The sequence below is a fragment of the Anomaloglossus baeobatrachus genome, chromosome 5 (assembly GCF_048569485.1).
Source record: "Anomaloglossus baeobatrachus isolate aAnoBae1 chromosome 5, aAnoBae1.hap1, whole genome shotgun sequence".
In the NCBI taxonomy this organism is placed as follows: domain Eukaryota; kingdom Metazoa; phylum Chordata; class Amphibia; order Anura; family Aromobatidae; genus Anomaloglossus; species Anomaloglossus baeobatrachus.
In genome coordinates this window covers 215254762-215398940 of record NC_134357.1, presented here as the reverse complement: position 1 = coordinate 215398940, position 144179 = coordinate 215254762, and positions in this window count along the sequence as shown.

The following is a 144179-nucleotide window of genomic DNA, read 5'->3' as shown; positions in this document are numbered from 1 at the left end:
CTCATCCTCATGATGCTGAGCAAAGGTGTCCTGAGCTTCTTGGCCGAGGTTGTGTGGATTACTAGCTACCATTGTGAAATCTGGATCCACAGACAACTCTGGTGCATGAACACGTTGGTCAGTCAGACCATCCAGAGAGCGTTTCAATAAACAAATCAGTGGAATGGTAATGCTGATAATAGCATCCTCACTTCTTACAATGTTAGTACAGTAATCAAAATTCTCCGAGATCCAAGACCTGATAAATGTCTGCAATCCACACCCACTCGGCAGTACTTATGTCTGGCAGCTGCATCTGACGGGCATGTTCCAGCTGGAATTGGGATACTGCCCTCTGCTGCTCATGGATCCTGGCCAACATATGATAGGTTCAATTCCATCTTGTAGGGAGGTCACATATTAGTCTGTGATGAGGCAAGTGTAAGCGCTGCTGCAGCACTGCCAGGCCAGCAAAAGAGGGAGATGACTTGCGGAAATGTGCGCTAATACGTCGTACCTTGGTAAGTAGGTCTGGTATTCTGTCCACTTCTGCTTATCCACGTGTCTGTGGTTAAGTGGACCTTCCCTGTTATGGCGTTGGTGAGAGCCCGTTTGATGTTTACAGACACGTGATTGTGGAGAGAGGGGATGGCACGACAAGAAAAATAGTGGCGGCTAGGCACAGAGGACCGATGTTCTAACACTGCCAAAGGGTCGCGGAAAGCCTCTGTTCCCACAAGATGATACGGCAACATCTCAAGGGCTATCAATCGTGCAATGTGTGCAGTTATGATTTCTTCCCTGGGGTGCGTAACAGGGTATTTTCGCTTCTTTTCGAAGGTCTGTGGTAAGGACAACTGAACAGAATGCTGGGACATCGAAGCTGATGTTGTTGATGATTGAGTTTGGCCAACATCCGGTTGGGAGAAGGAGGCATCAGCGACACCTTCTTGCACATCAGTTTGGGAAGCAGGCAGCCCAGGGGAAGTGGCAGAGTTTTGAGTCTGGAAATCGAGTTTTTCACCTAGAGCTGTCAACCACCTAGTGGTGTGCTTGGCTAACATATGGTTTCTCATGCTGGAGTTGCCCAAGCTGGAAGTATTTTTGCCTCTGCTAAGCTAAAGCCTGCTTTACACGTTACGATTTCGCATATGATATCGTATGCGATCGTAACCGCCCCCATCGTATGTGCCACACGTTCAATTTGTTGAACGTGTCGCACATACGATTTTTTCTCGTCACACGTACTCACCCGTCCATACGACCTCGATGTGGGCGGCGAATGTCCACTTCCTGGAGTGGGAGGGAAGTTCGGCGTCACAGCGACGTCACGTGGCAGCCGGCCAATAGAAGCGGAGGGGCGGAGATGAGTGGGACGTAAACATCCCGCCCACCTCCTTCCTTCCGCATAGCCGGCGGGAGCCGCGGGACGCAGGTAAGATCTGTTCATTGTTCCGGGGGTGTCACACACTGCGATGTGTGCTACCCCGGGTACGATGAACAACCTGACGTTCAATTCTTCAGGAATGAACGACGTGCATGCAATGACCGTTTTACCGTTCAATCGCAATCGCACGTAGCTGTTACATGCTACAATGTAACTTACGATGCCGGATGTCCGTCACTTACGACGTGACACCGCCGACACATCATAAAATATATTGTAGCGTGTAAAGCGGCCTTTAGTCTGACAGATTTGACAAATATGAACCGTTTGGTCCGAACGACTCTTGGAAAAAAACTCCCACACAATCGCACCATGGAACCTTGGACTCTGAGATGGCAAAGGTGGTGCACGGACCCTTGGACTCTGAGATGCCACAGGTGATGGTGTCATGTGCACAGTTGATTGACTTCTGGCAGTGGTCGAAACCCTGTCTTCCAACCTTTTTGCAGACAATGGGCACATGCTCCTCTGCACTGCTGCTCTCGCAATCCATGCCACCCATCCATGTTGGATCAGACACTTCATCATCGACCTGGCCGTCTTCAAATTCCTGAAGTTCAACATCTTCGGGAATGGAGGTTTCAGGCTGACCTGAGGGCAACTGTGTCTCATTATCCTCCAACACTTCCACCTAATTGCCCAGCATGTCACGGCCAAAAACATGGCTTTCTTCTGGCCTTGGGTGCTCAAAAATCTGTGCATCACTGCCCACCACAGCCTCACCTGCGTTGGTGGTGTTGCGTGGTGAGAGGCAAGAAAGGTCAAAGGGTCCCATAAACAGTTCCTTTGAGTAACCTGCTTTGGTGTCATATGTTTCCTTAGAATACTGATGTTTTGAGGAAGGATGACCAGGCTGAGGATTCGGTGGGCCAGCCTCTCGGCTACTCAAGTCTGTCTGTGTGGACCCTTGGGATTTGCTACTCGACAAGTAACTGGAGGCATTTTCTGCTAGCCAACTCGTTACCTGTTTGCACTGTTCAGGGCGCAAGAGTGCTTTCCCATGTGGACAAGAAAATTGGGATAGGAAGGCAGAGGTAGATAAAGCAGGAACCTTTTTCTTTGGCTCGATCACACTGCTTGGGCGACCACCACTGTCACTACCACTTCGTCCATGGCCCTTACCCCCTCTTTTTCCCATTTTTTTGGTTTGATTATTCAAGGTGAATACTTTAACGTGACCTTTTCTACAGGCAGGGGAAAAACACTGATGCCGGGTTGTTAAACTTGCGTTAATATTTTCTCACGATAGCTGTTTCTGTAAGTCTAAAAACCAAAAGGTACCTTTATTGGACAAACTACCACTTGGAGGAGTCGACAAAGATGTTTTGAATGTGTTTCAGCCCCAAAAGAAAACAGGGTTTGACAACACTTTTATTTTAGTATTGGTTTTTGGCACTCAGACTGTGTTTTAGTAAGAGCAAGCCACTATGTAGGTTCTGTAAGATATGAAGCCCCCAAAATATGCTAGCTTGTTGCTAGGAAGGTACTGGACTTGAGGCAGAAGTTGTGCCCCTGACACCAAGTATTAATAAATATTGGGTAACGCTGAGACTGTGTGTTAGTTGCAGAAAGCCACTATCTAGGTTCTGTAATATATGAAGCCCCCAAAACTATGCAAGGTTGTTGCTAGGAAGGTACTGGCCTTGAGGCACAAGTAGTGACCCTGACACCAAGTATTAATAAAAATTGGGTAACACTAAGGCCCCCTTCACACGCACGTGAAAAACACGTGCAAGTCTTACGTTCCGTTTTTCGGGTCCGTGTTCTGTATTTTATGTCCGTTTCTCCAGTACGTATGACATCCGTGTGATGGCGTATGCTAGTCATGTGTGCATGTGGAATGTCCGTGTGTGCGTGAGATACGTATGTGTTATGTCCGTGTGTTGTCCATGTTAAATGATCCTTGTGATGCACAATGACGTTGCTACATGGCCGCTGACAGCAGACAGACCGAGTCGCACGATGAGAATGAACTCAGGTGAACTTCACCCGACTTCATTGTCATACCACGGCTCTGTCTGTGTGTGGCTTCCTGATTAGCGGTCACCCGTGAAGGACTCACCGCTGACCACTAATCCCCTGAGTGACTGAAGTGAGCAGCGTGATTAGCGCTGCTGACACTCTGGTTACCCTCGGCCAGCTGGAGTCCACCACCTGAGACCACAACTCACCTGTGACGTCATCGCTGATCGCGCAGCTCACTTCAGTCACTTGGGCGACTTGCTGTCACAGTTGGAGGAACCAGCGGTGGCCGTGGGTAACCTGAGTGACGTCATCGTTGATCGCACGACTTACTTCAGTTGCTGTGTGGAGCTGACATGAGCGGCGGTGTTCTACTGCAGCTCTTGTGAGCTACATGTAGCTGAGCTGAGAGCGTCGCAGGACCTCTGTGGATTACACCGAACATGGATGGGTTTTTGGGGTTTAATAAAGTGGTGAACGAGGGTGTTTGTTTTTGTTTATTATTTCAAATAAAAGATTTTTTGACTGTGTGTGTTTATTTACTTTAATTTACAGGTTAATCATGGAAGGTATCTCGGGGAGACGCCTGTCATGATTAGTCTAGGACTTAGTGGCAGCTATGGGTTGCTGCCATTAACTCCTTATTACCCTGATTGCCAACGCACCAGGGCAATTCGGGATGAGTCGAGTAGAGTCCCGGAACTGTCGCATCTAATGGATGCGGCAATTCCGGGCGGCTGCTGGCTGATATTGTTAGGCTGGGGGGCTCCCCATAATGTGGAGCTCCCCATTCTGAGAATAACAGCCTTCAGCCGTGTGGCTTTACCCTGGCTGGTATCCAAATTGGGGGGGACCGCACATCGTTTTTTTTAAATTATTTATTTATTTTTTTTTACTACTCGATATAGACATGCCTGCCGGCGGCTGTGATTGGTTGCAGTGAGACAGCTGTCACTCAGTGTGGGGGCGTGTCTAACTGCAACCAATCAGAGGCGCCGGTGGGCGGGGAAAGCAGTGAATACAAGATTGAATAATGAGCGGCCGGCATTTTCAAAATAGTAAAAGCCGCCGGCGCTTTTTTAACAGCTGTGCAGCGCTGGTGATCGGGGATCGGTGAGTATGAGGGAGGGGGAGAGACCGACCGACAGACAGAGAGAGAGAGAGAGACAGACAGAGCGACCAACTGACAGAGAAAGAGACCGACCGACAGACTGAGGGAGATTGACTGACATACACAGAAAAAAAAGATTGACCGACATCGCTTCAAAAAAGCACAAAATGGCCACGGACCATACGGAGATGCATCCGTGTCACGTACGTGTGCTCACGGACCCATTGAGTTTAATGGGTGCGTGTGTGCGTGTGTCGTGAGGAAAACAGACATGCATCCGTGTTTTACGGACAAACAAACGTATCACGCACACGGACACACGCACCGGCTGGAATAATGCAGGTGTAACTCCATACATTGATTAACATTGGAGTACTTGTGTTCGTGTCTCCGGTACGTGCAGGAATGAACCTAACACGTACCGGAGACACGTGCGTGTGAAGGGGGCCTTAGACTGTGTGTTAGTTGCAGCAAGCCACTATCTAGGTTATGTAAGATATGAAGCCCCCAAAACTATACAAGGTTGTTGCTAGGAAGGTATTGGCCTTGAGGCACAATTATTGACCCTGACACCAAGTATTAATAAAAATTGGGTAACACTAAGACTGTGTGTTAGTTGCAGAAAGCCACTATGTAAGTGCTGTAAGATTTGAAGCCCCAAAAATATGCTAGCTTGTTGCTAGGAAGGAACTGGCCTTGAAGCATAAGTTGTGCCCCTGACACTAAGTATTAATAAAAATTGGCTAAAACTGAGACTGTGTGTTAGTTGCAGAAAGCCACTATGTAGGTGTTGTAAGATATGAAGCCCCCCAAAATATGCTAGGTGGCTGGTAGGAAGGTACTGGACTTGAGGCAGAAGTAGTGACCCTGACACCAAGTATTAATAAAAATTTGGCAAAACTCTGTGACTGTGAATTGAGATGGTGGCTGACGGGCACTACGCTACACCTGATCCCCTTGTTTTTACAATTTTGGGACCTTTTTTTTGCAAGTTGTAATACCTATTGCTAGTATAACAGACACAAGAGATGTAGCAGTGCTGGGATTGTTGATTATTAGTAGCAGATGTTAGGCAGCTTTAAATCTCTCCCTGCCTGTGAAGTAGCTGTCTCTATATCACACACTGCAGTAACAGACCGTATGCAGCACTAATAAGAAGATTTTTTTTTTTTTTCGCAGCAGCAGTTTTATGATATACACAGCAGCTAGCACACAGTGGACACTGTCTTCGGCCCTTAAAAGGACTATTTTGGATTCTGCAGCAGGAACACTATCTCATAGAACAAACTGCACTGTCCCTATACCTGTTTCTATGATTTACACAGTCCCTAACAGCTAATGCTAAATATCTTCAGCCTTTAGAAGGACTAGTATTAGTTGCCTGGAAAAATGCTGTATCGCACACAATACAGTCTTACTACACCGGCAGCTCAGGAATGAATGCATGCACACAAAATGGCGGCTGCCTTATATAGCCCTTATGACGCTGTGCGGCCAAGCCAATCACAGTAACACCACAACAAAGATGGCTGTGGCGTTACTGTGAGGGCAAACAACGTCAGATATGTTCATTGGCTGGAAAAAGGCGCCAGGAAGTCCAGAAACGAAAATGAAAGTACCGGAGCAAATACCATATTAGCCGTCAGATAGCGAATACCTCGAATACCCCATTATCCGTCGGATACCGAATAGTGGCGAATACATTCGCTCATCCCTAATAATTAACTTCTAATACAAAGGTATGTTGCATAACATTGGTGAATGAAGTTGTGGTGCTATTACAGCCATATTTAATATTTTGAGTGACTTCCATGAGCTTGAAGGACTGCATCCATGCAGTTCAACAATGATTCATACAATTTATTGATGAAGTCATCAGGAATAGCAAAGAATGCAATCTTACGTACCTCCCAGAGTTCATCTAGATTCTTTGGTTTTGTCTTCCAATCGTCCTCTTTCATCCTACTCCAAACATGCTCAATGATGTTCATGTCTGGTGACTGGGCTAGCCAGTCCTTGAGCACCTTGATCTTCTTTTCCAGGAGGAACTTTGTTGTAGAGATGGATGTATGAGATGGAGCACCATCCTGCTTCAGAATTTGACCCCTTTTATGATTGGGAATGTAAGAGGTAGCTAATACTTCTTGATATTTTAGGTTATTGATATTGCCTTCCACCTTGCAAATGTATCGCACACCCCCATTCTGAATGTAATCCCAGACCATGATCTTTCCACCACCAAACTTAACTGTTTTCTGGGTGTATTTTGGATCCATACGGGCTCCAGTAGGTCTCCTGCAGTATTTGCGGCAGCTGTGGTGTAATTCAACTGAAGATTCATCAGAGAAATCCACCTTCTGCCACTTTTCCAGCATCCGTCTGTTTAACAGGCTGTGGGACTTTGTGCCACACTTTTTTTAATTGCCTTTTGTTTAGTGCTGGCTTCTGGGCACTGATTCGACCATGGAGGCCATTTCAAGACAGAATACTACAAACTGTTTTAGTTGACACAGGGACTTGAGGTGACCAGGCCTGTTAGAGCTCTGCTGCAGTGGAAGAGGGTCTGGCTTTGGATTTTCTAACCAACAAACATTCCTCCTGAGCAGTTGTCTTGCGGGGTCTCCTGGACCTGGGCTTGTCAAAAATATCTCCATCTTATATTTTGTCGTCATAAAATAAACTCACAAGCTTTTGCAAAGAAAATTCAGTTTTGTCTCATTGATAAGATAAGAGAGTGCAGTGTATTTCAGCAGACATATGACTTGGACCACGGTCCCCTCACTAGCACCTCTTTAAAAGCTAGAGTTTTTCTTGCTGAGTGCACACTAATATTACTCCAAATCTTGGGTTGATATCCACGGCAGACCAAAGCACGTTCTTCTCTGGTACACAGAACCCGTCTCCATCCTGAGCAGTTGATGGTTGGACATTCCCATTGTTTGTACTTGCATATAATTGTTTGTACCGATGAACATGGCACCTTCAGGAACCTGGAAATTGCACCCAAATATGAACTAGGGTTGTGCAAGTTCACAATTCTCTTCTTGAGATCTTGGCTGATTTCTTTTGACTTTCCCATGATGCTACACAAAGAGCAGTGTTTCAGGTGTGCATTAAAATACATTCACAGGTGTGTCTCTATTGAACTCAGATGTTGCCAATAAACCTATCAGAAGCATCCAAAGACATGACATCATCATATTGGCTGTTCAATATTATTTGAAGACATAGTACTCTTAAGGGTGCTTTACACGCTGCGACATCGCTAGCGATTGCTAGCGATGTCGCGAGCGATAGCACCCGCCACCGTCATTCGTGCGACATGTGGTGATCGCTGCCGTAGCAAACAATATCGCTACGGCAGCATCACACGCACATACCTGTTCAGCGATGTCGCTGTTGCTGCTGAACAATCCCTCCTTCAAGGGGGAGGTGCGTTCGGCATCACAGCGGCGTCACAAAACGGCCGTCCAATAGAAGAGGAGGGGAGGAGGGGAGCGGCCGGAACATGACACCCACCTCCTTCCTTCCTCCTTTCTGGTGGACGCAGGTAGGATGATGTTCGTCGATGTGTGGTGCCACAGGAACGACAAAAAACCTGCGGAATGAAACACCAACGACATTATGATTTGGAGCGACGTGTCAACGATCAACGTTTTTTGCCGTTTTTGCGATCGTTGATCGTCGCTCCTAGCTGTCACACACTGCGATGTCACTAACGATGCCAGATGTGCGTCACAAACACCGTGACCCCAACGATATATTGTTAGCGATGTTGCAGCATGTAAAGCATCCTTTAATGTATGTAAACTTTTGACTTTGCAGAAAGTAATAAAAATGCCTTAAAACATTCTCTCTCATTATTCTGGCATTTGGCAAATATAAAAAATTTAGTAATCCTAATAGACCTAAAACAGCAAAGGTTTTTTCTGATTTCATGTCAGATAATGGGGAAAAACATGCATATGTGTCTTTTTAGATAGTGTATGTAAACTTCTGATTTCAACTTGATATTTAACAGTGGCCTCTTGTCATTATCTGAGGACCCATTGTGTAAGTATAATGGATACAGTCATCAAAATAGCAGTTTGCTAGCGCTAAATGGTACACGTCTGCGCTTTAAGCCCCTGTTTTTTGGCCTAGCTCTGCAGCAATTAGTTGCTTAGGTGCAATCTATAGGCACTGGTGAGGTTATGTGCACCTGAGTGTCTTCACATAAGGCCTGTAACACACTTCCGTTAAAAACACGCACATGCCGCGAGACACATATTTTCCCTGCGTGTTGCGTGTGGTAAGTACGTGTCCCGGGTACTCGGGTATCCGCGATAGCACACGTAGAACCGGTAATTTGCATACTCACGTGGTCCGCGCTACTGTCCGTGGTGCTGATCTTCAGTCTCCAGCCCTGCCGACTCCCCGCTGCTGCTGCTGCCGGCCGCAGTGAAGTGAATATTAAATGAGCATAATGAGCGGCGGTCGGCATCAAGTGGCAGCAGCGGCAGAGGCAGGAGGGCTGGAGAAGGTGAGTAAATGTTTTTTTTTTTTTCACTGACACGTGTGTTTTCTCCGGTGCGTGTCAAATAGGACCGCATCCACACTACTCCCGTGTGGTACGGGTGCGGGCCGTGTGACACCCGTGCTGCCGGAGAAAACGTGGACATGTCAGCGTGTAGAAAAACGCACATGTTCCGTGTGGTTTTACGTGTGTGTGTCTGCTACAATAGGGTAGCATTGCTGAACGTGTCTCCGTGCCGCCGGTACGTGTAAAAAATGGCAAACACGTACCGGCGGCACGAATGTGTGTCGGAGGCCTAAGACACTAACTCATGACTGGTGGTTGACTCAGCCTCAATGCACAGGTGTCTGCAGGCCTGACTCAGTGGCGGTAAGCTGTTATAGTGCACCCTGGAGGCTCAGGCCTGCACATATGCACTACACCTGCACCTACGTTAGGGTGTGATGGTAGGGATTGGGAGCTGAGGTGGAGTGCACGGGCCATTGTACGCCTGATTGATCCAGTTTACTTTATGGAGGGGCAGAAGTTTGAGCCGAATGTGCTAAAACCACCATTGTTTCAGCTGTGCACGCTGTCTAAAGGCCCCGTTACATGCAACGACGTATCTAACGATATATCGCCGGGGTCACGAATTCCGTGACGCACATCCGGCATCGTTAGTGACGTCATTGCGTGTGACACCAACGAGCGACCATCAATAATGGAAAATACTCACCAAATCGTCCATCGTTGACACGTCGTTCCTTTTCAAAAAAATCGTAGATTGTTGAGGACGCAGGTTGTTTGTCGTTCCCGAGGCAGCACACATGGCTATGTGTGACACATTGGGAACGACGAACTACAGCTTACCTGCGGCCGCCGGCAATGAGGAAGGAAGGAGGTGGGCGGGATGTTACGGCCGCTCATCTCTGCCCCTCCGCTTCTATTGGGTGGCCGCTTAGTGACGCCGCTGTGACGCCGCACGAACCGCCCCCTTAGAAAGGACGGCTCCTAACGATATTGTGCGCCATGGGCAGCGATGTGCCCGTGGTGCACAAACGACGGGGGCTCGCTAGCGATATCGCTGCATGTAAAGCTCTCTTTAGATAGTCAGGACTGTGACGACATGGACACCCAATGCCTAGCATGGGTTAAAGTTTCTTAATATTCAGCCAGACATATTGTTCTTTTGTGTATTAACTCATGTTTGCTTAGCTATTGTTTCTCCAGACCCTTCCAGTAATCATTGTAATGTAGTTGTGTATTGCTAATGTAATTACCTTAGTAGTTATTGTCTAGTCTGTGACTTGCAGACTCCATGTAGATAACCTCAGTCTTCCTACCCACATCATTTAAATGAACATTATCCATGCAGCTTGAAATTCCTCCAATGGGAGAAGAAATCTTGTCCAACCAATCCGATGAGGCCGCAGTGTACCCAAAGGGAAGACTATGGCTATAAAAGGGAATTTCTTTAAGTCACCAGGTTGTTGTTGTTGATGGATGTGCATGATCCAGTCTAAGCTCTTAGGAGCTGGCTAGAGGATCAGGATACCTTGTGGCTTCAATCTAGGGACTCCGGTTCCGATTGGAGACCATATCCACAGTCTAGGGATTTCGACTCCGGCTGCCAGGATTATATCATCATACCAGAGACTACTTAAGGAAGAAACCCAGGTTGGGACAATTTGGTCACCTGGCTACAGACTTTGCAGACCTCAGCCAGCTTCCTAAATCTGGCGTTATTCCAGTCTCGGTGGGTGCCCTCCGAAAGCGGGGTGCTGCTGGATTGGAGTAATTAGCCCTGGAACCTCTGAGGCATGGACATTCTAAATCCCTGGTGAGCCAGCGGAAGGGTGAGACTCTGTTGCCTGTTAAATTTGTGTGTTTTGCTGTTTATGTGTTATGTGCCGTTAATATTTTGGGGATCCAATAAAGTCTTAATATTGTGATTCCCTCCCCCTGTGTTGTCTGACTAGTGTTCCGCCCATGGTTAAGGAGGTTGTGCGTTCAGTTGGGATGAGCCCTGAGCCACGCTGTCTTTCTAAAGGCGGCTGGGCCAGCGGACAAGAGGACCCACTGAGCCCCATGTCTCCACAATTGGTGGCAGCGGTGGGATACTACTCAGACTGGGTTATCCAGGGGAGCTGCAGAGGACTGGTGTTCGTGGACACCGTCCAGGGCTCAACAACCAGGGAGGCATATAAGCATACCCAGCGGGACATAAGGGAGTCATTCAGGTTTCGGACGCTGCCATGTCCAACCCCACCAGCTCAGCCATGGGACAAGGACAAGAGAGGAGTTACGACCGCAGCAGTAAATGGATGCTACAGGATCTGTGCCTGAGGCGAAATATTGACTACAGGAATGCTGACACTCGGTCAGAGTTGATCTGGAAATTAGTCCGTTGGGATGCCCAGAATGATGCAGAGGACGATGAGGATCCTGCCGATATTGACCCAGAGGATTTAAACTATGTGCCACACCGTGGATCTAGTGACAATCGGGAATCAATTTGGTCCAAAATGACCCAAGCCACAGCATTGTTGGCTGCATTGGGGCCTAAATCCTCAAGAGAAGAGAGGGCTTATGTTCTGGAATATGTTTATGGGATTCCAGCTGCCGTACTGCTAACACCAGCTGCTCGAGAAGGATGGTCCCGCTACCCAGCAGAAGCTGCGCAAAAAAAAAGGACTACAAACCGGGCCTGTGACTCGCCCAATCTATGGCGCTGTTATACATGTGGGCGCCATGGACATATAGATAAAGATTGTCTCCAAAACCGAGGCCGCATGCTTGGAGCCCATCTGCCCGCTCAGCCGGTCAAGCGCCAGGGACTACGAGACACTGGTTCCTCCATTACCCTGGTAAGCCCAGTTATTGTTTCCCCAGAAGACCCTTTACCAGATTCCCAATTATCCATCTCCCTGGCTGAGGGCCAGCGCTCAGACATACCTCTGGCATGTGTGCAGTTGGACCTAAGGACCGACCAGGGAGAGGTCGAGGTGGAGCTTGTGGACAGCCTCCCCACACCTGGTATTTTGAGGACCAACAAGGAAGTGATCGATGTGGGGCTTGTGAACAGCCTCCCCATACTGGTCATTGTGGAGACTGACCAGAGCAAGGCTGATGTGGAGCTTATGGACACCGTCCCCACACCAGATATTTTGGAAAATGACCAGGGAGAGGTTGATGTGAGACTTGTGAACAGCCTCCCCACACCTGTCATTGTGGAGACTAACCAGAACAAGGCTGATGTGCAGCTAATGCACAGCATTAACACACCTGTTATTTTGGGGTCTGACCAGGAAGAGGTCCATATGGAGTTTATGGACAGCCTCCCCACACCTGTTGTTTCAGGGACTAACCAGGATGAAGTTGATGTAGGGCTCATGCCTGGTCTCCCCACTTCTGTTATTTCGGGGACTAACCAGGAGAAAATTGAAGTCGGGTTCATGGATGGCCCCACCTAGCCTGTTGTTTTGGATACCACCCAGAGGGGAGTGGAAGTGGGGCATGTGGACAGCCTCCCCATACCGGTCATTGTGGAGACTGACCAGAGCAAGGCTGATGTGGAGCTTATGGACACCGTCCCCACACCAGATATTTTGGAAAATGACCAGGGAGAGGTTGATGTGAGACTTGTGAACAGCCTCCCCACACCTGTCATTGTGGAGACTAACCAGAACAAGGCTCATGTGCAGCTAATGCACAGCATTAACACACCTGTTATTTTGGGGTCTGACCAGGAAGAGGTCCATATGGAGTTTATGGACAGCCTCCCCACACCTGTTGTTTCAGGGACTAACCAGGATGAAGTTGATGTAGGGCTCATGCCTGGTCTCCCCACTTCTGTTATTTCGGGGACTAACCAGGAGAAAATTGAAGTCGGGTTCATGGATGGCCCCACCAAGCCTGTTGTTTTGGATACCACCCAGAGGGGAGTGGAAGTGGGGCATGTGGATTACCTGCTCACACCAGTTATTTTGGCGTATGACCTAGGACAAGGACTATCCATTCAGTTTGAAGCAGCCATCACCCACTTCCAAGCCAAGCAGGACCCTGATGTGGATCTTTCTAACATCTTTTCCAAGGATAATTCACATTCCCAGTCTCCAGCATCCACTTCTGAGCCAAGAACCGTGAGTAAGCCTAACCACACAGTGGCTATTGACTGGGGGAAGAATGATAGTAAGAAATGTATGCAAGCCCAACTCATAAACTCAACCTTAGTGCTTGTCCGCAATATGGCTGCTCAACTTGGGGGAGGTAATCAGGGGGAGGTGTATAGATGCGAATCTCTGTTGCTGACCTCACCATTAAAAAGGACAATGCCGTCAAGAGGAGAAGGATGATCGAAAGCCTATCATGTCTGGCTAATATTAAGAAGGGGGAGGAATGTGACGACATGGACACCCAATGCCTAGCATGGATTAAAGTTTCTTAACATTCAGCCAGACGTATTGTTCTTTTGTGTATTAACTCATGTTTGCTAAGCTATTGTTTCTCCAGACCCTTCCAGTAATCATTGTAATGTAGTTGTGTATTGCTAATGTAGTTACCTTAGTAGCCATTGTCTAGTCTGTGACTTGCAGACTCCATGTAGATAACCTCAGTCTTCCTACCCACATCATTTAAATGAACATTATTCATGCAGCTTGAAATTCCTCCAATGGAAGAAGCAATCTTGTCCAACCAATCCGTTGAGGCAGTGTACCCAAAGGGAAGACTATGGCTATAAAAGGGAATTTCTTTAAGTCACCAGGTTGTTGTTGTTGATGGATGTGCATGATCCAGTCTAAGCTCTTAGGAGCTGGCTAGAGGATCAGGATACCTTGTGGCTTCAATCTAGGGACTCCGGTTCCGATTGGAGACCATATCCACAGTCTAGGGATTTCGACTCCGGCTGCCAGGATTATATCATCATACCAGAGACTACTTAAGGAAGAAACCCAGGTTGGGACAATTTGGTCACCTGGCTACAGACTTTTCAGACCTCAGCCAGCTTCCTAAATCTGGTGTTATTCCAGTCTCGGTGGGTGCCCGCCGAAAGCGGGGTGCTGCTGGATTGGAGTAATTAGCCCTGGAACCTCTGAGGCATGGACATTCTAAATCCCTGGTGAGCCAGCGGAAGGGTGAGACTCTGTTGCCTGTTACATTTGTGTGTTTTGCTGGTTATGTGTTATGTGCCGTTAATATTTTGGGGATCCAATAAAGTCTTAATATTGTGATTCCCTCACCCTGTGTTGTCTGACTAGTGTTCTGCCCACGGTTAAGGAGGTCGTGCGTTCAGTTGGGATGAGCCCTGAGCCACGCTGTCTTTCTAAAGGCGGCTGGGCCAGCGGAGAAGAGCACCCACTGAGCCCCGTGTCCCCACAAGGACCTATGGATCGTCTGGACTGCTTTTCTCTGGGTAAGAGAGAGGTGTTTTATTGTTATTCCTAATTATCACACCACATCTTTGGTTTGGTGTAATGTGCATAATAAATCATTTATGCAGGTTAACATTAACTGGTGGGATGTACCCTCTGCAATATAGGAGGGACCACTGCTTTGACGTTGCTTGAAGATCCTGGGGTCAGTTAATGTGCTCTTTTAGCAAATATATTTAATCTTCCTTAAAGGAATTAATTAAAATATAAAAGTAAAACTGACAGAACCTGTATAAATGGTACTGTTTATATTGTGCCCTTTTTAATGTGACCACTAATGGGAGTATTTTTTTCCTTATTTGTCCTTTTAGAGTCAACTGTAAGGGGCCTTATTCAAAATACCCTTGGACCTCAAAATGTTTGCTATTTGATGCTGAAGCCTCCTGATGACCCCAATATATCAAGGGGTTGTGAAACGCATTGAGGCATAGATTAGCCTTATACATGTCTGGAAATATGAAATTGAGCAATCGTCTACCCAGGGACTAACAGCCTCTTTAATACCATGTTTATTTGGCTGCAGGCAACTTATGGATTATTATTGTATGCCAATGTTATTATGTGACCAGGTTTTATTTGTGCTGAAGTTTATATTGTCTGCAGTCAGGATACAGAGCAAGACTTTTGCATTGACTCATCAATTCAGGTATATTGATTCCAATACTGGTCAACCAGTAACAGTTATCAACCTGCTTTGGCTATTACTATTATGTGCATTAGTAGATTCAGTGGCGTAACTAGAGTTTGATGGGCCCTGGTGCAAAGTTTGGACCTTGGCCCCCCCCCTTCTACATACACCAACACTTGGGGTATGGGATAATGACACTGACACTCGGAGTACGGGATGATGACGCTGACACTTGGCTCTTACCCACAGCACCCAGGTTTCCCATGGTCTGAAATCCCTCCATCAGCACCCTGCTTTCCTATGTTCTGATATCCATCTTGTCCTCAGTACCCAGCTTTCCCATATCACAGAATGGGAAAGCTGGGTGCTGAGAGAAGATGTATAGCAGAGCATGGGAAAGCTGGGTTCTAAGGGAAAAGGCCTTTTTCCCTCAGCACAAAACATTCCCATCCCATGCTTGTATCTTTGTCCCCCCTCGTATATAGTTCTCCAAATACTATAATGGTCCCCACATAGCCTACCATATAGTATAAAGGGTCCCACATAACCCTTCATATATTAGAATGCACCTCCATAGTCCTCCATGTATTATAATGCATTTCCCATACTCCTTCATATATTATAATTCACCCCATAGTACTCCATATATTATACTGCACCACATAGTCCTCCATGTTTTATAATGCACACCCATAGTCTATGTATAAGGTAGCCTCCATAGTCCTCCATATATTATAATGTAGCCCCCATAGTACTATATGTATTATAATGCAGCCCCATAAACCTTCATATTGTATTATGCAGCCCCATACTCCTTCATGTATAATGAACCCCTATAGTCCATGTATAAGGTGTCCTTCATGTTGTATAATGCATCCCCATACACCTCCATGTATAATGCAGCCCCAATGACCTTCATGCATGTATAATGCACCCCTATAGTCCATGTATAAGGTGTCCATCATGTTTATTATGCAGCTACATAGGCCTCCATGATGCCAGACCCCCAGGCCTCCATGTATCATGCAGCCAGCCCACCCAGGTCTCCATGTATCATGCAGCCAGCCCCCCTGGCCTCCATGTATTATGCAGCCAGCCCACCAGGCCTACATGTATCATGCATCGAGCCCCCCCAGGCCTCCATGTATCATGCAGTCAACCCCCCCAGGCCTCCATGTATCATACAGCCAACCCCCCCCAGGCCTCCATGTATCATGCAGTCCCTCAGGCCTCCATGTATAATACAGCCAGCCCCCCCAGGTCTCCATGCATAATACAGCCAGCTCCCCAGGCCTCCATGTATCATGCAACCAGTCCCTCCAGGCCTCCATGTATCATGCAGTACCCCAGGCCTCCATGTATCTTGCAGCCGGCCTCCATTTATCATGCAGCCAACCCCCCCAAACCTCCATGTATAATACAGCCAGCCCCCCAGGCCTCCATATATCATGCAGCCAGCCCCCCCAGGCCTCCATGTATCATGCAGCTAGCCCCCCAGGCCTCCATGTATCATGCAGCCAGCCTCCCAGGTCTCCATGCAGCCAGCCCCCCAGGCCTCCATGTATCATGCAGCCAGCCCCCCAAGCCTCCATGCAGCCAGCCCCCCCAGGCCTCCATGTATCATGCAGCCAGCCCCCAGGCCTCCATGTATCATGCAGCCAGCCCCCCAGGCCTCCATGTATCATGCAACCAGCCCCCCAGGCCTCCATGTATCATGCAGCTAGCCCTCCAGGCCTCCATGTATCATGCAGCCAGCCCCCCCAGCCCTCTATGTATCATCAAGCCAGCCCCCCAGGCCTCCATGTTTCAAGTAGCCAGCCCCCCAGGCCTCCATGTATCATGCAGCCAGCCCCCCAGGCCTCCATGTATAATGCAGCCCCTCAGGCCTCCATGTATCATGCAGCTAGCCCTCCAGGCCTCCATGTATCATGCAGCCAGCCCCCCCAGCCCTCTATGTATCATCAAGCCAGCCCCCCAGGCCTCCATCTTTCAAGTAGCCAGCCCTCCAGGCCTCCATGTATCATGCAGCCAGCCCCCCAGGCCTCCATGTATCATGCAGCCCCCCAGGCCTCCATGTATCATGCAGCCAGCCCCCCAGGCCTCCATGTATCATGCAGCCAGCCCCCCAGGCCTCCATGTATCATGCAGTCAGCCCCCAGGCCACCATGTATCATTCAGCACCCCTGGCCTCTGGCCACCGTGTACTCACTGATTTATAAAAATAAGAAAACATAAAAAACAACAAGTACTCACCTCTCTCCTCGTTCCCCTGCTGCTCCAGTCAGCGTCCTCCCGCCCTATGCTCTGTGCTCTCAGCACCGCAGTCACACAGGAGTGACATCACCGCCCTGGCACAAGGAGAGAATGATAAAGCATGGAGCGGCCTGGGCTGCTCATTGCTTTATCATTTCTGTGTGCGATGACGGGGGCCCAGTGTCAGAGCGTTGGCACTGGGTCATATAGCAGCTGCGTGGTCTGCGAGAGAACAGCGCAGCTTCTCTCTCACAAAAATGAGCTGGCTGCTGATCTGTAGGGCGGCCGCGGGCTCCTAACCTGCCAGGCCCGATCGCAATGGCGACGACCGCGGTAGTTATGCCCCTGAGTAGATTCTATTTCTTCTACATGTTTTGTATGTCTTTATGTATTATCGTGGGGCGTCTTTAGCAGTCTTTTATGCTGCATTGATATATCCCGGCCACTTCATTCTAATTTATCAGTAAGAGGTAGGGACAGTGAGGCCTAGCCTCCAAGGGTGTCTAACCTCTTTGGTAGGTAGAGGACAGTATTCTCGGGCGTTGTAGCATTTTTACCTGGCTGTTCTGGGATCCTCACCTTGTTTGGACCTTTAGTCCTGGCATTTTGCGCGATTTATGTACAGTCATGGCCAAAAGTTTTGAGAACGACACCAAAATTATATTTTCACATGATCTGTTGCCCTCTGGTTTTTAATTGTGTTTGTCTGATGTTTACATCACATACAGAAATATATTTGCAATCATATTATGAGTACCAAAAGGTTATATTGACAGTTTGAATGAGTTAATGCAGCAAGTCAATATTTGCAGTGTTGACCTTTCTTCTTCAGGACCTCTGCAATTCTCCTTGGCATGCTCTCAATCAACTTCTGGACCAAATCGTGACTGATAGCTGTCCATTCTTGCATAAGCAATGCTTGCATTTTGCCAGAATTTGTTGGTTATTGTTTGTCTACCCGTCTCTTGATGATTGCCCACAAGTTCTCAATGGGATTAAGATCTGGGGAGTTTCCAGGCCATGGACCAAAAATCTCTATGTTTTGTTCCATGAGCCATTTAGTGATCACCTTTGCTTTATGGCAAGGTGCTCCATCATGCTGGAAAAGGCATTGTTGGGCGCCAAACTGCTCTTGGACAGTTGGGAGAAGTTGCTCTTGGAGGACATTCTGGTACCATTCTTTATTCATGGCTGTGTTTTTAGGCAAGACCGTGAGTGAGCCGATTCCCTTGGCTGAGAAGCAACCCCACACATGAATCGTTTCAGGATGCTTAACAGTTGGCATGAGACAAGACTGGTGGTAGCGCTCACCTCTTCTTCTCCTAATAAGCTGTTTTCCAGATGTCCCAAACAATCGAAAAGGGGATTCATCTGAGAAAATGACTTTACCCCAGTCCTCAGCAGTCCACTCCCTGTACCTTTTGCAGAATATCAGTCGGTCCCTGATGTTTTTTCTGGAGAGAAGTGGCTTCTTTGCTGCCCTCCTTGAAACCAGGCCTTGCTCAAAGAGTCTCCACCTCACAGTGCGTGCAGAAGCACTCACACCAGCCTCCTGCCATTGCTGAGCTAGCTCGGCACTGCTGGTAGTCCGATCCCGCAGCTGAAACAGTTTTAAGATACGGTCCTGGCGTTTGCTGGTCCTTCTTGGGCGCCCTGGAGCCTTTTTGGCAACAATGAAAGCTCTCTCCTTGAAGTTCTTGATGATGCGATAGATTGTTGACTGAGGTGCAATCTTTGTAGCTGCAATACTCTTCCCTGTTAGGCCATTTTTGTGCAGAGCAATGATGGCTGCACGTGTTTCTTCAGAGATAACCATGGTTAACTGAAGAGAAACAATGATACCAAGCACCAGCCTCCTTTTAAAGTGTCCAGTGGTGTCATTCTTACTTAATCATGACTGATTGATCGCCAGCCCTGTCCTCATCAACACCCACACCTGTGTTAATGGAACAATCACTAAAACAATGTTAGCTGCTCCTTTTAAGGCAGGAATGCAATGATGTTGAAATGTGTTTTGGGGGTTAAAGTTCATTTTCTTAGCCAATATTGACTTTGCAAGTAATTGCTGTTAAGCTGATCACTCTTTATGACATTCTGGATTATATGCAAATTGCCATTAGAAAAACTTAAGCAGTAGACTTTGTAAAAATTAATATTTGTAGCATTCTCAAAACCTTTGGCCATGACTGTACATTTGTTTGTTATTTTTAGGGTATAACTGTTCATTATTATATCCCTAATCTTATTACATTAATAAAAGTTGTATCTTAAATGATCCAGGGTTTACTTTTTTGTATTTATGACCCTGAGGATTTATCACAAAATTTATTTATTTTTTTTACAGTAAAAATCAGCTTTTAATTTGCATAACAAACGCACATAAAGAAAAGGGAAAAAAAAGGCCCTAGACAGAGAATGTTAGGAAAAAAACTTGGAAAGGGATACAGGACACTAGGCAAAAGACAATCTGAGATTTGAGGCATGTCTTTTGCCAAGTGTCCTGTATTCCTTTCCAAGACTTTTTCCTAATATTTTCTGTCTAGAGCATTTTGTTTATTTTTGTTTTTTTCTGTGCCCTTTTGGTACTCCTTCTGATGTCTTACAGTTTTTCTTCTGCATATCTATTATCTTGACATATTTATGTGTTTCTCTCTGAAAAGACCACATTTACTCTCTGTTTCACATGGTACCAAAACGGTTTTCTTTTTTCTTGTGAGTATTTTATTATTTTTTCATTTTTTTGTTTGTTCACAAAAAATGTGATGTTCTAGCATGTGTTCATGTAGATATAGTGGATACAGAAAGTATTCAGACCCCTTTACATTTTTCACTGTTGTTTCATTGCAGCCATTTGGTAAATTAAAAAAAAAATAATTTTTGTTTTTCATGAATGTACACTCTGCACCCCATCTTGACAGAAAAAACCCCAGAAATGTTTGCAAATTTATTAATCAAGAAAAACTGAAATATCACATGGTCATAAGTATTTAGAACCTTTGCTCAATATTGAGTAGAAGCACCCTTTTGAGCTAGTACAGCCATGAGTCTTCTTAGGAATGATGCAACAAGTTTTTCACACCTGGATTTGGGGATCCTCTGCCATTCTTCCTTGCAGATCATCTCCAGTTCAGTCAGGTTGGATGGTGAACGTTGGTGGACAACCATTTTCAGGTCTCTCTAGAGATGCTCAATTGGGTTTAGGTTAGGGCTCTGGCTGGACTAGTCAAGAATGGTCACAGAGTTGTTTTGAAGCCACTCCTTTGTAATTTTAGCTGTGTGTTTAGGGTCATTGTCTTTTTGGAAGGTGAACCTTTGGCCAAGTTTGAGGTCCAGAGCTCTCTAGATCTCTAGAAGAGGTTTTCTTCCAGGATATCTCTGTACTTGGTCGCATTCATCTTTCCTTCAATTGCAACCAGTCGTCCTGTCCCTGCAGTTGAAAAACACCCCCACAGCATGATGCTGCCACCACCATGTTTCACTGTTGGGATTGTATTGGGCAGGTGATGAGCAGTGCCTGGCTTTCTCCACACATACCGCTTAAAATTATCACCAAAAATTTCTATCTTCATCTCATCAGACCAGAGAATCTTATTTCTCATAGTCTGGGAGTCCTTCGTGTGTTATTTTCAAACTCTATGCGGGCTTTCATATGTCTAGCACTGAAGAGAGGCTTCTGTCGGGCCACTCTGCCATAAAGGCACGACTGGCGGAGGGCTGCAGTGGTAGTTGACTTTGTGGTACATTCTTCCATCTCCCTACTGCATCTGTGTCGCCCTGCGCTATTAGGGGGCGCAGTCCCAGGGATCAGGGACAGTCACTCGGCTTAACAGGTAACTGGTGGTGGTGCCCGGTTCTGTGCCCTGGGGTGGCTCCACAATAAAAGGGGGATAGTTTAAGTGGGAATGTTTGTGACGCCACTCACGGTAGTGTGGCCAAGTGGAAGGGCCACCGCTGCTGTGTTTCACTCCTCCTGGGGCCGGTTTGGCTAGACGGCTGGGTCTAGAGAGATGTTCTGGTGGTCCCAAACTTCTTCTATTTAAGAATTATGGAGGCCACTGTGATCATAGGAACTTCAGAAATTATTTTGTAACCTTGGCCAGATCTGTGCCTTGCCACAATTCTCTCTTTGAACTCCTTGGGGAGTTCCTTTGAACTCAGAATTCTCATCTGGTCTGACATGAACTGTGAACTGTGAGGTCTTTATAGACAGGTGTGTATCTTTCTAAATCAAGGCCTATCAGTTTAATTAAACACAGCTGGACTCCAATGAAGGAGTAGAACCATCTCAAGGAGTATCACAAGGAAATGGACAGTGTGCCGCCCCCGTGCCAGCAGCCGAGCTGCTCGGATTCGGGTTCCTAGGCTTGAGGGTCTCCGGACCCGGGGGTCATGTGGCCACTCAAATGAAGGGGGGTATTTACAAGGGATTTTATAGAGTTCTTGATGCCATCCGTGGTGTGTGGTAATTAGGAGTACCACCGCTGCGGTTGGGAGTACCCAGGGGTGATGGAATGGGGCAGCCAGGTGTTGTGACCCTCCATGGGTAGGGGGGATGCCCCGGAACTCGGTGATAGAAGGGGAGTGCTGTTGGATGCAAAGGGGTCACTTGCGTACTCACTCAGTCCATTAAGCTAACACCAACAACTGGATAAACCAAGGTTCTGGACACTGCTGCCGCTGAGGGGAGCTTAGTTCGGGTCCCATCCCCAATGGTGTTGCCTGGTGATCCGTGACCTGCCTCCTGGCACTGAGTTTACTTCTTTGGTGGTCCCAGTAGTGTGAAACTTGCCGGGTCCTGCTCCCCACTATGGCTAAGTGTGGAAGCTTGCTCTCAGTCACGCTTGGGATTTTCTGGACCGTTTTGAGTGGAAAGTCCTATCCCCTTTGTTGCGCTAATACCCCGATTTTGGAGCGGGCGGGAACAGATCTTAAAGGCTCCGTCCTCCTTGGGTAAATGATTGGGTTGCCTGAAGCTACTCCCCGACCTAGGGTCCACGTACCCCATTGTGCCCTGGTCCCAGCCTTGTGATGGTGCAGGGCCACCGGCTGTCCTCCTCGACAGATCCGTGCCCCTTGTCACAATCCTCTGCGACCGGGCGTCCAGCTCCTCTAGGCCCAGACCACCGTCTGTCTTCTAGATTACTTCCTAGGAGCCCCGCTCCCAACCTCCTATCACTTTCACTTTTCAAACTCGACTCTCTTGACACTCCTGACCTCCCCAACCTTCCAAGTGGGCGACTCTATTCCACTCAAACCGTCCACTGGTGTGTTTGGTGGGTGTGGTGCAGGGTGTATCTAGGATTTAATTAGCTGATGTAGGCAACACCATGTAGTTAGGGACCCAAAACCAAGAAGGAGGTGGATACTGCACGGGAGGGCAGATTGTGCAATACCCTGTGATGACCCGATAGTCCACGGGCATCACATTCCCCCTTTGTTAAAAGTAGTTCGTCCTCAAGCTACAGGACATCAGAGGTTTATCTTTATTTTTTTTTATTAAACTGTAGAATAGGAAAAAGAACATTTTTTTATTAACAGGTTTCATCTCATATTAGGGAGGCTTTTTGCTTAATGTACAATAACTTTAGCGTTCATCATTTCAACAATGGAACGCTACCGATTATGTTAGTAGCGGAGGCTCAACCTGCTCTGTTGCAGCCTCTTCCTGCGACAGTCCAGTCCCAACGTCCCGGATCCCATCAACCCGCCACCCAAACAACCTGACCCGCTGCATACCTATTCATGGGTCCGTGACCAGGTTAAGATCCAGGGTGTTGGAAAAGACGACTCTGGTGGGCACAGGAGGTGCAACTATATACAATACACAAGTCTGGGTTGGTCCATTTATACTACTAGAATACAGATGCATAAATATAACGAAGTCCATGCACCTGGTGTACATACTATATCAACTTCTTCGTAATCAGATGACTTTCTCTATTGCTTTAAACCTGGTTGATTAAAACTCTGTTGTTTCATAACTTTACTCTACATGGAAAATAATAAACTTTGTAAAACAATAAAAGAAAACACAGATACCTAACAGTTTATACTTTTCACATTAAACGACCGGGTCCCGTAGCCATGCTTCCTTGCGACTACGCACCACCAACGCCGGTACAAACTCTTCTTCCATCATCACCTGTTTGATCACATCGCCGAGTATAGGTGACCATATCCTCTGGCTCCAGATTTCGCTTGGGGCGTCCCCTGGGGAGGTGCTGTGCCACATCCCGTCAGGACACAAACACCCCGGCTGTGAGGCCTGCCTCCCAGATGAACCCCCATCCCTGAACGGGGTCAAAACGATCCACCAGACCACGGCACCGTGGCCCTCGGACTCGGGAAGCAGCGCTTCTCACCTGCTCCTTCTCCTCTCGGTTGCGGGCGGCAAGTTCCCGTCGTCACTGGTCTCGTGCTTTCATCTCCATTTGCAGCTCCTGCTGGTGTTGTTCCCAGTAGGGGGCGTCAGCGTCCGGCCTCAGCTCCCTAGCTGGCATAGGCTTTAGTTGTACTTTTGTGGCCCCAACAGCCGCGCGGCAGCTCTCCAGGCTTCATCTCCGCCATTGTGAGTAAAGGAACCAACTGCTCCGCAGCCAGGGTTGCAGAGTCCAGGTGCTCCGCCTCTAAGGACGGGTCTGGTGATGCGGCCGGGTCTGGTCGGGCCGATGTCGGGGTGACCGCTGTCGTGACCTGATCGGATGACTGAACCGGGGGTTCCGCAGCTGCTTCTTCATAAACGGGGGCTGAAGGTTCCGCTGTCATGGAGGGAGCAGGCAGCTCGGCGTCCGCCGAGGATGGGGTTGGTGGTGGCGGAGTCCTTGCTGGGAGCGGGGGTGGTCCGGATCCCACAGCCGCATTGGCCGGATTAGAGTAATCAACAGGGACTGGGTAACCGTTTAAGCGGGCTTTACACGCTACGATATATCAAACGATATATCGTCGGGGTCACGTTGCTAGTGATGCACATCCGGCCTCGCTTGACATATCGTAGCGTGTAACACAAATGAGCGACTGTGAACGAGCAAAAATACTCACCTTATCGTTGCTCGTTGACACGTCGCTCATTTTCAAAAAATCGAACGTCCTTCTGTGCTCCGGTTGTTCATCGTTCCCGAGGCAGCACACGTCACTCCATGTGACACCCCGGGAACGATGAACTGCAGCTTACCTGCAGGAGGTGGGCGGGAGGTTTACGTCCCGTTCATCTTCGCCCCTCCGCTTCTATTGGGCGGCCGCTGTATGACATCGCTGTGACCCCGAACGTCCCTCCCCCTTCAGGAAGTGGATGATCGCCACCCACAGCGAGGTTGTTCGGGAGGTAAGTACGTGTGACGGGGGTTACTGACTTTGTGCAACACAGGCAACAAATTGCCCGTGCTGCACAAACGATGATCGCACGAGATATCGACGTGTGTAAAGCAGCCTTTACCCTCTCTTCACGTGGGATTTCGCTCTCACGGGCTCGCATCGCCACCGCCAGGCTCCTCATCACTTCCTTCCAGTGGTCCAATATGAACAGGAACTGCGTTCGCATCCTTCTGCAAAGCTGCCTCGTCTCTTCCTCAATCCAGGTCGCGGTCCCGGGAACAGCATGTTCTGGTGACCAGATCCGCTCAGCCACCATCTTTCCTCTGCGGGGTCCAGGAAAATTATGGCAGAGTCCTGGCATCCCTGCTTCTCTTCCTCTGCTACATGCCATCACGCCCCCTCGGTTTTCGCCCACCACTCACTTTGATCCTGTGGCCCTCTGGGAACTTCCGGTTCTGGGCTAACTCTCAGGATGAAGGGCGGGGCTTCGGCTTTGCGCGCTTTTGATGGAGAAGACTGCGTTTTGGCGCCAAAAGATGGCGGAAGATGGCGGAAATGGAGAGAAACAGGAATTTTGACTCGCAGATTCGACTTCTAAGGCGCACGTCACGCAGGAAAGTGGGTCCTGCTCGTATCCTGTTCGTGACGCCAGGAATTTGAGGTGTGCCGCCACTGTGCCAGCAGCCAAGCTGCTCGAATCCGGGTTCTCAGTGGCTCAAGGGTCTCCGGACCCAGGGGTCGTGCGGCCACTCAAATAAAGGGGAGTATTTACAAGGGATTTTATAGAGTTTGTGACGCCACACTTGGTGTGTGGTAATTAGGAGTACCACCGCTGCGGTTGGGAGTAGAGTTGAGCACGGTTGGTGGTTCTCCAGTTCGCGGTTTGAGTGATTTTGGGGGCTGTTCTAGATCGAACTGGAACTCAAACTTTTTGCTAAAGCTCGATAGTTCTAGTTACGTTCGAGAACGGTTCTAGCAGCAAAAAGCCAAGCTAATTGCTAGCTGGCTTTCCGCTGTAATAGTGTAAGTCACTCTGTGACTCACACTATTATGAAATTTCAGCGTATAGTGTGCGGGAACAGCGCATTCAGATCACTGCTGCATGGATAATGGCGATCGCCATTTTTTTTTTTTTCCTTGTCTTCCTTCCCTAAGCGCGCGCGTTTAGTGGGTCAGGCCAGCATGTCAGCCAATCCCAGACACACACACAGCTAAGTGGACTTTAGGCCAGAGAAGCAACGGCATGTGTGATAGGATGTCCATGTCACATGTCACTGCATTATAAAAACTGGCATCTACCCGTCAGGACGCCATTATCTGCCTTCTGCGTCTGGGTGTCAGTCACCGCTGGCATAGCTCCTGTCTCCGATACTGCTGTGTACACTCTACACACAGCGCTGAACAGAATAGGGATAGAAGTTTCTTTTAGCCCTTGTAAGGGCTAATAACAGCAGGCTCAGAGCCATAGGTGACAGTCAGGTCCGTGCAAACAGATTTTAACAGCTACAGAAGATAACAGCGTCTGTGTAGCTAAGGTCAGGGACTTCCTCGCTCTATTTCCCCATTAGGAGGGATATAAAGTGAGGCTTCCTTTCCTCTACACAGACCCACAACCCTACCACTGTACCCTCCTGCCCTTTGCACATTCCAGCTCATTGTTACTAAGCCATTATACTAGCAAACACTGAGAAAACTTAGTGGCATCCTAAAAGTGGCTGTTGGACTTCATTATTGTCCCACTGGTGCAAAGCTATTTGCACCACCACTGCATTGCACACTCAAACTCATTTTTTACTAAGCTATTATACTAGCAAACACTGAGGAAACTTAGTGGCATCCTAAAAGTGGCTGATGGACTTCCATTAGTGTCCCACTAGTGCAAATCTATTTGCAGCACCTCTGCATTGCACACTCAAGCTCATTGTTACTAAGCCATTATACTAGCAAACACTGAGGAAACTTAGTGGCATTCTAAAAGTGGCTGTTGGACTTCCATTAGTGTCCCACTAGTGCAAATCTATTTGCAGCACCTCTGCATTGCACACTCAAGCTCATTGTTACTAAGCCATTATACTAGCAAACACTGAGGAAACTTAGTGGCATCCTAAAAGTGGCTGTTGGTTACAGGTATGTGTGCTCCATTATGGTTCTGCTTTTAACTTTATCTAGGAGGCCGCATGGCACATGAAATACAGAATATAGAGTAGGACCCCCCTATTGAGATTTGCCGTGACGTTGGCAGGGGTGGCTCAAAGAATTGATCAATTATTTGCTAAAAATCTTATTTATATTACAGTACAGTTGGAATAAATCTGTGAATTTGCACTTTTTATATGATGCATGCCATTTTCAGATCGTGCTGACTCCCCTCTCTCTCTGTTTGGTTGTAGTTATGCTACAAATGTCTGGTGGCTGGTCACCACCATGCTATGCACGCCTAATCTTGGTTTGCAATATATTCCTCCTGTTGGTAGCTGTACACATTCAGTTGCCTCACCCTTTCCACAGGCATTGCTAATTAAGCACCATACTTGGATCTGGTCTGCCTTTATCAATGGTTGCTGTCTGGCACTGGGAGGGTCAGTTCTGATATAGTCCTGGTATGTGTAGAGCTTGCTCCACATGCTGGGACCTGGGCTGGCCTCTATCCACAATTGCCTCTTTTGCAACATAGAAGCGGTTATATATACAGGTTACAGGTATGTGTGCTCCATTATGGTTCTGCTTTTAACTTTATCTAGGAGGCCGCATGGCACATGAAATACAGAATATAGAGTAGGACCCCCCTATTGAGATTTGCCGTGACGTTGGCAGGGGTGGCTCAAAGAATTGATCAATTATTTGCTAAAAATCTCATTTATATTACAGTACAGTTGGAATAAATCTGTGAATTTGCACTTTTTATATGATGCATGCCATTTTCAGATCGTGCTGGCTCCCCTCTCTCTCTATTTGGTTGTAGTTATGCTACAAATGTCTGGTGGCTGGTCACCACCATGCTATGCACGCCTGATATTGGTTTGCAATATATTCCTCCTGTTGGTAGCTGTACACATTCAGTTGCCTCACCCTTTCCACAGGCATTGCTAATTAAGCACCATACTTGGATCTGGTCCGGCTTTATCAATGGTTGCTCTCTGGCACTGGGAGGGTCAGTTCTGATATAGTCCTGGTATGTGTAGAGCTTGCTCCACATGCTGGGACCTGGGCTGGCCTCTATCCACAATTGCCTCTTTTGCAACATAGAAGCGGTATATATACAGGTTACAGGTATGTGTGCTCCATTATGGTTCTGCTTTTAACTTTATCTAGGAGGCCGCATGGCACATGAAATACAGAATATAGAGTAGGACCCCCCTATTGAGATTTGCCGTGACGTTGGCAGGGGTGGCTCAAAGAATTGATCAATTATTTGCTAAAAATCTCATTTATATTACAGTACAGTTGGAATAAATCTGTGAATTTGCACTTATAATATGATGCATGCCATTTTCAGATCGTGCTGACTCCCCTCTCTCTCTGTTTGGTTGTAGTTATGCTACAAATGTCTGGTGGCTGGTCACCACCATGCTATGCACGCCTAATCTTGGTTTGCAATATATTCCTCCTGTTGGTAGCTGTACACATTCAGTTGCCTCACCCTTTCCACAGGCATTGCTAATTAAGCACCATACTTGGATCTGGTCTGCCTTTATCAATGGTTGCTGTCTGGCACTGGGAGGGTCAGTTCTGATATAGTCCTGGTATGTGTAGAGCTTGCTCCACATGCTGGGACCTGGGCTGGCCTCTATCCACAATTGCCTCTTTTGCAACATAGAAGCGGTTATATATACAGGTTACAGGTATGTGTGCTCCATTATGGTTCTGCTTTTAACTTTATCTAGGAGGCCGCATGGCACATGAAATACAGAATATAGAGTAGGACCCCCCTATTGAGATTTGCCGTGACGTTGGCAGGGGTGGCTCAAAGAATTGATCAATTATTTGCTAAAAATCTCATTTATATTACAGTACAGTTGGAATAAATCTGTGAATTTGCACTTTTTATATGATGCATGCCATTTTCAGATCGTGCTGGCTCTCCTCTCTCTAGCAAACACTGAGTAAACTTAGTGGCATCCTAAAAGTGGCTGTTGGACTTCCATTAGTGTCCCACTAGTGCAAATCTCTTTGCAGCACCTCTGCATTGCACACTCAAGCTCATTGTTACTAAGCCATTATACTAGCAAACACTGAGGAAACTTAGTGGCATCCTAAAAGTGGCTGTTTGACTTCAGTATTGTCCCACTGGTGCAAAGCTATTTGCAGCACCACTGCATTGCACACTCAAACTCATTGTTACTAAGCCATTCTATTAGCAAACTATGCTGCCAGTTTAAGGGCCATAGTTGCATTGTCAGGGATAGTTATTGTTGTTTATTCTGCTGTTAATAAAGCTAGACCACCGCTGCAATCTACACCACCTCTCAATTTTTACTACCACATTTTAAGTGCACAATCTTGTCGCAATCAAAATGAGTTGCAAAATGACAGATGCTGGTGGAAAGGGGAAGAGGCGTGTTGGAAAAGGAAAAAAAGGGTTTGTCCGTGGGGAAGGTGGCAAAGCTCCATTAACATCTGCTGAAGATAGACCATCTTCCAGCAAAAGTAAGATGTCTACTACTTACCGTGGACAATCCGATGTGCTCCCTTTTTTACGGACACGAACAACTGGAACAAAGGTAGATGATGGCCAAAAAAAAGAAAATGCTTGAATGGATCTCAAGTGGTCCAACAAGTGCCCTCTCCGCCACCTCAACTACCGCATCCAAAAAACACCAGTCCTCTGAGTTGTCATCCCAATTACACTTGCTTTCTCCCAGCTCTGAAGTCTTCATCCGCCCTCCACAGTATGGTGGAACTGAGATGGCTGAGTCTGCAGAGCTGTTCAGTCACACTATAGCCTGGGAATCAGAGGTCTGCTCCCAAGGTACAGTGAGTACAGAACAGGAAATGGTCTGCAGTGATGCCCAGAACCTTTGTGACTCTGATTCAGGTCGTGAGGACCAAGTTTCTGAGCATAATGTTGACCCTTATTCACAAACTGTAACACCTGTTGTTATAGACAATGAGGAACATACTGATGACGATGAGATGCAGATACCAGATTGGGATGACAACTTAAATATTCGTTCACGTCAGGAAGAGGCTCGGTCTGAGGGTGAGGGGAGTGCAAACACAACGCTTGATGAGGAAGTTCTAGATCCCACCTACTGTCAACCCACAGTCCGGCACTCGAGGTGGTCAACAGAGGCGGTGGAGAAGGATGCTACTGACGACGAAGTTACCTTGCGCCTTCCTGGACAGAGGAGTAGTACTGGTAGCACGTCTACAACTGTATCCTCAGCCACCACTGTGCCTCTGAGCACTAGTCGGGGGGGCTCAGCAGGTCGCATGCCCTCTAAGCCTTGCCTAGCCTGGTCCTTTTTTGACATAGCAAAAGATCGCCCAAATTATGTGTTCTGTAAAATTTGTCGTGATTCTGTTAGTAGAGGGCAAAACCTCAGTAGTTTGACAACTTCTTCCATGAATCACATGAATAAATATCATATGTCCCGGTGGGAAGCTCACTGTGCTGCAATGCGGCCTAGCGGAGCGAACCATCCACCGCCTGCCCCTTTTAGTGCACCTGCGCGCTCTTCATCTTCTAGGACTGTGGGGACAGCTGTCACATCTGGTTTTCCACGCACAACTTCCACCACTGTAACCGCAACAGGCAGTTTGCTTGGTAGGTTGTCAGTTGGTTTGGAAGGGGAAACAAGTACGTGTGTACAGCTCTCTCAGACATCGATAGCACCAACGTTGGATGAAGGCAACATCATGTCTACGCCTGCACTTTCCTCACAAACCTGCATTTTTACAGGAACACCCTACTCAACACCGTCTACACACAGCAGCCAGATCTCTGTCCCTCAGATGTGGACAAATAAAAGGCCATTTCCTGCGACCCATGACAAAGCTAAGAGGTTGACTTTATCCCTCTGTAAGCTCTTGGCTACCAAAATGCTGCCTTTCCGCCTGGTGGACACGCAGGATTTTAGAGACCTTATGTCTGTCGCTGTGCCCCAGTACCAGATGCCCAGTCGCCACTACTTCTCTAAGAAAGGTATGCCTGCGCTACACCAGCATGTTGCACACAACATCACCGCTTCCTTGAGAAACTCTGTGTGTGAACGGGTGCATTTCACCACCGATACTTGGACCAGTAAGCATGGACAGGGACGTTACATGTCGCTGACTGGGCACTGGATAACTATGGTGATAGATGGTGAAGGGTCTGTTGCACAAGTCTTGCCGTCCCCACGACTTGTGTGTCAATCCTCTGTCTGTCCAAGTTCCGCCACTGCTTCTGCCTCCTCCACCTCATCTGGGTCCTCCACCTCCACCCCAAGCCTGCCTGGTCAGGCCAGCATGCGTTCTAACTGCGCAGAAGGAATCATGCACCCCTCATTAATATGCTGGCAGCAGAGCGCAACGGCATCAGGCAGTCTTTAGCTTGAAATGTCTTGTAAATAAGAGTCACACAGTGGCTGAATTGTGGGTAGCTCTGGAGACTGAGTTTAATAAATGGTTGTCTCCACTCAACCTGCAGCCTGGTAAGGCTGTGTGCGACAATGCTGCAAACCTGGGTGCGGCCCCTTGCCTGGGCAATGTGACACACGTGCCTTGTATGGCTCACGTGTTGAACCTTGTTGTCCAGCAATTTTTATCACACTATCCCGGCCTAGATGGCCTTCTGAACAGGGCACGAAAACTGTCTGCTCACTTCCATCATTCAACAACCACTGCTGAGCGACTTGCATCGCTCCAGAAGTCTTTCGGCCTGCCGGTTCATCGCCTGAAATGCGATGTGCCGACACGCTGGAATTCGACTCTCCACATGTTACAGCGACTGTGGCAGCACCGTCGAGCCCTGGTGCAATACGTCATGACGTATAGCTTGGGCCAACGGGATGCAGTGGTGGGGCAGATCACCCTGATGGAGTGGTCTCAGATCAAGGACCTATGCACCCTTCTGCACAGTTTCGACATGGCGACGAATATGTTTAGCACTGACAATGCCATTATCAGCATGACAATTCCAGTCATTTACATGCTGGAGCACACGCTAAACACTATTCGGAGTCAGTGGGTGGGACACCAGGAAGGGGAGGAACTACAGGAGGATTCATATGCGCAAGAGACAACAAAACATCACCAAGGTCCAGACGTTCATCATCACCAACGCGGCAGGCATGGGACCATGGGGGACAGGGATCAACAAGGGCGCATGGTAGCAGGCGAAATGTTGAGGAAGGTGCAGGAGAACATGAAGAAATGGAAGACGAACTGTCCATGGACATGGAAGACTCAGCGGATGAGGGAGACCTTGGTCAAATTTCAGTTGAAAGAGGTTGGGGGAGATGTCAGAGGAAGAAAGAACGGTTAGCACCTCTATGCCACAAACACAGCGTGGACTTGGTCCACATGGCTGCGCAAGACACATGAGCGCCTTCTTGCTGCACTACCACCAACATGACCCTCGTATTGTCAAAATTAGAAGTGATGATGACTACTGGCTTGCCACACTATTAGATCCTCGGTAAAAGTCCAAATTTTGTGACATAATTCCAGCCAGAAAGGGACGCACGTATGCAGGAGTATCAGCAAAAGCTGTTACTCGATCTTAGCTCGGCTTTTCCACCAAACAACCGTGGTGCAGGGAGTGAATCTCCCAGTTGTAACTTGACAAACATGGGACGGTCTCGTCATCTTCAACAGTCTACCCGTACCAGCAGCACCGTATCTGGTGCTGGTAACAGCAATTTTATTGAATCTTTTCATAATTTTTTTAGACCATCCTTTGCAAGGCCACCAGAGACAACAAGTCTGACACATAGTCAACGGCTGGAGAGGATGATACAGGAGTATCTCCAAATGAACATCGATGCCATGACTTTGCAAATGGAGCCTTGCTCATTTTGGGCTTCAAATCTTGAAAAATGGCCAGAGCTCTCCACTTACGCCTTGGAGATTTTGTCGTGTCCAGCTGCCAGCGTTGTCTCTGAACGTGTCTTCAGTGCTGCTGGGTGTGTGCTGACAGATAAGCGCACGCGTCTGTCCAGTGACAATGTGGACAGACTAACGTTCATCAAAATGAACAAGTCATGGATCCACAAGGAATTTACTACCCCTGTGTCATCCTGGGGAGAGTAAATGCTTGTGGATTTTGAATGTGCTTGATGCAAATCTACCTGTGAAGTGTACAACTGGGGCACAAGTACTACCACTAAAGGGGTGGGTGTGTGTGTGGCCCAATTTTTGGAAAAAAGGGAGACTCCGCTTGGAGTAACCCTTGCTTACATTGTTTTTAAAAAGGAGCCAAGATGAACAGAGCTGGGATCAGGAAAGACTGAGCTACCTACCCCGGTGTCATCCTGGGGACTGTTAAGTATGGCGTATTTTTGAATGTGCTTGATGCAAATCTACCTGTGAAGTGTACAACTGGGGCACAAGTACTACCACTAAAGGGGTGGGTGTGTGTGTGGCCCAATTTTTGGAAAAAAGGGAGACTCCGCTTGGAGTAACCCTTGCTTACATTGTTTTTAAAAAGGAGCCAAGATGAACAGAGCTGGGATCAGGAAAGACTGAGCTACCTACCCCGGTGTCATCCTGGGGACGGTTAAGTATGGCGTATGTTTTAATGTGCTTGATGCAAATCTACCTGTGAAGTGTACAACTGGGGCACAAGTGCTGCCACTGAAGGGGTGGGTGTGTGTGTGGCCCAATTTTTGGAAAAAAGGGAGACTCTGCTTGGAGTAACCCTTGCTTGCTGTGTTTTTAAAAAGGAGCCAAGATGAACAAGTCATGGTTCAGCAAAGACTTTGCTACCTACCCCGGTGTCATCCTAGGGACGGTTAAGTATGGGGTATTTTTGAATGTGCTTGATGCAAATCTACCTGTGAAGTGTACAACTGGGGCACAAGTGCTGCCACTGAGGGGGTGGGTGTGTGTGTGGCCCAATTTTTGGAAAAAAAGGGAGACTCCGCTTGGAGTAACCCCTGCTTACATTGTTTTTAAAAAGGAGCCAAGATAAACAGAGCTGGGATCAGGAAAGACTGAGCTACCTACCCCGGTGTCATCCTGGGGACGGTTAAGTATGGCGTATTTTTGAATGTGCTTGATGCAAATCTACCTGTGAAGTGTACAACTGGGGCACAAGTGCTGCCACTGAAGAAGTGGGTGTGTGTGTGGCCCAATTTTTGGAAAAAAGGGAGACTCCGCTTGGAGTAACCCTTGCTTACATTATTTTTAAAAAGGAGCCAAGATGAACAGAGCTGGGATCAGGAAAGACTGAGCTACCTACCCCGGTGTCATCCTGGGGACTGTTAAGTATGGCGTATTTTTGAATGTGCTTGATGCAAATCTACCTGTGAAGTGTACAACTGGGGCACAAGTACTACCACTAAAGGGGTGGGTGTGTGTGTGGCCCAATTTTTGGAAAAAAGGGAGACTCCGCTTGGAGTAACCCTTGCTTACATTGTTTTTAAAAAGGAGCCAAGATGAACAGAGCTGGGATCAGGAAAGACTGAGCTACCTACCCCGGTGTCATCCTGGGGACGGTTAAGTATGGCGTATGTTTTAATGTGCTTGATGCAAATCTACCTGTGAAGTGTACAACTGGGGCACAAGTGCTGCCACTGAAGGGGTGGGTGTGTGTGTGGCCCAATTTTTGGAAAAAAGGGAGACTCTGCTTGGAGTAACCCTTGCTTGCTGTGTTTTTAAAAAGGAGCCAAGATGAACAAGTCATGGTTCAGCAAAGACTTTGCTACCTACCCCGGTGTCATCCTAGGGACGGTTAAGTATGGGGTATTTTTGAATGTGCTTGATGCAAATCTACCTGTGAAGTGTACAACTGGGGCACAAGTGCTGCCACTGAGGGGGTGGGTGTGTGTGTGGCCCAATTTTTGGAAAAAAAGGGAGACTCCGCTTGGAGTAACCCTTGCTTACATTGTTTTTAAAAAGGAGCCAAGATAAACAGAGCTGGGATCAGGAAAGACTGAGCTACCTACCCCGGTGTCATCCTGGGGACGGTTAAGTATGGCGTATTTTTGAATGTGCTTGATGCAAATCTACCTGTGAAGTGTACAACTGGGGCACAAGTGCTGCCACTGAAGAAGTGGGTGTGTGTGTGGCCCAATTTTTGGAAAAAAGGGAGACTCCGCTTGGAATAACCCTTGCTTACATTGTTTTTAAAAAGGAGCCAAGATGAACAGAGCTGGGATCAGGAAAGACTGAGCTACCTACCCCGGTGTCATCCTGGGGACGGTTAAGTATGGCGTATTTTTGAATGTGCTTGATGCAAATCTACCTGTGAAGTGTACAACTGGGGCACAAGTGCTGCCACTGAAGGGGTGGGTGTGTATGTGGCCCAATTTTTGGAAAAAAAGGGAGACTCCGCTTGGAGTAACCTTGCGGTGTTTTACATGATTTTAGAAGGGCATGCCATGCCTATATATGTGTCTCATCCTCTTTTCCTTGTAACGCTGTTTTGTTTTCGCATGAGAATTTGTTCTTGTCACTTTCCCATGTGTTTGTGTTGTGTTGCGAGTTGTTTGTCACCTTTTGGACACCTTTGAGGGTGTTTTCTAGGTGTTTTTATGTGTTTGTGATTGCCTCCCATTATTTCCTATGCGGTTCGAGTGGTTCGCCGAACCGGTTTGCCGAACCGAACTCGAACGAGACCTCCGTTCGGCGAACCGAACTCGAGCCGAACCACGGCCGGTTCGCTCATCTCTAGTTGGGAGTACCCGGGGGTGATGGAATGGGACAGCCAGGTGTTGTGATCTTCAACGGGTAGGGGGGATGCCCCGGGACTCTGTGATAGAAGGGGAGTGCTGTTGGATGCAAAGGGGTCACTTGCGTACTCACTCAGTCCATTAAGCTGACACCGACAACTGGATAAACCAAAGTTCTGGACACTGCTGCCGCTGAGGGGAGCTTAGTTCGGGTCCCGTCCCCAATGGTGTTGCCTGGTGATCTGTGACCTGCCTCCTGGCACTGAGTTTACTTCTTTGGTTGTCCCAGTAGTGTGAAACTTGCCGGGTCCTGCTCCCCACTACTACTACTACCCCACATGTGACTTAAATATGAGAGTCTGAGCAAAAGGTCTGAATACTTACGACCATGTGATATTTCAGTTTTTCTTGTTTAATAAATTTGCAAAAACGTCTACATTCTGTTTATTTTCTGTCAAGGTGGGGTGCAGAGTGTACATTAATGAGAAAAAAATGAACTTTTTTGAATTTACCAAATGGCTGCAATGAAACAAAGAGTGAAAAATGTAAAAGAGTCTGAATACTTTCCGTACCCACTGTATAAAACACATATATACAGTATAAATAAATATCTATATATATAATTGCCTTATTCTGTCTGTCTGTCTGTCTGTCATGCTCCAAAATTGTGTCACGGTGACAGTGTCCTTACGGTGACACAAAGCTGATTGGCCACTGGGCTCGCCATGGCCCCGCCCCCCCACACGGATTGGTTGCTCGCCCAGGCTGCGCCCCCACACGGATTGGCCAGCCGCTCGCCCAGGCTCCGCCCCCCCACAGATTGGCCTCTCGCCCCGGCACCCTGCAGGCATTGGCAACTCGGCCACGCCACGCCCCGCCCCCCTCACGCAATGCACGCTAGCTCTGGCCCCGCCCCCCGCACGCAGTCCCCGAACTGACACGGACGGAGAAACGACTCCCGGGTGAGTACTGTACCCGACCCCCCCGACCCCCCCCCCCCCACGGGAGCCCACATCAGCGTACGCCGCCAGCCCAGCCGACATTTACCCTCGCATTGCTGGCCTTGCCGCCGTATGCTGGTGTGGGCTCCCGTGCGAGCGGGGGACGAGATACGCTGGTAACCATGGTTGCATAGTTACCAGCGCATCAAGGTCCTGCTTCGGCCGGACATCTACACGCACACACATAACAGCACACACACACACACACACATACACACACATCAGATCACACTCACTCTCACACACACCTCACACACACATTACATCGCATCTACACACTCACAGCATCCGCCGATATCACTTGCTTCTCGGCCTCGATACTGTGCTGTTGTGACCTTCCAGGACCTGACGGAGGATCACATGGCCAGAAGCATGTGGTATCTCCGGATGTTGTGACTGTGAGCGCGTATGTGCGATATTGTCAGTGTCTGTGTGTGTGAGTGTATGCGATCGGGTGTGTGTGAGTGTATGCGATCGGGTGTGTGTGAGTGTATGCGATCGGGTGTGTGTGAGTGTATGCGATCGGGTGTGTGTGAGTGTATGCGATCGGGTGTGTGTGAGTGTATGCGATCGGGTGTGTGTGAGTGTATGCGATCGGGTGTGTGAGTGTCGGCAGAGGAGCACAGCGTGCTGGAAGAGGCTGGAAGCAGAGAGGCTGATCTTGGGGAAGGCTGGGAGAGGGAGGCTGATGCTGGGAAAGACTGGGAAGGGAAGGCTGATGCTGGGGAAGGCTGATGCTGAGGGAGGCTTGGAGGGGAAGACGGAGGCTGGGAGGACAGAGGCTGATCCTGGGGAAGGCTGGGAGGGGGAGGCTGATGCTGGGGGAGTCTGGAAGGAGAGAGAGGCTGATGCTGAGAGAGGCTGGGAGGGGGAGGCTGATGCTGGAGGAGGCTGGGAGGGGGAGGCTGATGCTGGGGGAGGCTGGAAGGAGAGAGGCTGATGCTGGGGGAGGCTGGAAGGAGAGAGGCTGATGCTGAGAGAGGCTGGGAGGGGGAGGCTGATGCTGGAGGAGGCTGGGGCGAGGGACGCTGGGAGGAGTGAGGCTGATGCTGGGGGAGGCTGATGCTGGGGGAGGCTGGAAAGAGAGAGGCTGATGCTAGGGGAGGCTGATGCTGGGGGAGGCTGGGAGGAAAGAGGCTAGGAGGAGAGAGGCTGATGCTGGGGGAGGCTGGAAGGAGAAAGGCTGATGCTGGGGGAGGCTGGGAGGGGGAGGCTGATGCTGGGGGAGGCTGGGAGCACGATGGGGAGTGCGCAGCATTGGGGATGGAGCACGTTTGGGAGTGCGCAGCATGGGGGATGGAGCACGTTTGGGAGTGCGCAGCATGGGGGATGGAGCACGTTTGGGAGTGCGCAGCATGGCGGATGGAGCACTTTTGGGAGTGCGCAGCATGGGGGATGGAGCACGATCGGGAGTGCGCTGCATGGCGGATGGAGCACGTTTGGGAGTGCGCAGGATGGGAGATGGAGCACTTTTGGGAGTGCGCAGCATGGGGGATGGAGCACGATCGGGAGTGCGCTGCATGGCGGATGGAGCACGTTTGGGAGTGCGCAGGATGGGAGATGGAGCACGATGGAAGGTGCGCAGCATAGGGGATGGAGCACGATGGGAAGTGCACACCTCCCCCCAACACACACACACGCGCGCGCACTGCACAACACACCACACACACACACTGGGAACCACAAACAACTGCCCTACACAGACACCCACACACAGACAACGCTGCACACACAAATATACGCACATACCGCACAACACACACATTGCACAAAACATACCTCCCCCCAAAACACACCACACACACACAAACCGCGCAACACACACACAACGCTACAGACACACAGCGCTCCACAAACAACGCAACACACAACACCGCTCTCACCCCCCATCACACCCAGACAACACCCAGAACATGTACAGCGCCCTACACAAACACTTGGTAACTACACACAACAACATCTATATATATATATATATATATATATATATAACAAAAATCATACATGAACTACACAATACGTAAATTCTAGAATACCCGATGCGTAGAATCGGGCCACCTTCTAGTATATATATATATATATATATATATATATATATATATATATATACACAGGCTCGGTCTGGCCCGCCGGGGTAGCGGGGAATCCCCCGGTAGGCCCCGGGCCCTCAGTGGGCCCCTGTGCCTTATATAGTGCAGGGGCTGGGAAGTGTATAGCGCCGTGGGGCCACCGGTTTTTCGGGGCCGATGTTATGTGCGGCAGACTGGGCAGGGCCCCCACGCTGTGATGGGCCCCCCTCCCATGCTCTGAGGGCCCCCCAGCCTTTCAATCACAAACTGCAGTGATAGCACATGTTCCGTACTATCGCTGTAGTTTGCGCGGCTGCAGAAGGCCGTGTGGTGACATCACAGTCATGTGATATCACCGTAGATCCTGCACTGCGGAAGTCCTAGACCTGTGCTGGAGACCACGCCGCTATTCAAATGTACGCGCATCTTTCAGACGCGTGTACATGTGAACATTGTGGCCGGTGTCAGGACTGAGGCGGAGGAGCTGCTCAGCTCCGCACCGACACAGCGGCCATCATCACACTGCAGCCAGAACAGCAGAGAAGAGGATGCGCAGGGCTGCAGGTAAGCGCTCAGGAGAGCCGAAGAAAAAAAAATATATATTCTCACCTCTCCTCCTCGTTCCCACGGTGCTCCAGCTGCTTCTTCCAGACTGCAGGACACAGCCCCCTCAGTGATCCTGTCCTCTGCACGGTGACTTCATAGCTTTACTGTAGTTAAATGCTTTACAGCGCCGCAAAGCATTTAACTGCAGTAAAGCCATGATGGCATCCTGTGGCGGCGGCTCCGTGCACCGGACGAGATCATGGAGGGGTCTGTGAGCCTGCGGACTAGTAAGGTAAGGACAGTGCAGGAACGGATAACAGGTGAGAATTAGGGTAAGTTCACACAGTGTGTTTTTCGCAGCGTTTTTGCGTGTTTTTCTGGTGCGTTTTTGCTCAGAAAACTGTATGGCTTTGCTTCCCCAGCAAAGTCTATGAGTTTTCATTTCTGCTTTCTGCACACAGCGGGTTTTTTTTAGCTGCGTTTTGTGGTGCCCACAAAAACGCAGCATGTCAATTATTTTTGCGTTTTTCACTGCGTTTTCCACCCATTGAGTTCAATAAGATGTTCAGAAACGCAATGAAAAACGCAAATTGAAAATATAGCTGCGTTTTAGTGCGTTTCTATGACTAAAAACGCAGCTATAAACGCAAGGGGTTGGTAGTATAGTGACATGTACAGGAAGAGGATTCCTTCTGTTAGTAAACACAGAAGCGTGAATCCTCCCGGTACCGCCACCACTGCTTCCACCTCACGCCCGGCGCCATGCCCGCTCCCATGCGGCGCCATGTCCGGGCGGGAGATGGAAGCGGCTGAAAATCAAAAAGTGAACAGTAGAAAAAAAAATGTCATACTCACCTGTCCCAGCACATGTCCGCTCCCAGCTGCTCTTCCCGATACCGCCACCCCTGCTCCGGCTGTGTGCAGACTCCCACGCACGTCTGATAGATGTAGGATCTGCCGCTGATCAGCTGATAAGGTCACCTGAGCTCCGGAGTGCAGCCTAGACTGTACCGCGAGCGCCGAGTGACTGATTCCCCAGTGCTTGCAGTCAGTTCATGACAGCTGCAGACAGGCCGGGCTGATCTCCGGAGTTCAGGTGAGAGCACCGGAGATCACCCTGGCCTGTCTGCAGCTGACATGAACTGAACCGCAAGCGCCGGGGAATCAATCACTCGGCGCTCACTGTACAGTCTCGGCTGCACTCTGGAACTCAGGTGAGAGCTCCGGAGTGTAATGCAAGGTACCTGAATCCAGGCCTGGCATTACTGGAGTTTCCTCCGGTAGCCAGTCCGACGCTGTTTGACAGAAGTGAGTAGTTTTTTTTTTGTTTCGTTTTTTTTTGCACTGATGCATCAGCTGATTGTATAAACAGCTTTTATACAATCAGCTGATGTGTCATATGATTCAGGCCCTTGAACCTGACACATCATCTGATCGCTTTGCCTTCCAGCAAACCGATCAGATGATACTGGATCCGGATTGGACGGCGCGGGACCCTTGACCCAGGATTACTGTGGAGGGGGGTTCTTTATTTCAATAAAGATGGAGTCACTAATTGTGTTTTATTTCTAATAAAAATATTTTTCTGCGTGTTGTGTTTTTTTTATCTTTACTAGAAATTCATGGTGGCCATGTCTAACATTGGCGTGACACCATGAATTTCGGCTTAGGGCCAGTTGATAATATACAGCTAGCCCTAATCACATTATTACCCAGCGAGCCACCCGGCATCAGGGCAGCTGGAAGACTTGGATACAGCGCCAGAAGATGGCGCTTCTATGAAAGCGCCATTTTCTGGGGTGGCTGCGGACTGCAATTCACAGCGGGGTGCCCAGAAAGCTTGGGCACCCTGCACTGCGGATTCCAATCACCAGCTGCCTAGTTGTACCTGGCTGGACACAAAAATTGGGCGAAGCCCACTTCATTTTTTTTTTTATTATTTCATGAAATTCATGAAATAATTAAAAAAAAGGGCTTCCCTATATTTTTGGTTCCCAGCTGGGTACAAATAGGCAGCTGGGAGTTGGGGGCAGCCCGTACCTGCCTGCTGTACCTGGTTAGCATACAAAAATATGACGAATCCCATGTCATTGTTTTGGGGGGCACAAAACTCCTGCATACAGTCCTGGATGGAGGATGTTGAACCTTGTAGTTCTGCAGCTGCTGTCTGCTCTCCTGCATACACTAGTGGATGGAGTATGCTGAGCCTTGTAGTTCTGCTCCCCCTGCCTCTCCCTACAGCATACAGTCCTGGATGGAGCATGCTGAGCCTTGTAGTTCTGCAGCTGTCTGCTGTCCTGCATTCACTAGTGGAGAATGAAGAACATATTACATAGTTACATAGTTACATAGCTACTTAGGTTGAAAAAAGACCTAGGTCCATCTAGTTCAACCTTCCTCCACCAGTTCTACATTTGGTCACTAAGTCATTTATAACCAACAATGTTTTGTGTACTGAGGAAATCATCCAGCCCTTTTTTAAAAGTTGTTATAGTATCTGCCATTACTACCTCTTGTGGTAGGGCATTCCACAGTCTGACTGCTCTAACTGTAAAGAACCCTTTCCTATTTAGATGTTGGAATCGCTTTTCTTCCACTCGCAGTGAGTGCCCCCTGGTCCTTAGTATTGTCTTTGGAAGAAATAAGTCATGTGCCAGTCCTTTATATTGACCACACATGTATTTATACATATAAATGAGATCTCCTCTGAGACGTCTTTTTTCTAAGCTAAACATATCTAACCTTTTCAACCTGTCATCATATGGGAGGCCTTCCATTCCTTGTAGTAGTCTAGTTGCCCGCCTTTGAATTGACTCTAACTTCTGAATGTCCTTTTTAAAATGTGGAGCCCAAAACTGGATCCCATATTCCAGATGTGGCCTTACAAGTGATTTATAGAGGGGTAACAATACTTTGGGATGACGGGATCTAATCCCTCTTTTTATACACCCTAGAATCTTGTTTGCTTTTGCAGCTGCTGCCTGTCATTGAGTGCTGCTGCTCAGCTTATTTGTAATGTGAATACCCAAGTCCTTCTCCTGTTCTGTAGTCCCGAGTTTACTGAAGAAGAAGGAAATGACATCAGACCTTTTTTCTTTTTTTTTGTCAACAAGCTTTAATGGCATTGTTCACTGATAAAAAAAATGCATAAAAACGCATTGAGCAAAAACGCGGTAAAAACGCATGCATTTTTTGCCGCGGGTGCGTTTTTGTGCGTTTTTTTGCCGCAAAAAATGCACAAATGCAGCATCAAAAAACGCAGTGTGTGAACTTATGCTAATGTGTGTGTATGTGTGTGTGTGTGTGTGTGTGTGTGTGTGTGTGTGAACAACGGCATAATAGGGGACAGGAAGGGGACTGGAATGAGGACATTACTAAAGGATGGGGGGCCCATTCATACACTGCACAAGGATGGGGGGGGCGTTGGTACACAACACACGGATGGGGGGGCCCGTTACCTATATACAGATCTCTTGTTTATAAAGTCATCTGTGATCACTGTATTACCTTTACACTGACACTATATACAGAGCTCCTGCGTATAATGGCACTGATGGTAATATCAGTGTTATTAGTATTGTGGTTTTTATTCATGATCATTTATTGTAGTATTCTTCATTGTGTAGTAGTAATATGTGGTCTTGTCATGGTTTGGTGGTATTTGTCTCTTGTATTTAGTATTATTTGGTAGTCTGGTCATAGTGTCGTGGTATTTCTCCCTTGTATGTGGTAATATTTGGTTACTATGTGGTCTAATTATGGTGTGGCGGTATTACTCTCTTGTATGTGGTTGTGTTTAATCACTATGTATTGGTAATATGTTATCTGGTCACGGCGGTATTTCCCCCTTGTATGTGATATTATTGGTCTTGGTATAGTGGATTGTGTTATGTATGGAGGTCACTTTTTCTCTCTATCAATATGGGGAAGATTCTTTATTTCCAATTGTTTAAATACTTGAATGTTTAACCCCTCGCTGTCCTGGGACTATTGCACTGCAGCAAATATGCACTTACAGAGGTTCTCCAGTGAAAACAAGTAATCTCCTTTACTAAGGCCATGTGCACACAGTATTTGGTGATTTTTTTACCTCAGCATTTGAAGCCAAAACCAGGAATTGTAAAATCAGTAAAATGAGAGGAAAAGTATAATAGAAAGACGGGCACCGCTTCTGCATTTTTCACCCACTCCTGATTTTGGCTACAAATACTGATATAAGATACTGACCAAATACTGACAGTGTGAACGTGGCCTAATCATAAGTGATATCTTATTCATCAGTGGGGTCTGATTGCTGGGACCTGAACTGATCGGCAAAATGTGCAACTTTTATCCCCATTACACAAGCTCATGTCTGACTCGACCTCTGATCCATTCATTCCTCAGTGGCTGCGAGCGCTGCGCTTGTTTTTATCTGACTGCTCCACAGAGGATGAATGGAGCTGCGGTCACACATCCCACCCCACAGGGGATGAATGGAGCTGCGGTCACACATCCCACCTGCCGCTGCATTATATAATGGGCATTAAGTGCCCTGTCAGGGATAAAAGTTCCTCATTCTTCCGATCGGTGCGGTTTCCACTGGTCTGGTTCCACCGATCAATAGTTATCACCTACCGAACCTGTGGATCGGTGATAACTTGTCACCAAAGATCCCATTACTGCAAACTACTGTAATTGTAACAGCTATTCAACACTTTTAATTCTCTCCTCCGTCCTCCGGCACCACCTCCCTCTCCTCTCCTCTCAGCTGAAGACTTTGCCTCTTTCTTCAAGCAGAAGGTTGACAACATCAGAGCAAGCTTTGGCCCACAATCACCACAGCCCCTCATCATAGCTACTCAGCCTTCTTCCTCCAAATCCAGCTTCTCCACCATGACAGAAAACAATCTTTCCACTCTACTCTCAAGATCACATCTAACAACCTGTGCACTGGACCCGCTCCCATCACACCTCATCCTCAACATCACCACAGTCCTCATCCCAGCCCTAACCCATCTCTTTAACCTATCACTAACAACTGGTGTATTCCCTTCATGCTTTAAACATGCCTCAATCACACCCATCCTCAAAAAGCCCTCCCTTGACCCATCCTCTGTGTCAAACTATCGCCCCATATCCCTTCTCCCCTATGCCTCAAAACTACTAGAACAGCATGTCCATCTTGAACTGTCCTCATACCTCTCCTCCTGCTCTGTCTTTGACCAGCTACAATCTGGCTTCCGACTGTATCATTCCACTGAAACTGCCCTAACTAAAGTCACTAACGACCTACTAACCGCCAAAGCCAAGCGACACTACTCTATCCTCCTCCTCCTGGACCTGTCCTCTGCCTTCGACACAGTAGACCATTCCCTCCTACTACAGATTCTCTCATCTCTGGGCATCACAGACTTGGCCCTATCTTGGATATCCTCATACCTAACCGACCGAACTTTCAGCGTCTCCCATTCTCACACCACTTCCTCATCTCGCCCCCTATCTGTCGGTGTCCCCCAAGGCTCAGTTCTTGGACCCCTGCTGTTCTCCATCTACACCTTCGGCCTGGGACAGCTCATAGAGTCCTACGGCTTCCAGTATCATCTCTATGCCGATGACACACAGATCTACCTATCTGGACCTGACATTACCTCTCTACTAACCAGAATCCCACAATGTCTGTCTGCTATTTTATCCTTCTTCTCTGCGCGATTCCTAAAACTTAACATGGACAAAACAGAATTCATTGTCTTTCTTCCTCCTCACTCATCTCCTCCAACAAGCCTTTCCATCAAACTCGATAGCTGCTTACTATCCCCAGTCTCACAAGCTCATTGCCTTGGAGTGACCCTCGACTCTGCTCTATCCTTCAAGCCACACATCCAAGCCCTCTTCACCTCATGCCGATTACAACTCAAAAACATCTCCCGGATCCGTGCTTTCCTTAACCAAGAATCAGCAAAAACATTAGTGCATGCCCTCATCATCTCCCGCCTCGACTACTGCAACCTCCTGCTCTCTGTCCTCCCTTCCAACACTCTTACACTCTTGCACCCCTCCAATCTATCCTAAACTCTGCGGCCCACTTAATCCACCTCTCCTCTCGCTACTCCCCAGCCTCGCCACTCTGCCAATCCCTTCACTGGCTTCCCATCACCCAACGACTCCAGTTCAAAACACTAACCATGACATACAAAGCCATGCACAACCTGTCTCCTCCTTACATCTGTGACCTAGTCTCCCGGTACCTACCTGCACGCAACCTCAGATCCTCACAAGATCTCCTTCTCTGCTCCTCCCTTATCTCCTCTTCCCACAATCGCGTACAAGATTTCTCCCGTGCATCCCCCATACTCTGGAACGCTCTACCTCAGCACATCAGACTCTCCCCTACCGTAGAAAGCTTCAAGAGGAACCTCAAGACCCACCTCTTCCAACAAGCCTACAACCTACAATGGCCTTCAGTACAGTAGACCACTGCGCAACCAGCTCTGTCCTCACCTATCGTACCATCACCCATTCCCTGTAGACTGTGAGCCCTCGCGGGCAGGATCCTCTCTCCTCCTGTACCAGTCTGTTATGTACTGATAATGATTGTTGTACGTATACCCTTTCACTTGTAAAGCGCAATGGAATAAATGGCGCTATAATAATAAATAATAATAATAATAATAAAATTGTACAGAGTTATTGTGTGTGCACAGATGTGCAAACTTTGGAAACACATTGCCATCTTGTGGTGTCACGCTCCCCGGTGCCTGTGCCATACTCCCCGGTGCCCATGCCACGCTCCCCGGTTCTCCTGCCACGCTCCCTGGCTCCCCTGCCACGCTCCCCGGCTCCTCTGCCACGCTCCCCCGCTCCCTGACCTCGCTTCCCCGCTCCCGTGCCACGCTCCCCGGTACCCCGCTTCTCAGCCTCCATGCTCCCTCACCTGCGTCTTCCAGGCAACCCGGTCTCCGGTGCCGGCGCCCGTCTGCTGTCCTGAGCCGGCCCGGCACTCCTGCCTCCTGTACACCGCATCCTGCTCTGGCTTCTGGCACCCGGGCCTCGCGCATGCGCATTAGGGCGCGCACGCGGTCATTGACCTTTTCTTAAAGGGCCAGCGTCCTCCAACAGGATATTGAAGATGCAGGTACAGGATATATAGGGGGTTCCTTTCCAAGTGGGCGGGACCTGTTCTTCGTGTTTGCTAAGCTAGGAGTCAGGTCTCCCTGTGCCATTGTCTTGTACTCACCTATCTCTCTTGTAGAGCCGCTCCTGTCCCGCCAACCGGTCCTGACGATTCCAGAACCCCGAACGGTGACTGTCCGCCATCTCGTCAGTCCCTACCATCTCCGATCCCTGGATCCGTGTGGTGACCCACCTCCTCGCTCCGTTGGTTCCGGATTCTGCCTGACATCATCTCGGCCTCCGAACCTGAGCTCAATCACCCGGACTACCCTCAAAGACTCCGTGGTCCCAGGGACTTCTTCACTCCACTCCTCTGTACGGACTGTCCTGCTACCCGTAGTGCTCCGGCTACCGGGCACCTTGCCATCGGTGAGGTGTTCAGCCCAGTGGATCCACCTCCTGGGCCTACCCGTCCTCCTGGTCCTAACAGTAAGAACAGGCCATGGATCCCGCCGAAGCACTAGCGGCCCAGCTGGGCAACTTGCAGCAGGAACTCAGACGACAGTGCGAGACTCAGTCCCGCATGCTGGCCTTCATGTCCTCGGTGGATTCCCGCCTGAACACGCTGCAAGCAACTGCCACGTCCCTGGCATCTCAGGCTTCAACAGCACAGTCCACGGCCGCAGTTCCAGTGGCGGCTTCCTCGGAAGCCTCTAAACTTCGCTTGGCCTCTCCACCCCGATATGCCAGAGATCCTAAGACCTGCAGAGGATTCATGAATCAGTGCTCCCTCCACTTTAAGCTGCTTCCGCACCTGTTTGCCTCCGACCAAGCCAAGGTGGCTTTTGTGATGTCCCATCTAGAGGGTGAGGCACTGGCCTGGATGAACCCCTTGTGGGAGAGGGAGGACCCTGTAACCACTAACATCCAGGAATTCCTGCAGGCGTTTAGAACCACCTTTGACGAACTCGGACGTGCCGCCGCGTCCGCCTCATCACTCCTCAGGCTACGTCAGGGGACCTTGACGGTGGGCCAATATGCCATCCGCTTTCGCACCTTGGCCTCAGAATTGGGGTGGAACAATGAGGCCCTCACCGCCGCCTTCTGGGAAGGACTCTCCAGTCGTATTAAGGACGAGCTGGCAGGCCGCGATGTTCCTTCCACTCTGGATGCCCTGATTGCACTAGCCACCTGCGTTGACCTCCGTTTTCAGGAACGATCCAAAGAGGTGTCCCGCGAGAGACGTCCGATACGGCATTCCTCTCCTCCGCAGAAGCCCGTCGTACCTCAGTCGGCATCGTCTGGCGTCTCTGTCCACGAACCCATGCAGATTGATCGTGTGCGGCAGTCCGAACAACGCCGAGCAGAACGGCTCGCCAAGGGTCTCTGCTTCTACTGCGGAGAGGGCACACACCTGCTACGTTCCTGTCCAGAGAGGCCGGGAAACTCCAAAGCCTAGGGTTGGTAGGAGAGCCCACCCTAGGTGCTGGGACTTTCTCAGACCCGGTTACGTGGACTGTTCAAGTGACAACGGGAGAGACGCGGTTCACGGCAGAGGCGTACCTCGATTCCGGGGCAGCAGGCAATTTCATCCAGCAGGCCACGGTGGACAAGTACCAGGTGCCGGTTACTCCACTCGACAAACCCCTCGTGATTGCCTCTGTAGATGGGAGACCCCTCTCTGACACCATCTCATGGATCACCAAGCCAGTAGAACTACGTATCGGTGCCCTGCACACCGAGAACATCACTCTCTACGTCCTCCCACACATGTCTCATCAAATCCTGCTGGGACTCCCCTGGTTACGGACACACGAACCGTCGGTCAGCTGGCGTACTGGTGAAATTACCCGATGGAGCTCCTCTTGCCACGAGAACTGCCTGAAGTCCATACAGCCCATCCGACGACCTCCGGTTCCGGAGTCCCTACCAGGACTGCCTTCGGCCTACTGGTCCTTCGCGGACGTCTTTGATAAAAAGGAGTCAGAGGTACTGCCGCCACATCGTCCTTACGACTGTGCCATCGACCTACTCCCGGGATTTACACCACCTCGAGGACGGATATATCCTTTGTCCCCTGCTGAAACAAGAGCCATGACTGCCTACATCACTGAGAACCTGGCAAGGGGATTCATCCGGAGATCCTCCTCTCCTGCCGGAGCAGGCTTCTTCTTCGTTAAGAAGAAAGAGGGCGACCTGCGCCCATGCATTGACTACTGGGGATTGAACCAAATCACCGTAAAGAATAAATACCCCCTGCCGCTCATCCCCGAACTGTTTGATCGGCTTAGAGGAGCTCGTGTGTTTACCAAGTTGGATCTTCGGGGTGCCTACAACCTGGTCCGCATCCGCTCTGGGGACGAATGGAAGACCGCATTTAACACTCGTGATGGGCACTACGAGTATTGTGTGATGCCCTTCGGCCTGTGTAACGCACCGGCAGTCTTTCAAGAATTAGTGAACGACGTGTTCCGGGACCTTCTCTACGTCTGTGTGGTGGTATATCTGGATGACATCCTGGTCTTCTCTCCGGACCTCCATACCCACAGAGAGAACGTGCAGCTGGTACTACAAAGACTGAGAGAGAATCGTCTGTACGCCAAGTACGAGAAGTGTGTCTTCGAGCAGTCTTCTCTTCCCTTCCTGGGTTACGTAATCTCTGATACCGGCCTGCAGATGGACCCAGAGAAGGTCTCTTCCATTCTCAACTGGCCCCCTCCTTCCGGACTGAAGGCAATTCAACGGTTTCTTGGCTTTGCGAACTATTACCGTCAGTTCATCCCTCACTTCTCTGCCCTGACTGCGCCTCTCTCTGCCTTGACCAAGAAGGGGGCTAATCCGAAGGACTGGTCACCTGCGGCTGACGCCGCGTTTGGCTCCCTGAAACGGGCATTTGCTTCCTCTCCTGTGCTCCACCGTCCTGAGTTAAACCGACAGTTTACCTTGGAGGTGGATGCCTCCTCCTCTGGAGCCGGAGCAGTGCTCATGCAGAAGTTCTCCACCGGGAAGATGGTTACTTGCGGTTTCTTCTCCAAGAGCTCTCAGCGCCTGAACGCAACTACACCATCGGTGACCGAGAGCTATTAGCAGTCAAACTAGCTCTGGAAGAATGTCGCTACCTTCTGGAGGGAGCAGTGTACCCCGTGATCATTTACACGGACCACAATAACCTGGAATACCTGGGGTCTGCTCAGTGACTGAACCCACGACAAGCCAGGTGGTCCTTGTTCTTTGCCAGGTTCGATTTTCAGCTCCATTTTCGGCCCGCAGATAAGAATGTGCGAGCAGATGACTTGTCCAGGTCATTCGTGCCCATGGAACAGGAGGAGGAGACATCCCAGCCCATCATCTGCCCAAGTAAAATCATTCCGGTGGCTCCTGTCACTCTGGCCCAGATACCGCCCGGGAAGACCTATGTCTCTAAAACTGATAGACAAAAAGTGTTGCATTGGGGCCATGCCTCGAAAATAGCCGGCCATGCTGGTCAGAAGAGAACATGGAGTACAATTTTACGTCACTACTGGTGGCCATCCCTTCGCACGGACGTCGCGTCTTTTGTCTCAGCCTGCTCCTCTTGTGCCCGGAACAAGACGCCCAAACACCTGCCATATGGTCGCCTTCTGCCGCTGCCAATTCCCTCCGTTCCGTGGCAACACATTGCAATGGACTTTATTACAGACTTGCCCTTGTCCGCCGGACACACAGTCATATGGGTCGTGGTGGATCGGTTCTCCAAAATGGCTCATTTCGTCCCTATGGCTGGACTCCCCTCTGCCCAGGAACTCGCTGACGCCTACATACAGCACATCTTCCGGTTGCATGGCTTTCCCTCACACATTGTGTTCGACAGAGGAACTCAGTTTACCTCCCGCTTCTGGAGGGCCCTCTGCAAACATCTGGGAGTGGCTCTGGACTTTTCTTCAGCCTACCATCCTCAGTCGAATGGCCAAGTGGAACGAGTCAATCAGATCCTGACCTCCTTCTTGCGTCACTACGTTAACACCCATCACGACGACTGGTCCACGCTCCTTCTTTGGGCTGAATTCTCCCATAACCATCACATCAGTGAGTCCTCCTCCAGCTCTCCCTTCCATGTCGTTTACGGACTTCAGCCTTCCGTCCCATTACCTGTATCTTCTTCCTCGGATGTCCCTGCTGCTGATACCGTAGTCCGTGACTTTTCAACAATTTGGGACTCTGTCAAGACGTCCCTTGGACGTGCTTCCCTGCGGATGAAGAGACATGCGGACAAAAGGCGTCTGGATCCTCCGTGTTTCTCTCCAGGAGATCTGGTCTGGCTTGCTTCCAAATATGTCCGTTTGAAGCTACCATCATACAAGCTGGGTCCTTGCTACATCGGGCCGTTTAAAGTCATCGGCAAAATAAATGAGGTCTCCTACAAGCTGCAGCTCCCGGCCACGATGAGAATACCCAACTCCTTCCACGTCTCCCTGCTCAAGCCGGTTGTCCTTGGTCCCTTCTCCGCTGCTGCCAGCTCTGCTCCTCCTCCTATTGCTGATGATGACATCTATGCGGTAAGGGATATCGTGGCCATGAAGACCGTACGGGGCCGACAGTTCTTACTGGTGGACTGGGCTGGGTATGGTCCTGAGGATAGGTCCTGGGAACCCCGGGAGAATGTGGGTACTCCCCTGATACGTGCCTTCCTGTCCCTGTTGCGGGGAGGGGGGCGTGGGGGAGGGGGTACTGTCACGCTCCCCGGTGCCCGTGCCATGCTCCCCGGTGCCCATGCCACGCTCCCCGGTTCTCCTGCCACGCTCCCTGGCTCCCCTGCCACGCTCACTGGCTCCTCTGCCACGCTCCCCCGCTCCTGGACCTCACTTCCCCGCTACCATGCCATGCTCCCCGGTCCCCCGCTCCTCAGCCTCCATGCTCCCTCACCTGCGTCCTCCAGGCAACCCGGTCTCCGGTCCCGGCGCCCGTCTGCTGTCCTGAGCCGGCCCGGCACTCCTGCCTCCTGTACACCGCGTCCTGCTCTGGCTTCTGGCACCCGGGCCTCGCGCACGCGCATTAGGGCGCGCGCGCGGTCATTGACCTTTTCTTAAAGGGCCAGCGTCCTCCAACAGGATATTGAAGATGCAGGTACAGGGTATATAGGGGGTTCCTTTCCAAGTGGGCGGGGCCTGTTCTTCGTGTTTGCTAAGCTAGGAGTCAGGTCTCCCTGTGCCATTGTCTCGTACTCACCTATCTCTCTTGTAGAGCCGCTCCTGTCCCGCCAACCGGTCCTGACAATTCCAGAACCCCGAACGGTGACTGTCCGCCATCTCGTCAGTCCCTACCATCTCCGATCCCTGGATCCGTGTGGTGACCCACCTCCTCGCTCCGTTAGTTCCGGATTCTGCCTGACATCATCTCGGCCTCCGAACCTGAGCTCCGTCACCCGGACTACCCTCAGAGACTCCGTGGTCCCTGGGACTTCTTCACTCCACTCCTCTGTACGGACTGTCCTGCTACCCGTAGTGCTCCGGCTACCGGGCACCTTGCCCTCGGTGAGGTGTTCAGCCCAGTGGATCCACCTCCTGGGCCTACCTGTCCTCCTGGTCCTAACATGTGGATACCGATGGACATTGGTGTTCTATTTTCATATATATTCTTCATCTTGAGATAATGGATTTTTTCTTAGCCCATGCAATTATCTGATAAGGTTTTTTTTATCTGCTTTTCCAGATTTTCTGGTAATCCTTCTTTCCATTGGTGTTCCACCTTATGTTCTTACAGTTATTTTTCTGTACATTACTTACCTGTTCTTCTAGCATATGTTCATGCAGTTATATATGTTTTTCATTCTTTTTGAAAAGTGGTTTTCATAAGTATTATCATCTAGTGGACACCATTTAACATCAGTGCTTTATATCTAATATATTAGTGTGAATACAGTGACTGTATAGTGTATACAACTTTTTGATACTAGTGTTTTTTGTGCTTTTTGACAACTTATTGGGACTATTGTGAGTGACCTCTTTCTGTTTTTTTAATCATTTTTAACATGTTGACATAAAGAAATTTCTTTTATATAAAATTCCTTGTTTTGGCTCCTATACTCGCTTTTCCTATAGGTTTATGTATTCATGAGTAGAGCCAGTATCTAAATTAAGTCCTTTATAGGATTTCTTACACAGTTTTAGACGCTCTTTAAAAACACATTTTTTAGTGTGGCCTTTCGCATTCCCTAATCAAAGTGCTTTCATATACAGCCTATTCTCTATTTCTCTGACGATAATCCTCTACCGAACTTGAAAGCACTACAATGATTGGCTAGTGACTGGCTCATGCAGGCTTTTATCTATCCCACATTTCTTCAAGATTGCTGGCCATCATTGTAAATAAGCACCTGTACTTCGTGTCATCCCCACCTCATTGTAGATTGTAAGATCTTATGAGTAGATTAGTTGGTGCGCGCCGACGTTGGTCTTTCCAAACCCACCTTATGTCAAAGTCTCTTCTCCACAGTCCATAATGGTACATTCCCGTGCTTACACTGTGTAGAATGTTCAAATGTCACCAGGGGTGAATTCTTTATGCGCCCATCTACTGGGAAGGAATTTTCCATACGTGTTTTTTTCACCTGCGAGTCAAACTACATAGTTTATCACATCAAATGCCCGTTCGATCTCAGATTTGTTGGTGAAACCACACAGCATGCATAAGCAAGCACAAATCAACCATTCAGTGTAAACAGACAGTACTCGAAATCCCTGCTGACTTTTTCTCCCAGGGCCATTCCATTTCTCAACTTAAGTTCCAGGTTTTAGAACATGTCCCATTACCCAGGAGAGGGGGTAATAGTATAAAATCCCTCAGAGACCGTGAGGCGTTCTGCATACACACCCTACAAACCCTTGAATATCATGTTACTTTTTGAATCATATATCCTATGTAGTAAAGTTTTTTTTTACTGTGAAAGATATTTAATGCACTTTCCCCATAGGTTCACATATGGCAACATCTGTAAGTTTAACTGAACTGACCGTGTTCATAGCTTTGGCATGTTATTCACCTTATGCCATGTAAATTTTATATACCAGGCTCTAACATTGTTCATTTCTACCATTTTCCTTTGTCTCTCCAGCGCTATGTATTTTCTGTTTACATGCTGTTACTAACATCCTCTCCCATTTTCCTCCCTTTTAGATTTCCTGATTTCCCTACCCATCCAGAGACTGCCTGTGCACCCACTCTCCGTGATCCCATGGAACAAAAAGAAAAAGAGTATACTCAACAGGGATCACCAATGAGTCATTATATAGAAAAATACAAAAAAACTTTGTGATGACATATCAAGAACACACATTTGTCTGGCTCAGAGAGCAAGCAAGACACAACAAATCAACATTTAAAACACTAAAAAACCAATCACGGTTTATATCCTCAAACATGCCGTCCCCCAACAGAATTGTGGTATATAGGACAAAAATAAGTGCCTTTTATCAATAACTCACATCATTACCCACATATAAAGGTAGGACCCACTGGGGCAATAGGCGTGCAGTAAACAACAAGGTATCAAATAGTGTCGGGGTGACGGTAGAACCACTATCGAGTGATTTTTTTATCCACGGATACCAGCGACGCCGAAGGCGCACCAGGAGGGGCCGCCGTAAACCTAAACCCCAGGAGACAGGCGAGGAGAAATCCACCTTGGTCACCAGCCCCCAATGGGAAACGAGACAGAGCCGGAGACACAACTGGTAGTGGGCAGTGAAGGTAATCTACAAGTAGTAAATCTGTCTAATTATAACCTGTCCGAGATTGAATTGGGATTACTTTCCAGGGGATTGTCCTTCGCCCCCACGAATAGACTTGATAAATTCATTGTCATTAAAGATCTTTATCTATTTTGTAGGCAGCTCACCTTTAAATATCTGTACAGTCGACTCGACCTTATCGATACTTTACCGTTGGAGGACAGACAAGTTTTTGGAAACCTGTTGGACCTCCTTGAGGAAAACGAAAAGGAACCTGGCAAGAAAATACCCTTTACGGGACGCCTTCTTTCACAGGCAACCCCTCCTCTGAACCTTTGTCTGGCAATACACATTTTCTTTAATAAAATGTGTAAGTGTGACTCCCTGTCCAGCCAGGAAGTCACAGATAGGGCCCCACATTACACCTGTCCCTCATAGGTAACACACAGCCAAACATTAAAACCCTAGTCACACCCTCAGGGCTTGATGGACACACCAGGGGGCGGAACCAGGCGGTTGGAAGACGCCCACCGAGGAGTGTCAGACAGCCTGAGGCGGGAAAAACCAGTCTAGTTCTGAAGTTCAAGTTGGAGAGGAGTGTGGGCTGGGGCTGTGAGCAGCTCCAGCAGAGGAGAAAACCCAATTTGAGCAGGTGCCAGGGTAGGAGCCCTGGTACCTCTGGCTAGGAGGCATACGGAGGCCTCTGCCTGCAGGAGCCGGGAAGACGGCTCAGTGGAACCGTGGTGGACCGGGACAGGGTAGTGGCCTGCCGGTACCGACCCGGGGAACCGACTCGGAAACCGGAGCACAAAGGGGGACACTCAGACCCTGAAGCTAGGTCCAGAAGCTACTGGGGGCTAGCTAATTAACTGATTGCAGCCAGGACTAGAGGTCCTGTCCCACCCAAAGTCCTGACTGAAGGCAACAGCCCAACGAGGGGGATAGAAAGCCACCGCCATGGCTCAGAGATCCCACGGGCCAGCATCTGTGGGCAAAGGGCTCCTCAGGCAACCAAAAGCCGGGAGCGGACTCCTGAAGTTGCAAGCGCAGGTAGTCCATCATCACAAACAGGTGCAGGAGAAAGACAGAGACCACCAACCGGGTGGGGGACCAGACTGCAGCCGACTGCGGGCACCGACCACCATCACCTTGGTTTACCAGAGACTCGTGTGTTTACTAATAGTGAATACATCAGTGCCCTCCGGCCGCCCATCTCCCTGCACCGCCAAACACCCCCAACGGGTCCCGGGGCCACCAATCCTGCCCACGGAGGGGTTAACAACTTGCTGCGTAACATCTCCCCCAGGTGCCCCGTAACTGCAGCGGTGGTGTTCACCTTCACCACATCCCGTGGGTGGCGTCACAAACTTAACACGGCTCTGGCCGTAAACATACGTCCCCAAACCACAAACCCACCTTTTTGATTGGAGTGACAGCAGGACCCCCGGGTCTGGAGACCCTCGAGCCACCCACTGAAGGTCCGGATCCGAGCGGCTCGGCTGCCGCCGAGCACGGGGCGGTACACCTCCAATTTCTGGCATCACGAACAGGATACTTACCCATTTACTTACCTGTTGAAAGTATGCCTTGTAGTGAAGTCAGCGGTGATCCGTTGTGAAATTTTCAAAATCCATCATCTTGCCATCATTGCTTGGCGCGAAGATTCCCGCCAAAGTCTTCTGCCTCGCGAAAAGAGCGAGAAAGCTGAAGCCCCGCCCCCTGGGAACACGGCCGTAAAGCAAAGCCGAAAGTCAAAAAATGAAACTTGCCGGCTGGCGAGAGGAGGGCCGCGAAAAGACCAAGGAGGGGGGGCGAGTGAAGATTCTGCGACATGTGACCGAGCAGATAAAGGGCAGGGACTCCAGGACCCTGCCACCCTTCTGGTTCCTGGACCTCCAGAGAGCGACATGGCTGCCCTGTCCAGCAAGCCCGGGGCACCAGAGCCCGTGCCCGGAACAGCGGCGTGGGTGGAAGCCCAGACCGCACGGATGTGTCGTCAGATCCAGGCACAGGCATGCTACATAATGGAACGGTGGATGGCCGAGATGGAGCAGCTCGCTTCTGCCGTGCGAGCACGCGAAGTGGAGGCAACCTTAGAGGAGCGGTTAAGCGACCCACGCCCCTATGTCCCCGAGGGACTGGCTGATCAGGCTGAGGGACCCGGTCTGCCCCTGCCCTCTATACGGCCTCCCTCGCCGCCCATACCATTTGCCGCTGATACCCCACTCAGTCCGCTGCCACTAACACCGGCAGCGGAGTCCATTCCACCAGTCCGTGAGGACCCGCCTGCAGAAGCCCAGCCTGTCGCCAACCTGACACCAACACCGGCCCCGAGGAAGATCAATCCCGGAGAGTGCCTGGTCCCGTAGTGAGCCCGCCAGTCCCGGAAGAGGCCGCGCTCCAGGCAAGAGAGGCCCCGGCAATCCGCCTGGCTAAGTTGGAGTTGTGGCTGATGACTGGAAGTGGGCCCAGCGGGCAAAGCTGGCCGCTCCCAAGACCCAAAACCCAGGCCTCGGCTGAGGCGACGCGGGGTTGTCGCTGTCAAGCAGTAGAGCAGGCTGCGATACAGCGGAGTTCCCCAGAGCAGGGAGTGTCGGTCGTAGCCGACCCCGAGGAACTCCAGCTGGGCCTGATCCCCGCGCAGAGTGAACCGGAGCAGGCAGACGCTAAGTACTGGGAGCGGCAGCAGCCCCAGCTGGGCCGGTAGATCACTGCCCGTGAAAAGAGGAAGGCGAAGGTGTTGTCCCGGACCATCCAAGAAAAGTACAACCTCCGCAATCCCACCTTTCGGGTAAGGGGCCCGATGCACGAAGGCCAGGTCTGGCACGTCGACCCCCAGTGTGCATTGGGCTTCATCTTTGAGCCGGACCTGGACGCTGAGATCTTCGTGTCCCGGAGGGACGTCTACCCACATCTCCCTATTGGCCATCCTGACCAGGACCTGGAGCCTGGAGAATTGGTGACTTACACCCGGCATTGTGGGGAGAGGGGATGGTTCACCCTCGACATCAAGAGGAGGGTGAGCAACAGTGCCCGGAGGCGTGCCCATTCCCCTCCCCCGCCATATAGTCCTAATTCAGAAGAATGTTAAGTAGTAGCGGTTCCCGGCTACCTTACTGCCCATACCCGTTGGGACCAAGTTGACTTCCCGGTTGTTATACCCCATTTTATACAAAGAGACAAGGCTGAGAACTTCCAGGCCAACCCAAAAATATTTGGGCCTTGTAAATAATCCCTGACCACCCTTTTCACTGTCCTGCAGTCTCCGGAGAGGCTGGTTGGAGGAAGGGCCTGCGGGAAATTGTAGGCCGAGGTCCAGTCACCATGGAGACCGGTGACTACCCTCCGGGTCAGGGGACCACTGGACGTGGGGCCTCTGAGAGAGACTGCCGGGTAAGGAACTTATTACCCGGCCCGTTTGGGCAACACCCAGACCTGATCCTGTTTCCTGGACTGGGGAAAAGGGGTGCGCACTATTGCTTAGCGGTGGCACCAAGGTCTAGGTTTGCTTGGGTGGGCAAAATGGAAAGGACCCGGTCCCGTCCCGTTCCCGGTTAATAAAAATATTTTTATTAGGTAACGTTTAAGCAACCTGCCTCCCGCAAGGGAAGAAATCCATAAATATGCTTGATTGAACAAAATTTATTATAATTGTAAATATGTTTTTTATCTTTTTCAGTTCTAAAGCAAAATAGACCGGTGGTGGTCGGACAGCCTGCGGACGGTCTGTGGTTAACCAAGGGGGAGTGTGACGCTCTGGCCAGCCAGGTAGTCACAGATAGGGCCCCACATTACACCTGTCCCTCAAAGGTAACACACAGCCAAACATTAAAACACTAGTCACCCCCTCAGGGCTTGATGGACACACCAGGGGGTGGAACCAGGCGGTTGGAAGATGCCCACCGAGGAGTCTCAGACAGCCTGAGGCGGGAAAAACCAGTCTAGTTCTGAAGTTCAAGTTGGAGAGGAGTGTGGGCTGGGGCTGTGAGCAGCTCCAGCAGAGGAGAAAACCCAATTTGAGCAGGTGCCAGGGTAGGAGCCCTGGTACCTCTGGCTAGGAGGCATACGGAAGCCTCTGTCTGCAACAGAAGAGGGCTCGGTGGAACCGTGGTGGACCGGGACAGGGTAGTGGCCTGCCAGTACTGACCCAAGGAACCGACTCGGAAAACCGGAGCACAAAGGGTGGTACTCAGATCCTGAAGCTAGGTCCAGAAGCTACTGGGGGCTAGCTAATTAATTGATTGCGGCCAGGACTAGAGGTCCTGTCCCACCCAAAGTCCCGACTGAAGGCAACAGCTCAACGAGGGGGATAGAAAGCCACCGCCATGGCTCAGAGATCCCACGGGCCAGCGTCTGTGGGCAAAGGGCTCCTCAGGAAACCAAAAGCTGGGAGCGGACTTCTGAAGTTGCAAGCGCAGGTAGTCCATCACAAACAGGTGCAGGAGAAAGACAGAGACCAGCAACCGGGTGGGGGACCAGACTGCAGCCGACTGCTGGCACCGACCACCATCACCTTGATTTACCAGAGACTCGTGTGTTTACTAATAGTGAGTACATCAGTGCCCTCCGGCCGCCCATCTCCCTGCACCGCCAAACACCCCCAACGGGTCCCGAGGCCACCATCCCTGCCCACGGAGGGGTTAACAACTTGCTGTGTAACATCTCCCCCAGGTGCCCCGTAATTGCAGCGGTGGTGTCCACCTTCACCACATCCCTACGTCCCCAAACCACAAACCCCCCTTTTTGATTGGAGTGACCGCAGGACCCCCGGGTCCGGAGACCTTCGAGCCACCCACTAAAGTTCCGGATCCGAGCGGCTCGGCTGCCGCCGAGCACGGGGCAGTACATGAGGATTTGGAGAAATTAAAAATTGATAAGAACAGGGCCAACAACTTGACTATTGAGGAAAGACGTACCCTCTCCGAACTTAAGAACAACAAGAATTTCCTGATAAAGGAAGCCAACAAGGGAGGGAATGTGGTCCTTTGACCGACTGACATGTACGTCAGAGAGGCTAAACGCCAACTAACCAATAGGGAATGCTCACACATGTTACCATCCGACCCCACAACCACATTCAAGAAATATTTAGACAGACTTCTTTCTACAGCTCACAGCTATAAGATCATTACACTGAAAGAAAGAAATTTTCTGATCACTAAAAATCCAGTAACTCCAACCTTTTACATGTTGCCTAAAATTCACAAGGGCCAACCTGAGCCCCCCGGCAGGCCCATAGTGTCAGGTGTGGGTGGATTATTTGAGAGGCCTTGTATTTATCTGGATTTTTGCTTACAGCCTCTGGAACAATCCTCCCCTTCATATTTGAGAGATTCCACACACTTAATTGATGTACTTACAACCTTGACTATACCACCAGGCACGGTATTGGTTACGCTAGATGTGGAATCTCTCTATACGTCCATTCGTCATGAATTGGGAGCATGGGCTGTGTCATTTTTTTTGGATCGTAGGACGACAGGTAATAGGATGCATGACTCTTGTTACGGTTGCTGTGGCACTGGAGTCTATGTCCAGATATCTTGCTACTGCACATGTGCGAGCACTGGAGACTATGTCCAGATTTCTTGCTACTGCACATGTGCAAGCGCTGGAGACTAAGTCCTATCTTTGAGCCATTACACATGTGCGGGTGACATCATCGCTGACACGTGGTCACATGTCTCTGACACCTTCTATGCCGATTGGTCGCTGGTCATGTCCTTGTGACGCTTTGCTCGGTGATAGGCCAGCGTGACGTCATTCCTGTCGTTCTGGCAGCGGATTGGCTCTGGTGTCCTCCATCATGGATGAGGCACAGAGTCTATATAAGACCCTGATGCACGCCGCACGGCGCTCAGTCCTATTGGTTCATGCATGAGAGTAGACGCTCTGTGCACGTTCCTCTAGGCATCTCTCTGTCTATGCTAGGTGAGCGCTACCGGCAGGGTAGCGTTCTTATACCTTACAACTTCGGCTGCAGTCCGTATCCTTACCTCTTAGGGGAGCGGACATAGGCAGGTGCCTGAGGCACATGGTCTGGCTGGGCCTTGTGATTCTACTCGTAGGTGGACGTTGCCGCTAGGGTAACATTCCTTATACTGTGTCTGGCAGTTGTTCGTATCCTCGCACACTAGGGGAGCGAACAGAGGTAGGAGCTTTGTGCGGCTTATGCTGCTGTCCATCTCTTTTGCACCACTAGAAGAGCGGACCTAGGCAGGTGCCATATCTAGTGGTTCGTGTCCTCGCACACTAGTGGAGCGAACGCAGGTAGGAGCTTTGTGCGGCTTACGCTGCTGTTCGTCTCTTTAGCACCACTAGAAGAGCAGACCTAGGCAGGTGCCATATCTAGTGGTTCATGTCCTCGCACACTAGTGGAGCGAACGCAGGTAGGAGCTTTGTGCGGCTTACGCTGCTGTCCGTTTCCTGGCACCACTAGAGGAACGGACCTAGGTAGGTGCCATTTACCACTCACTGCCTTTGTCTCTGTGATTATTAACAGAGACCATTCCACACACCCTCCAAGTAAGGGAGGAATTGCCTTATTTACTAATTATATTCCTCTGTGAGTTTAACAGAGGTATTGCACTCTGCCATAGTCTGCAGCAGAGTCTTTGCACGGTGGACCCTGACTGTCTGTTACTCCTTTAGGTTTTATTATCAGACAGCCCCCCATAACATTAGGACTGAACCAAGGGTCTGGCAGTTATGGCAGAATATCAGCAGTTACACCGTTACATACAAGTACTTGAGTCACGGCTCAAGAGTATAGAGGATAAACCTCAGACCATGGTGACATCTGCACATGATCCTCGACTTGCTCTGCCAAACAGATATTCTGGCGATGCCAGATCATGTCGTGGTTTCATTAGTCAGTGTCAGATACACCTAGAGGTCAACTCTTCTCGCTTCTCTACGGAGAGGTCCAGAGTAGGCTTTATCATCTCCTTACTTCAGGACAAAGCCTTAGAATGGGCGACTCCCCTATGGGAGCGCTCTGATGTGGTTACTCTGAGACATCAAGACTTTCTTGATGCTCTTAAGGCAGTATTCATGGGTCCGCAGGTTACCCATGATGCGGCCCTGAGACTGTTAGATCTATCTCAGGGTTCGTTATCCACTAGTTCTTATGCCATTGATTTTAGAATTCTGGTGGCAGAACTAGATTGGCCAGAGAAGGTGTTGATTCCTATCTTCTGGAGAGGGTTGGCAGCCTATGTTAAGGATGCTCTTGCTACTCGTGAGGTCCCTGCTTCTCTGGAAGACTTGATCACAGTAGCAACGAGGATCGACGTACGCCATAGGGAACGTAGACTCGAGGTCTCTTCCTCACGCCCTAAGCATCGGGCTATTCCAGTTGTTGAGGGTCCACTACCATCTTCCTCAGCATCTGAAACATCTCCCACTCCTATGGAGTTAGGTCATACGTCCTCCAGACTACGCAAGTCTGGTCCTCCTATATGTTACGTATGTCGTCAGGCTGGGCACTATGCCAACAAGTGTCCTAGCCGTCAGGGAAACTCCCAGGCCTAGTAACCATTAGAGGGGGGTTACTAGAGACGTCTTCTGCACCCTCTAAGTGTAGTATCCCAGGTCAGCTCTCATTCTCTGAGAATACATGGCCTATTATGGCTTTTGTGGATTCCGGAGCTGACGGGACTTTTGTGTCCTCAGGATTTGTAAAGAGACACAATATTCCCTCTATCATGTTAGAGGCGCCTATTCCTGTCCGTGTTGTTAATGGAACTATGTTGTCTGACTCCATTACATTGAGGACAGTTCCCTTGCGCCTTTCCCTGTCTCAGGGTCACATAAAGGAGATTTCTTTTCTTGTTTTGCCTGAGGGTATAGACGACGTCCTTCTGGGTCTCCCATGGCTTCGGACTCATGCTCCTCACATTGACTGGGAGTCCGACAGCATTATTAGTTGGGGTTCGAAATGTCAGTCCCGATGTCTTCCCTTACCACCTAAGGTCGTTGCGGTTGCATCAACTGATCTCTCTCCCATACCTACACCCTATTTGGATTTCGCTGACGTGTTCTCCAAACAGGGTGCTGAGGTTCTTCCACCCCATAGGCCATATGACTTTGCCATAGACCTTATCCCAGGTTCGGTTCCACCTAAGGGCAGGGTTTACCCCCTGTCGATACCTGAGTCGGAGGCCATGTCGACCTATATAAGAGAGAGTTTAGAGAAGGGGTTCATTCGTAAGTCTGTCTCTCCCGCGGGAGCTGGGTTTTTCTTTGTTCGGAAGAAAGAGGGTGATTTGCGTCCCGGCATAGATTACAGGGGTCTCAACGCAATCACAATAAAGAACAAATACCCGTTACCTTTAATTTCGGAGACCTTTGACAGACTGAGGGGAGCTCAAGTTTTTACGAAGTTGGATCTGCGGGGTGCGTATAACTTGGTACGAATTCGAGAGGGTGACGAATGGAAGACCGCTTTTAACACCCGAGACGGTCACTATGAATACCTCGTCATGCCTTTTGGTTTATGTAATGCACCCGCAGTATTTCAGGACTTCGTAAACGATGTGTTCAGGAATTTACTGTTATCCTCTGTAGTGGTGTATCTGGACGACATCCTGATTTTTTCTCCTGATCTGGAGACTCATGGTTAGGATGTCGTTCGTGTCCTTTCCCGTTTAAGGGAGCACTCATTGTTTGCTAAACTCGAAAAATGTGTATTCGAGCAGTCATCCTTGCCTTTTTTGGGCTACATTATCTCACAAGAGGGTCTGGCTATGGATCCTGCGAAGCTCTCTGCTGTCCTGGAATAGTCCGAACCACATTCCTTGAAGGCGGTGCAACGCTTCTTAGGATTCATAAATTATTACAGGCAGTTCATACCCCATTTCTCTACTTTGGTGGCCCCTTTGGTGGCCTTGACAAAGAAAGGTGCTAATCCCAAAGTCTGGTCTATAAGAGAAGCTGTAGTAGAAGAGAAAAGGCGCAATAGGGTCTTACCCGATTTACAGGGCAGAGGGAAAAAGGGTTAAAACACACTCACCTGGCTGGGTTGTGCCAGTCACAACCCCTTAGAGAACGTGGATGAGTGCTTTAGTGGTTCAGCAGCGGCCCCGTGTCTGAGCAAAGGATATCAAAGTGTAGACTGGAGGAAAAACGGGTTTAAAAAACGCGCTAGGAAACCAAGAGCAAGGATGTAAATGAATATTTTTCTTTTAGTTAGATAATTCCAACGCGTTTCGGAGACGCATCTGTCTCCTTTCTCAGGGAAAAAGAATCTTTTTCCCTGAGGAAGGAGACAGATGCATCTCCGAAACGCGTTGGAATTATCTAAATAAAAGAAAAATATTCATTTACATCCTTGCTCGTGGTTTCCTAGCGCGGTTTTTAAACCCGTTTTTCCTCCAGTCTACACTTTGAAAGTCTGGTCTACTGAGACATCTCAGGCTTTTGAGGCAGTAAAAAGACACTTTTCAACTGCTTCCGTTCTTCAAAGACCCGATGAGAATAAGCCCTTCCTCTTGGAGGTTGATGCCTCTTCAGTGGGTGCTGGTGCGGTCTTGTATCAAAAGAACGGTGAAGGTAGAAAAAGTCCGTGTTTCTTCTTTGCTAAAACCTTTTCACCGGCAGAGAGAAACTATACCATTGGGGATAGGGAACTGCTCGCCCTGAGATTAGCCTTGGAGGAGTGGCGTCACTTGCTGGAAGGAGCGAAACATCCTTTCCAGGTCTATACAGACCATAAGAATCTGACGTACTTACAAACCGCTCAGCATCTGAATCCTCGCCAAGCCCACTGGTCCTTGTTTTTCTCCCGCTTTCACTTCTCCATCAACTATCTGTCTGGGAGTAAGAATAACAAGGCAGACGCCCTGTCTCGCTCTATGGTTTCTACCCAGGAAGAGATTGACGAACCTCGTCTTATCCTTCCCTCCAGGGTTTTTCATACGCTCTCCCCTGTGACGTTAGACCAAATCCCACCAGGCAAGACCTTTGTTCCGCCTGATCGACAGAATGATATACTGTCGTGGGCCCACACCTCAAAGGTGGGTGGGCATTTTGGTATTAGGTGGACACGAGAGTTACTGGAGAGGTGGTATTGGTGGCCACACTTAGCCAGCCACGTCAAGAGATATGTCGGTTCCTGCTACTTGTGTGCTCGTAACCGTCCATTACGGCAGAGACCGGCTGGGCTCTTGCATCCTTTACCAGTGCCAGATAGACCATGGGAGGTGGTAGGCATGGACTTTGTGGGTGATCTTCCGTGTTCACAGGGACATAGATTTGTGTGGGTCATTACGGACCATTTCTCCCGGATGGTTCATCTCGTACCGTTATCGAGAATCCCATCTTCCAGGGTACTAGCCAAACTATTCCACAAGCATGTCTTTAGGCTTCACGGGATGCCAGATCGTATCATTTGTGATAGAGGCCCGCAATTTGCTTCCCGTTTCTGGCGAGATCTTTGTAGCCTTCTGCAAATTGAGTTGAATCTCTCTTCGGCATACCATCCGGAGACCAATGGTTTGGTTGAGCGTACCAATCAATCCATGATTATATACCTTCGACACTTTGTTGCTGAGAACCACGATAACTGGTCCTCCCTCCTACCCTGGGCAGAATTTGCCCTTAAAAATTCGCTGGCTGAGGCCACTGGGCAGACACCGTTCATACTCAATAATGGGCAACACCCTAGGGTTCCGGTACCGTTTCCCGCTGCTGCACCTCCTCGTCTTGTGGCCGACTGGGCAACTAATGCCAGAGAGGTTTGGGATCGGACTCAAGAGTCGATCCAAGCAGCTGACCATATGAAGACGGTGTCCGATCGGTTTCGTCGCCCGGCTCCTGTCTTTTCTCCGGGGGACTTTGTGTGGCTCTCTGCAAAACACGTGAGACTTAGAGTGAGCTCTGTCAAATTTGCTCCTCGCTTCCTGGGTCCTTATGAGGTTCTTCGACAGGTAAATCCTGTAGTCTACCAATTGAAGCTACCCGTCCATCTTAGGACCCATGACAAATTCCATGTCTCACTGCTAAAGCCGGCTATTTTACCTCACGCTCATGAAGTGCACTCTCCTGCCTCTGATTCCTCTCGCTCTAGCTATGAGGTACGAGCCATAGTTGGTTCTAAGATGGTTAGAGGGCGCAGGTTCTTCTTGATAGATTGGGAGGGCTACAGCCCGGAACATCGCTCTTGGGAGCCTGAGGAGGCTGTCCATGCTCCCGACTTAGTTGCCGATTATCTGCGTCGCCGGGAGGGGGGCCCTTGAGAGGGAGGTACTGTTACGGTTGCTGTGGCACTGGAGTCTATGTCCAGATTTTTTGCTACTGCACATGTGCAAGCGCTGGAGACTAAGTCCTATCTTGGAGCCATTGCACATGTGCGGGTGACATCATCGCTGACACGAGGTCACATGTCTCTGACACCTTCTATGCCGATTGGCTGCTGGTCATGTGCTTGTGACACGTGGTCACATGTCTCTGACACCTTCTATGCCGATTGGTTGCTGGTCATGTGCTTGTGACGCTTTGCTCGGTGATAGGCCAGCGTGACGTCATTCCTGTCGTTCTGGCAGCGGATTGGCTCTGGTGTCCTCCATCTTGGATGAGGCACAGAGTCTATATAAGACCCTGACGCACGCCGCATGGCGCTCAGTCCTCTTGGTTCATGCATGAGAGTAGACGCTCTGTGCACGTTCCTCTAGGCATCTCTCTGTCTATGCTAGGTGAGCGCTACCGGCAGGGTAGCGTTCTTATACCTTACAGCTTCGGCTGCAGTCCGTATCCTTACCTCTTAGGGGAGCGGACATAGGCAGGTGCCTGAGGCACATGGTCTGACTGGGCCTTGTGATTCTACTCGTAGGTGGACGTTGCCGCTAGGGTAACGTTCCTTATACTGCATCTGGCAGTTGTTCGTATCCTCGCACACTAGGGGAGCGAACAGAGGTAGGAGCTTTGTGCGACTTATGCTGCTGTCCGTCTCTTTTGCACCACTAGAAGAACGGACCTAGGCAGGTGCCATATCTAGTGGTTCGTGTCCTCGCACACTAGTGGAGCGAACGCAGGTAGGAGCTTTGTGCGGCTTACGCTGCTGTTCGTCTCTTTTGCACCACTAGAAGAGCGGACCTAGGCAGGTGCCATATCTAGTGGTTCATGTCCTCGTACACTAGTGGAGCGAACGCAGGTAGGAGCTTTGTGCGGCTTACGCTGCTGTCCGTTTCCTGGCACCACTAGAGGAACGGACCTAGGTAGGTGCCATTTCACACTCACTGCCTTTGTCTCTGTGATTATTAACAGAGACCATTCCACACACCCTCCAAGTAAGGGAGGAATTGCCTTATTTACTAATTATATTCCTCTGTGAGTTTAACAGAGGTATTGCACTCTGCCATAGTCTGCAGCAGAGTCTTTGCACGGTGGACCCTGACTGTCTGTTACTCCTTTAGGTTTTATTATCAGACAGCCCCCCGTAACAACTCTTTTGTCTTGGACCTGTTGCATACAGTACTGGACAGAAACTATTTTGTATTCGATAGAACGTATTACCGACAGGCGTCCGGTACCACCATGGGTGCTTGTTGTGCGCCACCCTATGCAAACATCTTTTTCGGGTGGTGGGGGGAAAACATAGTTTATCCCCTTGAACAGTTCAAAACCCAAGTGATTAGGTGGTATCAGTACATCGATGATGTACTGTTTTTCTGGTCCGGTACATCTGAGGAGTGCAGGAATTTCATCTCCACTCTCAATGACAATGCCCTAAACATCATACTGACTTCCACCATAGCACCCCTAACAGTGGATTTTATGGATCTCAGACTTTCAGTGGAATGCAACTCTATTAGGACTACACTATATCGGAAGCCCACGGCTACAAACAGTCTATTACACTATCGGAGCTTCCACCCCAAGCATGTGAAAAACGGCATACCCAAAGGGCAATTTGTAAGGCTCAGGAGAAATTACAGTGACGTTCGTGATTTTGAATCGCATGCTCCCAATCTGTCTGAAAGATTTCGAAGAAGAGGATAACCCAGGACCATGATCTGGAATGCGCTACAGGATTGTAGGACAACATCACGAGAGACCCTCCTTTGTCCATAAATGCAAATTAATAAGTGGACAGTGAGTATGATCACTCCATTTAACAATCAATGGCAAGATGTGTACAAGCTCGTACAACACAACTGGGATATTTGGTTGAGCGACAACATTTTTTTGCCCTTTATTGATGAAAAACCAAGGCTCGTAGCCAGAAGGGCACAGAACCTGAAGGCCATTCTATTTAAAGCCATTTCAGAAGACCGTTTAGGGACAGGCACCAGTTTGAAGGGCACTTTCCCCCGTGGATCTTGTACGGTCTGTCTGTATATGGTGGCTAGTGATCGCATTCACCTTTCCATCTTTCACGAACAGATCAAGAGTGGAGCATACTATAATTGCCGGTCCAGGAATGTCATTTATGTCTTGGTTTGTGGATGCCCGAACATTTACGTGGGACAAACTATGCAGGAGGTAACAGAGAGGAGTAGAGAGGGGTAATTAATGCCGCGCCAAATGATTATTATATATATATTTTTTCTCACACACATCACAATAAATACACAGTTTTTTAACAAATTTCAATATTTATTTTTCACATAATCTTTGTATGTATATATGATTACACTGTTTCTTTATTTTTAGGTATGCAGATGTATTTATTACGTCATGACTTTACTGTATTGCTCTCTTTCCCGCTCGTTTTTTCTTAAAGAGGGATGGTCCTTGTGACGTCAATGTGGCTATTTAATGTATGTCTGCCTTCACATTTGTAGATTTGATGTTTCTTTGGTGCTTGACGGTCCTGAGGAAGAGAGCAGAGCTCCTGAAACGCACAGACCTATGCCAACAATAAAGACACGTTAATCTGATATTTGAACAGTGATCATTTGGCACGGCATTAATTACCCCTCTCTACTCTTCTCTGTTATCTGCCATTGGGTGGCTGCAGACGTGATCAAAGTTATACACGCGAGCAAAGTAGTTGTGACTTTCACAACTGCATCTGGTGAGTATTTTACTCCCCCCTCCTCACCCCACATATATTGGGGTAATACCCTATCTGCGCTTTTATTTCCACAGCTTTTTCTGTTATGCAGAAGGTAAGGAGGAGGATTCAACAACACCTTTCCAATATCAATACTGCAAGTGTGGATCAGGAGAAGGGAATGACACTTTCCTTGGTGGCCTCACATTTTTTAATGTGTCATGACGGACAACATAATCTGTAGGTATTAGTCGTAGATTCAGTTAATCAGAACATCAGGGGCGGTAATTGCACAAAGGAATTACTACAGAAGGAGTCGAGGTGGATTTACACCTTGAAAAGTCTGGCTCCCCAAGGGTTAAATGAAGACCTGCTCTATACAGGATTTTATAATATCATCTAGCTTGCCCTAACTGACCTTGTGTTTTCCTTTTCTCCTGCAACATTACTTAGGCCACCTGCATTGGAATCTGTGGACTACGTTCAGGACATACTGGTTATTCCATGGATGCGTGGAGATCTGGCAGTAGCGCATTCCCCCTGGCTTCGGTTTTACGAGACATGTTCACCTATATGAAAACAACTTGGAGAACCTATCCCGATAAGGATTGTCATTTCAACGGCACCTCCTTTACAGCTTCCAACAACTATGGACTTTTAAAACCAGAAGTCCACAATTGTTGCCCGGACTGGGTTCATAGTGGGGTTATATATTAGAGCGGGGCTAGACTTTCTGGTTTTTGCCATGTACGTTATTGGTCTTTCAAGAACCGTACCTAGGTTATCGTCCGCTTTCCTCTTGCCCTATTCTTTGGGTTGGTCCATCTTCTAGCCTCTATGTGAGCGTCCTTGGTATCCGTTAGAGTCTACATCTGGTGATGCGTTACTGGTAATATATGATATGTGTATTGTCCAACATATTGATTCATTACTAAACCCATGTGGGTTCGGTTTTGGTCACGCTTACTCTATCCCTCTTGTAATTTAGGTAGGGGTCATGTAATACTATGTTGTTTGTTTTTTTTTTGTTTTTTTTTTTCCATGTAATCGCTCTCAAGAGCCCTCTGTACCATTGAATCCATTTTATTATCCCCGACTGCTTCTCAGAGTATAAATACTAGGTGTGATCTATCTATTCTGTGGTACAAGATTTGTTTAACAAAGTGCATCGGTTCGTCGTGGGTTAATTATCCGGTTTCTACGAATCCTTCTAGAGCCTTACTTCAGCGCTTCAGCGTCTTGCGCTCATACCAGACACTCTCTATAGGCTTGGGTTCTGGGTAAGACTGCTCTATCACCTTGGTAATATAGGCTTATGACGTATAGTGCTATACTGTTCTTTATGTAATCACACCAAAAAAGCCTCCTATATCATTGTATCCATCCTGTCTCTTCCTCTACATCTGATCTGCTTAATTTGCAGTATAGGGTATGTTCTTTAGAGTGTATGGGTCAATTTGGGGTTAATAATGTGATTCTTGCAAATCTTTTTATGGCCACACATAAGCGCTCTAACATTTGCGCGCATACTTGACATCATTTTATATGGCAAATTTGATATGGCTGCGCTTGCTATACCCTTTTATAATGGAGGCAGTGGTGGTTTAATGCCGCATTGTCATGCCAGTTATTTTTGCTATCCATGGAACCATCTACAATGCCTTTCATACCATAGACATGTACTTTGCATAGCAAAAGTTCATTGGGCGTTAATATTGTGATTCTAAGAAATATCTATCTGTTTGTATGTTTCAGCGCCTTAAGTTTGAGCTAGACGCTATTTACATAAGGTCACCCTGATTTACAAAGCTGGTTACCATGAGTAATGCAGCAGTATTGGGTTTATTGATCCACAAGGGATTAATGCAGTGATCCCCTCCTGCATCCACACTGGACGCTGTCTCCTTTATGTCTCCCTAGTCATGCAGAAGAGCTGCTCAGCTTGAGTAATGCTGCTGGGGCTCGTAGGTGTGCAGTAAGGCAATGGGGGCATGGCTTGACTCGATCATGTGACCGGGACCCTCAGCACTACACTGCCGAATGCTGTGACCCTCGCCGACAGGTGAGCAATCATTCCTTTATTGTTTACTCTATTTATTGGCACACTGCAAGTTGCTGCGTAACTTTTTTCCCCTGAGGAAACCACCGGGTTAGTGGCGATACACGTGGAGTCTGTGCACGCCGTCCAAACCCCTTTCTGTTACCATTACTCTCCCCCTTTTTTCCCCCCTCCCTAGACAGGCCTGCCATTTTCACTAAGGGTACGCTCACACGAGCGACAAAAATGGACGAGAGCAATGCGAGAAATTCTTGCATTACACTCAGACCAATGTTATTCTATGAGTGCGAGCTGTTGGTCAGCTTTTCGCGCATTCAGAATCTGGATGCGAGAAAAGCGGTGTGGCGCCCCTGACCTGGTCAGGCACCACTGAGTACTGCACCCATGCTGGGGACAGTACAACACAGGTAATCCAGAAGGCTGACCGGGGTGTGGAACACAGGCGCATAGTGATCAGGTCTCACACATGTACCCATGAGAGGACCCCTGGGGATCCCAGGAGGGGGCAAGCCTTCACCTTCACTGGAATAGTGGAGGGGGTAGAGCCTCCATCTCCTCTCAAGGGGTGTGGTGGAGAGTCTGGTTGCTAGGTGGCGTAGGCAAGAACAGGGGAGGAGGAGCAGTGAGCCAGTTCAGTGTAGAGTCCAGGGAGCTCAAGTGAGGAGCAGATCCCTGGAGCTGTGCAATCTGACAGCGTCCGCGCAGTGGCTACAGACGGGGGAGAACGGTCAACTAGGAGTGCTACCTGAAAGCCAGCTTCAGCTAGGGAGTGCAACGGAGTGGGAAGTAAGGAGACTGCTAGAGAGCACCAGGCCCAACCGGGCGGCAGATCCCGAAGCGAAGATAGATCCAGCTTTCTTCTGCTAAACCTGCCGGTGTGGGGCTCTCAAAGCCCACACCACAACACCACAAAAGCCGCAGCCACGTAACCACAGTGAGGGCCCATAGGTCACAGGAGGCAAGAAGCTGGAGTGGCCTGGTCCGGGGAACAAGCAAACGGCAAACAAAAGGGGGAGAGAGGCTGCAGCATCTTCCCTGGGCGACCCCCATAGGGACTAAAAGTCGGGGTCACCCCAAACCACCAAGGGCTAAGGAAGGCGAGTCAGTAGTCACCCTCATAAAGTCAGCCTGAAGGATACCTGGTTCCCATCTGGTTCATCTCAGCTACGCCCGGGCTACTCACCCTGCCATCAAATGTGAGTAAAGCCCTTGAAAGACAATTCTGCCTGTGTGGAGTTATTCTGCGCCTTGTGGTACTACAAACTTACACCGGGCCCTGGGGCTTGCCTCACTCTCAGGAGGCTATTCCAACTAACTGCACACACCATCAGCCCCAGGCGTCCCCTAACCTGCAGTGGCGGTCCCCACTGACCGCAATACTGAGAGTGGCGTCACGATCAAAACAGAAGATTTCCTACCAGTGACGGAGATCCAGCAACGTGGAGTCCCTGAAGGTAACGCACCGACACCGACACACCACCTGTGGGGCTTCACATCTGGCGTCACGAACAGGATAAGGACTAGACCTGTTCAGACAGGTGACCATGTGCCTGGGCGGTCCGCTTGAAAAATTGGAAGCGCCGCCATATTGCCACCATGAAAAGCGCGCTGAAAAACAACAGCAGCCCGCGCTGGAAGAAGTTACCGCCCACGAAGAGGTGTGGCTACCCAGAGATCCTCTGCAGAGTCCTGACCTCGCTGATGAAGAAAGCGGAAGCGTCCAGAGACGGCGGAGCAGAGAAGAAGCCGGTAGCGTGCTAGAGGAAATGGAGTCCAGACGTGGATACCCAGAGCCAGGCTCTGCTGCCTGGTGGTGCCGGGAGCTTGCCATCTTCTGCGACCAGCTGGAGGCCAGGATTGTGCGACAGCTCAGGGAAGAACGCACGGAGCTCCTGGAGATGGCTGCGGCGGTGCGGACCTACGAGGAGGGAGCCGCGCGACGCATGCCAGACCGAGCGGCGACGACGCAGACCCCGATGCTGCCACAGATGGGTGAGTCGAGTGATGCCCCGGCCAGCGCAAGTGCCCCGACCCCTGCTGCCACGCCCGCGGTCCCAGAAGAGGCGCCCGGCGCGGCGCCACCGAACCAGGCCGCAGCCACGCTAGATGCGGCCCGCCAAATCCAGGCCGCCGCAGCCATGCCCCGCCTGGCCCGCAAAGGTCCGACTACCACTGCGATACTGATCCGTGCCGCAGGTGTGACACTGACCCAGGCTGCCACCCTGCTGAGCCCAGTCCGCCAAGACCCCACCGCAGCAGCGACGCTCGTCCGCGCCGCAAGTGAGATGCTGAACCAGGCCGCAACCCCGCCAGGTGCGGCCCGCCAAGCTCCGATCGCTGCAGCGACGTCCAGCCCAGCCTGCACAGAGCCCCCTGCAACAGCGACACTGATCCAGGCCGCCGCCATGCCAGGCGCGGCCCGCCAAGACCAGGCCGCCGCCATACAGGGCGCGGCCCGCCAAGACCAGGCCGCCGCCATGCCAGGCGCGGCCCGCCAAGACCGGGCCGCCGCCATACAGGGCGCGGCCCGCCAAGAGATTGCATCACTATTTTCCCCGGCCTGCAAGGCCAGAGCAGACACCGCTCCCCAGTCCAAAGAGGTCCCTGCTAGGAAGACCCTGATAGGAGAGGACCCCGAATACTGGAAGCTGAAGGCTGACCTAGAGGCCCAGTTCCCACAAGAGATGGTGGATCGGTATCTGCTCCCTCCGTATACCCCCAAGGAGATTCAGGCAACCCCTGCAGCTGCGCCGGAGAGTCCACCACCTGGGCCAGCTGAAGAACACTCATCCCCAGCGCTGCCACAACCAGAGTGCAGCGAAGAACTAAGGGGGAGGGGAGGCCAGGAAGCTGAGGGGCTGACTCCGACTCCAGTGCCACCAGCAGTGGACCCATACCCAGAGCCAGAGATGCTGCCCTATTCTCGCTGGGATGAGGAAGACCTGACCCCGTCTGCTGACGAAGATCAGCCCAAAGACCTCACCTGGGAGCCCGCAGGCATGAACCCAGCCCGCAAGACACGGCGCAGCAGAACAAAGTATCCTCCAACACCACAGTCTCCAGAGCAGAGAGAAGTCACAGCCAGAGACCTGCAAGAAAAACGAGCCCTGAGAAGATCCAAAGCCCAGGTCAGAGGACCCCTTTGTAGAGGAGTTGTGGAGGACTTCAATTTGAAAAGCGGATACGGCTTTATTGTAGCAAGAGGAATAAAAGAGGGCATATTTGTGAATCGGAGAGATGTTCAAGCCCACCTGCCCAGAGGACATTCAGGCAGAAATTTGAAAATTGGAGACGCAGTACAGTTCACCTTGCATCAAGGAGAAAGGGGCTACTATGCCTTAGACGTAGCACCATGTCCCAAAGAAGAAAGAAAAGACAGAGATAAAGAAACAGATGCAGAAAAGGGAACAGATGAAGATCAAGAAAGAAAAGACAAAGAGCCTACAGATGAAACTACCTCAGAGGATGACAAGGAGCAAGAAAACAGCAGGTGCCGTAGCCCAATAGGCCAAAGCCCTGGTACCGAGGAGTAAAGTAAAGAAAGAAGTCCCGAAAGTTTGACCAGTTTGACAAGTTGAAAAGTTTGCAACGTTATTGTTTAAGCATGTGCCCACAAAAACTATTGTGAGAAATAAACTTTAAGGCTATGAACTTGCTATAGCCACAAACTCTCGCAGTGTAAATAGTTACACCAGTGGCACCACCACCAGGGCCAGCCTGTTTAGGGGCTTGGCTCGTCTGCAACCAGGAGGGGCCCGTCCGTATATAGGGCCTTGGCTCACTTGCGACCAGAGAGCACGCCTGTTTATGGGGCCTTGGCTCACCACCACAAAGAGGGTACCTGGTCAGCACCAACTGTGGAGGCCGCCTCTACATCCTGCCAGAAGAGGCTGACGGCGCGGATCCACCAGGCCAGGTATACCCTGAAACCACCAGCCCATGAAAGCCGCCTCTACATCCTGCCAGAAGTGGCTGAAGTCGCGGCCAACGGGAGAGGAAGATTGGAGGAAAGGTCTGGGGAAGTAGATGGCCCAGATCTGGTTACCAAAAGGACCGGTGACCTGCCTCCTGAGAGGGTTTTGGGTGGGTTAACGGACTTGTGGGTGGAGGGTGGTGATGTATGATACCTGGTGGTTTTAAAAATGTTTTACATGTTTTAATGTTTTATGCATTTTAAAATGTTGTCTTGCAGCCCGAGGACGTGCTGGTGATAACTAAGGGGGAATGTGGCGCCCCTGACCTGGTCAGGCACCACTGAGTACTGCACCCATGCTGGGGACAGTACAACACAGGTAATCCAGAAGGCTGACCGGGGTGTGGAACACAGGCGCATAGTGATCAGGTCTCACACATGTACCCATGAGAGGACCCCTGGGGATCCCAGGAGGGGGCAAGCCTTCACCTTCACTGGAATAGTGGAGGGGGTAGAGCCTCCATCTCCTCTCAAGGGGTGTGGTGGAGAGTCTGGTTGCTAGGTGGCGTAGGCAAGAACAGGGGAGGAGGAGCAGTGAGCCAGTTCAGTGTAGAGTCCAGGGAGCTCAAGTGAGGAGCAGATCCCTGGAGCTGTGCAATCTGACAGCGTCCGCGCAGTGGCTACAGACGGGGGAGAACGGTCAACTAGGAGTGCTACCTGAAAGCCAGCTTCAGCTAGGGAGTGCAACGGAGTGGGAAGTAAGGAGACTGCTAGAGAGCACCAGGCCCAACCGGGCGGCAGATCCCGAAGCGAAGATAGATCCAGCTTTCTTCTGCTAAACCTGCCGGTGTGGGGCTCTCAAAGCCCACACCACAACACCACAAAAGCCGCAGCCACGTAACCACAGTGAGGGCCCATAGGTCACAGGAGGCAAGAAGCTGGAGTGGCCTGGTCCGGGGAACAAGCAAACGGCAAACAAAAGGGGGAGAGAGGCTGCAGCATCTTCCCTGGGCGACCCCCATAGGGACTAAAAGTCGGGGTCACCCCAAACCACCAAGGGCTAAGGAAGGCGAGTCAGTAGTCACCCTCATAAAGTCAGCCTGAAGGATACCTGGTTCCCATCTGGTTCATCTCAGCTACGCCCGGGCTACTCACCCTGCCATCAAATGTGAGTAAAGCCCTTGAAAGACAATTCTGCCTGTGTGGAGTTATTCTGCGCCTTGTGGTACTACAAACTTACACCGGGCCCTGGGGCTTGCCTCACTCTCAGGAGGCTATTCCAACTAACTGCACACACCATCAGCCCCAGGCGTCCCCTAACCTGCAGTGGCGGTCCCCACTGACCGCAATACTGAGAGTGGCGTCACGATCAAAACAGAAGATTTCCTACCAGTGACGGAGATCCAGCAACGTGGAGTCCCTGAAGGTAACGCACCGACACCGACACACCACCTGTGGGGCTTCACAGCGGCAGCATGCTGCGTATTCATGCGTAAAACGGCCGAGAATCGCCAATGAAAGCCAATGGGTGCGATTAAAAAACGTAACACACACGGACCGTCCGTGTGTTTCATGTATGTTGTGCAATTTTACTTAGAAAAAAAAAAAAGAAAAGGAAATTACATCATATCTATTCAGTTTGCATGTGTTAAAAAAAAGCCTAAAACAGGAATTTCAGCCTCCACGGACAACTTCAACATGTCCAGGCACATCAATGTAGAGCTGCTGCTGGTGATGGTGCAGGAAAGGCCTGAAATTTGGGATACAAGACACCCAGGCTACTGTGACCGTGATAGGCATGATGCCAGCTGGATAAACATATGTCAGCAATTATATCCCATTTATAATGACTCATCTGCTGAAGTTCGTCAAGAGATAAGTAAGTGCAAATGTTAAATTCAATGTGTACATGTATTGAATCCCACATGCAAAAAAAGCACGTTATGTTAATTGGTAATGTCTGTGCTTTCTTTATAATATAGTGTGTGATGTAACTCGTCGCTGGCGTAGTTGCTGTGATCAATACCGACGGGAAAGGCAACAGCAATGTCGTAGTGGATTTGAGGCTCAGCGGAAAAAAAAAATATATATTTTGATCATTTGAATTTTTTGGCACCAATAATGGATTTAAGGCCGTAAGTAAACATATATATTACTTGAAAATGAAACTAAAAATGCATGGAATTAAGATTATTCCTTTATAATATTTCAGAACAGACAGTAATTTAAGAAGTAGATCAACATCTGAATCTGAGGCACAAGTTGAACAAGCAGCGGAGCAGAGAGAAGAGGGTACCTCTTTGGCAATTCCACTAAACAATGATAATGAATCGCAAGATTTAAATAACACACCAGCATTGTTTCACAACCATGATGAGGAAGTTCAACAACAGAGCAGCAGCCCTACAGTGGCTTTGGACCACTCCCCTGTTGCCCTGGCAGTGTTACGCCGTCCACGACGCCGCCGAGAACTCCCCATCATCAATACACGGCGCAAGGTAGATAATGGAGTTTTACAATATCTATCTCGCACTGTTAATGATGATGGGGAGGAGGCATTCACAAGAAGTATGGCAAACTATCTAAGGCTATGTGCACACAGTGCGTTTTTCTCGGCGTTTTTGCGCGTTTTTCGGGTGCGTTTTTGGCCTCAAAACTGCATGACTTTGCTTCCCCAGCAAAGTCTATGAGTTTTCATTTTTGCTGTCCCCACACAGCGTTTTTTTTTCAGCTGCGTTTTTGTGGTGACCACAAAAACGCAGCATGTCAATTATTCCCGCGTTTTTCACTGCGCTTTTCATCCATTGAGTTCAATGGGATGTTGAAAGACGCAATGAAAAACGCAAATAGCTGCGTTTTGGTGCGTTTTGGTGCGTTTCTAAGACCAAAAACGCAGCTATAAACGCAGGAGGTGGGTAGTAAAGTGACGTGTACAGGAAGAGGATTCCTTCTGTCAGTATATACAGAAGCGTGAATCCTCCCGGTACCGTCACCGCTGCTTCCACCTCCCGTCCTGTGCATGTCAGCTGCCGTGCGGCGCCATGTCTGGGCGGGAGATGGAAGCGGCTGCAAAAACAAAAGTTAACAGTAGAAAAAAAAAAAAAAAGTTATACTCACCTGTCTGCAGCCTCCCGGTGCCATGCCCGCTCTCATCTCCTCTCACGGTATCGCCACCCCCGCTCCGGCTGTGTGCAGACGGCCGGGAAACCTCCGATGGATGCAGGACCTGGCGATGGATCACCTGATGCAGTCACCTGACGCATCAGGTGATCGTAAGTATCGCGGTGACACGGGCGCCCGGCCGGTATCAGCGGATGCGTCAGGAGACTTCATCCCTGATTACCGGCAGCTGCTGCAGCGATCGGACAGGATCAGACTCCCGCCCCATCGCTGCAGGAGCTGCCGGTAATCAGCACATAAGTGAGTATTATTATTTTTTTTTTTTTTGCACCGATGCATCAGCTGATTGTATAAAAGCCGATTATACAATCAGCTGATGTGTAATGGGATTCAGGCACTTGATCCTGACACATCATCTGATCGCTTTGCCTTCCAGCAAACCGATCAGATGATATTGGATCCGGATTGGACGGCGCGGGACCCTAACCCAGGATTACTGCGGAGGAGGGGGGTTCTTTATTTCAATAAAGATGGAGTCACTAATTGTGTTGTGTTTTATTTCTAATAAAAATATATTTTTCTGTGTGTTGTGTTTTTTTTTTATCTTTACTAGAAATTCATGGTGGCCATGTCTAATATTGGCGTGACACCATGAATTTCGGGCTTAGGGCCAGCTATACAGCTAGCCCTAACCCCATTATTACCCGGCGAGCCACCCGGCATCAGGGCAGCTGGAAGAGTTGGATACAGCGCCAGAAGATGGCGCTTCTATGAAAGCGCCATTTTCTGGGGTGGCTGCGGGACTGCAATTCACAGCGGGGGTGCCCAGAAAGCATGGGCACCCTGCACTGTGGATTCCAATCCCCAGCTGCCTAGTTGTACCCGGCTGGACTCAAAAATTGGGCGAAGCCCACGTCATTTTTTTTTTAAATTATTTCATGAAGATCATGAAATAATTTAAAAAAAAAAGGGCTTCCCTATATTTTTGGTTCCCAGCCGGGTACAAATAGGCAGCTGGGGGTGGGGGGCATCCCGTACCTGCCTGCTGTACCCGGCTAGCATACAAAAATATGGCGAAGCCCACGTCATTTTTTTTGTTTGGGGGGGCAAAGAAATCCTGCATACAGTCCTGGAAGGAGGATGCTTAGCCTTGTAGTTCGACAGCTGCTGTCTGCTCTCCTGCATACACTATTGGATGGAGGATGCTGAGCCTTGTAGGTCTGCAGCTGTCTGCTCTTCTGCATACACTAGTGGAGAATGAAGAACACATTGAAGAAGGAAATGACATCAGACCTTTTTTTTTTTTGTTCACTGATAAAAAACGCATAAGGACGCAGTGAGCAAAAACGCAGCAAAACGCAGCAAAAACGCACCAAATCGCGGCAAAACGTGTGCGTTTTTTGCCGCGTTTTTTCGACGCAGGTGCGTTTTTGTGCGTTTTTAGCGGCCAAAAACGCACAAAAACGCAGCGTCAAAAAAACGCAGCGTGTGCACGTAGCCTAAGGCAAATAGCAAGAGAAGTGCGGCTCCATGCTAGAGCAGCCATGCAAATCGTCATAGATGCGTGTACATCACCAAACAACCCATAAATAGTGTTTTATTCACTAGAACAATGGCAACAGTCAAATAACAATCAGCTGAGAATGCCTCAACCTGATAATGCAGGGAGGCAGCAAGCACAACATGAAAATCAAACCATTCCACAAACAGTCATGCATCCACCACACTTTCAAACACAAACAATACAATCAACACAGCAACAACCAACACCAAACCAATCCCAACATCAACAATATGTACCACACAACACTTTTGTTGCTCAACATGTTGCTAGTGAACAGGTTACCTATGGCACTCAAGTAACTGAGCCACCTGGATCACGTGCCCAACATGGTAATCAATCATGGAATTTTGTAAGGCCTCATCAAGGTTCTAATTTGCCTCAACATATGCACTATCATGCACAACAACATGGTCAAGCATCAGGATCAGCCCATAGTCAACAAACAAATCAATACATCACACCAAATTCAAACATATCAACACACCAGCCACTGAATGTTAACATTCCCCATTCACCACACACATATCAGAATTTATGAGCAGAATAGTTTGTATGTTACATGGTTTTGCTTTTTTGGTTATTTTAAAAAAAACATATGAAAGCAATATGGTTTTTTATATAATATAAACAATGTGTTTATTTTTTAAAAAAAATAATATGAGGCAAAGCAAAGCAAAAAAAAAAAATTTGTTCAATAACACACATAGTTGTGTCAAGTTAACTAATGAAAACATTATTTACGCAAAATAAACAAAAAATTTGTTTTCATCAACACTTCATTTGTAATTTTGTTCCGTGTACAGCTTAAATTCAAGTTTTTTTTCAAAAAATTTAGGCCATGTTTCCATGCACAATCAATAAATGTTGTGGTAAATCTATTTCACCCTCTGGAGAAACAAAGTAATTTGTGAAAATATGGCGGAATGCCCACGTATGTTTTGTGCCATAACTTGGTTGCCATGTGTTATATTTGGTTCCATTGAAGATGTAATATTATCTTCAATGTTATCAAATTTTCTGACAAAATTATGCAAAACAACACATGCTTTTATAATGGTGTTGACGTTGTTCTCACTCAATTGCAATGGTGTCATCAAGACTCGCCATTTGGCTGTCAGGATGCCATACGCGCATTCAACAACACGTCGTGCTCTGGTTAATCGATAGTTAAAAATACGGTGTCTGTTATCCAGAACACGACGTGGATAAGGCCTAAGGACTTCTCTACGAAGTTGGAAGGCCTCATCACCTACTAATACAAAAGGTGCATGTGTGTCAGATGTGCCAGGCAATAGATGCGGGCGTGGTACAGACAGATCATTGGACCTTAGTCTCTGACCCATTACTGAATTATTAAAGATTCGTGAATCTCCTGTTCGACCATACGCACCGATATCTACAGCCACAAAATTGTAATTTGTATCAGCTATGGCCAGGAGAACAACTGAAAAATATTGTTTGTAATTAAAATATTGTGTGCCTGAGTTTGGCGTTTTTTTAACACGTATATGTTTTCCATCAATGGCACTGATGCAATTAGGAAATTGTGTTTTTTCATAAAAGCCATTTGCTATACGGTAACAATCTTCAACACTTGGCTCAGCCATCACTAGAGGTTGTAATTTCTCCCAAATGGCATTACATGTTTTCCTTACAATGATTGAAATAGTAGATTTGCCAAGTAAAAATTCAAGATGTAAGGCAGAGTTGGATAATCCTGTTGCAAGGAATCTATATCATAAAGGAAAAAAGGGGAAATTTTTAAAAATGTATAGTGTTGAAAAAATTTCTAAAAAAGACAAATAATAATTTTTAACAAAAAAAAAATACCTTATAGTGATTAACAAACATTGCTTAGGAGATATGGCACAACGCATATTTGTGTCCTGGTATGTGATCATTGGCCTAATCACATCTAACAAACGATCAAAGGTAGTTATGGTCATGCGGCTGTAAGCGTGGAATTTGTCTTCATTTTTCCTTAACTCCATATAAAGACGATTGAAATGTCCTCTGCTGTATCGTTTGCATAGTAGAGGATGGACCCAAAATCGACACCGCCTCAGCGGCACATGTTCTTCTGGGTATTGCGCGCCATACTCTCTTGACAATAACCAATGGTATAAAATTCTTTCAGTTGTGTTGAAAGTAAGAGGCAAAGACATTTCTCCAAAGGACATGACACAATGGGTTCACAGGACTGAAAACACAGTTGGACAGTGTCATGTGTAGTAGTCAAACTGTCTCATTGTTTTGCCGTTCATTTATTAGGTAGCCCAACCAACTTAATCATGATCACAATAAAAAACCATTAACAACATATGTTAAATGTCAAATAAATGGTTAAAAAACGCATTCCACACGTATTACACACGGAATGCACACGGACTGTAATACGGATGAAGGTTTGCCACACGCATTACACACGCAGTACACACGGAAGACCACACAGATCACTATGGAACAACTATCGCACACGATAATGGGACCGTTTTTTTATACGCTCGTGTGAGTCCAGCCTTATTGTGAGTATCAGTTTATCTCTCTTTCCATCTCCAGCTGCTGAGCAGTGAGCATCACTGTTTGTTACGGGTGGGTGTGGATCCTTCACAAAACCTTAGACACTGTTGGTCTCTCAAAAGATTTTTTTGGATTTTTTTTATTATTATCTAAACTATCAGATTATAATCAGTAGTGATTTTTATATTTAACCTTTTACTGTAGTATGTGATCGATCGATACTTTTTGATTACTCAGTCATGAGAATTGGTTTCTAACCCTATATTGTTACAGGTGACCATGTGACATTGTGGTCCTTCTATCTAATACACTACTTGAGTCGCCCTCCGTTTCAATATACAGTGGTGGTACTCGTACTTATCTCTTTATTACTAAGGTACCTATTTTTCCACTCTAATGGGTAGCTGATACCTGGTCTATATAAAATAACATCTGTTACTGAGTAGCCAACGGATACTAGGGGGTTGTGTGTATGTACGTACCCATTTGGGCGTATTCGCATAAATCTATCATACACATTGTCTAGTAGTTCAAAAAAGTACCTTTATATGTGGGTAATGATGTGAATTATTGATAAAAGGCACTTATTTTTGTCCTATATACCACACTTGTATTCTGTTGGGGGACGGCATGTTTGGGGGATATAAACCGTGATTTGTTTTTTAGTGTTATTAATGTCGATTTGTTGTGTGTCTTGATTGCTCTCGGAGCCAGACAAATGTGTGTTCTTGATATGTCATCACAATAAAGTTTTTTTTGTATTTTTCTATATAAATGACTCATTATCATTGGTGATCCCTGTTGAGTATACTCTTTTTTTTCTTTTTGTTTCATGTGGCTATATGTATGCTGGGAGATCCCAATGGGTGGTGCCCTTCCTCTAACTTAATTCCACCCTCCGTGATCTTTGTCAATCAGTTGGTTCAGGTAGATCACTCCCTCTGCACGTTCATAAGGATCCTCCCTATGGCTACCCACTTCTATATAGTGCATCGGGACCAGTCGCGTCACCTAATGATGCTGCACAGATGCGCAGTCACAATGTTCTCCACCACTTGAACCGTAGACGTCATAAATTATGTCACACACATGCGCATCAACGCAAATGTCTGCCGTTGAAGCCGTAAAGCACATGACCGGCAGTCCCCATTATATAGTGCAGATTTGCCACACTCCACCACCGCCACTGCAGTCACTGATTTCCAAGACCCCATCCTGTTTCCTGTTGCCATTTTTTACAGGTACTTCTACTACTATTTTCCAGAATCCACCACCCCACTTGTACCCCATTTGCTGCACATTTACCTTAAAAAGTTAGAGATACTGCATGACACTTCATTTATAGAAAGCAGACACCCTGCAATCACACTGACCAGACGCTGGGCGGCAGGACCTGTAGCGATCGCACCCCCGCACACATCACATCACACACACATCACATCACACACACAATCACCCTTCAGATCGCTCACACACACTCACCACATCCAGCGATACTGATCCTGAAAGCCGTGTGGTGGAGCGCAAGGACCTGGAACACATGACTTCCTCCCATCCCTGCAGCCGGGGTAGATGCTAGAATGTATGGGCTCCTGACAGGTATAACCTAACGGATGCACTCTGTACCGCTGGATGGATGGAGTGTGTGTGTGTGTGTGTGTGTTATCTGATGTGTGTTTATGAGTGTCTGTGTTATCAGAATGTGTGTGTGTCCATCCAGCAGCAGGAGGCAGCGTGCAGCATACTTGCAGGCAGCGGCTGCCAGAGATCACAGGGAGGACTTCGGAGTCACTCAGCCGTCCAGTGTCTGGTAAGTATGAGTCTCGTGGGGAGGGGGGGTGGATCTGTTTTTTTGGGGGGTAAACTTACCCCCAACCGTGTTTCTCCAAGAAATTATAAGACCTCCTCCAAAAATAAGCCATAGCGCTTTTTTGGGGGCAAAAAAAAAGTATAAGACAGTGTCATATTTTTGGAGAAACACAGTATATCAATAAAGATTATTATTATTATTATTATTATTATTATTAGCCGTGCCATCTCTCACCGTATTTCCCCATCGCCTATGACTACAGTAGATGACATAGTAGAGGGAGAAATAAACTTAGACCCACAGGTAGTCACCAGTAAATGTAATCTTAAAGGGAACCTGTCACCAAATTTGACAACTATAATCTGCGGCCACCACCAGTGATCCTTATATACAGCATTCTAGAATACTGCATATAAAAGCCCAAGCCACGCTGTATAATGTCAAAAAACACTTATTATAGTCACTAGAGGGGGCCGCCCAGTCTGATGGGCATCACTGCTCTCTGGTCTAGCACCTCCTCTCTGCTGTGATTGCCGACCTCCTTCTACCCAGCCCACTGTGGATGACTTGTCTTATGTGATCTACACAGGCTGGAATTGCAGTCTTGCGCAGGCGCACTTTGATGCCCCCTGCTAAGGGCAGATTATAGTACTGTAATGCGCAGGTGTGAGGAAAGGTAAGAGACCGCATGCATACTACAATACTTTGATCGGCCCTGAGCAGGGCACATCAAAGTGCACCTGTGCAGGACCTCAATGCCGGCCTGTGTGGATGACATAGGATGCGTCATGCACACTGTCTTCAGAAGAAGGAAGACGGACATTGCTGCAATGAGGAGGCACCGGATCGGAGAGCAGCGACACCCATCGGACCAGACCGCCCCCACGTGAGTATAATAAAAGGGGTGTTTTACATTCTAAGTAGCCTGGGCACTTATAGGCTGGTTTCAGACGTCCGTGTTTTAGGTTCGTGTGACATCCGTTTTTAAAACGGATGCCACATGTACCCATGTTATTATTTGCTGTTACTCACCGTGTGACCTCTCATGACCGTTTTTTCTCCGGCAGCACGGGTGTCACACGGATCGCACACTGATGTGATCCATGTGACATCAATGTGACAGTACCAGAGAAAACACGGGTCTTTTTAATAAAAATATTTTCTATATTTACCTCTCTCCAGCGATGCTGTCTCCGGCTCTGCTGCCTCCCGCTCCTTATCGACGCTCATTATACTCACTGTATATTCAGTGCCCTGTGGAGCTGGAAACAGCAACATCGCGGGGACTTCAGTGCCGGAGACCGCATCGCTGGGTGAGTATACAGCAGTGTGCGTGTGTGTTCAGTGTATACATGCATGTGCGCTATGTGTGTGTATATGTGCTCGGTGTATCCATGTGTGTCTGCTATATGTGTATACATATGTGTTTATATGTGCTCAGTGTATACGTGTGTGTGTGTGTGTGTGTGAACCTGGAAGCCGGAACATCGCGGGGACGGCATCAGGTACTCATCACCATTCCCAATGAACTCTGATGAACCCATCAAGCTGTAGCGTGGGGGTCATCAGGATGTCATCAGAGTTCATTGGGAACTCCGATGACCTCCTGGAAGTCACTGTGCTTGCAGAATACTCACCTGTCCCCGCGGTGCTGTTCTCGGCGGTGCTGTATTCAGCGCTGTCCCCGCGATATTTCGGCTTCCAGGTCCTGAGTGCGGTGAATAATAGATGAATATAATGAGCGGCGGTCAGGAGCGGGAGGCAGCAGAGCCGAAGAATACAGGTAAATATGGAAAATCTTTTTATTTCACAGACCCGTGCTTTCTCCGGTACCTGTAACACGTATGCAAACATGGATGTCACACGTATGACACACGTGTGACCATAACCATGCATGTGACTGGTACCTGATTAAACACTGACGTCTGAAACCAGCCATATACAGCACTCTGGAATGCTGAATAGAATGGCTCACTGGGGGTGGCCGCAGCATATAGTCACCAAATCTGGTGACAGGTTTCCTTTATTTCATTTAAAAAAAAAAAAAGTGGCACTCACCAGTCGTAAAAGTAGTTCTTTATTGTTTTCACATTAAAGGTTCATGAAAGGCAAGAGAGCACGATTGCAGACCATGCACACAATAGCGGTTTCACGTGTTTCCATGCTTCTACAGATCCACACCTCTGTTGAAACATACAAGCCATTTGAAACCTTTATTTTCCGTACACCCTGTATTCCTGCTTTTCTGCCTTGCATGGACTTTTAATGTGAAAATGATGACTTTTATGGATGGTGAGTGCCACTTTGATTTCTTCTACTTTTTTTTAATGTTTCATTACTTTTTCGCATATGTAGCACCATCCTTCCCCTTTTTGCCATGGGGTATCACAGTCTGCAGTATGCTAGTAGTGCCAGATTTTTTCTACTTTGAGAGACTGTAGAATCTTAACATTTTACCACCTTATCTGGGCATGTGGTGTGTGACATAGTCAGACACATCCTGTTTAATTTATGAAGGAGTGAGTCTGAACCTCACAATATCTATGCAGACAATGCAAGAACTGCCAAAAATTGGAAGGAAGAGGGACTGTGAAAATTGTTAGGGAGTGGGACTCCTAGACTACTAAAGCCTATGCACTAGGTGCAAGGGCTGCCAAAACTTAAGGCCGCTTTACACGCAGCGACATTGCTCAAGCGATCTCGTTGGGGGTCACGGAATTTGTGACGCACATCCGGCCGCTTTAGCGATGTCGTTGCGTGTGACACCTATGAGCGATTTTGAATCGTCGCAAAAATGTGCAAAATCGCTCATCGGGGACATGCCCCCCTATTCCCAATTATCGTTGCTGCTGCGTGTACAATGTAGTTCGTCGTTCCTGCAGCAGCACTCATCGCTATGTGTGACACTGCAGGAACGAGGAACCTCACCTTACTTGCGGCCGCCGACAATGCGGAAGGAAGGATGTGGGTGGGATGTTACGTCCCGCTCATCTCCACCCCTACACTTCTATTGGGCGCCCGCTTAGTGACATCGCTGTGACACCGAATGAACCGACACTTTAAAAAGGAGGTGGTTCGTCGGTCCCAGCAACGTCGCTAGGCAGATAAGTCCATGTGACGGGTCCGGGCAATGTTCTGCACCACGGGCAGCGATTTGCCCGTGTCGCACAACCGATAGGGGCGGGTACGCACGCTAGCGATATCGGTAGTGATATTGCAGCGTGTAAAGCGGCCTTTAGAAGTAAGAATTGCAATACAGCATGCAAGACATAGAAGAAAGACTCAGAAAAATATGTTTCTGACGCAGAGGAAAAAAAGGAGTTTGAATCCAGCACTAATAAAATAAACTTCTTGCTTTATTCCATAACATTCAAAACACAATAATGAAAAAGATTAAGGCATCTCCAGATTAAAACCTGGCCAAATGACGCGTTTTGAACAACTTTATGTTCTTGATCACATTGAACATTATTTTGAAGGAGTGAATTCGTTTGGGATTTGATACTAGGCTCTTTAACCCAATTTTCACTTGCACCATCATCACTATAAGTCCGAGTGCAGACCATCCTTCTATTACCTGCTCGTACTAAAACACAGTCTGAGGGCCAAACAACAATACTAAAATAAAAGTGGTGTCAAACCCTGTTTTCTTTTAGGGCTGAAAGACATTTACAACATCTTTGTCGACTCCTCCAAGTGGTACTTTGTCCAATAAAAGGTACCTTGCGGTTTTTAGACTTACAGAAACAGCAATTGTGGCAAACTATTAACACAAGTTTAACAACCCGGCATCCGTGTTGTTCCACTGCCTGTACAAAAGGTCACGTTACAGTATTAACCTTAAGCAGTGTGTCCGAGCCAAAGAAAAAGGTCCCTGCTTTATCCACCTCTGCCTTCCTATCCCAATTTTCTTGTCCACGTGGGAAACCACTCTTGCGCCCTGAACAGTGCGAACAGGTAACGAGTTGGCTACTGATGAGTAAGCTATTTATGAAACGTGTCGGCAGGCCCAGGAGCGTATAAGGTCAGATTGTTGCCTTTAAGGGGTATTGGGAGGCTGTTGTTTCCCCCCCCCCTATTAGACAACAATTCTTATTTGATTTATATTGACTCAGTGTTTTATGACCATATGTATGTTTTGATGACACTTCTCAACACTGTTAGGGGTTTAAGATTATGATTATCACATTCTAGCGTACACACTTAAGCGGGCTTTACACGCTACAATATATCTAACGATGTGTCGGCGGGGTCACGTCGTAAGTGACGCACATCCGGCATCGTTAGTGATATTGTAGTGTGTGACACCAACATGCGACCATGATTGTGCGCTAAAACGTTGATCGCATACATGTCGTTCAATTTCTCAAAATTGAACGCCCTGTTGTTCAATGTTCCCGAGGCAGCACACATCGCTCCATGTGACACCCCGGGAACGATGAACACAGCTTACCTGCGTCCCGCCAGCAATGCGGAAGGAAGGAGGTGGGCGGGATGTTTATGTCCCACTCATCTCCGCCCTTCCGCTTCTATTGGCCGGCCACTGTGTGACGTCGCTGTGACGCCGAACGTCCCTCCCACTTCAGAAAGAGGATGTTCGCTGCCCCCAGCGAGGTCATTCGGGAGGTAAGTACGTGTAATGGGGGTTAATTGTTTGTGCGACATACGATGGGGGCGTGTGTAATCGCATACGAGATCGCATATGTAATTGAAACGTGTAAAGAAGCCTTTATAGACATCGGTTGGATACAACTGATGTTAATTTGGGTAAATCATACTTGTGTACACAGTGAGAGAATTTTTTTGGGACCAGGTTCTCTTACTGTTATTGTCCTCTGTGTATACAGTGGGAGCTTTGCATAACATCAGCTCAATGTCCTGTAAATATTAATTGGTTTTACAACCGTTTGTGTTGTGTGTGCAAAATAATCTGTGATTATTAAAAGTTATATTTTATTATTTGTTTTCACACATTTTGGTTACATCAGTTGCTTGGCTTTTTTCATATGACTGTGGTGAGCATCAACACATGATTTCTAATATTCCCAAAGCAGGTTACTCTGAGAAACTGTTTACGGGACCCTTTGACCTTTCTTGCCTCTCACCACGCAACACCACCAACATAGGTGAGGTCGTGGTGTGCAGTGATGCATGGATCTTTGAGCACCCAAGGCCAGAAGAAAGCCATGTTGTTGGCCGTGACATACTAAGCAATCAGGTGGAAGTGTTGGAGGATGATGAGACACAGTTGTCCTCAGGTCAGCCTGAAACCTCCATTACGGGAGAGGTTGACCTTCAGGAATTTTAAGACAACCTGGTCGATGATGAGGTGACTGATCCAATATGGACGGGTGGCATAGATTGCGAGACCAGCAGTGCAGAGGAGCATGTGCCCATAGTCCGCAAAAAGGCTGTAAGAGATAGGGTTTCGACCACTGCCAGAGGTCAACCAACTGTGCACATGACACCACCACCTGTGGCATCTCAGGGGTACTTTGCACGCTGCGACATCGCAGGCCGATGATGCGATGCCGAGCGCGATAGTCCCCGCCCCTGTCGCAGCTGCGCTATCCTTGTGATAGCTGCCGTAGCGAACATTATCGCTACGGCAGCTTCACATGGACTCACCCGCCCTGCGACGTCGCTCTGGCCGGCGACCCGCCTCCTTATTAAGGGGGCGGGTCATGCGGCGTCACTGCGACGTCACACGACAGGCGGCCAATCGGAGCGGAGGGGCGGAGATGAGCGGGATGTAAACATCCCGCCCACCTCCTTTCTTCCGCATATCCTACGGAAGCTGCAGTGACGCCAGTAGGAGATGTTCCTCGCTCCTGCGACTTCACACACAGCGATGTGTGCTGCCGCAGGAGCAAGGAACAACATCGGACGGTCGCGTCAGCATAATTATGGATTACGCCGACGCTGCACCAATGATACGATTACGACGCTTTTGCGCTCGTTAATTGTATCATCTAGGCTTTACACACTACGATGTCACATGCGATGCCGGATGTGCGTCACTTTCAATTTGACCCCACCGACTTCGCACCTGCGATGTCGTAGTGTGCAAAGCCCACCTCAGAGTCCAAGGGTCCATGCACCACCTGTGTCATCTCAGAGTCCAAGGGTCCGTGCTGCGATTGTGTGGGAGGTTTTTTTTTCCAAGAGTCCTTCGGACCAAACGGTTGCCATTTGTCAAATCTGTCAAACCAAGCTTAGCAGAGGCAGAAATAATTCCAGCACCACCAGCATGAGAAACCATATGTTAGTCAAGCACACCACTAGGTGGTTGAAAGCTCTAGGTGAAAAACACTATTTTCCAGACTCAAAACTCTGCCACTTCCCCTGGGCTGCTTGCTTCCCAAACTGGTGGACAAGAAGGTGGAGCTGATATCTCCTTCTCCCAACCTGATGTTGGCCAAACTCAATCATCAACGACCACATCCGTTTCGGTGTCCCAGAGTTTTGTTCAGTTGTCCTTACCACAGACCTTCGAAAAGAAGCGAAAATACCCAGTTATGCACCCAAGGGCAGAAACCATAACTGCACACATTGCACGATGGATAGCCTATAAGATATAAGATGTTGCCATATCGGCTTGTGGGAACAGAGGCTTTACGCAACCTTTTGGCGGTGGCAGAACATCGGTACTCTGTGCCTAACCGCCACTACTTTTCTCGTTGTGCAGTCCCTGCGCTCAACAATCACGTCTCCATAAACATCAAACAGGCTCTCACCAACGCCATAACAGGGAAGGTCCACTTAACCACAGACACGTGGACAAGCGGAAGTGGACAGGGACGCTACAACTCACTGACGGCACACTGGGTGAACCTGGTGGCGGCTGGTACAGAGTCTGAGCCGGCAACATCCCATATAGTTCCCACACCCAGAATAGCGGGCCCCACTTCAATCACAGTTTCAGTAGCCTCCTACACAGCAACAACATCCTCCTCTACATCCGCCGGTGTCCAACCGTCGATATCATTCCCCAGCTGGGATCTCTGCAGCACTGCCTCGGCTAAGCGGCAACACGCTCTACTGAAGCTCATCTGTACCGGTGACAAATCGCACATGGCACCTAAGCTTTTGAAAGCAATAACTGAGCATACAGATGAGTGGCTTGCACCATTGGACCTCCATCCAGGGATGGTAGTGTGTGATAATGGTCGTAATCTGGTGGCGGCTTTAAAGCTTGGAAAGCTTGTACACGTTCCTGGAATGGCCCACGTTGTAAATTTAGTAGTTCAGCACTTTCTTAAAAAATACTCTGGGATACCAGACCTACTTACCAAGGTACGACGTATTAGTGCTAGTATTGAGCCACCCCCCTAGTGTTCGAGTTTGGTTCAGTTCGTCGAACGGCGCCTCAGTTCGGCGAACGTTCGACGAACACCTTTGAACCCCATTGAAAACAATGGAAGGCAAACACAAACACATAGAAAACACCTTCTAAGGTGTCCAAAAGGTGACAACTCACAAGACACCACAAACACATGGAAAAGTGACAAGTACATATACTCATGCGAAAAAAAAAAAGAGCTGGACGAGTAAAAGGAGGAGGAGACACAGATATAAAATTCAATAATTAAAATTCAGCCAGACATGAAGATAGTTTGTTTATAGATGGGGGATAATCCCTCATTGTTTCTACAAGACTCTTGCTACATGCTACCAATCTAGGACCTGCGGATCCGATTGGCAAGCCATAACCAAACCTGGATTATAATACTATATGGACTTCAGCATCGAATGCAAGGATTCAGCTTTGATATCAAGGACTACATAATGAAGGAATCCAGCTTGGGACAACCCAGTCATCTGACTACAGACTTTGCGGACCTCAGCCAGCTTCCTAAATCTGGCGTTATTCCATTCTCGGTGGGTGCCCGCTGTGACGACATGGACTCTCATGGGCTAAAGTTTCTTAAAATTCAGCCAGACAGGATGATAGATTGTTTATAGACAGGCGATAAGTCCCTCATTGTTTTTACAAGACTCTTGATGACTCAATTGTTTTGGCCACTGAAAGCCAGACGTATTGTTCTCCTGTGAATTAACTCATGTTTGCTTACCTATTGTTTCTCCAGACCCTTTCAGTAATCATTGTAATGTAGTTGTGTATTGCTAATGTAATTACCTTAGTAGTCATTGTCTAGTCGGTGCATTCCAGACTACATGTATACCCTCAGTCTTTCTGTGGACATCATTTGGATGAACATTGTCCATGCAGCTTGAGATTCATCCAATGGGAGAGGCGATCTTGTCCAACCAATCGATGAGGACGCAGTGTGCCCAGAGGGAGGGCTGTGGCTATAAGAGAGGACTTCTTTAAGCCACCAGGTTGATGAATGCTGATGGATCCAGTCTAAGCTCTTAGGAGCTGACTAGAGGATCAGGATACCTTATGGCTTCAATCTAGGGACTCAGGTTCTGGTTGGAGACCATATCCACAGTCTAGGGATTTCGACTCCGGCTGCCAGGATTGTATCATCTTACCAGGACTACCTAAGGAGGACACTCAGGTTGGGACAGTTCAGACACTTGTTACAGACTTTGCAGACCTCAGACAGCTTCCTAAATCTGGCCTTATTCCTTTCTCGGTGGGTGCCCGCCAAAAGCGGGGTGCTGCTGGATTGGAGTAAATAGCCCTGGAACCTCTGAGGCATGGACATTCTAAATCCCTGGTGAGCCAGCAGAAGGGTGAGACTCTGTTGCCTGTTGCATTTGAGTTTTGCTGGTTATGTGTTATGTGCCGTTAATTGTTTGGGGATCCAATAAAGTCTTAATATTGTGATTCCCTCACCCTGTGTTGTCTCAGTAGTGTTCCGCCCATGGTTAAGGAGGTCGTGCGTTCAGTTGGGATGAGCCCTGGGCCACGCTGTCTTTCTAAAGGCGGCTGGGCCAGAAGACGAGAGCACCCACTGAGTCCCGTGTCTCCACACCCGCCAAAAGCGGGGTGCTTCTGGATTCGAGTAAGTAGCCCTGGAAGCTCTGAGGCACGGACCTTCTAATCCCTGGTGAACCAGCAGAAGGGTGAGACTCAGTTGCCTGTTACATTTGTGTGTTTTGCTGGTTATGTGTTATGTGCCGTTAATTGTTTTGGGATCCAATAAAGTCTTAATATTGTGATTCCCTCACCCTGTGTTGTCTGAGTAGTGTTCCGCCCACGGTTAAGAAGGTCGGCGTTCAGTTGGGATGAGCCCTGGCCCACGCTGTCTTTCTAAAAGCGGCCGGGCCAGCGGACGAGAGCACCCACTGACCCCGTGTCTCCACAACTGGTGGCAGTAGTGGGACACTACTTAGCCTGTTCATCCAGGGGAGCTGCAGAGGACTGGTGTTCGTTGACACCGTCCAGGGCTCAACAACCAGGGAGGCACATAAGCATACCTAGCAAGCCATAGGGGAGGCATTCAGGTTTTGGACGCTGCCATGTCCAACCCCACCAGCTCAGCCATGGGACAAGGACCTGAGAGGAGTTATGACCACAGCAGCAGTAAATGGATGCTACAGGATCTGTGCCAAATGCAAAAGATTGACTACAGATACGCTGACACTCGGTCGGACTTGATCCGGAAATTAGTCCGTTGGGATGCCCAGAATGATGCAGAGGACGATGAGGATCCCGCCGATATTGACCCAGAGGATTTAAACTATGTGCCGCATCATGGATTTTGTGACAATCAGGAAATAACTTGGTCCCAAATGGCCCGAGCAAAAGCATTGTTGGCTGCATTGGGGCCTGAAGCTTCAAGGGAAGAGAGAGCTGGAGTTCTGCAATTCGTGTTGGGATGTCCAATTTCCTTACCACCAGCACCTACCTCCAGGATAGACCACCACCAAGGAAGTCATCTTCGTTACAGGGACATGCCAGTGTTTAATGATTCCAGCACTGAGATAGATGAACACTTGCAAAACTTTGAGGTGCTAATGCATATGCACCAGGTGCCCGCAGCTGAGTGGTCCAAATACCTGTGGACAAGCTTGCCTGTCCGGGCCCAGGAGGCTGTCCTATCACTTGGACCTCAGGATTGCCTGGACTATGGAATTATTAAAGACACTTTGTTGGCTCTTTTTACCATAACCCCCGAGAGACATCACACTAAGTTCCGGACAATGTCTCGCCAGGGTGTCTCGTACGTCGAATTTGGCAGTCAACTCCGACGACACTGTAACCGCTGGATCGATGGTTGGGCTGCCCACTCTGCTGCTGCCCTCCGGGATGTGATGGTGCTCGAACAGCTGCTGGAGAAGATGGACCCAGAAATTCGAGAATGGGTAGCTGACAGGAAGCCCGATATCCCAGAGCAAGCAGTGCGATTGGCTGACGAATTTACAGCCAACCGACGCAGCTGGAGGCCCACTAGGCCCACCGACCCCAGGAGGTCCCTCAACCATGGATCACAACGACCTCTGTCGCGGGCGGAGGGGACGCGCTCGCCACGCTCGGGTCCGGGGCTTCTGCTGCTGCCGCTCGGTGGCTCGAGTGGTGGGCCGGACCCGGGGACTCGAGCAGCGCTCCTCACCCGTGAGTGAAAAGGGATAATTGGTTTGGGGAGATAGTTCGTGACGCCACCCACGGGACGTGGTGATGATGGCACCACCACTGCTGGTGATGGGGATCCCGGGAGAGATGGTAGGGAGCAGCTAGGATGTTGTCCCCTCCGTGGGTAGGGGTCGGTGATCCCGGGGCCCAGATGGTGTAACGGGGAGGCTAGATGGCTGGGGTGCAGGGTTGCAGGGACAGCGCGGCGCGGTGCCAGGTGGCACTGGTGTACTCACTCAGACAGAAAATCACAAAGTTTCTGGTAAACCAAACGGTCGGATGGACGGGTCCCGCAGCCGGCTGCAGTGTTGTTGTGCTCTCCCCGGACAGCTGATGGTGGCTGTCTTTCCCTGCACCTGTGTAAACTGTGTTGACTCCGATGGTTTCCCAATGGTAGTCCGCTCCCCGGCGTATAGGTACCGTAGGAGCCCTTTTGCCCGCAGGCGCTGGCCCTTGGATCTCTAGCCTGTGGCGGTGGCTGTATATCCTCACGGTGCGGACTGTTGCCTTCTGTCGGGACTTGGTTGTTAGGAAACCATTGGGGTTCCTGTCACACTCGGATTTGACCGTTGTTGGCGGCTCCAAGCCTAGTCGGGGTCCGATGGCCCTGCCTGTGTGCTTAACTTCACTCCGCTCCCCGGTTCGGTACCGGTGGGCCACCGCCCAACCCCGGTCCTACGGTTCCGCAGAGATCCATCAACTCCTGCAGACAGCCACCACCATCTGCCAACCTTGCTGTCAGTGCCTGGGCTCCAACCCAGATACTTGCAGTTTGTGTCCTCTCACTTTCACCTCCAAACACTATCTGTCACTTTTCCCGCCTCCAGGCCTGTGAACTCCTCGGTGGGTGGGGCCAACCGCCTGGAGGGAGGCAACAAGGGTTTTTGTCTGACTGTTGTAACTGTCTAGGGTGGGGGTGTGTGTATGTTGTTATGTCTGTGACTACCTGGCTAGTCCAGGGCATCACACCTCCAGACTCCCGTGCTGGACTAACTCATTACACCACAGAAGCCCCAACAAGACAAAGCTTTACCAACAGGGCCGGTGACTTGTCTAACTCATGGCGCTGTTATACGTGTGGGCGCCTTGGACACATGGCCAAAGAGTGTTTTCAAAGTCGGGGCCCCATGCCTGGAGCCCGTTTGCCAGTCCAACCAGTCAACATATGCCGAGATGAACCGAGACTTGAGGAATGCTACTCCCGAGAAACACCAATAGCTAAGGAAGTGGTTTACCCAGTCCACACCCTACAGCAAGCCGGACACCGTACACCAGCCAACCTCCATCTCCACATCCAGACGGTCAAGGTCGGTGATATACAGGCTCAGGAACTTCGAGACACTGGATCTTCCATCACCCTGGTCAGCCCAGATATCGTTCCCACAGAACATAATTTACCTGGCCGCCAAGTGACCATCTCCCTTGCTGGGGTCCAGCGCTCAAACATCCCTCTGGCACGAGTGCAGTTGGACTGGGGAACTGACCAAGGAGAGGTTGAAGTGGGGTTCATGGACGGCCTCCCCACCCCTGTTAGTTTGGGAAATGACCTAGGACAAGGACTATCCAGCCAGTTTGTCACTGTCATCACTCGCAGTCAAGCCAAACACCATCCTGGTGCAAGTGTTTCTACCAACCAATCCGAGGAGAACCCTCCTCCTCCTCAATCTTCAGCCTCCTCCTCAGAGCCAACGAATGTGAGTACCTCAGACCCAACTGTGGCCAGTGACTGGGGGGAGATAGATCGTAAGGAATTCAGGGAAGCCCAACTGACAGACCCCACCCTAGAGCTTATCCGTAGTGCGGCCGTACAACCTGGAGGAGGAAATCAGGGGGAGGTACAGTCAGGGCCAGAAATATTTGGACAGTGACACAAGTTTTGTCATTTTAGCTGTTTACAAAAACATGTTCAGAAATACAATTATATATATAATATGGGCTGAAAGTGCACACTCCCAGCTGCAATATGAGAGTTTTCACATCCAAATCGGAGAAAGGGTTTAGGAATCATAGCTCTGTAATGCATAGCCTCCTCTTTTTCAAGGGACCAAAAGTAATTGGACAAGGGACTCTAAGGGCTGCAATTAACTCTGAAGGCGTCTCCCTCGTTAACCTGTAATCAATGAAGTAGTTAAAAGGTCTGGGGTTGATTACAGGTGTGTGGTTTTGCATTTGGAAGCTGTTGCTGTGACCAGACAACATGCGGTCTAAGGAACTCTCAATTGAGGTGAAGCAGAACATCCTGAGGCTGAAAAAAAAGAAAAAATCCATCAGAGAGATAGCAGACATTCTTGGAGTAGCAAAATCAACAGTCGGTTACATTCTGAGAAAAAAGGAATTGACTGGTGAGCTTGGGAACTCAAAAAGGCCTGGGTGTCCACGGATGACAACAGTGGTGGATGATCGCCGCATACTTTCTTTGGTGAAGAAGAACCCGTTCACAACATCAACTGAAGTCCAGAACACTCTCAGTGAAGTAGGTGTATCTGTCTCTAAGTCAACAGTAAAGAGAAGACTCCATGAAAGTAAATACAAAGGGTTCACATCTAGATGCAAACCATTCATCAATTCCAAAAATAGACAGGCCAGAGTTAAATTTGCTGAAAAACACCTCATGAAGCCAGCTCAGTTCTGGAAAAGTATTCTATGGACAGATGAGACAAAGATCAACCTGTACCAGAATGATGGGAAGAAAAAAGTTTGGAGAAGAAAGGGAACGGCACATGATCCAAGGCACACCACATCCTCTGTAAAACATGGTGGAGGCAACGTGATGGCATGGGCATGCATGGCTTTCAATGGCACTGGGTCACTTGTGTTTATTGATGACATAACAGCAGACAAGAGTAGCCGGATGAATTCTGAAGTGTACAGGGATATACTTTCAGCCCAGATTCAGCCAAATGCCGCAAAGTTGATCGGACGGCGCTTCATAGTACAGATGGACAATGACTCCAAGCATACAGCCAAAGCTACCCAGGAGTTCATGAGTGCAAAAAAGTGGAACATTCTGCAATGGCCAAGTCAATCACCAGATCTTAACCCAATTGAGCATGCATTTCACTTGCTCAAATCCAGACTTAAGACGGAAAGACCCACAAACAAGCAAGACCTGAAGGCTGCGGCTGTAAAGGCCTGGCAAAGCATTAAGAAAGAGGAAACCCAGCGTTTGGTGATGTCCATGGGTTCCAGACTTATGGCAGTGATTGCCTCCAAAGGATTCGCAACAAAATATTGAAAATAAAAATATTTTGTTTGGGTTTGGTTCATTTGTCCAATTACTTTTGACCTCCTAAAATGTGGAGTGTTTGTAAATTTCTATCAGATATTTTTGTTCAAACCTTCAAATTAAACGTTACAATCTGCACTTGAATTCTGTTGTAGAGGTTTCATTTCAAATCCAATGTGGTGGCATGCAGAGCCCAACTCGCAAAAATTGTGTCACTGTCCAAATATTTCTGGACCTAACTGTATATAGAAGGGAAAAGGGCCTCTTATATTGGGAAAAGCTTGCATCCTGCCCAGAAAAACCCTGGACCCGTTTTCATCAACTTGTGGTACCCCAGCAATACCGACCCCAACTATTGCGGCTGGGCACATGGGGGCCAAAAAGACCCGGGCCCACCTGTTGCGCAGTTTTTTCTGACCAAAGGTCACTCAAGAAGTGCAAAAATACAGAGCCTCTTGCCCAGTGTGTCAATGTATGGGAGGAGCCCCATGTCGTGCACCTCTCCAAACCATGCCCTTGTCAGGAGAACCATTCCAGAGAGTTGCCATTGATGTAGTAGGCCCCTTAGCCATCCCCAGCCGCAGTGGAAAAAGATTCATCCTCACCCTGGTAGACTTTGCCTTATCCTCCATAGATACAGAGCATGTGGCTCAAGCTCTACTGGACATCTTTAGCCAGGTAGGGTTCCCACAGGAAGTATTGACTGACCAGGGGGCACAGTTCCAGAGTGAACTGATTCAGACCCTATGGGAGAAACATGGAGTCCGCCCCATGCGTACCACCCCCTACCATCCTGAAACAAATGGATTGTGTGAGCACTTCAACGGAACGCTCAAGCAGCTCATTAGCCGTTATGTGGAGTCTGAGGGGGGTACTGGGAGAAAAACCTGCAGCAGCTCCTTTTTGCTTACCGGGAGGTGCCGCAAGACTCCACTGGGTTCTCCCCCTTCGAATTGATGTACGGCCGAAAGGTACGAGGGCCCCTAGAGCTGGTACGAGAGAGTTGGAAGGGCACCTTCCCCACAGAAGAGGTTCCCATAATGGACTATGTTCAAAAGTTTAGGGAAAGGATGAGGCACCTCATGGCGTTAGCCCACGGGAATTTAGAAGTGGCTCAGGAAAGGCAAAAACGATGTTACAACCGCGTTGCCCGACCCCGAGAATTTGCCTGTGGACAGAAGGTCCTAGTACTATTACCGGTACGGAAAAACAAGCTGCAAGTGTACCGCCCCGCGGCCTCGACTGCGACCGCCGAGCCGCTCGGGTCCGGGCTCGCGTGTCAGTGGCTCAAGTGCCTCTGGACCAGGGGTTCATGTCGCTCTGGAAGGGTGTAGTGGCGGTGCATGCAGGGCTGGTAGGGCGGTTGTTTGGTAAGGTTCGTGATGTCACCCATGCGTTGTGGTGATGGTGGACACCACTGCTGCGGTGAAGGTGCGGGGGACTCCCGGGAGCGGTGTAGTGGCGCAGCTAGGTGTTGACCTCTCCGTGGGTAGGGGATGTTGGTCCCGTGGCCCGATTGGCGCGGGGCGGGGTTGCCGGGTGCAGTGTTGTGGCGCGGCGCGGTGCCTGAGGGCACTGATGTACTCACTCCGATACAAGACACTGGAGGCGATGGTAAACCAAACGGGGTGACGATTGGGGTCCGCAGGCGGCTGCAGTTCCTCCAGATAGGTTGGTAGTGTCCACTTTTCTCCTGCACCTGTGTGTGATCTTGGCTACTGTGCCTGGGCACTGGTAGCCTGCTCCCCGGCGTATATGTGTCGTAGGAGCCCGTTTGCCCGCAGACACTGGCCCTTGGATCTCTGGCCTCTGGCGGTGGCTTCTATCCGCACGGGTTGGGCTGTTGCCTTCAATCGGGACTTAGGTGGGAATGAACCCCTGAGGTCCAGACCACAATCAGTTAATTTGACTATGGTGGTGGCTTATAGCCTAGTTCGGGGTCTGAGTACCCTGCCTGGTGCTCCGGTATTCAGTTAGCTCCTCGGTTCGGTTCCGGCACGCCACCACCCTGCCCCGGTCCCTTATGGTTCCGCTGGTCGTATTCCCGGTCTCCTGCAGGCGGCCACTACTGTCTGCCTGCCTGACTGATCTGGGGTCCTAGGCTCCAACCCTGGCCCCAAGCAGAACTGAGCTCCTCACTCTCCAAACTCAAAACTCAATCTCCTTGTGTTTTCCTGCCTCAGGCCAGCAGACTCCTCAGGGGGCGTATCTTTCCACCTGACTCCGTCCACCTGGTGTGCCTGTCTGACTCTGAGGGAGGCAATCAGGTCTTTTGGTTGACTGGTGGTACCTTACTGAGGTGGGGGGTGTTGTGGTGTGTGTAGTGACTTGTGACCCCTGGGGTGTCCAGGGTGTCACATTCCCCCTTGGTTTAATGCAGACCATCCGTGGGCTGCCTGTCCATCACCGGTTTTATTTTCTGTAAAGATATAAACGGTTGAAAACATTCAAAAAGCATTACTTCCATTTCTTCCCTTACAGGAGGGACATTACTTGAACTGTTGCAAACGGAACATTTTTATTAAACATACGGGAACGGGTCCATGTCCTTCCTCTTTCCCACCCAAGCAACCTAGACCTTGATGCTGCCCCTAAGAAATGGGCAGCACCCCTTTTCCCCAGTCCAGAAACAGGAACCTGGTCAGGCCACCCAAGCGGGAACGGGTACAGTGCTACGCACCCAGCAGTCATTCAGAGGCCCCACATCCAAAGGGACCCCTGACCTGGAGGATAGTCACCGGTTCTGGTGATGACCGGACCCCAGCCTGTTCTGCTCCGGGTCCCTCCTCCAACCAGCCTCACCGGAGACTGGCAGTAGTGGGAAGGGCAATTGGGGGCAATATTTACAAGCCCAATAGTTATTGGGTGGCTTGCTAGTTCTCAGCCTTGTCTAAAGGGGAAAAAGGGGACAACATCAGTCCCAACCGGGACGGGCACTTCAGCAGCCAACGGGCTACCAAAAAACAAACTGTTGGTGCCAACGGAGACTTGCTGTAGGGTCCCAACGGGGACTGCATCTTTAAAATCAGGTGAAAGCCTCAGGTGATTAGTGCTCATTCATTCATATATTTACACAATCAACACATCGCACCCCTAAATAGCAATTTCCTATACCTAAGCGGGGGCCTACCTAGGTTAGGTCATGTGGACCTCCTGGGCCCAGTGTCATCAGTGGGAGGCAGTGGGACAGAGGGGATAACTGGTCCCTCTTCCCTAGTGTCAGGTATGGCCGGTAGAGACCTACGGGGGCGTAGTATAGGTGCATCCCTGGGCATTGGTTCGGTGGGCTCGCTGGCGGACATCTCCGTCTCCCTTTCTTCCATGGGTTGTGGGAACATTATCACGTGAACAATCACCACACCATTCTGCATAGGCCTGTCCGCTGGGAAGTTGCCCATTACGGTATGAATCACCTCTTTCTTCTTTTCCCCGCTCGACACGGAAGCCGGAGTCTCATCTACCAGCCTTAGGGGATCTGGGAATCTCTTCAGGTGGTCCCTGGAAATGGTAGCCATAGTCTTCCCCTGGTCGTGACTGATCAGGTAAGTCTTTTCATTTTCCCATCCAGTGGGTTGCATGACATATGGGGCTTTCTCCCACTGGTCGTTGAGCTTATGTGTCCTTCTCTTGCGCTTTAGTACCACATCCCCGGGTGCAAAGGGGGCAGCCAGAGCCCGTCTGTTGAAGCGCTGCTCTTGTTTTTCTCGGCTCTGGCGCAGATTCCTTTCCACATATTCCTGGATCTGTCAAAACTGCACCTGCCGCTTGGCATCCCAGTGGTTGGTGAAGGAGAGGGCTTTGGGTGCTTCTATGTCCATCTCCAGGTCTACGGGCAGCCGTCCCAGTCGGGCTCTCATTAGATATGCAGGCGTGCACTTGGTGGAGCTACAGGGGATGTTATTGTACATATCCACCAGGTCAGGCAACTTCTCAGGCCACAGGTTTCATTCTTCCAGCGGTAGTGTCTTGAGGAGGTTCAGGACCAGGTGATTCATCTTCTCACACATCCCATTAGTCTGGACATGGTATGGCGTAGTCCGGATCTTCTTACACCCATACAAGTAACAGAACTCCTGGAACACCTCCGCTTCAAAGGCCAAGCCCTGGTCTGTGAGCACCCTTTCCGGGTAGCCGTGCGGTCTGCAGAAATAGGCCTGGAAGGCTCTGGCTGCAGTACGGCCCGTCAAGTCTTTAACTGGGACAACCACCATGAACCTGGAGTAATGGTCTACGATGGTCAGGGCGTATGTGTATCCGCTTCGGCTGGGCGTGAGCTTGACGTGGTCCAGGGCAACCAACTCCAATGGCTGGTGGGTGACGATCGGTTGTAGTTGGGCCTTCTGGCTGGCTTCATCCCACCTTCTCGGTGTGCAGGGACCACATTCTCGACACCAGGCCTCCACAGACTCCCGCATCCCACTCCAGTAGAACCGCTCTCTCAGCAACATCTCCAGCTTCTTCCAACCGAAGTGCCCTGCACCATCGTGGTAGGCCTTCAGGACCCTGGGTACACTGGCTTGGGGGACCACCACCTGGCGAACCTTCTCATGCGTCTTTGGATTGATCATTTCCCGGCACAGCATCCCCTGATGCAGGTGCAGCCTGTCTCTCTCCTTCCACAGCCGTTGGGCTTCTGAGGGAGCCGCGGGATCCATCCTAGAGGCGCCATGCGCGATCATGGCTTTAACCAGCTGGACCGCAGGTTCCTGATCCTGGGTTTCCTGCCACCCCTGGTCGGGCAGCGGGTCAAGGTTTACCTGCTGTTGGTTAGCGCAGGGCTTCTCATCTCGGAGCCGATGAAATGCGGGTAGCTCGATTTCTTCAAGGTCTTCGTTTTCCACCCCGTCATCAGGCGGGTGCGGCATTCGAGACAGCGCATCTGCATTGGCATTCGTGCGGCTGGCTCTGTACTTGATAGTGAAATCGTAGTTGGACACTCGAGCCATCCACCACTGCTCCAGGGCACCCAGCTTGGCCGTGTCTAGATGTGTCAACGGATTGTTGTCTGTTTAGGCAGTAAACTTTGCCGCTGCGAGGTAATGCTTGAACCTTTCAGTTATTGCCCACACAAGGGCTAAGAACTCAAGCTTGAAGGAACTGTAATTCTCGGGGTTCCTTTCTGTCGGCCGAAGCTTTCTGCTAGCGTAGGCAATCACCTTTTCTTTCCCATCCTGTACCGGGGACAGGACCGCACCCAGGCCCACATTACTGGCGTCGGTATAGAGGACGAATAGGAGACCGTAGTCCGAGTAGGCCAGGATTTCTTCGCCTGGCAGGGCTGTCTTCAATTGGGGGAAGGACTCCTCATGTTTCCCAGATGAGACAAATGGGGGGCCAGGGGCTCTCCCGTTCTTGGTCTGTCCCACGAGGAGGACTTGCATGGGCGTGGCCATCTTTGTGTACCCCTTGATGAAACGGCGGTAGTAGTCCACCAGACCCAGGAACTGCCTGACTTCTCTCATCGTGGTCGGTCGCGGCCAGCTCTGTATGTCAGCAACCTTCTCCGGATCCGGGGCTACGCCTTCGGCGCTCACCACATGTCCGAGGTATTGCACTTTGGGTTTCAGCAGATGGCACTTTGATGGCTTCAACTTCATCCCGTACTTGGAGAGGGCTGCAAACACTTCTGCCAGGTGCTCCAGGTGGGCCTCGTACGTCTTGGAATACATGATCACATCTTCCAGATACAATAGGACAGTCTCGAAGTTGAGATGCCCCGAGCAGAATTCCATGAGTTGTTGGAAAGTCCCCAGGACATTGCACAGCCCGAACGGCATACTGTTGAACTCGCAGAGTCCCATGGGGGTAGCAAATGCTGTTTTCTTGCAGTCTTCTGGTGCGACCACCACCTGCCAGTATCCGCTGGTAAGGTCAAGGGTAGAGAAATAATTAGCAGTCTTTAGTGCGGCCAGCGAGTCTTCAATGCGGGGGAGAGGGTAGGCATCTTTATGCGTTATCTGATTGATCTTCCGGTAATCCACACACATCCTCATGGTACCATGTTTCTTCTTTACCAGCACCAACAGAGCTGCCCAGTGACTACAACTATCCCGGATGACCCCTGCCTCCTTCGTGTTCCTCAACATGTCTTTGGCGCATTTGATAGTGTGCTGGTGGTATTGGCCTACACCTCTCTTTGATAGGTGCATGTGTGCCTGTGGGGATATGAGGTTGAACCCCTATAATCCTTCCAAAATCTAGTGGGTGCTTGCTAAAAACCTGCCTATATTCCTGTACTACCCTGTATACCCCGTCTTTGTGATGTACCGGGGTAAATTCGGTGCCGACATGTAGCTCTCGGCACCACTCCTGTAGTGGCGGAGATGGAGTGTCACTACTCATGTCGGGTGTAGAGGTAGTGGGGGTGGTTTCATGGATGGCGTGAGGGTCGATGGTAAACAGCTTAGCTATGGTGGCATAGCGGGGGAGCCTAACTTCTTCCTCCACGCAGTTCAGCACTCTCACAGGCGCTCTCCCCTTTTCAACGTCAATCACCCCTCTGGCTACCATTACCGTGGGCCACTTCTCTGAAGGCGAAGGTTCCACCAACGCCGGGTAATCCCGTCCCTGGGGGCCTACTGCTGCCCTACACCAAATCATCATTTCGCTTCTTGGTGGGACCACCAAGGGAGCTGCATCCATCACTCGCACCCCACCAATCTCTCCACCTATCAGGCTCACTTGTTGCTGGTGCAGGAGGGCCCGGATCTCACGCTGTAGGGCCCTATGCCGGCCCCCTCCTGCAGTGGCAGACAGTTGCTGCAGTAAGCTCAACACCTCGCCCATACAGTGCGCAATCACATTGGTCCCAAGGACCACTTTTGGGTTACGGTCATTGGATTCATTCAGCACCACAATCATCCCTTGGCGTTTCAGCTGGGTCCGCCCCACAGTCAGAGTCACCTCCCTGAGTCTCACTTGGGTCATAGGGAACCCATTGGCCGCAATAACGGTCATGCTATCATTGGGAGGGGCAAGTTCACTATCGGCCCAATATTGTTGGTACAATGAATAAGGCATAGTGGTTACCTGCGATCCAGTGTCCAGCAGGGCCATGGTCGGGACGCCGTCCACCGCCAGGGAGATGATGGGGCGGCCTCCTACAAACCGTTCTCTCCAATCAGCCGGGCCATGGGGACTACTCCTGAGGATTGGCCCTTGGCCTCAGGGGTTGCTCGTTTAACGGGCATTGCCTAGCGTAGTGGCCAGACTTGTTGCACCTGTAGCACACAGGCGGTCCATACCACGGGTCGGTGTTCTTCCTCAGCTGCACCCAAGGGACGTCCTCTGGGCTGTCGGCGAGATGGATCTTTTCTTGGGGCTTGACTCTCGTCGGGAGCTGGAGTGCGGCGAGGATCCGGGTAAGGTCTTCATTCATACGTTGGACCTGCGAGGCCAGCGCTTCTATTGTCCCGACGGGTGTAGCAGGGGCCGGTATAGCTAAGGGAGGGGGTGCTGCGTCAGGAGCGCCACCAGTTGATGCTTGCAGGGCCTTGTTGGCCCGGTCCTTTAGTACTGTAAAGTCTAAGTCGGCGTGCTCTAGAGTCCATAACCGCAGCTGTTTGCGATCTTCAGCAGACCCCAGTCCCTGTGGAAACTGCCCCATTAACATCTTGTTATTGTCGGCGTCACTGATGGTATTCACCCGCCTCAGGGTCCGGAGGGCCATCTGCAAGCGCAGGGCATAATCACTGATACTGTCCGCGGGCCGCTGCCGACATTGGTAGAACTGCATCCGCAACTCAGCCTCGGTCCGGGTCTCAAAGGCGTTCTGGAGTTTTTCAAAGATAGTGGCCACCGAGGGCCGCTCCCCGGCGTATATGTGTCGCAGGAGCCCATTTGCCCGCAGACGCTGGCCCTTGGATCTGTGGCCTCTGGCGGTGGCTTCTATCCAGACGGGTTGGGCTGTTGCCTTCAATCGGGACTTAGGTGGGAATGAACCCCTGAAGTCCAGACCGCAATCAGTTAATTTGACTATGGTGGTGGCTTATAGCCTAGTTCAGGGTCTGAGTACCCTGCCTGGTGCTCCGGTATCCAGTTAGCTCCCCGGTTCGGTTCCAGCGGGCCACCACCCTGCCCCGATCCCTTACGGTTCTGCTGGTCGTATTCCCGGTCTCCTGCAGGCGGCCACTACCGTCTGCCTGCCTGCCTGATCTGGGGTCCTAGGCTCCAACCCAGGCCTCAAGCAGAACTGAGCTCCTCACTCTCCAAACTCTAAACTCAATCTCCTTGTGTTTTCCTGCCTCAGACCAGCTGACTCCTCAGGGGGCGTGTCTTTCCGCCTGACCCTGCCCACCTGGTGTGCCTGTCTGACTCTGAGGCAATCAGGTCTTTTAGTTAACTGGTGGTACCATACTGAGGTGGGGGGTGTTGTGGTGTGTGTAGTGACCTGTGACCCCTGGGGTATCCAGGGCGTCACACAAGCCATGTGGGCGGGTTCATTCACCATTACCAAGAAATGTGGCAATACTGACTACACCATGGCCCTGGATCGAGCAGGTGTTCGTGAGTGTACCTACCACATCAACAGGCTAAAAGCTTATGAGGAACGAGAGGTCACCAATTTAGCAGTTTGTTGTCCAGAGTTAGATGACCCAGAGTTGGACCAGATCCCAGACCTATTAGTGGACTCCAAAAGAGAAATGGGGGTAAAAGATGTATCACTGGGGGAACATCTTTATCCTTCACAGAAGCGACAGATATCAGACCTACTCGGAACATATGAAACCCTGTTCACAAGTCAGCCTGGTAGAACCCCCCTGGTTCAGCATCATGTCAATACAGGGGCAGCCACCCCACTAAGACAACCTGCCTACCGGGTGACCCCTCCTGTGTTTGCAATGATGAAGGCCGAGGTGGATGACATGATTGTGACGACATGGACTCTCATGGGTTAAAGTTTCTTAACATTCAGCCAGACGTATTGTTCTTTTGTGTATTACCTTATGTTTGCTTACCTATTGTTTCTCCAGACCCTTCCAGCAATCATTGTAATGTAGTTGTGTATTGCTAATGTGATTACCTTAGTAGCCATTGTCTAGTTGGTGACTTGCCGACTCCATGTGGATATCCTTAGTTTTCCTACGCACATCATTTAAATGAACATTATCCATGCAGCTTGAAATTCCTCCAATGGGAGAAGCAATCTTGTCCAACCAATCCGATGAGGCCGCAGTGTATCCAAAAGGAAGGCTGTGGCTATAAAAGGGGATTTCTTTAAGTTACCAGGTTGTTGTAGATGGATGTGCATGATCCAGTCTAAGCTCTTAGGAGCTGTCTAGAGGATCAGGATACCTTGTGGCTTCAATCTAGGGACTCTGGTTCCGATTGGAGACCATATCCACAGTCTAGGGATTTCGACTCTGGCTGCCAGGATTATATCATCACACCAGAGACTACTTAAGGAAGAAACCCAGGTTGGGACAATATGGTCACCTGACTACAGACTTTGCAGGCCTCAGCCAGCTTCCTAAATCTGGCGTTATTCCAGTCTCGGTGGGTGCCCACCGAAAGCGGGGTGCTGCTGGATTGGAGTAATTAGCCCTGGAACCTCTGAGTCATGGACATTCTAAATCCCTGGTAAGCCAGCGGAAGGGTGAGACTCTGTTGCCTGTTACATTTGTGTGTTTTACTGGTTATGTGTTATGTCCCGTTAATATTTTGGGGATCCAATAAAGTCTTAATATTGTGATTCCCTCACCCTGTGTTGTCTGAGTAATGTTTCGCCCACGGTTAAGGAGGCCGGCGTTCAGTTGGGATGAGCCCTGAGCCACGCTGTCTTTCTAAAGGCGGCTGGTTTTAGCAGACGAGAGCACCCACTGAGCCCCGTGTCTCCACAATGATAAATATGGGAGTCATAGTTCCCTCCCATAGCCCATGGGCTGCCAGTGTGGTGTTGGTGCCAAAAAAGAACAAGAGTACTCGTTTCTGTGTGGACTATAGACTAGAGATGAGCGAACCGGTCCCGGTTCGGCTCGAGGCGGTTCGCCGAACGGGGGGTCTGGCTCGAGTTCGGCTCGTCGAACGTTCGACGAACCGAACTCGAGCCCATAGGAAACAATGGCAGGCAATCACAAACACAGTAAAACACCTAGAAAACACCCTCAAAGGTGTCCAAAAGGTGACAAACAACTCACAACACAACACAAACACATGGGAAAGTGACAAGGACATGTACTCATGCGAAAACAAAACAGCTGGACAAGGAAAAAGAGGAGGACACACAGATATAGGCATGGCACGCCCTTCTAAAGTCATGTAAAACACCGCAAGGTGACTCCAAGCGGAGTCTCCCTTTTTTCCAAAAATTGGGCCCCACACACCCACCCCTTCAGTGGCAGCAGTTGTGCCCCAGTTGTACACTTCACAGCTAGATTTGCATCAAGCACATTCAAAAATACGCCATTCTTATCCGTCCCCAGGATGACACCGGGGTAGGTAGCAAAGTCTTTCCTGATCCCAGCTCTGTTCATCTTGGCTTCTTTTAAAAACACAGCAAGCAAGGGTTACTCCAAGCGGAGTCTCCCTTTTTTCCAAAAATTGGGCCCCACACACACCCACCCCTTCAGTGGCAGCAGTTGTGCCCCAGTTGTACACTTCACAGCTAGATTTGCATCAAGCACATTCAAAAATACGCTATTCTTAACCGTCCCCAGGATGACACCGGGGTAGGTAGCAAAGTCTTTCCTGATCCCAGCTCTGTTCATCTTGGCTTCTTTTAAAAACACAGCAAGCAAGGGTTACTCCAAGCGGAGTCTCCCTTTTTTCCAAAAATTGGGCCACACAGACACCCACCCCATCAGTGGCAGCACTTGGGCCCTAGTTGCAAACAGGATGTTTTGATTTGCATCAAGCACATTCAAAAATACGCTATTCTTAGCCGTCCACAGGATGACACCGGGGTAGGTAGCAAAGTCTTTCCTGATCCCAGCTCTGTTCATCTTGGCTTCTTTTAAAAACACAGCAAGCAAGGGTTACTCCAAGCGGAGTCTCCCTTTTTTCCAAAAATTGGGCCACACAGACACCCACCCCATCAGTGGCAGCACTTGGGCCCTAGTTGCAAACAGGATGTTTTGATTTGCATCAAGCACATTCAAAAATACGCTATTCTTAGCCGTCCCCAGGATGACACTGGGGTAGGTAGCAAAGTCTTTGCTGACCCATGACTTGTTCATCTTGGCTTCTTTTAAAAACAATGTAAGCAAGGGTTACTCCAAGCGGAGTCTCCCTTTTTTCCAAAAATTGGGCCACACAGACACCCACCCCATCAGTGGCAGCACTTGGGCCCTAGTTGCAAACAGGATGTTTTGATTTGCATCAAGCACATTCAAAAATACGCTATTCTTAGCCGTCCCCAGGATGACACCGGGGTAGGTAGCAAAGTCTTTGCTGACCCATGACTTGTTCATCTTGGCTTCTTTTAAAAACAATGTAAGCAAGGGTTACTCCAAGCGGAGTCTCCCTTTTTTCCAAAAATTGGGCCACACAGACACCCACCCCATCAGTGGCAGCACTTGGGCCCTAGTTGCAAACAGGATGTTTTGATTTGCATCAAGCACATTCAAAAATACGCTATTCTTAGCCGTCCCCAGGATGACACCGGGGTAGGTAGCAAAGTCTTTCCTGATCCCAGCTCTGTTCATCTTGGCTTCTTTTAAAAACACAGCAAGCAAGGGTTACTCCAAGCGGAGTCTCCCTTTTTTCCAAAAATTGGGCCACACAGACACCCACCCCATCAGTGGCAGCACTTGGGCCCTAGTTGCAAACAGGATGTTTTGATTTGCATCAAGCACATTCAAAAATACGCTATTCTTAGCCGTCCCCAGGATGACACCGGGGTAGGTAGCAAAGTCTTTCCTGATCCCAGCTCTGTTCATCTTGGCTTCTTTTAAAAACACAGCAAGCAAGGGTTACTCCAAGCGGAGTCTCCCTTTTTTCCAAAAATTGGGCCACACAGACACCCACCCCATCAGTGGCAGCACTTGGGCCCTAGTTGCAAACAGGATGTTTTGATTTGCATCAAGCACATTCAAAAATACGCTATTCTTAGCCGTCCCCAGGATGACACTGGGGTAGGTAGCAAAGTCTTTGCTGACCCATGACTTGTTCATCTTGGCTTCTTTTAAAAACAATGTAAGCAAGGGTTACTCCAAGCGGAGTCTCCCCTTTTTTCCAAAAATTGGGCCCCACACACACCCACCCATTCAGTGGCAGCAGTTGTGCCCCAGTTGTACACTTCACAGCTAGATTTGCATCAAGCACATTCAAAAATACGCCATTCTTATCCGTCCCCAGGATGACACCGGGGTAGGTAGCAAAGTCTTTCCTGATCCCAGCTCTGTTCATCTTGGCTTCTTTTAAAAACACAGCAAGCAAGGGTTACTCCAAGCGGAGTCTCCCTTTTTTCCAAAAATTGGGCCACACAGACACCCACCACATCAGTGGCAGCACTTGGGCCCTAGTTGCAAACAGGATGTTTTGATTTGCATCAAGCACATTCAAAAATACGCTATTCTTAGCCGTCCCCAGGATGACACCGGGGTAGGTAGCAAAGTCTTTGCTGACCCATGACTTGTTCATCTTGGCTTCTTTTAAAAACAATGTAAGCAAGGGTTACTCCAAGCGGAGTCTCCCTTTTTTCCAAAAATTGGGCCACACAGACACCCACCCCATCAGTGGCAGCACTTGGGCCCTAGTTGCAAACAGGATGTTTTGATTTGCATCAAGCACATTCAAAAATACGCTATTCTTAGCCGTCCCCAGGATGACACCGGGGTAGGTAGCAAAGTCTTTCCTGATCCCAGCTCTGTTCATCTTGGCTTCTTTTAAAAACACAGCAAGCAAGGGTTACTCCAAGCGGAGTCTCCCTTTTTTCCAAAAATTGGGCCACACAGACACCCACCCCATCAGTGGCAGCACTTGGGCCCTAGTTGCAAACAGGATGTTTTGATTTGCATCAAGCACATTCAAAAATACGCTATTCTTAGCCGTCCCCAGGATGACACCGGGGTAGGTAGCAAAGTCTTTCCTGATCCCAGCTCTGTTCATCTTGGCTTCTTTTAAAAACACAGCAAGCAAGGGTTACTCCAAGCGGAGTCTCCCTTTTTTCCAAAAATTGGGCCACACAGACACCCACCCCATCAGTGGCAGCACTTGGGCCCTAGTTGCAAACAGGATGTTTTGATTTGCATCAAGCACATTCAAAAATACGCTATTCTTAGCCGTCCACAGGATGACACCGGGGTAGGTAGCAAAGTCTTTCCTGATCCCAGCTCTGTTCATCTTGGCTTCTTTTAAAAACACAGCAAGCAAGGGTTACTCCAAGCGGAGTCTCCCTTTTTTCCAAAAATTGGGCCACACAGACACCCACCCCATCAGTGGCAGCACTTGGGCCCTAGTTGCAAACAGGATGTTTTGATTTGCATCAAGCACATTCAAAAATACGCTATTCTTAGCCGTCCCCAGGATGACACTGGGGTAGGTAGCAAAGTCTTTGCTGACCCATGACTTGTTCATCTTGGCTTCTTTTAAAAACAATGTAAGCAAGGGTTACTCCAAGCGGAGTCTCCCCTTTTTTCCAAAAATTGGGCCCCACACACACCCACCCATTCAGTGGCAGCAGTTGTGCCCCAGTTGTACACTTCACAGCTAGATTTGCATCAAGCACATTCAAAAATACGCCATTCTTATCCGTCCCCAGGATGACACCGGGGTAGGTAGCAAAGTCTTTCCTGATCCCAGCTCTGTTCATCTTGGCTTCTTTTAAAAACACAGCAAGCAAGGGTTACTCCAAGCGGAGTCTCCCTTTTTTCCAAAAATTGGGCCACACAGACACCCACCACATCAGTGGCAGCACTTGGGCCCTAGTTGCAAACAGGATGTTTTGATTTGCATCAAGCACATTCAAAAATACGCTATTCTTAGCCGTCCCCAGGATGACACCGGGGTAGGTAGCAAAGTCTTTGCTGACCCATGACTTGTTCATCTTGGCTTCTTTTAAAAACAATGTAAGCAAGGGTTACTCCAAGCGGAGTCTCCCTTTTTTCCAAAAATTGGGCCACACAGACACCCACCCCATCAGTGGCAGCACTTGGGCCCTAGTTGCAAACAGGATGTTTTGATTTGCATCAAGCACATTCAAAAATACGCTATTCTTAGCCGTCCCCAGGATGACACCGGGGTAGGTAGCAAAGTCTTTCCTGATCCCAGCTCTGTTCATCTTGGCTTCTTTTAAAAACACAGCAAGCAAGGGTTACTCCAAGCGGAGTCTCCCTTTTTTCCAAAAATTGGGCCACACAGACACCCACCCCATCAGTGGCAGCACTTGGGCCCTAGTTGCAAACAGGATGTTTTGATTTGCATCAAGCACATTCAAAAATACGCTATTCTTAGCCGTCCCCAGGATGACACCGGGGTAGGTAGCAAAGTCTTTCCTGATCCCAGCTCTGTTCATCTTGGCTTCTTTTAAAAACACAGCAAGCAAGGGTTACTCCAAGCGGAGTCTCCCTTTTTTCCAAAAATTGGGCCACACAGACACCCACCCCATCAGTGGCAGCACTTGGGCCCTAGTTGCAAACAGGATGTTTTGATTTGCATCAAGCACATTCAAAAATACGCTATTCTTAGCCGTCCACAGGATGACACCGGGGTAGGTAGCAAAGTCTTTCCTGATCCCAGCTCTGTTCATCTTGGCTTCTTTTAAAAACACAGCAAGCAAGGGTTACTCCAAGCGGAGTCTCCCTTTTTTCCAAAAATTGGGCCACACAGACACCCACCCCATCAGTGGCAGCACTTGGGCCCTAGTTGCAAACAGGATGTTTTGATTTGCATCAAGCACATTCAAAAATACGCTATTCTTAGCCGTCCCCAGGATGACACCGGGGTAGGTAGCAAAGTCTTTGCTGACCCATGACTTGTTCATCTTGGCTTCTTTTAAAAACAATGTAAGCAAGGGTTACTCCAAGCGGAGTCTCCCTTTTTTCCAAAAATTGGGCCACACAGACACCCACCCCATCAGTGGCAGCACTTGGGCCCTAGTTGCAAACAGGATGTTTTGATTTGCATCAAGCACATTCCAAATCCACAAGCATTTACTCTCCCCAGGATGACACAGGGGTAGTAAATTCCTTCTGGATCCATGACTTGTTCATTTTGATGAACGTCAGTCTGTCCACATTGTCACTGGACAGACGCGTGCGCTTATCTGTCAGCACACACCCAGCAGCACTGAATACACGTTCAGAGACAACGCTGGCAGCTGGACACGACAAAATCTCCAAGGCGTAAGTTGCGAGCTCTGGCCATTTTTGTAGGTTTGAAGCCCAAAAGGAGCAAGGCTCCAGTTGCACAGTCATGGCATCGATGTTCATTTGGAGATACTCCTGTATCATCCTCTCCAGCCGTTGACTATGTGTCAGACTTGTTGTCTCTGGTGGCCTTGCAAAAGAGGGTCTAAAAAAATTATGAAAAGATTCCATAAAATTGCTGTTACCGGCACCAGAAAAGGTCCTACTGGTACGGGTAGACTGTTGAAGATGACGAGACCGTCCCATGTTTGTCAAGTTACAACTGGGAGATTCACTCCCTGCACCTGCACGGTTGTTTGGTGGAAAAGCCGAGCTAAGATCTAGTAACAGCTTCTGCTGATACTCCTGCATACGTGCGTCCCTTTCTATGGCTGGAATTATGTCACAAAATTTGGACTTGTACCGGGGATCTAATAGTGTGGCAATCCAGTAGTCATCATCACTTCTAATTTTGACAATACGACTGTCATGTTGGAGGTAGTGCAACAAAAAGGCACTCATGTGTCTTGCGCAGCCATGCAGACCAAGTCCATGCTGTGTTTGTGGCATAGAGGTGCTACCCGTTCTTTCTTCCTCTGACATCTGACCCCAACCTCTTTCAACTGAAATTTGACCAAGGTCTCCCTCATCCGCTGAGTCTTCCATGTCCATGGACAGTTCGTCCTCCATTTCTTCATGTTCTCCTGCACCTTGCTCAACATTTCGCCTGCTACTATGCGCCCTTGTCGATCCCTGTCCCCCATGGTCCCATGCCTGCTGCGTTGGTGATGATGAACGTCTGGACCTTCGTGATGTTGTTGTCCCTTGCGCATATGAATCCTCCTGTAGTTCCTCCCCTTCATGTTGTCCCACCCCCTGACTCCGAATAGTGTTTAGCGTGTGCTCCAGCATGTAAATGACTGGAATCGTCATGCTGATAATGGCATTGTCAGAGCTAAACATATTCGTCGCCATGTCGAAACTGTGCAGAAGGGTGCATAGGTCCTTGATCTGAGACCACTCCATCAGGGTGATCTGCCCCACCTCTGCATCTCGTTGGCCCAGGCTATACGTCATGACGTATTGCACCAGGGCTCTGCGGTGCTGCCACAGTCGCTGTAACATGTGGAGAGTTGAATTCCAGCGTGTCGCCACATCGCATTTCAGGCGATGAACCGGCAGGCCGAAAGACTTCTGGAGCGATGCAAGTCGCTCTGCTGCGGCGCTTGAACGGCGGAAGTGAGCTGACAGTTTTCGTGCCCTGTTCAGAAGGCCATCTAGGCCGGGATAGTGTGTTAAAAATTGCTGCACGACAAGGTTCAACACGTGAGCCATACAAGGTACGTGTGTCACCTTGCCCAGGCGAAGTGCCGCACCCAGGTTTGCAGCATTGTCGCACACGGCCTTACCAGGCTGCAGTTTGAGTGGAGACAACCATTTATTAAACTCGGACCGCAAAGCTGACCACAACTCCTCAGCTGTGTGACTCTTATTACCAAGACATGTCAAGCTAAAGACCGCCTGATGCCGTTGCGCTCTGCTGCCAGCATAGTAATGAGGGGTGCGTGATTCCTTCTGCGCAGTGAGAACGCTGGTGGCCTGACCAGGCAGGCTTGGGGCGGAGGTGGAGGACCCAGATGAGGTGGAGGATGCAGAAGCAGTGGCGGAACTTGGACAGACAGAGGATTGACACACAAGTCGTGGGGACGGCAAGACTTGTGCAGCAGACCCTTCACCATCTATCACCATAGTTACCCAGTGCCCAGTCAGCGACATGTAACGTCCCTGTCCATGCTTACTGGTCCAAGTATCGGTGGTGAAATGCACCCGTTCACACACAGAGTTTCTCAAGGAAGCGGTGATGTTGTGTGCGACATGCTGGTGTAGCGCGGGCACACCTTTCTTAGAGAAGTAGTGGCGACTAGGCATCTGGTACTGGGGCACAGCGACAGACATAAGGTCTCTAAAATCCTGTGTGTCCACTAGGCGGAAAGGCAGCATTTCGGTAGCCAACAGCTTACAGAGGGATAGAGTCAACCTCTTAGCTTTGTCATGGGTCGGAGGAAGTGGCCTTTTATTTGACCACATCTGAGGGACAGAGATCTGGCTGCTGTGTGTAGACGGTGTTGAGTAGGGTGTCCCTGGAAAAATGCAGGTTTGTGAGGAAAGTGCAGGCGGAGACATGATGTTGCCTTCATCCAACGTTGGTGCTATCGATGTCTGAGAGAGCTGTACACACTCACTTGTTTCCCCTTCCAAACCAACTGACGACCTTACAAGCAAACTGCCTGTTGCGGTTACAGTGGTGGAAGTTTTGCGTGGAAAAACAGGTGTGGCAGCTGTCCCCACAGTCCTAGAAGATGAAGAGCGCGCGGATGCAGTGGAAGGGGCGGGCGGTGGATGGTTCGCTCCGCTAGGCCGCATTGCAGCACGGTAAGCTTCCCACCGGGACTTATGATATTTATTCATGTGACGATTCATGGAAGAAGTTGTCAAACTGCTGAGCTTTTGACCTCTACTAAGAGAATCATGACAAATGTTACATATCACATGAGTTGGGCGATCTTTTTCGATGTGAAAAAAGGACCAGGCTAGGCAAGGCTTAGAGGCCATGCGACCTGTTGATCCACCCCGAATAATGCTCATAGGCAGAGTGGTGGCTGAGGATGCAGTTGTAGACGTGCTACCAGTGCTCCGACTCTGTCCAGGAAGGCGCAAGGTAACTTCGTCGTCGGTTGCATCCTCCTCCACCGCCTCTGTTGACCTCCTCGAGTGCCTGACTGGGGGTTGACAGTAGGTGGGATCTAGAACGTCATCATCAATTGTTGTGTTTGCACTCCCCTCCCCCTCAGACCGAGCCTCTTCTTGCCCTGACGGAATATTTAAGTTGTCATCCCAATCGGGTATCTGCGTCTCATCTTCATCAGTATGTTCCTCATTGTCTATAACCACAGGTGTTACAGTTTGTGACAAAGGGTCAACATTATGCTCAGAAACTTGGTCCTCACGGCCTGAATCTGAGTCACAAAGGTTCTGGGCATCACTGCAGACCATTTCCTGTTCTGTACTCACTGTAGCTTGGGAGCAGACCTCTGATTCCCAGGCTATAGTGTGACTGAACAGCTCTGCAGACTCAGCCATCTCAGTTCCACCATACTGTGCAGGGCTGATGGAGACTTCAGAGCTGGGAGAAATCAAGTGTGATTGGGATGACAACTCAGAGGACTGGTGTTTTTTGGATGCGGTACTTGAAGTGGCTGAGAGGGCACTTGTTGGACCACTTGAGATCCATTCAAGCATTTTCCTTTTTTGCCCATCATCTACCTTTCTTCCTGTTGTTCGTGTCCGTAAAAAAGGGAGCACATCGGATTGTCCACGGTAAGTAGTAGACATCTTACTTTTGCTGGTAGATGGTCTATCTTCAGCAGATGATAATGGAGCTTTGCCACCTTCCCCACGGACAAAACCTTTTTTGCCTTTTCCACCACGCCTCTTCCCCTTTCCACCAGCATCTGTCATTTTGCCACTCATGTTGATTGCGACAAGATTGTGGACTGAAAATGTGGTAGTAAAAATTGAGAGGTGGTGAAGATTGCAGTGGTGGTCTAGCTTTATTAACAGCAGAATAATAAAGAATAAATATCCCTGACAATGCAACTTAGTTATAATTAGTTGGAGTGTGCAACGCAGGCAGACGTGCTGCAAATGTCTTTGCACTAGTGGGACTATAGCAAAGTCCAATAGCCACGTATAGGATGCCACTAGGTACACTGAGTGTTTGCTAGTATAATGGCTTGGTTAGAATGAGTTGTAGTGTGCAACGCAGGCAGACGCGCTCTGCAAATGTCTTTGCACTAGTGGGACTATAGCAAAGTCCAATAGCCACGTATAGGATGCCACTAGGTACACTGAGTGTTTGCTAGTATAATGGCTTGGTTAGAATGAGTTGTAGTGTGCAACGCAGGCAGACGCGCTCTGCAAATGTCTTTGCACTAGTGGGACTATAGCAAAGTCCAATAGCCACGTATAGGATGCCACTAGGTACACTGAGTGTTTGCTAGTATAATGGCTTGGTTAGAATGAGTTGTAGTGTGCAACGCAGGCAGACGCGCTCTGCAAATGTCTTTGCACTAGTGGGACTATAGCAAAGTCCAATAGCCACGTATAGGATGCCACTAGGTACACTGAGTGTTTGCTAGTATAATGGCTTGGTTAGAATGAGTTGTAGTGTGCAACGCAGGCAGACGCGCTCTGCAAATGTCTTTGCACTAGTGGGACTATAGCAAAGTCCAATAGCCACGTATAGGATGCCACTAGGTACACTGAGTGTTTGCTAGTATAATGGCTTGGTTAGAATGAGTTGTAGTGTGCAACGCAGGCAGACGCGCTCTGCAAATGTCTTTGCACTAGTGGGACTATAGCAAAGTCCAATAGCCACGTATAGGATGCCACTAGGTACACTGAGTGTTTGCTAGTATAATGGCTTGGTTAGAATGAGTTGTAGTGTGCAATGCAGGCAGACGCGCTCTGCAAATGTCTTTGCACTAGTGGGACTATAGCAAAGTCCAATAGCCACGTATAGGATGCCACTAGGTACACTGAGTGTTTGCTAGTATAATGGCTTGGTTAGAATGAGTTGTAGTGTGCAATGCAGGCAGACGCGCTCTGCAAATGTCTTTGCACTAGTGGGACTATAGCAAAGTCCAATAGCCACGTATAGGATGCCACTAGGTACACTGAGTGTTTGCTAGTATAATGGCTTAGTTATCAGTTGGAGTGTGCAGAGGACAAGAGGGTACAGTGGCAGGATTGTGGTGCTCTGGGTAGAGGAATGGAAGACTGCCTTTCTATTCCCTCCTAATGGTGAAATGCAGGTAGGAAATCCCTGACCTGGGCTACACAGACGCTGTTGCTGTTTGCAGGACCTGTCACCTATGGCTCTCTGACCCTGCCGGTTGGAGCCCTTAAAAGGACTGCTATAAAGTGCTCTCCCTAAGCTGTCTAACGCTGTGTATGCAGCGCATACAGCTGTATCGGCTATAGGACTCAGGAAGACGGAGCTGCGACAGTGATGTCTGACACCAAAGACGCAGAAGGCAGATAATGGCGTCCGTGAAGAAAATGTCCGGTTTTATAATGCAGGGACATGTGACATGCAGATCCTATCACACATGCCGTTGCTTCTCTGGCTCAAAGTCCACTTAGCTGTGTGTGTGTCTGGGATTGGCTGACATGCTGGCCCGCCCCACAAGACGCGCGCGCTTAGGGAAGGAAGACAAGAAAAAAAAAAAAAAAAAATGGCGATCGCCATTATAGAAACAGCAGTGATCTGAAGGCGCTGTTCACGCACACTATACACTGAAATGTGATAATAGTTTGATTCACAGAGTGACTTACACTATTACAGCAGAAACCAAGCTATGATTTAGCTGTTTTTTGGCTGCTAGAACCGTTCTCGAACGTTTCTAGAACTACCGAGCTTTTGCAAAAAGCTCGAGTTCTAGTTCGATCTAGAACATGCCCCAAAATCACTCGAGCCGCGAACTGGAGAACCACGAACCACGAACCGCGCTCAACTCTACTATAGACGGCTCAATGATTACAGATGCCTACCCCATGCCCTGGGTGGATGATCTACTAGATAGGTTAGGGGGATCTCGGTTTATATCAACCCTTGATTTGAGCAAGGGATACTGGCAGATCCCACTCACAAAAGACGCTAAAGAGAAATCGGCCTTCATAACCCCTTTTGGCCTCTTTGAGTTTACCAGCATGCCTTTTGGGATGAAAAATGCCCCGGCCACCTTCCAGAGGATGGTAGACCATTTTCTAGAGGGATGTCAGGGGTATACCCAGGCCTATTTGGATGACATCTCTATCTTCAGCGACACATGGGAAGAGCATCTTCAGCACGTGTCCCAGGTGCTGTAGAGGGTAGCCAAAGCCCAGCTCACCATCCGACCTGACAAATGCCAAATGGGGATGGCCAAAGTGCTATACCTGGGACATCGAGTGGGAAGTGGGTGCATTCGTCCTGAACCTGCAAAAGTAGAAGCCATTACCCAGTGGCCACGCCCGGTCAATCAAAAACAGGTCCGCGCGTTTCTAGGAACCGCAAACTATTATCGAAAGTTTATCCCCAATTACAGTACCGTAGCAAAACCGCTCACTGACCTCACAACCAAAAGATATGCCTGTAACCTTATCTGGACCCCCGAATGTGCAACTGCGTTCCTCCAATTGAAAGACAGGCTGGCCCAGAGCCCAGTCCTGACTGCTCCTGACTTCGGTCGCAGATTCATCGTCCAAACAGACACAGTGGACACAGGACTTGGAGCTGTACTTAGCCAAGTGGGGGACAACGGTGAGGAACATCCAATAGCTTACTTCTCCCGGAAACTGTTGGACCGAGAGAGGGCTTACGCCACCATAGAAAAAGAATGCCTGGCCATAGTCTGGGCCCTGAAAAAATTGCAGGCCAACCTCTATGGCAATGAGTTCACAGTCCTCACTGACCACAATCCATTGAGTTAGCTAAATCGCACTGCCGGGGACAACGGACGCTTGCTCAGGTGGAGTCTGGCATTACTATCTTACAATTTTTCCATCTCCCATATACAAGGCAAGAATCATGGAAATGTTGATGGGCTTTCCCGACAGGTGGAGAAGGATGATCGGAAGCCTATCATGTCTGGCTAATATTAAGAAGGGAGAGGAATGTGACGACCTGGACTCTGTCAATGCTTAGCAAGGGTTAAATTTCTTAAAATTCAGCCAGACATGAAGATAGTTTGTTTATAGATGAGGATAATCCCTCATTGTTTCTACAAGACTCTTGCTACATGCTACCAATCTAGGACCTGCGGATCCGATTGGCAAGGCATAACCAAACCTGGATTATAATACTATATGGACTTCAGAATCGAATGCAAGGATTTGGCTTTGATATCAAGGACTACATAATGAAGGAATCCAGCTTGGGACAACCCAGTCATCTGACTGCAGACTTTGCGGACCTCAGCCAGCTTCCTAAATCTGGTGTTATTCCATTCTCGATGTGTGCCCGCCAAAAGCGGGGTGCTGCTGGATTCGAGTAAGTAGCCCTGGAAGCTCTGAGGCATGGACCTTCTAACCCCTGGTGAGCCAGCGGAAGGGTGAGACTCTGTTGCCTGTTACATTTGTGTGTTTTGCTGGTTATGTGTTACGTGCCGTTAATTGTTTGGGGATCCAATAAAGTCTTAATATTGTGATTCCCTCACCCTGTGTTGTCTGAGTAGTGTTCCGCCCACGGTTAAGGAGGTCGGCGTTTAGTTGGGATGAGCCCTGGGCCCCGCTGTCTTTCTAAGGGCGGCTGGGCCAGCGGACGAGAGCACCCACTGACCCCGTGTCTCCATACTCATTACTTACGCCTTGGGGATCTTGTCGTGTCTCGCAACTCGGAACGTGTCTTCAGTGCTGCTGCTTGTGTGCTGACAGATAAGCGCATGCATCTGTCCAGTAACAATGTGGACAGACTAACGTTCATGAAGATGAACAAATCATGGATCTGCAAGGACTTTTCTACCCCTGTGTCATCCTGATGAGACAAAAGGCTTGTGGGTTTTGATAGTGCTTCATGCAAATCAACATTTTAAGTTTGCATCTGTGGGACAATTGATGCCACTTAAGTGTTGTCGGGTTCCCAATTTTGGAAAAAGGAAGACTCTGGTTGTAGTCTCCTTGCTATGTTTTAAATGATCCAAGATGAACGAATCATGGATCTGCAAGGACTTTTCTACCCTTTGTCATCCTGGAGAGACGAAAGGCTTGTGGATTTTTGAAGGTGCTTCATGCAAATCAACATTTTAAGTTTGCATCTGTGGGACAATTGATGCCACTTAAGTGTTGTCTAGGGCCAATTTTTGGAAAAAAGGGAGACTCTGGTTGGAGTCCCCTTGCTGTGTTTTACATGATTTTAGAAAGGCATGACATGCCTAAGAGGTTGATTTTCTGCATCTGCAAGCTGTTGGCTATAGAAATGCTGCCTTTCCGCCCGGTGGACACAGAGGATTTTAGAGACCTTATGTCCATTGCAGTGTCCCAAGAGCAGATGGCCAGTCGTCACTACTTCTCCAAGATAGGTGTGCCTGCGCTACACCAACATATCGCACACAACATCACCGCTTCCTTGAGAAACTCTGTCTGTGACAAGGTGCATTTCACCACAGATACTTGGCCCCGTCACCATGGACAGGGGCGTTACATGTCGCTGACTGGACACTGGGTAACTATGGTGAGAGATGGAGAAGGGTCTGCTGTACAAGTCTTGCCGTCCCCACGAGTTGTGTGTCATTTCTTCCTCTGTATGTAGAAGTTCCTCCACTGCTTCTGCCTCCTCAACCTCGTCTCTGTCATCCACCTCCGCTCAAATCCTGCCTGGTAAGTCCACCTGCGTTGTAACTGTGCACAAGGAATACCGCACATCTCCTTACTATGCTGGCAGCAGAACTCAACGGCATCAGGTGGTCGACTCTTCACTTTGAAATGTAAGGGAAATGTGAGTCACACCACTGAGGAGTTGTGGACGGTTAGCTCTGGAGACAGAGTTTCATCAGTGGTTGTCTCCACTCAACCAGCAGCCAGGGAAGGCTGTGTGCGACAATGATGCAAACCTGGGTGCGGCCCTTCGCCAGAACAATGTGACACACATGCCTTGTTTGGTTCACGTGTTCACCCTGGTTATCCAGCAATTTTTAAAACAATATTCCGGCCTACATGGCCTTCTGCAGAGGGCACGGTGTAATGCCTGCCTGGATCCACACACTCAGATGGGCTGTAAAGGATAGGCTAGAGGGAAGTCACTTACCAAGCAGGACACCTAGAATTTGGAAACCCTTTAACCCCTTTAATACAGCGATTTGGAATTACACAGGGCCCAAGGTGATCAATACCTGTGGAGGGCTGCAGTCTGAGAGAGTAGTAGTCAGGCAGGGTCAAACCATGAATTGAGGATCAGGAACAGAATCAGACTGGATGGACGTAATCCGAAAACAAGCAGAAGTCAAATGCGGATCGGGCAACGAGGTACATAAAAAGCCGGCAGGAGACATAGTCAGGAAACAAGCGGTAGTCAGCACACAAAATCACAAAATCACAGAACTGGGCGGAACTGGAACCAGAAGTTCAGAACTATGTCTGGCAGTGGTCAGCAGACAGGAGGGGCATAAAAAAGGGTGTGGTGTCTTCCCATTGATTGTAGCTGAATGATGGTACTTCAGCTGTGAGACACCCACCACCTACAGTCAGGCAGTGGTACTGCAGATCTCAAGGTAACCCAGCCCAGTGGATGAGCGGAACCTGTGCCCACCGGCACCGCTGGCATTGACTCCTCTCCCATCACCAGCACTATCTATGAAAGGAACACTGTGTTACCTGGCGATCGGAGTACAAGTTGCTGAAGCGGACCTCGGTGGTGACGTAACAGCCGTGTGCGACAATGATGCAAACCTCGGTGCGGCCCTTCGCCAGGGCAATGTGACACACGTGCCTTGTATGGCTCACGTGTTGCCCCTCATTGTCCAGCAATTTTTAAACCACTATCCCGGCCTACATGGCCTTCTGCAGAGGGCACGCTCGCTATGTGCTCACTTCCACCATTCACACCCCGCAGCTGAACGACTTGCATCGCTCCAGAAGTCTTTCGGCCTGCCGGTTCACCGCCTAAAATGCGATGTGCCGACACGCAGGAATTTTAATCTGCACATGTTGCAGCGTCTGTGGCAGCACCGCCGAGCCCTGCTGCAATATGTTATGACGTATAGGCTGGGCTAACGAGATCCAGAGGTGGGGCAGATCACGCTGCTGAAGTGTTTTAAGATCAAGGACCTATGCACCCTTCTTCACAGTTTAAAAATGTCGACGAAGATGTTTAGCGCTGACGATGCCATTATCAGCATGACAATTCTGGTCATCTACATGCTGGAGCACACTGTAATCATTATTCGGAGTCAGGTGGTGGGACAAGAGGAAGGGGAGGAAGGACAGGAGGACTGATATGTGGAAGGGATAACAAGATCCTAAAGGTCCATATGGTCAGCAGCACCAAGGCGGCAGGCATGGGACGGTAAGGAAGAGGGATTAACAAGGGCGCATAGTAGCAGCCAAACTGTTGAGGAAGGTGCAGGAGCTTAGGAAGAAATGGATGACGAACTGGGGATGGGAATGCAAGATTCAGCAGATGACTGAGCATGATTCTCACCTTGCCGCCAACAACACAGCAAGGACTTGATCCTCCTGGATGTGCAAGACACATAAGCACCTTCTTGCTGCACTACCTACAACATGATCCTCGGATTGTCAGAATTAGAAGTAATGCTGACTACTGGGTTGCCACACTCTTAGATCCACAGTACAAGACTAATTGTGGAGAAATAAGTCCTGCCATAGAAAGGGACGCACGTATGCAGGAGTATCAGCAGAAGCTGGTACGCAATCTTAAATCGGCTTTTACACTAAACACCAGTGCTGCACAGAGTGAATCTTAACGCTTTGTCATGGCTAGGAGAAAATGGTCTTTTACTTGTCCACATCTGAGGGACCGAGGGCTGGCTGCTGTGCTGAGACGGCGTTGAGTTGGGTGTCCCTGCAGTGTTGCAAATTTGGTCATATACAAAATGAGTGGAAAAAGGCCAGATGCTGGTGAAAAGGGGAACAGGCGTGTTGGAAAGGGAAAATAAGTTTGTGTCCATGGGTTTGGTGGTAAAGCAACAGTAACATCTGCTGAAGAAACACTGTTATGGGGGAACTGGCAGATTAGGATAAGGTGGTATATAACCCAATCACCAGTCGGGGTCCACCATGCTCCCAGATGGAAAAGGAGATGCTGGCAACCCGAAGGTTAGGCGGATGATACAGAGCTGGGTGGCTCTGAAACTAATAGTAGCCTGAATCGAGTTAGACAAAACTCGGATCTGGATACTGTGAAACCTGTTAGTGTCACAGGGTCCACACACCCAGCCCAGGAGCACCCAGCCCAGGGCCATTGGCTACGCTATCCGTGTGCGTAGGGGGCACACCTGTTAACAGCAGGCACAGCAGCAGCCCAGTTAATGCCACTGGGCTGCACTAGCAGGACTGGTAGGACAGGAGCTGATCGTAACCGTTCTGCATTACCTAGTTTGGTGGTGTCCTGCACTGACGCCCTATCCCTGCCTACCTCTGGCCTAAAGCCGCAATGGGTTCAACACATGCAGATGTGCTCTGTCTGAGCATAATAGAAGACTGCGCACCTCCTTGTTGTCTACAGCCCCTTTTATAACCTGGGTCCGCCCCAACCCAGGGTGGACCACAATGCACCTCCAGGAGCCAATAGCAGAGTGCCACGTCATCAGTGACATAACCAGCGGACTATCCGGAACTGCCACATCACTGATGACCTCATGGCAGCCACGCCCCAAACACCTCACCAGTCATCGTCTGACAAACAATGATGAGGTGCCAAGTCATAGGGGCGGGCCTCTGCGAGCCAGTCCGGAGTGGCCACATCATCAGGACACCTGATGCCCTCTGACCTATCAGGGCCTGCCACCTCACGGACATGGCCAGTGAGTTCCTTACCGGACCTAGCCTCTGATTCAATAAGTGCCTGAGCATGCTCAGTAGCCTGAACAACAGACTCAGAAAACAGACTTAGCTTCAGTATGCTCTGTAGGCACAACACAGGACTTAGACACGGCACTGAGTCCAAGTACCTGTGCAAAGAGGCTTTTTGCACTAAGTGTGGGATCATGCTCAGTAGCCCGAACTGAGGACTTAACCTCAGGAATGGCACAGTCAGGATGAGCATGCTCACTAGGTGAAACACTGAACTTAGGTTGTGGCTGGGGTAAATCGGCACACGCATGTGCACTAGCCACCTCTCCACACTTAAACGTGGAGGAGGAAGCAGCCAGCTGGATGACCCGAGGCACGACCAAAAATGGCAGCTGACGCTTGGGCGCAACTGGAACCGCAGCAGGCTGCTTGCGGCTACGGCGGCACTGATTGGTAACACCAACTATCAGCCAAAATAAGATGTCTACTTCTTCCCGTGGGTAATCTGATATGATCCCTTTTTTCACGGACACAACCATCGCTACCAAATGTAGATGAAGCACCAAAAGAGCAGGTGCTTGAATGAATCTCAAGTGCTCCATCAAGTGGCCTCTCCTCCACCTCAACTTCAATATCCCAAATACTCCATTCCTCTGTGGTATCAACCCAATCGCACTTGCTTCCTACCAGCTCTCAAGTTTCCACCCGCCCTGCTGAGTATGGGGTAACAGAGATAGTTGAGTCTGCAGAGCTGTTCAGTCACACTATAGCCTGGGAATCAGAGGTCTGCTCCAATGCTGCATTGAGTCCAGACAAGGAAATGATCTGCACTGATGCCCAGAAGTTTTGTGAGTCGGATCCAGGCCCCGATGAAGAAGGTTCTGAGCATAATGTAGACCCTCATTCCCAAACTGTAAATCCGCTTGGTGGAGACAATGGGGAACATGCTGATGAGACTCAGATACCTGATTGGAATGACAACTTTACTATCGGTCAAGGCAGGAAGAGGTTGGCTCTGAGGAGTCAGGACAAGGGGAGGGAAAACACACAGGGTGATGATGAGGTTGGAGACCCAACTTACTGTCAACCCACAGTCAGCCCGTCTATGAGGTCAGCAGAGGAGGTGGAGGAGGATGCTACTGACGACGAGGTTAGGTTGCGTTTTCCTGGACAGAGACAAAGTACTGGAAGCACGTCAACAACTGAATCACCAGCCACAACTCTGCCCCTGAGCAGAAGTCTTGGTGGCTCTGCGGGTCGCATGGGCTGTAAGCCTTGCCTAGCCTGGGGCTTTTTTGACATCACAAAGGATCACACAACTCATGTCATCTGTAATATTTGTCACCAATCTCTAAGTAGAGGCCAAAAAAATCACTACTTTGAGTACTTCATCCATGAACCGTCACATGGATATGAAGTGATAGGGTGAGGGTGTATTAATGACCTTTATCCACTGTGAATGCAAGATGCTTATTTACCGTTCATTGTATGCATTGTTGCTGACTACCCACAAGGGGCTGTTGTTTTGCATCTGCCTTTGGCTGTTTGGTCACTATAGCAATATCAAAACGGTCTTTGGCTGTGGACTTGGAGACCGGAGGAGGTGCTGTATGTGAGCTAAAAGAAAAGCGTAAGGTGTGCGGAACAGAAAGGAGCCGCCGCGGAAACACTTTGGTGGATTGTGAGGAGACTCGTGTTGGAGTTTGATGTGGAGGACTGTAACTCCTGTGAGCAGCATCCTGTGCCGGAGACCGCCATTCTTCAGTTGCTGGCTATACTGATTACCATGAGAGCATCATCAAGTCTGTATTTATGGCAACTGGACACCACAGTACCCGGGTACGGTAGGCTGGGCCCAGCCAGGACTGCGTGCACCCAACACTTTGATTTGGTAACAAAACAAAGAGCTGTTCTGCTTGGGCTGACTATATAGACAATAAGACTTGCTGCCTCTGCTCTGTCAGTTTGTCAGTTACAGTTAAAATCCTAGAGGGACAGTGACACATGTTTGCATTGACTGCTGCTTTACAAGATTACCAGGGCTGTGTTGCTGAGCTGTGTGGTTTGGCTTACCACTTTTATCATCTGCCTTATTTGTGAGGCTTTAGCAAACAAGGGTTTCAGGGGGGTTTATGGGTTTTGTCTATGTTTAGGTAGATAAATTGTAAGCTCTTGTGATGCGCCACTTGAAGGTTGTGTTCGCACACACACAGACACACACACAATTACTCCTGCCTCGCAGAGGGATAACCAGGTAGTAGGCAACTGTTTAGACAGTCCCTTGGTTAGGCAAAGGTTGGTGAGAAGGGGGTATAAATCGCCATTACGAGTGGCGCAGCATAAGGGTGTAGGCTATTGGTCTTGTGAATAGATTGTTCTATTCTTTCAGTTGTATGCATGGTTGTAATTGTTTGTTTTGGTACAGTTAAAAAACTATTTATCAACACAACTGCCTAGAGTCCTTTTCCTAGTGCATGGTTTTGCTGTATACTGAGGAGCCCACCCTGTACACAACTTTAAATGAAGCATAAGGGCTGCTTCTTACTTGCGAGTTTCTCGCAGTAGAGCAATGCGAGAAAAACTCGCATTGGAATCGGACACATGTTAGTGAATGACTCAGCTCGCATTTGCGATTTTTTTCTCAGTCCAAATTGGACTGAGAAAAAAATCGCAGCATGCTGCTTTTTTGCGAGTTTCTACTGCGAGTCTCTCCAATGCAAGTCTATGGGAGCGTGTAAAAAAATCGGATGTCACGGGACGGCACTCACACCATCCTAGTGACATCCGATTTTCTAAATACATTTCTCGCATGTTTCCTAAAACACTGGAAACGAGTGATGTCTCACAATGTCTGTCAATCACTATTCTCTGTCAGTCGGTCTCTCCCTCTCGGTCTCTGTTCTCTCTCTGTCGGTCCGTCACTATCTCTGTCCCTCTCTCACAGTCTGTCGGTCATTTTCCCCTCCTCTCTCATACTCACCGTTCCCCGATCCCCAGCGCGGCGCTGCACGGCATTCACACTGCTGCGGCGGCTTTTACTATTTTTAAAAAGCCGGCCGCTCATTAAACAATCTCGTATTCCCTGCTTTACCCGCCCACAGGCGCCTATGATTGGTTGCAGTGAGACACGCCCCCACGCTGAGTGACAGGTGTCTCACTGCACCCAATCACAGCAGCCGGTGGGTGTGTCTATACTGTGCAGTGAAATAAATAATTAAATAATTAAAAAAAACGGCGTGCGGTCACCGCCAATTTCAATACCAGCCAGATAAAGCCATACGGCTGAAGGATGGTATTCTCAGGATGGGGAGCTCCACGTTATGGGGAGCCCCCCAGCCTAACAATATAAGTCAGCAGCCGCCCAGAATTGCCGCATACATTAGATGCGACAGTTCTGGGACTGTACCCGGCTCTTCCCGATTTGCCCTGGTGCGTTGGCAAATCGGGGTAATAAGGAGTTATTGGCAGCCCATAGCTGCCAATAACTCCTAGATTAATCATGTCAGGCGTCTATGAGATACCTTCCATGATTAATCTTTAAGTTACAGTAAATAAACACACACACCCGAAAAAATCCTTTATTAGAAATAAAAAACACTAACAAATTCCCTGGTTCAACAATTTAATAAGCCCCAAAAAGCCCTCCATATCCGGCGTAATCCAGGATGGTCCAGCGTCGCTTCCAGCTCTACTGCATGAAGGTGGCAGGAGCTGCAGAAGACACCGCCACTCCTGTCAGCTCCATGCAGCAACTGAGGTGAGTATCGCGATCAGCTGAGCTGTCACTGAGGTTACCCGCGGCCACCGCTGGATCCTCCAACAGTGACAGTGGGTAACCTCAGTGTTTTTTTTAATTACTTAATTATTTATTTCACTGCACAGTATAGACACGCCCACCGGCTGCTGTGATTGGGTGCAGTGAGACACCTGTCACTGCGTGGGGGCGTGTCTCACTGCAACCAATCATAGGCGCCTGTGGGCGGGTAAAGCAGGGAATACGAGATTGTTTAATGAGCGGCCGGCTTTTTCAAAATAGTAAAAGCCGCCGCAGCAGTGTAAATGCCGTGCAGCGCCGCGCCGGGGATCGGGGATCGGTGAGTATGAGAGAGGGCTGCTAACTTCAGTCACTCAGGAGTTTAGCGGTCACCGGTGAGTCCTTCACTGGTGACCGCTAATCAGGACGCGGCACAGACAGAGCCACAGCATGACAATGAAGTTGGGTGAAGTTAACCCGAGTTCATTCTGATCGTGCGGCTCTGTCTGTGTCTGCTGTCATCTGCCATTCAGCTCTGCTACATGGCTGTCTGTGTCTGCTGTCAGCGGTCAAGGAGCAGAGCTGAATGGCCGATGACATAGTAAAAAATACGCTTTACACACGCATTACACACGTGTGGCGCCCTGGACAAGCCAGGGGCCACAGAGCACAACACCAACACACCCCACACTCCCAGCAGGCACATCAAAGTCAGACACAAAACCCTTGTTGCCTTCCTCCAGGGGCTGATGTCCACACCAGGGGGGTGGGCCAGGCGGTTGGCCCCGCCCACCGAGGAGTTCACAGTCCTGGAGGCGGGAAAAACAAGGCAGATTAGTTTTGGAGGTGAAAGTGAGAGGGAGGAGAGTGGTAGTCGAGCAATCTGAAGTTGGTCCGGGTGTGTGGCCCGGACAGATCAGCAAGGTTGGCAGATGGTGGTGACCGTCTGCAGGAGTGGCCTATCGGAGTTTACCGCAAGGACCATGGACGGGCGGTGGCCCGGCGGTACCGGACCGGTACACAAAGAGAAGTCAGCACCAACTGGCAGGGGCTTACGGACCCCGGCAAGGCTAGGAGTCGCCGTGAATTTGCCGAATTTGTTAGTGAAGGGAACCTCCTGGGTTTCCCAACAGCCAAGTCCCGACAGAAGGCAACAGTCCAACCAAGTGAGGGAGACACCGCCACCGCCAAAGCAACTGTTTCCCAGGGCCAGAGCCCTCGGGCAAAAGGGGCTCCTCCAGCCCATATCCAAGCTGGGGAGCAGGTTACCGGTGGGAACCCATTGGAACCATCTACCGTACATAGGTGCAGGGAAAGGCAGCCACCATCAACCTGCCGGGAGGAAACAACACCACAGCCGTCTGTGGGACCCGTCCATCCAGCCGTGTGTTTTACCGAGAACTGTGTCCTCATCCTTGGCTGAGTGAGTACCACCGTGCCGTGCGGCACAGCGCTGCCCCCGCGACCCTGCACCTCACCAGGCCCCATAACCTGCCTGCCACACATCCCCAGGCCCCGGGACAACCAACCCCCTACCCACGGAAGGGAGAACTAACAACAAAGCTGGGTGGGTGGCATCACGGACAATAACCAAACCCCCCCCACAATCAAAATCCCCTTTTCACTCACGGGCGAGGAGCGCCGCTCGAGTCCCCGGGATCCGGCCCACCGCTCGAGCCACCAACCGAGCAGCAGCAGCAGCAGCCGGACCCGAGCAGTGGGAGAGGGCAGCATCCCCTCCTCCGCTCGCGACAACTTGGCGTCACGAACAGGATCCTACCGTTCTACCGACTGGTGGAAGTGCACCTTGTGTGACCGCCGGAGGTGTCCGGCCGGAAAATTTGAAAAGCCGCCATCTTGGGCGCGAAGAATTCCCGCTCGAGCGTCGCCTCGAGTAGTAGAGGCGCGAAGGCCGAAACCCCGCCCCAGTAGAGGAGGACCCGGAAAGAGACTAAGGGGGACGAAATGGCGGCTGGTCGCATGTGAGCGCAGCTATAAAAGCAGAGACGCCAGGACTCTGCAGCGATACCGGGTTCCTGGAGGACTTCTTTGCAAAGATGCACAGTCCGACTACCAACGAGGATGCTCCCGCACCCGGCACGGCGATGTGGCTGAGAGACCGGACTGCCCTGCTGAATAACCGTCTGCAAGCCCACATGCAGCTCCTCCTGGAGGAGTTGGAGACCGACATGGCGGACGTGGTGGCTGCTATGCGGAGACGCGAGGTGGAAGAGGATTTGGAGGAGCGGGTAAGTGACCCACGCCCCTGTATTCCCGAGAGATCGGCCACTGCGGCTGAGGAGCCCGGCCTGCACCCGCTCACCCTGCCTCCCTCCCCGCTACCCATGTTGGCTGCTGCCGCCCCGCCACTAGGCCCGCTACCTGTTCAACCTGTAACGATACCCTGCCAACCCGCCCCGGCGGACCAACCGGCTGCAGACGCTCAGGACTCCCTGAACCGCTCCCGTGGGAGCCGCTGAGACCGTGGCCCCTTAATGAAAACGTGCCAGAAGTCCCGGCAGCGATTGCGCCAGACCCCGAGCCCGGGACCGTGGCATGGATGAAGGTCCGAGTGATGGAGTTCCACCAACGCCAGCAAAGTCAGATATATCTCATGATGGAGCAATGGACCCATGAGGTGGAAATGCTGGTTGCAGCTGCCCCAATGTATGGGATGGGCGCAGATGTGACGGAGCCAACGGGTAACCCACGTCCCCATGTCCTACCAGGACCGGCCACTGCGGCTGGGGGGCCCGGTCCTATCACAGCCCTCATATCGTCCCTACCATTATCCTTGGGGCGCCTCAGTGTTTGCCAACCTGACCTACTGCCCCGTGCTACTACAGCTGACCCTGATGTGCTGGATACTGGAAGCCAGGAAGCTGCGGCAGCTGGCGGCTACCCGCCTGACGCAGAGACAAGTGATAGTGACTCCAGTGACTCCAGCTCTGATGCTGAGCCCACCCCTGAAAGTGAGGAGGCAAGTGAGCGTCTCCGTTACGTGGGAGAACCGGTAGTTTATTACACCGCACGCAATGGTGGAAATGGATACCGGGCGCCCCTTTCACAGCAGGCCTGTCACTGCATGTTTGATATGCTGGTGGCGGAGGATGAAGCCGACTCAGAAGAATCGGAGTAAGGGCAGTGGAGCCCCGTTGCAGTTGTCCCCATTGGGACCACCAGTGTTAAAAGTACTGTTTAAAGTTTTGGAAAATGATAAGTGAATAATCTACCGAGATATCACCTGATTGTCAACGTGATTTGAACTGGTCGTTGCCGGCAACTGGTCCCCGTTGGGACCCCCTTCACCAAGTTTTGCATAAGGAACTCCTTATGAACAGGCCCAAGAACTAGCAGGGCAACCACAAACTTGTGGCATGTAAATAATATGTTTTATGGCTTCTACCGTGACCGCCTCCGGAAAGGCAGATTGGAGGAAGGGCCCGCAGTGGAGCAGGCTGGGGCCCAGCCACCACCGGAACCGGTGGCGATCCTCTGGGGGTTTCAGGGGTTCCCCATGGACGTGGGTCCCCTGAAAAGGACAGAACCCGCTCGGGCAACTTGTGCAGGACTGGGGTCAAGGGGTGCTGCCTGTTTGCTTAGGGGCAGCATCAGGGCCAGGTTGCTTGGGTGGGAGAGAGCGGAAGCCGTACCGTTACGCAACGTTTAAGTAAGAGTACCTCCCGATGTGGGAAGATGTTATTATAAATGTAATCTGTGTTTTACCGTTTTTCCTATATTTTTCAGTTGTGAAAATAAAACCGGTGATGGACGGGCAGCCCGCGGACGGTCTGTATTTAACTAAGGGGGAATGTGGCGCCCTGGACAAGCCAGGGGCCACAGAGCACAACACCAACACACCCCACACTCCCAGCAGGCACATCAAAGTCAGACACAAAACCCTTGTTGCCTTCCTCCAGGGGCTGATGTCCACACCAGGGGGGTGGGCCAGGCGGTTGGCCCCACCCACCGAGGAGTTCACAGTCCTGGATGTGGGAAAAACAAGGCAGATTAGTTTTGGAGGTGAAAGTAAGAGGGAGGAGAGTGGTAGTCGAGCAATCTGAAATTGGTCCGGGTGTGTGGCCCGGACAGATCAGCAAGGTTGGCAGACGGTGGTGACCGTCTGCAGGAGTGGCCTATCGGAGTTTACCGCAAGGACCGTGGACGGGTGGTGGCCCGGCGGTACCGGACCGGTACACAAAGAGAAGTCAGCACCAACTGGCAGGGGCTTACGGACCCCGGCAAGGCTAGGAGTCGCCGTGAATTTGCCGAATTCGTTAGTGAAGGGAACCTCCTGGGTTTCCCAACAGCCAAGTCCCGACAGAAGGCAACAGTCCAACCAAGTGAGGGAGACACCGCCACCACCAAGGCAACTGTTTCCCAGGGCCAGAGCCTGCGGGCAAAAGGGGCTCCTCCAGCCCATATCCAAGCTGGGGAGCGGGTTACCGGTGGGAACCCACTGGAACCATCTACCGTACATAGGTGCAGGGAAAGGCAGTCACCATCAACCTGCTGGGAGGAAACAACACCGCAGCCGTCTGTGGGACCTGTCCACCCAGCTGTGTGTTTTACCGAGAACTGTGTCCTCATCCTTGGCTGAGTGAGTACCACCGTGCCGTGCGGCACAGCGCTGCCCCCGTGACCCTGCACCTCACCAGGCCCCGTAACCTGCCTGCCACACATCCCTACCCCATCACCGGGCCCCGGGACAACCAACCCCCTTCCACGGAGGGGAGAACTAACAACAAAGCTGCTCCCTGTCACCGCTCCAGGGATCCCCGTCCAGAGCAGCGGTGGTGTCACCAATCTCACCACAACCGTGGGTGGCGTCACGGACAATAATCAAACCCCCCCACAATCAAAATCCCCTTTTCACTCACGGGCGAGGAGCGCCGCTCAAGTCCCCGGGATCTGGCCCACCTCTCGAGCCACTAACCGAGCAGCAGCAGCAGCAGCCGGACCCGAGCAGTGGGAGAGTGCAGCGTCCCCTCCTCCGCCCGCGACACACGCATTACACACGCTAGTAAAATCATTAATTTATTCAGAAAAAGCATCGCACTTGCGTTGCACTCGGACCTAACGTGAACTAAAATCAGCCGAGTTTTTTTCAGCCAACTCGGACCAATTTTACTCGCATAGATGTGTTTCCAGCCTATGTCGCAGTGGGAAGGTCACAGTTTAAAATTACGTACCAGAAATGGACAGGTGGTGTACAATGCAGAGGTGGTGTAGCTTGCTTGTCAGCATAGGAACCCTCACGTACTATCCCAGACAATGAAAATATGCCCCTAAAACTGTCACCACTTTTTGCAATTAAAATTGTGTAGCAAAAATGGACAGGTGGTGTACAATGCACAGGTGGTATAGCAAAATTGTCAGCAGAGGAACCCTCATGCAATATCCCACACAATGAAAATATGCCCCTAAAACTGGCAGCACTTTCTGCAATTAAAATTGCGTAGCAAAAATGGACACGTGGTGTATTATGCAGAGGGGGTGTAGCTTGCTTGTCAGCATAGGAACCCTCATGTAATATGCCAGACAATGAAAATATGCCCCTAAAACTGGCAGCACTGTTTGCAATTAAAATTGCGTAGCAAAAATGGACAGGTGGTTTACAATGCACAGGTGGTATAGCAAACTTGTCAGCAGAGGAACCCTCACGTAATATCCCTGACAATGAAACTATGGCCCTAAAACTGGCAGCACTTTTTGCAATTAAAATTGCGTAGAAAAAATGGACAGGTGGTGTACAATGCACAGGTGGTATAGCAAAATTGTCAGCAGAGGAACCCTCACGTAATATACCAGACAATGAAACTATGGCCCTAAAACTGGCAGCACTTTTTGCAATTAAAATTGCATAGCAAAACTGGACAGGTGGTGTATTTGTGGCGCCCCTGACCTGGTCAGGCACCACTGAGTACTGCACCCATGCTGGGGACAGTACAATACAGGTAATCCAGAAGGCTGACAGGGGTGTGGAACACAGGCGCATAGTGATCAGGTCTCACACATGTACCCATGAGAGGACCCCTGGGGATCCCAGGAGGGGGAAAAGCCTTGACCTTCACTGGAATAGTGGAGGGGGCCAAAAGCCTCCATCTCCTCTCAAGGGGTGTGGTAAGAGAATCTGGTTGCTAGGTGGCGTAGGCAAGAACAGGAGAGGAGGAGCAGTGAGTCAGTTAGAGCAGAGAACTCCATAGGGCTCAGTGAGGAGCAGACCTGTGGGGCTGTTGCTGTCTAACAGCGCCCGCGCAGTGGCTACAGACGGGGGAGAACGGTCAACTAGGAGTGCTGCCTGAAAGCCAGCTTCAGCTAGAGAGTGCACGGAGTGGGAAGTAAGGAGACTGCTAGAGAGCACCAGGCCCAACCGGGCGGCAGATCCCGAAGCGAGGATAGATTCACCTTTCCCTGCTAAACCTGCCGGTGTGGGGCTCCTAAAGCCCACACCACAACACTACAAAAGCCGCAGCCACGTAACCACAAGTTAGGGCCCATAGGTCATAGGAGGCAAGAGGCTGGAGTGGCCTGGTCCGGGGAACAAGCACACGGCGAACGAAGGGGAGAGAGGCTTGGAGCATCTTCCCTGGGTGACCCCCATAGGGACTCAAAGTCGGGGTCACCCCAAACCACCAAGGGCTAAGGAAGGCGAGTCAGTAGTCACCCTCATAAAGTCAGCCTGAAGGATACCTGGTTCCTACCTGGTTCATCTCAGCTACGCCCGGGTCACTCACCCTGCCACCTGAAGTGAGTAAAAACCCTGAAAGACATCCTGCCTGTGTGGTCATTCTGCGACTTGTGGTACTACAAACCTACACAGGGCCCTGGGGCTTGCCTCACTCTCAGGAGGCTCCTACATCTAACTGCACACACCATCAGCCCCAGGCGACCCTCAACCTGCAGTGGCGGTCCCTACTGGCCGCAATACTGAGAGTGGCGTCACGATCAAAACAGAAGATTTCCTACCAGTGACGGAGATCCAGCAACGTGGAGTCCCTGAAGGTATGCACCGACACAACACCTGTGGGGCTTCACATCTGGCGTCACGAACAGGATAAGGACTAGACCTGTTCAGACAGGTGACCATGTGCCTGGGCGGTCCGCTTGAAAAATTGGAAGCGCCGCCATATTGCCACCATGAAAAGCGCGCTGAAAAACAACAGCAGCCCGCGCTGGGAGAAGTTACCGCCCACGAAGAGGTGTGGCTACCCAGAGATCCCCTGCAGAGTTCTGACCTTGCCAGCTATGAGAGTGGAAGCGTCGAGAAACGGCGGAACAGAAAGGGAGCCACAAGCCTGCTGCTGGGAGAGGAGCTGCTGAAAGAGGCAGAGCAGAAACTGGACAGCTTGTTACAGGAGGCAGCGAAGAGTCCACTGCTGGGAGATCGTGCAGAAGACGGCGCAGAAGAAATGGCGTCTGACCGCAGGAACCCAGAACCAGGCTCCGCTGCCTGGTGGTATCGGGAGCTGGCCCAGTTCTGTGACCGACTGGAGACCCGGGTCATAGAGCAGATCAGAGAAGAACGCACGGAGCTCCTGGAGATGGCTGCGGCGGTACGGACCTACGAGGAGGGAGCCGCGCGACGCCTGCCAGACCGAGCGGCGACGACGCAGACCCCGATGCTGCTACCGGTGGGTGAGTCCAGAGATGCCCCGGCCAGCGCAAGAGCCCCGACCCCTGCTGCCACGCCCGCGGTCCCAGAAGAGGCGCCCGGCGCGGCGATGCTGGACCAGGCCGCAGCCACGCTAGAAGCGGCCCGCCAAATCCAGGCTGCTGCAGCCATGCCCCGCCTGTCCCGCAGGGCTCCGACCACCACGGCAGTGCTCATCCGTGCTGCAGGTGTGACGCTGACCCAGGCTGCCACCCTGCTGAACCCGGTCCGCCAAGACCCCAACGCAGCAGCGACGCTCGTCCGCGCCGCAAGTGATATGCTGAACCAGGCCGCAGCCCCGCCGGGTGCGGCCCGCCAAGCTACGGTCACTGCAGCGACGCCCGGCTCAGCCTGCACGGACCCCATCGAGGCTGCGACGCTAAGTGAGACCGCGGCTGCAATGCCCAGTCCGGCCCGCCAAGAACCGGCCGCAGTAGTGATGCCCACTGAAACGCAAGCTGCAACCGTGATGCAAGACCAGGCCGCCGCCATACAGGGCGCGGCCCGCCAAGACCAGGCCGCCGCCATACAGGGCGCGGCCCGCCAAGACCAGGCCGCCGCCATACAGGGCGCGGCCCGCCAAGAAAAGACTACCTCATCATTTACCCCGGCCTGTAAGGCCAGAGCAGACACCGCTCCCCGGCCCACAGAGGTCCCTGATAGGCAGCCCACGGTGGGTGAAGACCCTGCATATTGGCAGATGAGGGCTGACATGGAGGCCAAATTTCCACAATGGTTGGTGAGCCAGTACATACCCCCTCCGCATACCCCAAAGAGTCTCCTGCTAACTCCTGCAGCAGCTACACCAAAGAGTCCCCCACCTGGGCCGGCTGAAGAGCATCCATCCCCAGCACTGCCACAGCCGGAGTGCCAAGAAGAACTAAGGGGGAGAGGAGGCCAGGAAGCAGAAGGGTTGACTCCGACTCCAGTGCCACCCGCAGCAGATGTGTATTCAGAGCCGGAAATGCTGCCATACTCTCGCTGGGATGAGGAAGACCTGACACCGTCTGTTGACGAAGATCAGCCCCAAGACCTCACCTGGGAGTTTGTGAGCTGCCCTCTACAGAACTCAGCCCGCAAGACACGGCGCCACAGAACACAGTGTGCTCCAGCCCCACAGTCTCCAGAGCAGAAGGAAGTCACCGCCAGAGACCTACAGGAGAAACGGTCCCTGAGAAGGGCCAAAAGCCAGGCTAGAGGACCCCTGTGTTATGGCGTAGTGGAAGACTTTAATCTGAGAAGCGGCTATGGATTTATTGTAGCACCTGGCATCAAAAAGGGAATATTTGTTAACAGGAGAGATGTCAGCGCACACCTGCCTAGAGGACACCCTGGCAGAAATCTGAAAATGGGAGATTCGGTACAGTTTACCATGCACCAAGGTGAAAGGGGATTGTACGCACTTGATGTAGCCTTACGTACCAGCAAACCCTACAGCCATCCCATGCCACAAGAAAGACAAGAAAGACAAGAAAGACAAGAAAGACAAGAAAGAAAAGACAGAGATAAAGAAACAGATACAGAAAAAGAAACAGACGAAGATCAAGAAAGGAAAGATAAAGATCCTACAGATGCAACAACCACAGACAAAGATCCTACAGATGAGACAACCACGGACGACGACGGAGAGCAAGAAAGTCACAGGTGCCAGTGCCCAACGTGCCCTCGCCCTAGTGAAAAAGAGGAGTAAAGTAAAGGAAAGTAAGAAGTTACTGTTTTGACCAGTTTTGACAAGTTTTGTTTGCAACGTTTAAGAAATGCGCCCACAAAAACTATTGTGAGAAATAAACTTTAAGGCTATGAACTTGCTATAGCCACAAACTCTCGCAGTGTAAATAGTTACACCAGTGGCACCACCACCAGGGCCAGCCTGTTTAGGGGCTTGGCTCGTCTGCAACCAGGGGGGCCCGTCCGTAGAAAAGGGCCTTGGCTCACCTGCGACCAGAGAGCACGCCTGTTTATGGGGCCTTGGCTCACCACCACAAAGAGGGTACCTGGTCAGCACCAACTGTGGAGGCCGCCTCTGCATCCTGCCAGAAGAGGCTGACGGCGCGGATCCACCAGGCCAGGTATACCCTGAAACCACCAGCCCATGAAAGCCGCCTCTACATCCTGCCAGAAGTGGCTGAAGCCGCGGCCAACGGGAGAGGAAGATTGGAGGAAAGGTCTGGGGAAACGGATGGCCCAGACCTGGTTACCAACAGGACCGGTGACCTGCCTCCTGAGAGGGTTTTGGGTGGGTTAACGGACTTGTGGGTGGAGGATGGTGATGTCTGGTACCTGGTGCTTTTAAATGTTTTACCATGTTTTAATGTTTTATGCATTTTAAAATGTTGTCTTGCAGCCCGAGGACGTGCTGGTGATAACTAAGGGGGAATGTGGCGCCCCTGACCTGGTCAGGCACCACTGAGTACTGCACCCATGCTGGGGACAGTACAATACAGGTAATCCAGAAGGCTGACAGGGGTGTGGAACACAGGCGCATAGTGATCAGGTCTCACACATGTACCCATGAGAGGACCCCTGGGGATCCCAGGAGGGGGAAAAGCCTTGACCTTCACTGGAATAGTGGAGGGGGCCAAAAGCCTCCATCTCCTCTCAAGGGGTGTGGTAAGAGAATCTGGTTGCTAGGTGGCGTAGGCAAGAACAGGAGAGGAGGAGCAGTGAGTCAGTTAGAGCAGAGAACTCCATAGGGCTCAGTGAGGAGCAGACCTGTGGGGCTGTTGCTGTCTAACAGCGCCCGCGCAGTGGCTACAGACGGGGGAGAACGGTCAACTAGGAGTGCTGCCTGAAAGCCAGCTTCAGCTAGAGAGTGCACGGAGTGGGAAGTAAGGAGACTGCTAGAGAGCACCAGGCCCAACCGGGCGGCAGATCCCGAAGCGAGGATAGATTCACCTTTCCCTGCTAAACCTGCCGGTGTGGGGCTCCTAAAGCCCACACCACAACACTACAAAAGCCGCAGCCACGTAACCACAAGTTAGGGCCCATAGGTCATAGGAGGCAAGAGGCTGGAGTGGCCTGGTCCGGGGAACAAGCACACGGCGAACGAAGGGGAGAGAGGCTTGGAGCATCTTCCCTGGGTGACCCCCATAGGGACTCAAAGTCGGGGTCACCCCAAACCACCAAGGGCTAAGGAAGGCGAGTCAGTAGTCACCCTCATAAAGTCAGCCTGAAGGATACCTGGTTCCTACCTGGTTCATCTCAGCTACGCCCGGGTCACTCACCCTGCCACCTGAAGTGAGTAAAAACCCTGAAAGACATCCTGCCTGTGTGGTCATTCTGCGACTTGTGGTACTACAAACCTACACAGGGCCCTGGGGCTTGCCTCACTCTCAGGAGGCTCCTACATCTAACTGCACACACCATCAGCCCCAGGCGACCCTCAACCTGCAGTGGCGGTCCCTACTGGCCGCAATACTGAGAGTGGCGTCACGATCAAAACAGAAGATTTCCTACCAGTGACGGAGATCCAGCAACGTGGAGTCCCTGAAGGTATGCACCGACACAACACCTGTGGGGCTTCACATATTATGCAGAGGAGGTGTAGCTTGCTTGTCAGCAAAGAAACCCTCACATACTATCCCAGACAATGAAAATATGCCCCTAAAACTGGCAGCACGTTTTGCAATTAAAATTGCGTAGCAAAAATGGACAGGGGGTGTATTATGCAGAGGTGGTGGAGCTTGCTTATCAGCAGAGGAACCCTCACGTACTATCCCAGACAATGAAAATATGCCCCTAAAACTGGCAGCACTTTTTACAATTAAAATTGCGTAGCAAAAATGGACAGGTGGTGTACAATGCACAGGTGGTATAGCAAAAGTGTCAGCAGAGTAACCCTCACGTAATATCCCTGACAATGAAACTATGGCCCTAAAACTGGCAGCCCTTTTTGCAATTAAAATTGCGTAGCAAAAATGGACACGTGGTGTACAATGCACAGGTGGTATAGCAAAATTGTCAGCAGAGGAACCCTCACGGAATATACCAGACAATGAAAATATGCCCCTAAAACTGGCAGCACTTTTTGCAATTAAAATTACGTAACAAAAATTGACAGGTGTTGTACAATGCAGAGATGGTGTAGCTTGCTTATCAGCAGAGGAACCCTCACGTAATATCCCTGACAATGAAACTATGGCCCTAAAACTGGTAGCACTTTTTGCAATTAAAATTGCGTAGCAAAAATGGACAGGTGGTGTACAATGCAGAGGTGGTGTAGCTTGCTTGTCAGCAGAGGAACCCTCACTTTCTATCCCTGACAGTGAAACTATGGCCCCAAGGAATTGCTTGAGCTGTTTTAGCAAGATGCTGTGATAAACCCCTGCACAGCGCTGGCACAGACCTGCCTAGCAAAAATGGCTATGAAATGCTATAATGTAGCCCTGAAAAGGGCTGAAATTACAAGTAGTCCCTAATCCCTAAACCGATGTGTAGATTGCACTGTATAAGTCTATAGCGCACACATCAGCAGCAGCGGGAGCGGTGACTGTCACACACCCGCAGCAGAGAGATAATGGCGGCGAAGGGGAAAATGGCCGGGTCTTATAGGGTAAAGACATGTAACATGCACAGCCTATGACACATGCCCTTGCTTGTCTGGCACAAAAACAGTTTGCTGTGTGTGTCTCTGTGATTTGCTGACAGCCTGGCCCGCCTCACTGTACGCGCGGTTAGGGAAAAAAAAAATGGCGATCGACATTCTTTCAGCACTCAGCAGCACTGATCTAAACCCCGTCCCCCCCGCACACTATACGCTGAATTTTGATAATATTATTATTAACAGTGACTGACACTATTACAGTGAAAAGCCAGCTAGTAACTAGCTACGCTTTTGGTGATCGAACCGTTATCGAACGGTAACTTGAACAGCCGAACTTGAAGCAAATCGTTCGAGTTCGTCGAACGACTCAAACACCGCCCAAAATCACTCGAATTTGAAATTGGCGAACAGTTCGAATCGAAAATCGCTCAACTCTAATTAGCGCCCATTTCCCTCTTTCCCATTTCCCTCTTTTACTGACCGTACAGTGCTGAAGCAGCGCTTATGTGGCGCCCCAGCATCTGGTTGCCACAACAGTGTTGCCCCTCCATAGGGTTAATGCTGAGCCTGGAGGTAATTGGGGAAGTCTATTGGCCAGTAAGTACCAACATTCAACACCGTTTCTCCCTCAGGCCAGCAGAGGGAGCTCTAAACCTGGAGTTCCAGGGAGCACTCCCTTAAGCCTGACCTGGGGGAGGAGTTAAGTAGTCTGTGAGGGAAGTTCAAGGAGGGAGGAGCAGAGTAGTATGGTCTTGTGAGCTGGGGTTTGGAGCTAGGTTAGCTCAACCCAGGAAAGCAGGAGCCGTAGCGAGGCACATAGAGAAGATGCTAGAGGAGGATGGGTCAGAACCTGTTCGCCTCAGAAGAGCACGCAACAAAACATCAGACGTCGGAGTCTGTGGTTGCCAGGGTGTAAAACCCTTCCCCGATAGCCGAATCCGATGGGCAGGAGGGCTGCAGGTCCCCTGGCCCCCATAAAGAACCCGAAGGTCCAGCTGCATCACAGGGGCCCGGTGTGGACTCCAGCAGAGAAGCACCAGAGAGGGCCTGCGCAGCCTACCACACAGGGAAAGGGACGTACAACAAGGCCCAGCAGCAAGAGGGCCACTGTTAAACCAAGATTGCAGGGTCCTGTAGAAGCAGAGAAAGAGCAGGGAGTAGGCCTCATTACTCGCCTGGCCAAGGAGATCACCCCAGTTACTTCCAGGCCAACCGGATCACCCTTACCACCTGTGACGGTCTCCCAGGACTAAACTGTTGCGAAGTAAAAGAAAAGAAGGTAAAGAGACTGTTTGTGTCGGTTCTTTACACTATCTGATTGGCCCTGCACCGCTCCCACCATTGCATAGACTTTCATAAGCACCAACAGTTGCCCCAGGGTACTGTTCCACCTGTGGGGAGCAGAACCATCCCAGCTGCCATACATCATCCCCGGAGGCCCTATCCAGCAGCGGCGGCTCCATAGCCGCAATCCACAGGTGGCGTCAAGAATCTTACATAAACTTAATTATAATCACCATCCCCACAGTCGCCATATTAGTTGACCCCACCATGGTCACGGAGCCGGGCCCTGCCACCGCTGACTACCCCTGGATTAGTCCGGCCCGGGTGTCCCAGAGCCCTGGTATGGGCGAGTCAACCTTGGCGTCACGAACAGGATTTCGTGCCTGGTCCCACCAGGTACTGTGCGTCTTACAGAACTGTGTGAAAAGACTGTGATTAACTGTGTTTTACTGTGGTGAAAGTAGCCACAGACGTAAGCCTTGCTGTGCGCGGGAGGAAGGGGCTTCCCTGAAAAAAAAAGAGCGCGAAGAAAGCTCGCCAGCAGAGCGGAGGTTCGTTAACCCCGCGCGACTCAGAAGAGATTTTGAAAAGGGAGCGGAGCCTGGTCAGGTCCACTAAGGGGGAAGGAAGATGTCCAACTCAGAGGAGGAGCAGGTGGCTGCTATAGCCCAAGATGCAGCAGCACCGGCCAAAGTAATCCCAGTCGCCGTCGCCCCAGCTCCCGCTGTAGCGCCGGTAATGTCGATCACAATGCCATACCTCCCGGGAGCGGACTGGCTACCGCAGTACTCCGGGGAGTCACATACCCTGAGCGACTTCAGAGAAAGGCTGCATAGCTTGTTTAAAGTGTATCCTCTAACTGAGAGCCAGAAAGTGGGCATAATAATAGGACAGTTAACTGGCGCAGCCCAGCATGAAGTAAAGTCCTGGCCTGACACTGATAAAGGGACAGTAACCCAGATACTGGCCAAGTTGAAGAGTACTTTTGACACCCGCACTGCAGCAGAAATAAAAAGGAAATTCTTTGGGTGCAAACAAAGGGCTAAAGACAGCATAAGGGACTATGCCTTAAATTTGCAGGAGGCACTGAAAGCAGTTAAACAGGTGGACCCAAAGAGTGTACGTGATGAAGATAAACTACTAACTGACCAGTTTATAGAGGGGCTCCTGTCAGATGCTCACAGGACACAGCTGCGTATCCTGGTCCTGCAGAACCCTGTCCTGGACTTTGCAAAGTTTAAGGACCAGGCCATTCGGGTACTGAGGGAATCTACACCAAATGACACAGTACCCCTCCGGCCTCTTGCTATCACATACCCAGAGGTGGTGCCTGCAACCCGAGCCACTGCAGGGGCTGAAGCGCAGACCCTGAACAATGACCCCTCTGCAGACCTCAGGCAACAGGTCCAAGAACTGACCAAGACTGTGGCTGCCCTTGCAAAGAAAGTGCAGTCTCTACAAGTGACCCCATCGCCGGTGAGAATCGAGTTGGCCTCCAGTCCAGATGACGTCCCGTGGATGCGGCAAAGGAGGATTGCGCCGACCCGAGGAAAAGACACAGACCGGTATGATTCAGCTGGACAACCGATCTGTCGCCGCTGCAACCAGGCGGGCCACTACGCAAGGCACTGTCCTTTAAACGGGCCGAATCTGGGGTCAGGAGCCAACCCCCAGGTGTAAGAAACCCCGGCTCGACTTCCTGGCGCAACAAGTATGTGGGAGGACGATCGGTCCTTCCTATTGTGCTGGATGGAATCCCTTTGACTGCCCTCTTGGACACGGGGTCCCAGGTAACCACCATACCTTATATACTGTACAAAAGATACTGGGCTGATTGAGACATTGCCCGTGGCCCAGATGATGATTTAACGATTGTAGACAGTAATGGTCAGCCCATGCCTCAAATTGGGTACAAAGAAGTAACCATTAAAGTGGGGCGGGTAGAATTGCCATCTCAGGGAATGATAATTTTGGATATTGATCACAAAGAATCTAACCCAATGCAAACAATCGGTGCCAATATAATGGAAAATTGTCTTGCCGAGGTGATAATTTTGTTGCAACAGGCGGCTGAAACTTCCAGCTCCGGGCAGCAGCATGCCCTTCAGAGGGAGATCAGAGCCCTGATGAGGAGGCAGCAGGTAGAGCTGGCCGGAGGAGAAATTGGCAGTGTGAGGGTAAGTGACCCCTTCCCCATTGCAATACTCCCAAGAAGTGAAATGTTGATATGGTGTCGGGCAGCAATAGGCCTCAAGGGCCAAGATTACCAGGCCCTGGTAGAACCTGTGTATTCAGACAGTAGGCCTGGAGTCCTCATAGCCAGGGGGGTAGCAGACGTCCGCAAGGGAAGAGTGCCCGTACGCGTCCTGAATTGTGGGGAGGAGGAAGCCAAATTGCCCTGGTACGCCACAGTAGCTAAGCTGTATACTGTCAGTAATAATACCATAAGAGCCATGGAACCCTTGATCCCGTCAGACCAGGCGGAAGACAATGGCTCCAAGGGACAGCTGGAGGACTGGAGCCAAAGATTACATGTGGGCACCGGCTCCACCCCTCCCCACCAAAAGCATGGGGTTTACCGGGTGGTGCAGGAATACGAGTGGGTCTTCAGCAAACACCCTCTAGACTTTGGGCAGGTAAAAGGGTTTAAACATCAAATCCCCACTGGTGACCATCATCCCATTAAAGAGAGATACCGCTCTGTACCCCCAGCTCAATATCAGCGTGCCAAAGAGATGTTACGGGAAATGAAGCAGGCTGGGGTGATCAGAGATAGTGATAGCCCCTGGACAGCTCCACTAGTGCTCATAAAGAAAAAAGATGGCACAATGAGAATGTGCGTTGATTCCAGGCAAATTAACTGCATTACACATAAAGATGCTTATCCACTACCCAGAATAGAAGAGTCATTAGCAGCTTTAAAATCAGCTAACTATTTCTCCACCTTGGATCTCACCAGTGGGTATTGGCAGGTTCCCGTGGCAGAGGCGGACAAGGAGATGACTGCATTCACTACACCAATGGGCCTCTACGAGTTCAACTGTATGCCTTTCGGTCTCTGCAACGCCCCAGAGACATTTCAAAGATTGAGGGAGTACTGCTTGGGCCATTACAACTTTGAAACCATGTTATTGTACCTGGATGACGTCATAGTCTATTCGAAAACCTATGAAGACCACATGAGGCGCTTGGCAGAAGTGTTTGAGTCCTTGTCTGAGTATGGCCTGAAGATAAAGCCGTCAAAATGTCACCTCTTGAAGCCAAAGGTACAGTACCTGGGTCATGTGGTCAGCGCAGAAGGTGTGGCACCTGATGCAGAGAAAGTCACAGTAATCAAGGACTGGCCAAGACCCACCACGATGAAGGAGGTGCGGCAGTTCCTTGGGCTGGTGGGCTACTACCGAAGGTTCATTGACGGTTTCACAAAAATAGCAGCACCTCTTCAAGATCTCCTGGTGGGACAGCCAAAGAAGGCTAAGAAGCAGA